General features: G+C 38.6%; 9 protein-coding genes and 1 pseudogene across 13 annotated transcripts; 4 read left to right on the top strand and 6 right to left on the bottom strand.

The window, feature by feature from the left end:
* The first annotated feature begins 12511 nt into the window (after positions 1 to 12511).
* On the top strand, positions 12512 to 47300 carry zgc:111976 (uncharacterized protein LOC553663 homolog). Of its 4 annotated transcripts, XM_042510209.1 has the most exons (20): positions 12512 to 12573; positions 33690 to 33807; positions 39028 to 39079; positions 39993 to 40078; positions 41045 to 41120; positions 41208 to 41262; positions 41866 to 41992; positions 42065 to 42093; positions 42231 to 42302; positions 42801 to 42875; positions 43505 to 43581; positions 43651 to 43713; positions 43809 to 43929; positions 44042 to 44166; positions 44236 to 44354; positions 44454 to 44652; positions 44767 to 44862; positions 45328 to 45430; positions 46345 to 46706; positions 46842 to 47300. In XM_042510209.1, the coding sequence occupies exons 4-19, from the start codon at positions 39995 to 39997 to the stop codon at positions 46700 to 46702; spliced, it is 1779 nt and encodes a 592-aa protein (XP_042366143.1). In that variant the 5' UTR covers positions 12512 to 12573; positions 33690 to 33807; positions 39028 to 39079; positions 39993 to 39994; the 3' UTR covers positions 46703 to 46706; positions 46842 to 47300. The 4 variants fall into 4 exon arrangements, with proteins under 4 accessions (XP_042366143.1, XP_042366142.1, XP_042366141.1 ...); XM_042510208.1 differs by lacking the exons at positions 12512 to 12573; positions 33690 to 33807 and adding an exon at positions 38365 to 38417; XM_042510207.1 differs by lacking the exons at positions 12512 to 12573; positions 33690 to 33807 and adding an exon at positions 38433 to 38597 and having other exon boundaries at positions 44251 to 44354.
* On the bottom strand, positions 14352 to 26801 carry cdk13 (cyclin-dependent kinase 13). Its single transcript, XM_042510205.1, has 14 exons — positions 24783 to 26801; positions 23067 to 23639; positions 22817 to 22975; positions 22585 to 22724; positions 22096 to 22266; positions 21811 to 22000; positions 21647 to 21703; positions 21434 to 21535; positions 21250 to 21327; positions 19120 to 19236; positions 18910 to 19041; positions 18628 to 18824; positions 16674 to 17174; positions 14352 to 15862 (listed from the first exon to the last, which is right to left on the bottom strand). The coding sequence occupies exons 1-14, from the start codon at positions 25922 to 25924 to the stop codon at positions 15162 to 15164; spliced, it is 4260 nt and encodes a 1419-aa protein (XP_042366139.1). The 5' UTR covers positions 25925 to 26801; the 3' UTR covers positions 14352 to 15161.
* ralaa (v-ral simian leukemia viral oncogene homolog Aa (ras related)) lies at positions 29373 to 38805 on the bottom strand. Of its 2 annotated transcripts, none has more exons than XM_042510211.1 (5): positions 38626 to 38805; positions 34938 to 35149; positions 34624 to 34832; positions 34210 to 34384; positions 29373 to 33190 (listed from the first exon to the last, which is right to left on the bottom strand). In XM_042510211.1, exons 2-5 carry the CDS (start codon positions 35049 to 35051, stop codon positions 33068 to 33070), a joined length of 621 nt encoding a protein of 206 aa, XP_042366145.1. In that variant the 5' UTR covers positions 35052 to 35149; positions 38626 to 38805; the 3' UTR covers positions 29373 to 33067. The 2 variants fall into 2 exon arrangements, with proteins under 2 accessions (XP_042366145.1, XP_042366144.1); XM_042510210.1 differs by having other exon boundaries at positions 34938 to 35178.
* Positions 47301 to 49906: 2606 nt separating the features above from the next.
* Positions 49907 to 77478, top strand: si:dkey-192l18.9 (F-box/LRR-repeat protein 7). Its single transcript, XM_042510595.1, has 4 exons — positions 49907 to 50585; positions 56918 to 57007; positions 73748 to 74365; positions 76280 to 77478. The coding sequence occupies exons 1-4, from the start codon at positions 50549 to 50551 to the stop codon at positions 77014 to 77016; spliced, it is 1482 nt and encodes a 493-aa protein (XP_042366529.1). The 5' UTR covers positions 49907 to 50548; the 3' UTR covers positions 77017 to 77478.
* Positions 77479 to 81178: 3700 nt separating this feature from the next.
* Positions 81179 to 85694, bottom strand: LOC121960807 (TNFAIP3-interacting protein 3-like). The gene is made up of 10 exons (XM_042510668.1): positions 85623 to 85694; positions 84355 to 84458; positions 83827 to 83926; positions 83533 to 83604; positions 83382 to 83447; positions 83175 to 83288; positions 82953 to 83081; positions 82775 to 82852; positions 82321 to 82446; positions 81179 to 82054 (listed from the first exon to the last, which is right to left on the bottom strand). Exons 1-10 carry the CDS (start codon positions 85647 to 85649, stop codon positions 81920 to 81922), a joined length of 951 nt encoding a protein of 316 aa, XP_042366602.1. The 5' UTR covers positions 85650 to 85694; the 3' UTR covers positions 81179 to 81919.
* Positions 85695 to 89343: 3649 nt separating this feature from the next.
* On the bottom strand, positions 89344 to 91818 carry LOC121960349 (annotated as a pseudogene).
* Positions 91819 to 93702: 1884 nt separating this feature from the next.
* LOC121960727 (ADP-ribosyl cyclase/cyclic ADP-ribose hydrolase 1-like) lies at positions 93703 to 99948 on the bottom strand. The gene is made up of 8 exons (XM_042510569.1): positions 99648 to 99948; positions 98015 to 98141; positions 97786 to 97921; positions 96676 to 96758; positions 95484 to 95557; positions 94453 to 94539; positions 94253 to 94336; positions 93703 to 94170 (listed from the first exon to the last, which is right to left on the bottom strand). Exons 1-8 carry the CDS (start codon positions 99824 to 99826, stop codon positions 94113 to 94115), a joined length of 828 nt encoding a protein of 275 aa, XP_042366503.1. The 5' UTR covers positions 99827 to 99948; the 3' UTR covers positions 93703 to 94112.
* Positions 99949 to 102700: 2752 nt separating this feature from the next.
* On the bottom strand, positions 102701 to 107322 carry LOC121961001 (ADP-ribosyl cyclase/cyclic ADP-ribose hydrolase 1-like). The gene is made up of 10 exons (XM_042510907.1): positions 107212 to 107322; positions 106778 to 106849; positions 106565 to 106688; positions 105586 to 105712; positions 105354 to 105489; positions 104075 to 104157; positions 103883 to 103956; positions 103708 to 103800; positions 103072 to 103158; positions 102701 to 102857 (listed from the first exon to the last, which is right to left on the bottom strand). The coding sequence occupies exons 2-10, from the start codon at positions 106827 to 106829 to the stop codon at positions 102761 to 102763; spliced, it is 873 nt and encodes a 290-aa protein (XP_042366841.1). The 5' UTR covers positions 106830 to 106849; positions 107212 to 107322; the 3' UTR covers positions 102701 to 102760.
* A 4688-nt stretch (positions 107323 to 112010) lies between these two features.
* On the top strand, positions 112011 to 120713 carry LOC121960612 (inositol monophosphatase 1-like). Its single transcript, XM_042510398.1, has 9 exons — positions 112011 to 112064; positions 112379 to 112497; positions 113633 to 113766; positions 114895 to 114999; positions 115250 to 115295; positions 115520 to 115628; positions 115840 to 115948; positions 117488 to 117639; positions 119469 to 120713. Exons 2-9 carry the CDS (start codon positions 112435 to 112437, stop codon positions 119585 to 119587), a joined length of 837 nt encoding a protein of 278 aa, XP_042366332.1. The 5' UTR covers positions 112011 to 112064; positions 112379 to 112434; the 3' UTR covers positions 119588 to 120713.
* A 5679-nt stretch (positions 120714 to 126392) lies between these two features.
* On the top strand, positions 126393 to 131687 carry LOC121960834 (inositol monophosphatase 1-like). Its single transcript, XM_042510707.1, has 9 exons — positions 126393 to 126500; positions 127767 to 127859; positions 128016 to 128152; positions 128254 to 128358; positions 129502 to 129547; positions 129653 to 129761; positions 130124 to 130232; positions 131150 to 131301; positions 131472 to 131687. The coding sequence occupies exons 2-9, from the start codon at positions 127797 to 127799 to the stop codon at positions 131594 to 131596; spliced, it is 846 nt and encodes a 281-aa protein (XP_042366641.1). The 5' UTR covers positions 126393 to 126500; positions 127767 to 127796; the 3' UTR covers positions 131597 to 131687.
* The last annotated feature ends 11037 nt before the right edge of the window (positions 131688 to 142724 follow it).

Consider the following 142724-nt stretch of genomic DNA (forward strand, 5'->3'; position numbering starts at 1 on the left):
TACAATTTGTAAAACAGTTGTCAACCAATGCATTTTATAATGGAAACATATCTCAAGACTGTGAATTTGGACCATTAGGAGACTCCACTTTACTCTTATAAATTTGCATTTTAGCTTTTACTCATTTTCCCAGTTGCAAATACAGCCACGTCACCACGGATACTTTTCATTTTTGTCCTTTTTAATGGACATTTCCAGCATGCTGAAAGTGTTTTTTTTCTCCCACATTTGGTGCACCCTGATACTGATTTGCAGACTGCTTTCCAGCACTTACGACTTCCTCACAGTAAGTAAGAGGGCAACAATTTTATACCATCATGCTTTATTCTACATTTGTCCTGCACATTACAGCTAATGAAAGCATCCCGCTTTTGATTTGTCGGTTGGCTTCACTGGGTTGAGACTGACAGTGGAATATTTATCTCGGAGCCAAAAAATGTGGGAAATCAGGGAGGCAGAAAGTGGAAGTAAGATGCCTTTGGCTCTCGCTGAGCTCCCAAGTGTGCACATTAATTTGAAACAGAGTTTTTCAGAAACGTTCAAATGTATAGTCTGATACTGGCTCGCTGCTGGAGCTTTTTGCAAAATGTGATTGATGGCGGTTCTTGTTGTTTACTGTGCCGTCTTGGCGTCACTGAGAGGGAATGAGTCTGAAAAGCAACCCTGGCTATCATAGACAAACTGACCTGAATATGCTGAAACAGGAGGATGCAAATATCAATAAAATTAAGGACTAGGATGAAAAATAAGATGAGATCAAATATGACAGAACTTTTTTTCATACCAAAGGAAATGTTTGTGCACAAGATATAGCAGTATAAAAATATAAAGTCTGAAGCTGAATTGACTCATTTTTCAATCCTTGCTTTGCTCTCATGCACTGCTCCTACATTTTCCTATGAAAAGTAATGCACCAAATTTCATACATATCTTACATGATCTTGAGCCAGTAATTTGTATATAACCCACGTATTTGGAAAGATTGCGATCACGTGACCAACTTGCTGATGGGAGTAAAGAAGAAAGTGGTCCCATTAGGTGGCAGGCTATGGCAGTAGATGGGTCAAAAAACACAGGACTGTCCCCAGGAGACCAATGTTGATCATCAGTGGCGATCTGACCGGTGTTGGTGGAACTGTGTGAACTTTAAATGAATTTTTGAGTCATTTTAAGGTACTTCATCACCATGTCTCTTTTCCTGTTGCTAACATATAGATGCTTGAACCTAACTTCAATAATTTTTCATTACGTACATAACTTTACGTCAAGTACGTAACATCATTCAAGAGGTGGCAATTCATAGAATATCATATGAACTGTTGAATGAGGATTGGTTGCCCTCAGCTCAATAGAGCATTTTAGCTGCGTTCAGCTCACTGTTTTGTTTTTTAAAAACTGATTAATGAAGGTTTAAATACAGTAGGTCATGTTTACAGCCATACAATGGTGATGGTGCAAGCATGAATGGAAATGCAAAGAACCGTTGGTTAGTTAGGTGCATCTAGGTTGCTATGTTTGAAAATCTAAAAAAAAAAGTTAAACTATACAGTTGAAAGCTTCGGAAAAACCTAGTGAGTGGACCTTTTAGATAAGTTAGAAACTACCATTTCCAAGCTCAGCAGGCAACCCAATTACCAGAATAAATGTTGATATTGTATGTCTCTGCAAACCAAGGACACATTATACTTGTTCATTGTTATGAGGTGGATATGCTGAAAAAAGACATGTTGTTAGATTTAGGCACAAAAAACACTTGGTTATTGTTCTGAAAATATGCTTTAGCTTAACATCCCCATTTTTGGTGGCTACAAAGTCGCTGGAAAAGCAGGGATGTCTCTGTAAAAAAAAAAAAAAATGACTTGGTTTCAAACTGTGGCCTGCAGCGCCATCCATCATCCCCCTCCTCTTCCCTTTATAAACATTGATATGGTTCGTATAAAACACGTAAATGTGATGTATGTGTAGTTTGCAGAAAAGTACAATGCCCTTTTTATAGCAACTGAGCTGCAGTAGTATAAAATAAGTGGAACAATCACTGTAAGTCAGTAAACACATCAAACATGTTTTGAGAAATGGGAAAATGAATGAATGAACAAAGGAATGGTAAATGAAGTAAACATACAATAATAGATTTTTTTATGTAACAGAAGAGGTGAAGACATTATCTCTGTGGTTTCACAGACCACATTATTGTTTCTTCTTGCCTCTCTTTTTACTTTAAGAAAACTAGGCTGATTTGAATGTTATTTTTATGATCATTAGGATTTCCCTCCCTCACAAATTCAGTTAAATTTCCTGTTGATTGCAGGCTGTTGGATCCATTAGTAAGGAGGCTTTTTTTCACACCCTCTGTCTCTCTCTATCACTCTTTGTCCTTGTGGGTGATTAGAATGCACCCTGGTTGTCTGTCTGGTTGCTCATTAATCACACAGCGAGAGACTGGGCCGAACACTAAATATACAGTTTGTCCTCATCTCAGCACTCCACACAAAGTGCTATTACAGCAGAAAACCACACAGGGTCATAAATGACTCATAAGCAGAGCTACGGGTTGCCTAGCCCTCGTTATAGTAACCCAACCAGTACAAAAGGTAGAGGGAGACTCCCCAGCATTTATGTAAAATCTCACACCCATTAAAAACTAAACATTTGACAGCAGTTATTATTATTCCATGTACAATACAAGGCTTGCTGGAAAAAAGGTTCTCACCCGGAATAGCTAACTAACTCCAAAACTTTAAATGAATGTAACATATAGAAAAAATTTTGATATTTTCCTTGTTTTAAAGATGCATATCTGGATGCTATCTCCGTCTCTGCCTGGAGCCGACAGTAAATCTCCCAGCAGTCTTGGAAATAAGAATCAAGAGAGTATTTGAGCAGATGCCCAAGATGCACCACAAAAACCTTGCCATCAAACACCTTGATCATAATTTAGTTACTTCCAGAAGATTAAGGCTTTATAGGATTTTACGTAATTTCGTTGTAACATCCTATTCTGCTTTTTAGTATCATGTAGATATGACAGGTAATGTCCATCCGCATTCTTCCCTGAGGCCACCCTTTGGTGTATAACCAAGAAATCACAGTTAAAGTGGCGGTATTTGGCGATTTCAGAATGAGAACAGGCTAAAAACTGTCTGCATCAATCTAAAGTTAAACCTTGAGTACGATAATAATCCTTTTAAAGCCACAGGTAACAAAGGATGCAAATTAAGGACATTCTGTTTCATGGAAACAAAAGAGCAGCTTCAGTAATAAGGGCAGACAGCGTCCACTCCTCACCTCACTGGTACCAATAATTTACGACAGTTTCAAAGACGAAGGAGGATATTTGTGATTCAGAAGAGATCGTTCATCAGTCAACAGACTGCCAACACGCACCACAACTTCAAATAAATTGGCAACACGCCTGATGTAGTTAGCTAAAAAACGAGTCAAATCAGGTCAGAAGTTGCTCCAAAAAGAAACTTATTTTACCGAGTGACATCTTGTGACTTCAAGGATATAATTAAAAAGGAGAACAAGGACACTCTAATAGGGATAATAGGGACGGCTTTTAATATTCTCCTTTCTCTAATTATTTTGCTTCAGATGGGCCTCCGAATTCAAAGACCAACCTTAGGGCAGTCATTTACCTGCGACCTAAACTCATGAGCCATTATTGCTGCATGATTCACAGGCAAACATAATGAGGTTGGAGCTTCCCTAATGGAAAACAAACACTCTTTTTCATATTGTTTTCTGTCTAAGGCCTTAGTAGCTATGTTTGTGAATGTGCTGCTTCTTCTCTCTCTGACCCAAGAAAATATAATATGTCCTCCCAACACCAATTATCTCTTGAATAAATAAATACATCAACAAAAACAGCAGGTGCGAGCCTTAACTTGATGAGTCTTCAAGATTCATCCTTGTCTCTCGGGAAAAGGGATGAGACTCATTTCCACTGGGAGAACTGGGAAATGTGGCCCTCAAAGGAGCACTTCAGTGATTTTACACGTTAAACTCAATTTTCTAATCATCGAGAATACTACACAGTAAGTGAACGAGTTGTCTAATAGCTTATGCCTGTTTATTGAATATGAGAAAATGGCTCATGTGACTTGAGATCAGCTGAGACATTAAAAAACTGAGCAGAGATCCTGTGCCACAGCTTAAGATATGGGTGTTTATCAGGATGTGGGTTTATGAAAAGATCGTGTTGAATCATGAGAAGTGTAGGATCCTTGGTTTCTGTAAGTAAAAGTCCAAATATCTCAGCCTCTGCTGCAATGATCTTCACCATTGTTTTTTTTGCATCTATCTTGTAGGTCTCTATATTTCAGTATGTTTTGATATTTCAGGTTTTCTTTTTAAAGTCAGTTTTTACTTGGTCATTTTGGAATACTCTCTGAATGCATCGGCTATATATAGCTTATATAGGCTACTGGATGCAACCATGACTCTATTTTCCCATGTTTTTGTATCTAAGCTACTATTGGAAACAGGCTGCAGTGAAATTGTCTAAGACAGTGTTTGTCCAATGAAAGTGCTAAAGTCTGTTTGATGTTGTTATTTATAGGTCTTGCTTTCTTTGCATTGTCATTATCTACCGTATGTACATATGTCACTATCGCTTATAGTGTTTTTAAAATTTGTGTGATCTTTTCCAGTCTTTAAATTGCATGTTTGTCTTTTTGGTTTTTTGTTGTTTCTTTTGTTTTGTCTTGTTTTGTGTTCCTCTTGCTTTTGTGTTAAAAGATGTCTTTTAAACTGTATGCCCCTTTTCTGTTTTTTGTTTTTTTGCTTTGTTGTTTTTAGGAAGCTTTGTGTAATCTTGGCTAAGGGACTACAGATGAAAAATAGCCTCCTGACTAATTCTGGCATTTTTATACCTTGTGCGTCAACTCAAGTGTGAACCCATCGTGACTTTTGGACTCCACCCACTGGTTTGTGGACCGCCATTTTGAAGCCTCAAGTTTGGTGATTTGGTCAGCGCCACTTCGGTATTTTTGCAACCAGCAGCAATTGGAAGTTACCCTATTTGGATGAGAGGGTGGATATATATATATATGTACATATATAATATATCCACCCCACCCAACAAGATTTTAGAATGATATGCAAGCCGAATCTCAATACACCCCTTGGCACTGCCTCTTCGCTCTTACCCTTCGTTTTGCACATTCATGTCAAGGGGGTAGGGTGTCCCGGTTCTTCCCGAAATAGAAGGGTGGGGCAAAGTGAAAGGACTGTATGATCCTCCGAAGTAATGTTTTCAGAGACAATTCAAGCCGAGTGCTTTAAGAAATCATCTACAAGATGACTGCAAGCAAAAAAGGAAATCCATAAGTGTATTTTCTCCGTTAATTAACGTTAAAAACTTTGATGACCATTGCAGTATCTTAGTTTTATGACATTCCAATGTATAATAGTCCTTTTCTTTATAACACACATAACAAAAGAAATTGCTAGTATGCTGGTATATCGGTAGCTAACTAACTAGCAAGCTAATGTTATATTGTTATGGTGCTGATTTGTGTATAAAAATCACGCATATTGACAATTTTCCATGTCTATGAATTATTCTGCTATGCAGGCAATTCTAATTTTCTTATAACAGCAAGAACCTCCTTAGGTTTCTACAAATTTAATACTTATGCAACATCATAAAATATTGCTGCCAGTTTTGACTTTAGATCAGTTTTATTTTCGAATAATTACCAGATTGCTTTTTGTGTTTGAATGTATAAAATATATATTATTATATAAAAACCATAAGCAGTATGCATTTAAATCCCCCCTACCAGCTTGATGGTTTACTCCCCAGTGTCAGTCATCATTATTGTTGTTTTTCATAATTTCATAAATAACCACCTGCAAACTGTTTTATTTCTTCATCCTGATGGCTTCTAGAGTCTGTGGGGGTGAGTTTTCCCTCCAGGTAAATATGCCTCCTGGGTGTGAGGTGGTATGTTTCTCTCTGACAGGTTGTTTGCTCAGGAAGATGTCAGCCGTTCATCTGCAGCAGATTCGCTTTGAAATAACACTTAAAACTCAACATGGGAACAGTGTGTTTCTGCAGGAGCTGCTGGAGAAACAAGCTGCAGAACAAGATGTACTGTACACTTACTGTATGAGTATCTGCTGCACCTTCCAGTGCAGTGTCAAGCTTTGACAATACTGCAAACAGAACTGCTGAGCACTGAGTGTGCAGCATTTGGGCAAGGCTTAATCTACCGAGCGAGCAATGAATCATAAACAAGATGTCTTATTGACTTATCGACCTTTACACACGTCAAAGTGGTTGCCTGTTTTGTATCCCCCCCCACGCCATTTCAATTTGAGGCACAATAATTCTCTGGATTGCAACTCTCACATTTCACGCTTGATTTGATATTTCTCTCCACATTTATGGAAAAGCAGTTGTGTTGCTTACGCAATTCACGTTAATGGCTCTGCAGATTGTTTTTGCTATGGCTTGGACAGCCATTATGTGTGGGAAGTTGCTTTATAAAAACACTTGTACCCTTTGTCACAGATCATCTAGCTTTATATCACCTTGAAGATGTGAGATACACGGTTGAAAGCAGGGGATTTACTAATAACTACACTACACTGTCCACTCTGCACACATTATTTACCTCAATCCCTTAAAAAACATGGCATTACATAGCGATGAAAGCTCACAAAATCATAAAAATATGATTATATTGTCTTGTCTAGAGGATGATGAGATGATGAAGTAACTCACTTAAAAATAATGTAGAAAATCATCAAGGAAAAGAGCTTTTTACAATCACTCCAAGAGAACAAAAAATGCAAAATTATTTGGCGGGGGAAACGGTCTCCACAATTGTGATAAATCAAAGACAAAGCATGCCAAAATATGAGTCCAGCTCTTTTCTTGAGTTGGCAACAAGCAGCAGTGCTGTTGAAACACATAAATAATTAAGCTGGAATATGTAACTTTTGAAAGAGTAAACAGCACAATTTGCCTCTCAAAAATCAAAAGTTAAAGGTCCGGTGTGTAGGATTTAGGGCATCTATTGGCCAAAATGGTATGGTATCATAACTTACATGAATAGCTTCATACTATATGAAAAATTCCCAACTTTTAATTAGTTTTTAATCACCTAACAATATAAGGTGTTACCCTTCTGCGATTACATTGTCTGTTACCAGGAATGAGTCATAAAACATGGAAATATGTTCAGCACCTCCGGTTCCCTCGTCTCAAAAATCAATGTTTTAATTAATGGGTTTTTGGTTAGAGGCCTGAAATAAAGTCTGTGGTTAACACTAATTTAAGAAACTTTCTGCTTAGTTTGGTTTTAATTTGTTATTTGATGCTGTAAAAATGGGGTGTGATGTCATGATTGACAGCCGCGAGTGCAGTAACAAGTACTTGAATAACCCGTTTATGAGGTTTATCCTATAACCGTATTCAGGATATGATGTGTACATGACCACAGAGAAATCAGGTTATTCATATTCTTACGAACGGAATATGGTGTTTACATTCTCAAACACATAAAGGGGATACTCCAAAAACCCCATCATTAACAGATTAGTCATGTCAGTGTCAGTGGTGCGACAGAAATTGGGAACATTTTGGCTTCATTTTTGTGGAATCGAATAAGCTGAGATGTGTCGTCCAAGTTCTAATTTAATTGAAACAGGGATAAAAAAAAATGCTGCAAATAAAACCATCTCACAGCTCAACAAGCCCGTTCTCCGTGTTAATATTCTTCACCTGCTCTCGTAAAGTGCAAACAGCTCTCATCCCAAACATAAAACAACTATGTCCACGCTGCAGAAGTGTTTGTCTGTTTGAATCTCAGCGCAGTCAAACTTTTTGAACAAACGCCTCCTCTAACAGCTCTCAGCTCTGATGTGCCCTTCGAAAACAAGTCTGAGTGTGAAGACAGTCGGCGCAGATTGGCAGGGCCAGATTTCACTTTCATAATGACTTACTAGAGCCTGACCTTACATGTCAAAGGTAAGGTGTGGTGTGAAGCTGAGCATGACATTTATGGGTCATATCTGCTGTAAATGATCGGAGCGCCCTTTGTCTACATGGTCGGAGTTAATGGGGATGTCAGGGAGAAGGTGAGGCCACGTCTCACAGCTGAGGAGAGGAAACAAAAAGAGGGATATGTGGCAAAGAAATACATTTGTGTGGGTAATTTGCAACTTGGACATGACTATTGACAGAAATTGACACAGAGATCAAATACGTGACATTTTCGTTATGTGATTGGCCGTCCCTGCCACCGTGTGTGACAACAACACAATAAAGGTCAGCGCAGCGTAACCTTTGGACAGAGTGTCACCTTGCTGCTGAGCACACAGACCCGACACAGCAGCGGGATGCAAAAGCTGCCCTTTAAACACTCCATCACGATTGATCAGCTCTGAAGCCTTTCCTCTCCTCATTCAGAGAATATTAGGTAAATCACTATCTCTGAAATTACACAGTTTCATGCAGACGCTTTAAAAAGAAACCAGTCATTAAGGGAGATTAACACCCTGTAATGTCGAGTTAATGCTTGGTATTCTACCTTAAATAATATGCAGCAGGCGTAATTACTGACACCACGAAAGTTTTTGCTGTGCATGCATGTGGAAGAATGCATTGTTTCACCGCCACTACTTTTAGAGTTCACATTTTAATTAACTTTGAACGCAGCCTGGGAGGAAATTGCTCAGAAAGAAACAAAAAAAAATGTAAACAAAACATTATCTAAAAAAAAAAAATGTCAGCTTCGTGCATTTTCTTTCTCTTTCGTGTTTCACTCGCACACAAAGAAAACAGGGTTTGACCAGTGGCCATTAAACAGCCATTAGTTCAGCTGACTCACCTCTTCAAGGAGCAGCGTGGCCCAAGGCACGGCGACGCGCCGCAGGTCACATTATGGTTCAGTTACTGCAAAATCTCAAAGGTTAATTCAAAGTCAGCACATTAGTTCTTCAATAAATCATCCTTAACTCCTAATTATTTTTCCACTGTCCACAGAGCGCACAGAGAGCCTCATCCTGTCCTCAAGCCACCTTGGAATACAGTAATGAGTTAACAAGCTCGAGTCCAGGTAAGTCTCTGATTAGCCAGATATGATAAGCTTGTGGATGGATCATGGTGGAAATTGGCTGTCGTCCATTTTCAACAAGAGCCAGCAGCTAAAGAAGTTGAAGAAAGCCCCCCTCCCCCCTCCACACACACACACACACACACGTACAGATGAGAATAAAATTGAGTCTGTCATCTCTTCTTGTCAAACATCACTATTAATAGTCATGTGTCCATATTTATTGGCTTTGGTTCAAGGCTGAAAGGTGTGCACTGGTCAGAACTTTAAGTTTTTCTCCTTTTATGAAACTGATGGACTGCGATGCTTCTGATTTCCTCTCCAGTCCTTTAGCACCACAGTGTGCCTCAACTGGGCAGTGCAGTTAGAGTGTGTTAGTGAATGCACTGTGTGTTAATGTTAAGTGTGTGTGGCATTTTGCTGATGCTCATGTTTTTCAGAGGCTTAAGGTTAGGCACATAGTTAGTGATTTAATCTAGACAATTTAAGGCCTTTTATAAGTAGATTGATACAAATGTGTGTGCTTGTGTGTGATGTTTTTGTTTAGCTTTTTTGTTTTTTCTCTTCTTTGAGAATTTTCCTGTCAGTGTGGTTGTGGTGTGCCCCACATTTATCCCCATCCTAAATTCATCCTATCTGCATTTGCTATGCTAGGATTCTCCTTAAACACAATGCATGGATACAAAAGTGATCCCTCTCAGCTTTACCTTATGACCCAATAACAGTGCGCTCATAGTTTCTTTAAAGTAAAATGAAAAGGAAAGTAACGGATGGAAGAAAAGCTTTGTTGAGACATGGATTGGTACATTTACCTGAGTGATTTTAACATGTTGTCCTACCATATAAATAAATAAAACAGATGAGTAAATCCCCCCGCAAGTGACTTTTGAAGCCTTTACACATCTTAGAAAAGGCAGATGCTAAGAAGTGGCTAAATGAAACTTCAGAGTTAACACAGCTTTACAGCCCTCCTGCGGTTTGCTTAACATTAGCTTTTTACTTATAGCATTTATGCTTCAAAAAAACAAATTAAAAAAACAACAACTAATCATTTGTGAAGTTTATTGCACCAAAGGTGGCCACTGTTGCCAGGTAGATTAGGACACAGCCCCTGCAGACGAGACCAGGGAAACCCCGCCAGCTAACTGAGTGACAGAGTGACACCTGTTGTCAGTTTTTCCTCATATCTTCTCCTTTTCCTGCTGAAAAGGTATAATAGTATCATAAACATGTGTTTGCCACAGAGTTTATTTTCTACAATAATCCACAATCCAAGGGAAAAAGATAATTGGCGTTTTGTCGAGGGAGCCAGGGCAATTAAAAAACATCTTGTTGGCTGTTAATTCTAAACTAAGCTAACCAACTGGTAGCACTAACTTCATATTTACCCAATAAACATGAGAGTAGTATCTTATTATCTAACTCTCAAAAGGACCAGCTAGAAAAAAAGTGAATTAATGAGTATATTTCCTTTAGTTGGAACAAGCAGAGACAGAAATGCACTGCATATGTAATGTTTACGACTATAATAAATGCAATTTTAAACTTAAAATCTTCTTTTAAAGGGGTTTAAGAATTAAAATACTGTTTTCTATCTTGGTTTTTCAAGAAAAAATCCTTTTCTTTGTTCCCTGACAGGAAGTCATGACTGGGTAATTGGCAATTAGCTCACCTGCACGCTGCATCTGTGTTTGGTGTGTTTGGCTTTTGAAGACGGCTGTGCTGAAATGTTTGGAGCTTGTTTTCAACTCATTTGACTTTAACTCTCTCCTGGGAAACATTTTGGACCAACATTGGGATAAAAAGGAAAGCGTGGTGAGTTTCACTGGATTTGTTCTTTCGTTTAAATATTACCACAATGGCAAAATAAGGTCTAAAAGCAGGTAAAGCAACGTCCTAATTTAGATGCTGTTGAGACTGGAGGCCCAAAGTCACATCTGTTTTCTCCCTAATTGTGACATCATGACAAACATTTTAGAAATATAGCCAAATTTAAGTGTGCGTCTGTGATCCAACATAGCTCTCCTTTCTCACTCCCGGCCCCGTCTTCTCATCTCCTCTCCAAATTGTAACTCACTGTTGTTTCAATCAATCACACAAAAATATGATGCTGCCAGTCTCCACTGAAGGTGGCGTAAATTTTCAGCAATCCATCATCCACGCCGTATTAATCACAGACTAGCTGCCATCCACGTCCCGAATTAGCTTTGCAGAACAGAACCCCTCTGAGATAATCACTTTTTCATCACTAGCAATGTGTCGGGTGGAAAATTCAGATGTGGATATGACGGGTAAAACAAAGGACAGATGTGTGTGTCTTTGTCCAACTGCATGTACATTATCATTCAGTGGACAATGCTTCTGCCATTTGTGGAAGTATGGTGTGTGCATTAAGGTTTTCATAAATCCATAATTTGGTCGATTAGGAATCCGTTAATGTGTATTTGCATAAAAAATTTCTTTATTTGAATATTTTCTCGTATAAGAATTCAGCATCAAGGAGTCTTGATGTTGTTGAGCTTTAAAATAGTGATTCAGTTTTATGAGAAAGGGCTTAAAGGGTAAATTCACATTTTTTTGAAGTGGGGTTGTATGAGGTACATATCCATAGAAAGTGTATTAAAAACAGTAGATGTTAGTCGGCATGCCCACAGTTTGGTGAAGCCAGCAGGAGTTCGACATTGAGGCCAAAAAAAATCTGCTTTGGATGGGGGCCAGCAACTAAAAGCATTTTAGCTGCCTAAAAAAAGTCCCAGTTTAAGTGTACGCTGAGAGCTTTACCTTAATATCACACTGATTTCTAACTGGAAAATTAAGCTATTAAATCTCTCTTTACAGAGCCAGACTCCATTGAGAAAAACAGTAATTTAAGCTCGCTAAACACAGGAGCTGCTGGGCCACTGCTGCCCTGATTAGTTATTTTATTTGTGTTTTTTTGTGACTTTGGCCTGTAAATACGGTAGTTCAGATTCACCAAAGTAACACAACTAGAAAACAAAACTAGCTGATCGAGGCAGCAGTAAACCATTAGCTCCTGTGTTCAGCAAACTAAAATGACTGTTTTTCTCTGTGGAGTCTGGTGGCTTTAACGGGAGCAATGATGGGGATCTAAAGCAGCTCCCCTGTTGAAATGCGCTCTCTGATAGAAAGGTAAAACGGTGAAAATACGGTGTGCACTTAAAGTGTTATTGATGTTTTCAGATGGGACTTTTTTAGTTGGCTAAAATATGTTTTGTTGCTGATCCATCCACAGCAGTACATTGGTCAGCTCCTGTGTCAGACTCCAGCCTGCTTCTCCAAACTGGGGACATACGACACCACTATTGACCCCATACAGCCCCACAACATCTAGCCCTGTAACATTTACTTTTTTTGCATTTTTTTATCCTATTTGATATTTATCTGTACTAACGAGATTTTACTTGTATCTAGGTTTGAGGAGTGACCAACATTTTGAATTATTCCATCTGGATTGACATCTCTCTGAAGATATACTGCATATTTGGTAAGTTTATCCTCAGTTTCAAGCTTCATAAGCATGTGCTGTGTGTCTGATATTCTCTATGGGGAAACAGTTTGGGGAAGATCATTTCATTTCAACATCATGTGCAAGGAAACAGTTTCTTTTTTTAAAAAAAAAAAAAAAAAAAGCTGATTTTACTCAATAGCAGCACTTTACTTGATAAAGGTGAACATGGCAAAAAAGAAAGGTCTCCTGACATCCAGAAAAATCCATATCAAAGTTGGCATTAAGCCGGAGCATTCAGGATGACTGGTTTATGGTCTCTGCCAAACAGTTTTCCATTAAGGTTAAAGGGTTAAAGTGCTTGAGGATGGAGTCCACTGGGAGCTGTCAGTTATTGGAACATTTTCTTTCTCCCCGACAGTTGCGCCGCTCTGTATCTGTACTCAAGGTTGTGTATTAGTTGTCTGAAACGTGATGTGTGCTGCTATCTCCTCAGCCATGTCTCCCTTGATAAAAGGTCTCAGCAGTGCTAACGTGGCACTTTCTTTAGAGGCGAGGGGTTTTCATGCTACAAATACAGCCCCAAAACATGTCTATTTGCATTATACTGAGTCACTCAAGGAGCTTGTCATTTTGTGAATGGTGTATGAAGTGTCAAGATTTAGCCGCAGTGAAGTCACGGCTGCCTGCTAAGGTCTGCTGGTTTTGAGTGAAACTTACAAGCGAGTACAGTGGCCCATAGTCGCAGCGCTGAATGTAAATCTGCAGCACAGACACAGTATCTGTAGCAGCGAGCGCTCACTGCAGGTTAGTGAGGTAGGTGGTATTTGACATGACACTGCCATCCAGTGGCGTGATCTGTGAAGTCGCCACATCCTCTACTGCTCATTTAAATACCAGTGCAGGGCCAGTTTGAACACATGACTGTTCAGAGTGGGCCTGTGGTTTTGCTGCTTGCAGCTTCCTGCAGAACTGCTCATACAGACAACTTCACTCTGCGCGTCTTTGGGTCCTGAGCAACAGCTATAGATTCATTCTGAAAGATATTTAATCATATTACTATTCTAACTCATCGTACCCCAAAATAACTCACTTAAAAATGTGCAACTCAATAGTTAAGGCCCACTACTTTCTACTTCAGAGGAAAAAACTGTACATTTACTTGGCAAAGACTTGTTATTGAAGATGTTGCAGATTCAGATTTTAGTCACAAAATAAAACAGTTAAACCATGATGCAATATTGTTCATTAAGCCAGTGGTTCCCAGTCTTTTCTTCAACCCTTTGAAATCAGAGCAAATTGGCTTGTTTATATATATAAATATTTTAAATGGGGAAATAGCAATAAGCAACTTAACAATAATGCAATAAACTATCCAGTATTATAGAATTTAATGCTCCACCATGAACTGACATTAATTAAATGTATTAATTCAATATATATGTAAATTGTTCTGGTAATGCTTCTCTTTCACTTTGCAAAAAATAGTAAAGTAAAAAAGGAGTTCAACAGTGCTGTACTAATAGTTTCACTTGAATTAGTTAAGCTTTAAAAAAGGTTTCAGTACTTCTTCCACTGCCCAAGCCAACAACCTTCCCCCCACATCACTAAATCCACCCCTATAAAAAAAACTGGTCACAGGTACTTGCGGTCAGAAAAACAGTGAAATAACTTAGCTCTTAATTTCCAAATAGGCTTATTAGTCGCTTGCTTTAACATAACCAGCGGGTTTGTAAAGTAGAGCATGAAGCAGAAGTATTTTGCCAGCAGTTACGTTGTTGGTGCTATTGTAATAAGTAATTAAACGGACAATGATACATTGTTGGCGTTTCTTTAATAAACATTTGCCAAAGGAGGAGGGAGGGGGACAAAATCATTTTAGTACAAAAAAAAGACAGTTTTTGAACTTGGGTTACGTGTTTTGCTCATGATTTTACAACATCTATTGGCAAAAAGGCATGTGGAATTTAAAGTGAAAACAGCCTTTCTCCACCAAGATCAGATCAGATTTGCTGCAGTCGTCCAAGTGCTACCAGTCTGTGTGAAACTAACAGTTCCTCAAATAGCTCCCTGTGCTGATACCTACGCCATCAACCCAATCAACTGCGCCATCATTGTTTCAACGTAATCATGGCCGTAATAAAAAGGAGGACACTACATTACTGGTCATGTTCCTAATTGTGCAGATAAAGCACACCATCCTTTTCCTTTCATAGCTAAAATAGTTTCCGCCTACTTCAGTCAGTAGTGCAAAACATTAATACTAGTCTGCCCTGGAGCAATTACAGAAAGGCTAAGGTAGAGATTTAAAATTGTACCCGGCCTGATAAATGTACACTCAAAAAAGGTAAAAGTTTAATTTAAAAGACAGCAGAATAGATTACAAAAAAATAGGAAAATGGTATGAGCAAGAAAAGCTCCTCCTGTGTTATTCGGCTGTCCTTCTGCAACGTACTCCACATTCCAGACTGAGGAGGAATACAATGCCTTACACAGATTTAAGTTATTACAAACTGAGTGTGCATCTCCAGATCCCTCTGGTCTGGCCTGAGAGGCTTCAGGCTCAAAGTCGAGTCCGCCAGCCTTTTGTCCATTGTCACAAACCGCCGTTTCCTATTTCCAGTCTTTCAGAAAGGCAGGCCTCGTCCTCTGATTGTTGCTGTTGAGTTCACGTGTGGGACAAAGCCGAGGGGTAGTGGTGGAGCCCCGACTTGGGAAGGGGAACCCCAGGGTTGTCCTGGAGCTTGGATGGGTGGGGGAGGAGGTACGCCGTCCTTTCTAACCATGGCGTGGTTGTACAGGTGGATGGCGCCGGGGTTTGGCTGTCCCTCCACAGGTAAGGGGCTGTGATTGTACTTAAAACGGTGGTCCTTGTCCCCAGTGAACACCATGCTGCTGGGGCCGGTAGCTCCGGCGCCTGGTGGGAAGGGGTCTGGGTGGGCCGGGGCCAGAACGCCTGCAGCAGACGAGGAGCTGGCAGCCTGGCCGGGTCCGCTAAACACTTCTCTTAGAGCGTGAGGTGGCAGGCCTCCGCCTAACATGTGACCCATGTAGCCGTCCCCGTAGCCTGCAGGGGTGAAGGGTGGAGGAGGGGGGTGGCTGTAGTCTCCGCCGTATCCAGGCCCCTCTGCGGTGGGGAGGGGTGGGTAGTCTGGCTCTGGGGGTCTACCGCCATCACCTCCACCTGCAGACGCAATAGGTGGAGCGTGGCCAGTTTTGGGTTCAGGTGGCGGCTGCCGGTAGTCCAGGTCGGCATGTGGAGGTGGCTCTGGAGGTTCAGGTGGTCTCTGGTCTGGGGGCAAAATGGAAACTCCGCCTACTTCAGACACTGAAAGACAGAAATAACAACATTAGTAATGGGTTCAAACACGTTTTAACAAATAAATTTCCATGACTTTGAGGCAAATTTTCAAGACCAAACATTTTCTGAAACAACCACTGGTCTTCATTACTGGTTCTTTTTCCATTACTAAATAATAGCTTATATTATTTGAAAAATAATAAATTCATAATGAGACTAGAACTGAATAGTTAAATATAACTAAGGGACTGTACGTTATTTATGAGAGGGGAGGTGGTGATGCAAAAAAGGGGAGGCATGTCAAATTTTTTAAGGCATGGGGAGGGAATCATGTTTTTTATTTTGGCATTAGGGGGGGTGGCAGACAAATCGAAAAGTCTGTATTCTGTATTTATTTTACCAATTTTTAAAGAAATCATGGCAAAAAAAATGCCAAGGCATGGTTTCTGACACTAATTATAATGACCAGAAACTGTAAAACTGAAATTATCATTAGATTTTTTTTCCATTTGTGTTGGTTCTTGAACACATAATGTGTTTGAGACAAAATTGTCAATTCAAATCATCAGAGACCTTCAGCTTATGGAGATTGCTTCAAGTTGAGCAGCTGGGTTTTTTTTCTGTGTAGTGTACTTTTGGGACATTTTGGTCCCCATATTTCACTGCAGAGTGAGTTCAGAGGGATAGAGGGACCGCACTGTAAGGTGAAGAATATAGTTTTTCAAAACTTTTCCAGGTTTTTCATGACCGTACGGGCCCTGTAGTAGGTGTAAGAATAAAGGGATATTCTTCTTTATGATCAGCTGTCTCACTGAAAAGATTAAACAGAAAGAGTCACCTGGAGAGACTGGGCTGGGCTCTGGAGGCTGTTTGACCTCTGAAGGCAGAGGCTGCCCCCCTGGTGCTCCTCCTGCAGGGTTTGTACTCTCCGCCCCCTCTCCACCATCACTCAGCTCCTGTCTCTGCGCCTGCTGCGCCTGGAGGAGCTGGGCCAGCAGCATCGTCATGGCTGTCTGCGTAGCAGCTGCGGCCTCTCCTTCTGGAATACCCGTCGGTGCAGCCATGGGGGGTGAGGGAGGTTTGGGCATCGGGGGTGTGCGGGGCACGCCAGCAGGAGCAGCGGGCTGGGGAGGCTTTGCAGGCGTAGGTTGAGGCGGAGGCTCAGCTGGGTCAGAGGGAGCCAGGGCTTTGGAGAGCTGCTGTAACGTTTCCTGATTGACTTTTGTGCCCATGGACTGGACGAACTGGGCCGTGCTGGCTGAACTTTTGGGCTGGCCGAGGAAGTTCAGGAGGACGGCCAACTGCTCCTGGGTTAACTGGGAGTTTGGACCCTTTGGGTCTATGGGAAGACAGAAGATTTTCATTAAGAGATGCATTCTTAACCTTGGGAGCACATTTGAGATGAAATATTCTGAACTCTGCGTTAATATACCAGCCTTTTCTGGAGCTTTAGAGGGTGTATGAGAGTTGACTGAAAACTGAACTGAATATCTCTGTGGCTGCAGTTACATACAGCCAAAATGAAATCATTCTGTTCACATGGACGCTGAATAAAGTGATCAGATAGGTTGTGCGTTTACATGCCCCAAAGCATTTAATCAGAATCTAAAGTTTTTGACTTGCTTACAGGGGTTTTGCCCGATGTGAAGCATTTAGTCTGCTGGAAATACACCAGCAGCAGAAGTTTCTTCCAGTTTTATTGAGAAAATTCAATTCTTCAATACTTTATTAATCACATGACGTGGTTCCACCTTATTATACCATTTAGTTGTAAGTAACACAAGTTTAACCCAGGTTATTTTTTGAAGCTGCAAAAGACAATTGTCCCCTAAACCAACGTTCTCCATGTGCAGGCTACTGTTACTGGTAGTCAAAAGACTACTGTTATGTTCACTCCATGTTGTAACCTGTAAAAACAACGTTACATAGGACTGCCGTTTTGAAATTAAAGCACACACTTATTAATCAGAGCACTTGCATGAGAACATTGCATTAGCAGAGCGCTGAATATTTTTTTTAATTTTTGAATGGATTTGTCAAAATCAGCAGGGACTGACTTGTAGAAACAGCTGTTGCAGCATTTCATGTGCGAGCATGCATCCCCTATGTTACGTAATATTACTCCCACATGGGGCAAACATGCACAGAAAGAATGTATTTATTTGAATCAAGAGGAAACACTTTGTGTGCACTGTGGGCCAGTCTCTTGAGGTACTGAGTCTCTGACTGGTGTACTTAGGCATTTTTATTGTGATTGTGCTATTATTCTGATTATGAGTGGAATGTGAGAGTCCATGTAAATGCACATATTGAGTCACAATAGTTTTAGAGACCTTTTAATGCCAATTAAAACCACATCTACAATCACTCTGCTACATTAAATGAAAGAAAAATGAAACAACGTCAGACGACAAGTCTGCTGATTCATCACTAGAACAAGAACAGACAGAATCGTATGTGTGGAAAAAAAACTATGCAGTGTTGTAAAGAAGGGCTGACTAAATAACCATGGTTCAGTGTGTTGTTCAGAGGATATGCAGATTAACTAAGTTATTAAGTTGTTTCTCGGCTGCTGAGATGGCTCTGGAGTATCGACTCCAGCCCGAGAGACAAGTGTCTTCCCCTGTGCTTTGGGATTTGGTTGTTTTTTAGTTGAATTATATTCAGTGTTCTAGAAAATCCACTGTTCAAAAGACAAGTTTGTTTTGTTAACATAGTCTGAGTAATCAAGATTATGATTTTTGTCACCATTGAGCAGCCCCAGCGCAAATACAAACAGTAGTTAGACTCACCCAGCAGCGCAGACGCAGCCGCATTCTGAGCTTTAACTCCTCCAGGAGCGGGGAAGCCCTGGGGAGTGTTACTGCGGCTGTCGTCAAGGCCCAGCTCTTTCCGGGGCGCCTTAGGGGCTGCCACTTCTTCTGGCATCTGCTTCTGTCGTCGACGTTTCTTACTCCAAAGCTCGTGACAGTCCTGCCACAGCGGAAGACTGGAGAGATGGAAACAGTTAACAATGTAATCCTTGTAATAAGACGCAGGATAAACATGTTGATGCAACATGAAGCAAAACATACTCTGGCGGGGGCATCTTGTCTGGGTCCACGTCTTTGAGGAACTCGCTGCCTAACGCTTGTTCAGCTGTACAGCGTTTGCTGGGGTCCAAGTTTAGCATGTGGTCAAACAGGTCCAGGGCTGATGGAGGGATGCTGGACAACAACGCAAGATTTTAGTATGATCCTGCTAATCTTCAAATATTCTATTAGGGGCCATAAACATTCACTTACAAAGCATACTCCTCTCGTAACCGTCTCCTGTACTGTTTCTTTGGTTTCATGGTGTTGAAGAAGGGAAGTTTTATGACATCTGGCCAGACAGCCGGGCAGGGGCTGCCACATATTCGACTGAAAGACAGGAATAAATTTGTTAAAGCTGAACGCAGCAATGTGTGTACATAACAGGCAATAGTGGCTTCCTACATATCTCAGAACTACTTAATGACAACACCCAGAGAACTGGCCTGACTTGATTTTTAAATTTCCTATATAGCATACTGTTGCACCTTGCACAGTGATTAACAAAGTGAGGATGTAAATGAGAGAACAAGTACAAACTTAACAGCTGGTTCGTTGTACAGCTGTTTTTTTCAAATTCTCAGGCTTCCTACAGCTTAAGGCAAGTTAGATTTATGACTTGGGAAATGTGTGGCGTTTTTTGGCGATTTTCTGGGCGATTTTGTGTTCCTCTGCATGTGGGATTCCACTGTCTTGATTCTAGTCAAAGTCTAACAAACTTTTTGCATAAAATACACCAGTATCTAGTCTAGTATAATTTTTTTATTAACAGATGTTAACAATTATTTTGAGATTTTTTTTTTTATTTTACAAAGCAACTAGGGCTGAAGCTATCGATATTTTAGTAATCAAGTGTTCTACCGATTAATCCATTAATTAATTCTGTTTGCCCATTTCTTTTTCCTTTCTTGTAATTTGGCAAACCGTGCTATCAAATCAAGTGCTCTATTTTGCACATGGATGTATGATTTTGAGGCGTCTTCTACACATGTTGTCCAAAGTGTAAATGCATGTTGCCATAGTAATATCCACCTGTGTGAAACACAAGACACTGTATATAGTTATATAGATTAAATAAAGCTTCAATTTGGATAATTAACATTTAAGATTTTCATTTACAGTGTCTCAAGGAATCATTTCTGCCCTAAATTCAACATCAATACAAAATGATTTTTAAAAATCCAACTTCTTGTTTCTTTACATTTTTAAGACTTTTGAAACATTGATTTTAGATATTTTAATACCAAATAATGCCTAATTTTTAGATGAATGAATATAATGTCTTTTAAAACTTTATAAGGATCCATAGGAACCCGGTTTTTTGCCATGGTTTGTTTAAAAAAATAAATCTGTAATCGTTCAGGTTTTCCCCCAGCAGAGGCGGACTGCCCTCACTCAATTAATCACCACCTCCACCTTTCCACAGCCATGAAAAAACAAGTGAGGCCTGTTAATCAAAACACATCTGTGGTTGTGTAGCTTTATGGTTGATTAAGACGATCAGTGGAAAAGATGAATATCGTTTTCTCTTCCTGTGTTAGATAAGCTGAAACCTTTTCTCAGTCTGACTCAAGACGGTGCAGCGATCAGTGGGAACCAGTCAAAAGTTCAAAACTGATGCTGTGGTAATGCAAAAGATAAAGTGAAATGCAAAAGCTAGTGCAACAGTGGCCCATTTTATCATCATGCAATGAGGTTACGTGCTGTGGCATAAGCTGTACAATCTCGGGTCGTAAGTCAGTTTGGTGTTTATAGATGCTGAATAATCGTCTTCACCGTAGAAAATTTTAGTATATTTGTGGCGAGATGCGCAAAAAGTTGTGAATATTTACAAAAATGCAGCAGCTATCATAAACTTTGTGATGGAGTCAGCCAGTTTTGACCACAGACATTCATAGATGTAGAAACGTGCTGTGAAAGCATGTTGATTTTTAATCAAAGAAATAAATAAATACTGAAGATACCAAGTAAGCAAACAAGCAGATATAGCAGGCATATATTTTAGTGAACGACACTTGCATGCCGCTCTTCTGTGCCTGAGACTGGTTATGCATACATTTTTTTTTTTGATCGTAAGGTTATGATAAAAAATCGTGTGTTTGGGAAGTACTGAACATATGACTGGATAAATGAGATTTGGTTGATACGGCACGAGTTCTGTGAGAGACTGTAAACGGATGTTTTGATATAGTTATGCTGTTGTTAAACCACAGTCCCTTATGACCATTTCCTCTGTTTATGATTCTTTGTGCAACATTGAGGCGTGCCAAATAAACACATTTTTCTTCCCTAATTTAACAGGGTGCGTAAATAATATTAAGTATTTCTTTAGTCTAAGCTTACCTGATAAGCTCTAACTGGGCAAGCTCCTGATTAGCTTGAAAAATTGGTCTCTTTGTGAACAGTTCTCCCAGAATGCATCTGTCAGAAAAAAATAAGATAAAATTCATCAATTATGACTGACTCGACAAGTAATCAAGTAACGCACAATAAGTGAACCTCTAATCAATGTCAGTCGTGCTCTTACCCGCAGCTCCACACATCAATAGCCGGCGTGTACCTCTCTTCTCCCAGAAGCAACTCTGGGGGACGGTACCATAGTGTAATCACTTTATTGGTGTATGGACGACTGAAAACCAGAACAAAAGACAAGAGCATTATTACACGAGTGAAAATAATTATTAAGGTGGGACAGCTTGACAGGTATGGGGTATATCTACCAATAACATAGGAGACTCACCTCTCTTCAGAGTTATACAGCCGAGCCAGACCAAAGTCTGCAAGCTTTATTTGACCCCTGAATAGGAGGAGGGAAAAACAAATTAAATGTCAAGAAAAAAGAAGTTTACAATAATACATATGAGCTGTTCATTCTGTTTGAGTGTAAAAACACTGAGGACTCACTTGTTATTTAGCAGAATATTGGAGCACTTGATGTCTCTGTGCAGAAAGTTCTTCTTGTGGCAGTAATCGAGGCCCTCCAGCAGCTGTCGCATAAAAGACTTAATGTGGCTCTCGTTGAAATGGACCAAGCCAGACTCGAGCAAACCCATCAAGTCGTGGTCCATATATTCAAATACAAGGTAGAAAGCACCTGAGATGAGAAGATAAAGATTAAGTCGTTAAAAAGATCACGTTGACGTTGTGTGGTAGAGTCAGAGAGCCACTATGAGTAAAAACATAACGCACCTTTATCATTTTTGAAATCGAGAGCATCCTCTTTGTCCGTGACGATCTCCTTCATGTTGATGATACTCTTGTGGTTGAGTTGTCGCAAAATCTTAATTTCTCTGATGGCTGTGATTGGGAAGCCCTCTTTTTCATTGTCCAGTCGAACTTTCTTCAAAGCCACCATTTCAGCTGTAAAACAGAAGAAAGAACAGTGTGTCAGAAACTTCATCATGAGCTCGTCTCAACCTAAATTGATTATTTTTCATGACCTCTTGTATTGCCATTAGGGATGTCAAGTGAACTGATTCTTTTACCATCTCAATGCCAAAATTCAGAAAACATGACAGTACTCGTTTTTCTCTAGTACCATGGTTACCGGGCTGAAATTTATATTTTTCTTATGCTACAAATGCCAAGAGAGGAGTATCTATTCTGCATTGAGAACTGCTCCATGTTTACATTGTTGACGAGGAGTTACGAGTGAACTTATAGTTTTACAACACTCACCAGTGTCTTTGTCTTTAGCTTTGTACACCTGACCGTAGGTGCCTTCCCCTGTGATTCCAATGATCTCAAACTTGTCCACGCAGCGTTTGCCCCAATCTATCTCAGTTTCCTTAATCTCACCATATCTTGGGCCACAGATTCTGAAAACGACAGGGAAATATTTGCAAAGTGAATACACAGCAAACAATAGAGTAAGAAGAAACGATAAAGCACGAAATGCTGTGTGACATACTTGGGTCTTCGGCGAAGTGTTTGGGACTTTTTGTCGTCAGGTGGGCTGTGCGGGGAAGACGTGCCACCAGGAAGTTCAGGGGGGAGAGGCAAGTCGGTAAGAAGCTGACGGGCCTTTCTCTCTGACCTTTTCTTCCCTGAGAGCAAGCTGTCCTTCAAGCTGATGGTAGGAAAACACAGCAGATAGAGAGACAGAGTGTGAAAGTCTTGACATTCAAGACTATCAATCAAAATAGGTCACAACAACACACCTTTCTCCTTTATCCATGTGCTCCAGAACTGTTTGGGGCAATGGTAGGGATGACAGCGTAGAGATGAGTGAACCGGTGGCTCGTTCCCTGTCTTTGCTCTGTCCAGATGCTGGTGTTTTCCTTTTGTCCCGATGTACAGTCGTAGAGTCGTCTTTCCCCTTTCCGTCTTTGTCTCTGCTGGTCTGGGGCTCAGTGGTCCTCTTGGGCGGCCTGTCCGTGGGGGACTGAGGCTGGCTCGATGTGGGAGTTCTGGGACCTTTCTCGGGTTGCGGTGGGGAGGGAGGGCGGCCCTTTCTGGATGTGTGATTGGGCTTGGGGCTCGGTTGGTGAGCAGATGAGGGACCCTTGGTTGGAGTAGATGTGTTGCTGGAGTTCTTGGCTTTGGCAGCTGCTTCTGCAGCTTTAGCCTTTTTCTGCTTACTGAGTTCAGCAGCGAGGCTGGTTTTGAAGGTGAGGGTGCTTGGTGAGAGGCTGGAGGGGCGACTGCGTGAGCGGGAGTGGCGGTGACGGCTGCGAGAACGTGAATGTCTAGAGGATGAATATGGGCTTCTGCTACGAGACCTAGCAGAGCGCCTGGAGAGAAAATGACATGGACACTTCTTAAGATTTTGTTTCAAATTTACAAACTTCATCTGACCTTTTTAAAAATATAGTGGGTACCTAAATATTAGGGATGTCCCTTTTGGATCTGAAGGATCACTATTGGGCCTGATCTACACATTTTTCAACTGACTGAGATTGGTTATTTTGAGCATGCTCCTCCTTTCCTTACATCTGCTGTCACCTAAGCATCTTAAATAGAGTGCACATTTTGCACCATTTATTCAGGTTTTATTGTAATCCTGCTACTCCAATAAGGAGAAACTGACATTTTATGTTCATCTTACGCTGCCACACCACTTCAAGTGAAATTCAAATTTTTGCTGTTCATTTTTAGTAAACTAGCTAACTATAATGCTGTAATAAGCAGGACTGTCACTGATTGTCATTTGTTGTGACTGGAAATGTTGAAATAAGCTACAACGCTATTCTGAAGTAAAACTGTGATGATATTGCTCGTTTATAGTGGTCTGTACTTTTAGTATAATGCTATACTAAGTGGATTTGAAAGCAATTTGTGAAGACACATTTTAGTTTATTTTGTTGAAAAAACAAATGCTGTACTACGTGGAATTATGATGAGAGTCATATAAAAATATTTTCAGTTTGTTTACTTTGTAATTTTGTAAAAATAAAAAACTTAGTAACTGTTTGAATGCAGACAATGCAGCTGTATTATCCAGGTAAATACAAGTATGGGATCGGGACTCCGTATGAGCAGATACTTAATATAAAATGACTTGGATCAGGGGCAAAAAACTTGATTGTGACGTCCCTAAATTAAGTTATTACACCAATGTTGCATGCAGAACTTCTCTCAGTTAATAGACAACCTGGTCAAAGGTTATCGGAAAGGCATAGGCGCACCAGCAAATATTGACAGGAAATATTTAGGCCTCGATAAACACAAATGTTGCAGCTATGCCTTCGTTTGGGTTGCACAATAATTTAAAACCTACAAAATCTACAACCACTGTTGTGGTGAATCAATGTCTGACGAGTCATAAAAATTCACACATAAGTCGCAGTTATCAAATCTGAAGCAGAGCTTGCTTACACTGGAGCCAACAACTGAAGCACTCATCATACTGCCTGAGCTGCTTTCTTAGAACTCACCTGACATCTGGACTTGGGCTCAGGGACTTCCTGTATGGACTTCTTGATCTCCTGCGGTTTCCATAAGGACTTGATCCAAACTCTCCTTGTTCATACGGACTGTGTCGACCATAACTTGGGGATCTGCGCCAGTTTGCTGGGCTCACAGGTGATCGCTTCCTTTTGTTGCTGGAGTATGAACTGGGTGACTTTGGCATACCATATGCCCCATACCCATCTACATCCCGGCTGTAGTATGCAGAACTGGGAGAGAGTCTTTTGCTCCCATAAGTTGGACTTCGTCTTGATATTAGCTGGTTATAACCACCAGGAGACTGGTAGCTATATGAATATGCTGTCCCATAGGGACTTTCTGCTTTGAAACCAGGACTTCTCCTGTATGCCCTGAGGTCTTCACGGTCATCTCTGTAAGATTGAGGAGCATCTCTGTATGCAGACGGGGTCTCTTTGTCAGATCTAGTTTTACTCCTGTGCCTTTTCGAATCCTTTTTATCTGCAGATTGTAAGGACTGAGATGTCCTCTTACCGTTTCTGTCACTGCTCCTTGTAGTGTCTCTGTGATTTTTAGAGCCACCAAGGCTACCTCCACTCCTGGCTTTTGAGGGGTCCCTCTCTCGGCTCTGGTGCTCCTTTTTCCTGCCTGGCTCCTTCTCCAGCTTGCTCCTCTCAGATGGTCCTCTTGTTTGTTCGTCTTTGCTGATGCACACCGCCTCCCGGCCTCTCGGGTGGCTTCTGTCTGGGGATGCTGGTCCATTATATTCACCAAAGTCAACATCGCTGAGTCGGTCCACTGATAGCCTGTCAGCACTGGGGTCAAGTTTAGGAGAGGGGCTCCCAGAAAATCGCTCCGACTGGGAGCTCACGTCATCATACTCTACCAATGTCCGAAGTTCAGCGTCTCTATCAAAAGTGCCTTTTCGGTCATTGTCAGGGTCCCCTATTGTACCGATATGCCACAAATCTCTCCCCTTGGCCTGTCTGCGTTTCTTTCTCCTGGAAGCCGATGATCGCCTCTTCTCACGGTGTCTGTCTCGCTGAGCAGCACCGCTCCCCGGTTTACTCCGCCTGTCCTGCCTGTTAGCATTTCTCTGAGCAGAGGGGCTCCGTCCCCGACCGTCGCGAAGCACCTCTGAATTAGGCATTTATCTACAAAATAAATGCTACACCCACGTTGAGAATAACCTTAATATTATTTACTTTGCCTATGTTCCTTGTGTCGTGGAACAAAACATTGGGCTAGCTGTGTAACAGGCTAGTGAGCTAACGTTACAGCGAATTCACAATTAAGACAGCTAGCTAGCAAGCTAACTCACAAGATTAGCATTACAAAGCTAGCTCGTTTCAAGAAAATATAAGACACCAGACGGTTAATTCATGACACTTGGTGCCTGTAGATTCCGTCACATAAAATGAACAATGTGGTTACTTAGTCACTCGGCAGCCAACCATTGTACTCCAGGACGGAAATCTCCCAGATTTGCTAGTCGGTTTAGCCAGCTAGCCTCCGAAGCTAACTGTGTCCAGCTAGACATTCCATTTCATGGTCACAGGCCCAAAGCCCCTCTAAATTTATAATCCAGCTCTTCTGAAATGTTGGAGATCGTGCGAGCGTGTAAATCCATTAACCGAATAGTGTTAAAGTGGACGTAAAAAAACTCCGTCTCCTTCTCACAAACTTCTTCTCTCCTTCCATCACACTCCAATGTGCAACAAGGAAGTGAATAGCACGCGAGTTGGCTGGATAGCCGCCGCTAGCTAGCCAACTAGCCGCTAGCGCGTTAGCCAGCTAGCTTTCTTTTCTCTTTGAGTTCAATGCAACTATAGTCCAGATGCAGTCCAACAATGCTGTCCAAAAACACGTCTTCTTCCACGGATCCCGCCGGGTGGTTGCTCCCTCTTAGCACCGCATGGTCCAAGATTGGCAGACGTGTTTCCGGGCAAAATGGCTCCACAATTTTTCTTGAATTTATTTCAAAATATTGTAACTTTGTTCGCAATGTGGCTAACGGTACAACTCGCCAGGGCCCAGACAGCTTTCAAACTACAGGCCTGGTGCGTCGCTGCGAGCCAATGGTAGCCGCGTGCGTAATCCAGATCAGCGGTTACGTCACCGCCAAGGGGAACCCCTACTTTCAAAATATAAGGCAAAATAAACACTCAAAATCATTACTTACTACTTCATTAAGTCTTCTTTGTCATGAAACACATACTAGACATACTTTAAACTGACACTGTCTATTTAAACCCTACATACTGTGTATAGCTATTACATAAAGGCATATGTACCACTAATATTTTTATATATATATCATTATTTTTATTGCTTATAAAAATACCACTCATCTTTTGAATTTTTCTTTTAAATATAAAGTATGCAATTCAAATTTTGTGTAAAGTACCACAAAACTTAAATTAATAACCTGGGCTATAATTTGCTTAAAATCGCTGACCTAAACAGGCTTGTGCTTAGGACAGGCATCTATATGGGACAGGCTTTTTAATTCCTTTCACACAAAAACTGTTTTTCAGCAAAGATGAGAAAAGCTGTTTATTTATTTAACCCTTTGAAGGCAAGGCAAGGCAAGTTTATTTGTATAGCACATTTCAGCAACAAGGCAATTCAAGGTGCTTCACACAGAGATGAAATAAGATGAAGTACATATTAAAAAATAATAAATAGCCCAACTGATCTTCAATAGGTCATCCTGGGCCCTTTAAATCTTATTTAACTAAAAGAATAAGAATATTCACATCCGAATATATAGTACCAAAAGTAAAGTACTCATTGTGCAGAAAGGTCCATTTCAGAATAATGTTATCATTCATGTGTGCATTACTTTAATGCTACAGCTGATAAAAGTGGTTCCACTACTTCATTATTAAAACATAACATATTATTGAATTATGATTTGTATTGATAATTGTATTCAACAAAGCAACTAATTAAATAACTACAGTATTATAAAGGTGCAATATTGGCTTCCAATATGCAGTGGAGTAGAAGTATAAAGTTACATAAAACTGAAATGAAAGTAAAATACAAATACCTCAAAATTAAACTGAAGTACAGTACTTGAGTAAATATAGCTACATTCCACCGTTAGCACAATTTATATTGTTTACAACTTATAGAGACACTTGTCTTGTGCATAGGCATTTTTTGCATTGTTGGTCATTTGCTGTTTTTATATATAGCCTATATATTTATACATAACCAATTTTCATGTACATAATAGTCCTGTTTGTTACCTTCCTATGCCCAGGTTTGTTGTTCTTGTTCATAGCTGTTTATATCTGTGTAAGTACATTGAGAGCAATGCAAAAACCGGAGTAAACATTCTTGTATGTGCGCTCATACGTGGCCAAAAAGCAGATTCTGATTCAGATTTAATAATGGGCTTTCCAGATGGTAACTTTGATTAAGTTTCAGATTTGTATCTTTCATAGGACTCACAAAAATCAAACACTCACCAGACTGTGCTGTGCTGGCTTTTACATTTTTTAAAAAGACGGAATTGATTTCTAGTATCTCACATTGTCTGAAAAACATCTAGATTAAAGCTGTTTCCATGTTTAAAATTGATTTTTCTCTAATTAAATTATGTTGCCAGTAGTCTCTGTTGTGCACCAAATGCTATGTAAGTTCCTCTCTTGAAAAAAAGAGCATACAGGAACTGCAACACATTCATGTGCGTAGCATGGTAAATCAATACTTCCCCTTGTCCTCCTCCATGACACTGGCATTAGTGACCTTTAGGAGGAGCACAAAGAATCAGTGTGATTGTGTAAACAGAGATATGGGCTGAGCCAACTGTCTGCTTGTGCATATATGTACATATAGTGCAAAAAGACCAATACTGTCCAGACAAATTTTGTTAAAGATGCCTGCAAACGTGAGAAATTCAAGGTAAAGCCATAAGAAAACTACATAATAGAATGAAAAGACACATTGAGAATTTACTATTAGGATACTGCAGTTGACAAAAGTTTGGACTTGAGTTGTAATTTCGATGACTTTTGACCTGAATTTTACAAAATCAAGACTAGCAACTTGACTTCAATGGCAATGACGTGATTCTTTTTACCTAAAAAAATACTTGATACTCCTCCCCCTTGCCAATTTGGGAAAAAGAACATTTTAGACATTTTCTGGTTAAATACAAGACAGGGAGGAAACATGCAAAATCTTGTCTGTTGTAATGGTTAATATTGCTATTATGCTACAAAAGTGTGTGTCAGTGCAATTTTAAACAAATGCAAATTTTCAAAACCATTCATTATTTTTGTCTATATTATTCTTAGTAGTAGTAGTAGTAGTGGTAGTGTATTTTGTTATTTTATTTGTTTAAATTAAATTACATTGCACTAAGAGTGCACTAGGACTTGTTAAGAACTTGAAACTCAAAGTTAAGGACTTATTACCTGACTTGAGACTTGCCTGTCTTGACTCGGGACTTGTGACTTGCAAAAGAACAACTTAGTCCCACCAAATTCTTTTAATTCGATAATGCTTACTATCAATCACGCTATAATAATACAGGTCGAGACACACATTTTCACACACAAAAATATCTGAACGCATTTGAAAAATGTTATTAGTAATATCCACTTTATTTGCCATTTCCAAATAACTCACAAAAAATGAACTGAAATGTAAGCTTCACCTCTTGCATTCACAAACAGATAGGCTACATTAGTGGTTATGTTCAAAATAAGTAAACATGAAGGAAACATTTAATCGATGGCATACATACAACCATCCGATCAGAGACAAAGATATCTATTCATATTCCGAGGGTATTTATAGAAAAGGCAAAACAAGTTATTCCAATACCCAGTAGGACAGTTTGCTCATAGCTTTCACACAAATATCTTTTATTTTCACCCCTGAAATCCCGCTGAAAATATTTGGGCCATCGAGTCTTTTAACATGAAGACAGAGAAAATAATTATGAGTTTGCGTCTGACAAAAAGCACTGAAACAATAATTAGACTGCCAATGTTAGAGTAAGCAAGCACTATGGTGGTCACTTTATGCTTCTGCGATCCTGAACGATGGACGCACACAGCGGTTAATGTGATGGCTGTGAGCTATAAGGAAGGTTTGCCGTAACAGACTGTGATTCTTGCACTGTAAATCAGCTTCTGCGCCCGCCTCTTTCATTATCTCAGGTGTGTTTTAGTCGTGGTGTGGTGTACTGGAGGTTAGCCCTTAAAACACATTAACCCAAACTACTTTCTAAACATTCTGATACAACAAGTTCCCAACATTTCGAGTCTGCCCAATCTTTAAACTCTCTACTGTGTGCTTTTCAGTTAATGAGAAATACTGCAGACATTCTTTTGTATTACTGTCTTTTTGTACAAGTTACACACTGAAATGTGACAAACAAAGCCTGTAATCAAAGCCAGGAATTCCTTAGTGTTTATGTGTTAACGCAATGAGACAAAACGTTGTCAAATATAAAAACAGTTTGCAATTTTTGGCCCTATCAAAATGTATACAATTAAAAAAAAAAAAAAAATCCTCTACGTTTTGGCCTCTTGTCCACACACAGATTTAAGTCACAAAAACAGATTTATTTTTAAAATGCCTTATAGGGTGCAGATTATTCAAAACTCCACGTACTGTTTATCTAATTAGACATGTGAAATGTAGGGAGATAGATTTGTCTCAATATTATTTGTTTGAGCAGATCAATGATCTGTACTAATGTGTAATGTGTAAATATAAAAGACCTTTTCACAAATACAGAATATTTTAACTATTTTGCAAATATAAAACAGATCTACAAATACAAATTACACAAATAAAAAAGTCAAAGTACGTAATCAATTTACACATAAATGAAAAGCATTTCTGTATATATTTCTGACATCACACTGTGAATCTATTTTTCATTTGTGAATGTCAGTTCTACACTGCAGATTTGCATTTTATGCACACAGATATATTTATGTATTTGCAGATATGTTTTATATGTGAAAATGTATTTCTGAGTTTACAAATCTTTTTTGTTTATGTTGTTTGATATTTACAGATTACACATCTAAACACAAATTGTCAATCTTCTGACACAGTTAATACTGAGACAAATCTAACTCCACAAATACAGAGCGTTTGGGAATCGATTCGTGCACGCCCGTGAGCGTTTAGGGTCGTTTTTGCGCTTAAGTGTGGACGGAGATATTTTGTGAAATGAAGGTTGCGTGGACAGTGTTTGTTATTTTTTAAATATATTTTTAGGCGTAGACAGGGTGTTTGTTGGGTTTTCTGAGCTGTGGTCAGATCTCCAAACAGCTTTCAAGCTTTAATGCTTCTAGTGCACTCAGTGACAATGTTTTGAATAGTTTCCATATTCTCTTTCTCTTTGCAATAACAATTACTTTTTTGCATAGACTCCAGTGTTAGGCATCCTATTGGTTGAGGAAATCTTCTAATGTAAATGGTGAGCTGTTGGCTGACCACACATTTACTCTTTCAACTGGTTCAGAGTGAAGCGTGGCAACAACCTCTTTAAAAACTACTGAAAAAAATAATAAAATAAGTTATTTAAATAAGTTAAAAGAAATAAAGAGTGGCTCAGTCATAACGGGGATCTCGGAGGAGTGGAGGGGCAGATTTCACAGTGTGTTTTGGTCTGCAATTTAGCTGTTAATCAAGTTCTCATTGTGCCAGATTTTTACACTGCTTCAATCACTTGCCTGTAAAATATCCCTACATGAGCAAGAGGAAGTGAGGATAAAGACTTTACTCCAGCTTTATCGCCTTACACAAAATGCAACAAAGGTAAATAAAGTAGAAATGCCGATGACCTCGAAACTCTGCACGTCATCGGCGGGCCAAGATTACAGGCAAACAGGGTGGACATGGGGGGAGTATTCACATTCACAATGGACAGAGAGGCAACAGTGATGCACTGTACATGAATTACTAAATCCCTCGTCATCTTGCATTTCTTCCCCGGCCATTCACGATGAAATTCTTTCACTTCTGCCTCCATCAGTGTCACAAAGAGACACAAACACTGCTCACTATAGCGAGTTGTCATTCACCTCCATTAATAAGTGGGCACTTGTTTGTACTAGCTAGCATTTGTCTTTGGTGACTGAGAGCAACTTTTTTTGGACACTTGTCATTCATTTTTGATATTTTATGCCTTAAAATTCATCTATCCATTCGTTTATTCCCACTTGAGTCCCTATTAAGAAATACATTTGAAATAAAAAGAGGGGACTACAATGTTGGTGATTAAAAGTCTGAGCCAGGAAAAATAGGCAAAATTAAACTTTACATGACTGGAAGCAATTTACTTTAGCAACTTTAAGATTTAAAACAGCATGTAAAGGATGTAGTGTTGTGGAATCGCCTTTTATCAGAGCACCAGGGATTCCTTTATCGCAAAAAAAAAAGGCAATGAAAGTCACTGGCCGAGTGAGGTAAAACTTCTGAAATGTTATAATCGAAAAAGGTTCAAGTGTTGTAAAATCCCTCGCAGATTTAAGGGTATTAATGAATGTTGTTTGTGCATTTGAGAGGACTTGACAAAGTGACGCGGAGGGGAAAGAAACATTAGTGCGCTTATCTTACACTGGTTGATATGATAGAGAACCAAAAAAAAAGAGAAAAAACTTTGACGTCACAGATAAAAATAAGTGTCCATAACTTTACCACGTAGTAAAATCGAGGTGTAAAACAACAAATAGGAATGGCATCAAATTTCGGCTCTTCGCAACGATTCCTTCGATTAAAATGCTTCAAAGATTCACCAGTGCAACGTACATTTCCTCTGTGGCACTTGATGAATTCTGGGTTGACACTACGCTGCTGAGTCTGTTCATTTCACTTCCTACCCAAGCTCCAGTTACAACTTCCCCCCATTTAAACCTTGGCTCTGACACTTTCTGTTTTTTTTTCTCTTGAACTGCACAGTTGTCTTGAATATATTATACACATCAAACTTTACAATGAAAAATTTTTTGTAACATTTCAGGGCTTAGCCTCTTGTCAAGCTTAGGCCTAAATTAAACACCATCCATTTATTACACTCTGTAATGTGGTTCAGAGAAGAGAGAGAGAGTACATAAATTATTTGGAGTGTCAGCACATAAAAAGTTAGAGCTATAAATGGTGTATGGAGTGCCACCTTACTACTCCCTGACGCACGGTCAGATGTCCTGTTAGCCAGGAACAGAAAGTCATGGTCAGGTATGGGCACAAAATAAATGCAAAAGTCTGAGAAATGTATATGTACATAAGCAGCTCTCCTGCTTCTCTGTTAACACTATAAAATACAGCATCTCTCTCTAATTCTCTTGGCCAAACTTTTACTTTTCTTCTTCCCGTTCTTCTCTTTGCTGTCCTCCATTTTCCTCGCCCGGATCTCTCTCATCAGGTCAAAGAACACCTGTTACAAAAAACGCACAAAAAAAGGGGTTCAAGTTTCTTGGTTTGTTCAATATCATCGATGTTTAAACCTTAGGGCACAATTTAATATTACAAACACTCGTATCGCTCTGGGAAATGTCAATGATTTGTGACAGTGCAGCTAGTGGAAATAGCATGTATTTTCTACATATGCCAAATATGGTAAAAATGACGTCAGAAGGAAAAAAGTAAAAATGAATGGGCAGTGTGAATGGGTTTCAGCGGCACATTTTTTGCACTTAACAGTATGAATGTAACAATTTTGTTTACAGCGTACTTCAGAATCACTGTAGGAGCTGAGCTGGAAATTCCAAGATTAAACAAAAATACACAATCCTGCCAAAATGTATGCCATATGCATGAACACAGACAAAATTATCAAAAAATATAGAATGAAAAACATGTCAAATGCACCAAACAGTCCCTAAGGGTTAATTATTTGGCCAGGAAATTTAAATTGTTTTTCCAACTCATTTTAGGTGAAACCACCAATGATTAAGCCGGCACCCGGCGTGCTGCGTGCCACAGCAGTAGGACGGGAGCTAAAGGGGCGTCTACAGACTGATTAAAGGCGTCTTTTAGTTGCTAGGACACAGGGTGAGTACTGGATTACACAAGTACTTGTTTGGATGTCAATATTTACTCAATGTCTGTATTTGCTCAGCGTATAGAGTACTTGCGCTGCTGGTACCACATGTAAACATGACTTTTTCAATTATTACTATTTAAAATGGGTAAAAACATACTGTATTATTGAGCTGCATGTAGTGTGCTGCTTCACTCAGTGACACCTTGGCCCGTTATCCCCCTCTCTTTATGTCACTGTTTATCATGGCACTACTACTACTACACGGCTGTCGTTTAACCCGTTGATTACCAGAGGGTACCGTTAGAGTTGCACGCTTTCATCATGCGATAGTGGGCGAGGCTTCATCTAAAGCGTGTTGGGAAAACGATACACTCAGCCAGAAACACTCATCCTCAGCTGGTCAAACCTACCTTGTCAACATTGGCACGGGTTTTGGCAGAAGTCTCCACATAGCACACGCCCCACTGCTCAGCACGTGCCTTCGCCTCGTCTGCGCTAACCTGCCGTCGGTCGTCCAAATCTGACTTGTTACCAACCAAGAGAAAGGGCACGTTCTCATCTTCCTTCACTCGCAGAATCTGCTCTCTGCAAAAAAACAGAAAAAACTAATTCAGTCACAAATTGTGTAAATAAACAGACTACTGTTTGCCATAGTGAATGAGGTAAAATTGTAGAAAATACAGCTGCTTTTAATGATGTCTCAAAATGTCAAAACAATATAAATTGTTTATGCAGTCTAGCAGGGGAAAGAAAACTAATGGTGACTGTCATTAAATTCTAATGGATGGAAAATTGTCTCATTGAAATATTGTTTGCTACTAGACCTGAAATCTACTGTTGCTGCAAATGATTCCAGTTCTGTGATGGAAAATACACAGAGGAAACCCTCGCCGCTGCGGAAGTAGTTATCTCGGATGGCTGCATAGTCCTCTTGTCCAGCTGTGTCGAGGATGTCAATCTGTACCTCCTCTCCGTCCAGCACCACTTTCTTCCTGTAACTGTCGGCTTTGGTGGGCTCGTAGTCTTCAACAAACTATGGAGGAAAAAAAAATAATCCACAATTGGCCAGAGGAGAGAAACTTTCCTACCTCAACAACTTGTGACTTTCACTCGACTGTTGTGATGCAAGTTTGCTCACCTCATCATACATGAACTGGAGCGTAAGGGCTGATTTCCCCACTCCTCCACTGCCCACCATGATCACTTTGTGAAGGGCGAGAGAGTTCTGCCCTTTTGGCTTAGCAGCTGCCATGGCTCTGTGTACTGAGAGATCTGAGTGTCAAAGTAGAAAGTTCAAGGCGGAGCTGGCGTTGGAGGGGAGGATGGTAAAATGAAGACCGTAAAATCCAGCTGCAACAAGGAGCAAAAAATGATCAATCCTGGAGAGAAAAAAAAGAAAAGAGAGAGAAGAAATCCTAAGATGTTTCATCATCATTTCTGAGACTCTGGATTCCATTTCTGCCGTTAGATTGCAAAGCCATCAATGCGTCACATCGCAATAAAATAAACCAGGAGAAACTGTACTGCAGAGGACTTTTCTCTATATCTGGTTAGGGCCAGCGAGATAAAATGTGATAATGACCAATGGTATTAGATTGATGCATTAGAAACTGCTCTATAATCAGTATTTTTTAATTCACTCCTCCCTGCAGCTCTGTGTCCGCAGAATGATTATACATCGTCCCTTAATGTAGCTATAGTGAATATTCTTCCTTTATATTTTTGTCCTTGCAAAGGAAAAAAATATAAAGGAAGAGTATTAAAAAATATGTCCTTATGGACATTAACCCTTTGAAATCTTAGCAACTTAGGGGTGATTTTTTGTTAATATATGGGAGAGAAGAAAAAAATCAACTTAATAAGACATGAGCCAAAACTGAGCTACTGAGCTTTTTTTTTTTAAGTTACAAGAAAATTCGGGGGAAAAAAGGATAGGAAAGGTTAAAAACAAGAAATGACCTCAAAAGTGCTACCAAAAAAAATGTTTTCCATAACATAATTTTCATTATATAATAGTTTTCTGGACATTTTTCCTTGTTTCCCTCTTTTAAAAAATAGTTTTATTTTCTTGTCACCTTTTACTAATTTCTTGCAATATATATTTTCATTTTTTAAACGGTTAAGCGGCTTAAAAAGTCTGAACATAGAACAAGAAAACTGATGTCTATCTTTCAAAGGTTAAAGTCTGGGGGGAAAAAAGTCTTGCCACAAGAGGTGCATAATGTTATCTATTAGCAAAATCAGAAGCCACCTTGCAAATTTTGCAGGCATCTTCCAGGTGCTGAATGTCAGACCAACATGTTTATTTGCAAACTTGTGGTACATACTGCCTGTGGCTTTCTTTGCAAAAACTTAACAACGCTGATAACATACGTTTTAACGACTGGTACATTATGACAAACAGTCAGCCAATCCCACTAACCCAAGAGGAACCTGCGAAAGCCATTTAGCTTTTTATATAACTTTTTTCAAGCATTCAAGTAACATCTGGTCGTATTTCCCAAACTTTGACAGGACTGGATAAAATCTGACATATGCCAAAGCCATTTAGTGGTCAGTTTCTCATACTGGACAATCCAAAAAGACTATGGGAATATCATGAAGTGTGTGTTAATGCCCTTTCCCTATCACAGGCCCACACAGACCTCTGGGGATCAGGGATAAAAGATGGGAATGCAGCCAGTGGGTCATTATACAAATTAACAAAAGGGGTCCATGCAGTGAAAGTCAATATTACGATTAAGTACAGGAGGCAATGTTCCTTTACTTTAACCATCTAAGGGGATTGTTCAGACTTTCTGAAGTGGGGTTTTATGGGGTACTTATGCATTGTCAGTGTATTACATACAGTAGATGTCAGTCAGCACGACCCTAGAGAAGCAGGCCTGAGTACGACATGGAAGCTAAACAATGTACTACTGTGCTCTCTTCAAAGCCACCAGACTCCATTGACAAAACCCGTAATTTTAGCTTGCTGAAGCTCACAGCTGCCTCGGTCAGTGAGTTTCTTTGTGTTACTGTGGCGTTGATCAATGAAGATTTACCAAAGTTGCACAATTACACAAACAGCTTGAAGCAGCGGTAGACCAGTAGCTCCTGTGTTCAGCGAGCTAAAAACACTAGGCCCGTTCGAGCTGAGCCAGTCCTGCACTGAGTCGATCACCAGCAATCTCTGTGCGATGCATGCCGGTTAGATTTGTGACCGAGTTCATGCAAAAGTGGACAACGATAATCTCAAGAGAGATTATCTGATATGATGCTGATTTGTATGAGAATTCATGTAAAATGGAAGCTGAACCACAAAACGAAATTAGATTAGTGGTCGATTGATATTGGTTTTTCAGGGCCAATACCGACACCAATTATTAGTACTTAATGTGACCTTTAGCATTAAAGATCCCCCCATGCTTGCACGTTCTTTGCACTTTTTAATTAATTAATTTTATCAGGGATCATCGAAATAAAATGCTGATACAGATAATCAGCAAAATGCCAAATATTGGTCCCCATAATCAGCCAGGCCAATAATCTGTCCACCTCTAATAAAGATCACCTTTAAAGCATTTTAATAGACTACTGGCTCACAGTTGGAGACTGCAAACAAACTGATATATGGGTCTGATAGGATTTTAAGAAAACCTTATCAGATTTAACAGAAAACGAGTGTTTCTCTGACTTCCTGTACAGTCTGAAGGCAGCTGGAGACGTTAGAAAGCTGTCGGTCCTGATCGCAGATTTCAGTCACCGTCCAGGCAACAGGCAGTTTAAACAAGTTCAAACAAGCTTACTGTTTTTGTCAATAGAGTGTGGCTTTTATGAGAGCATAGACGAGACCATTAACAGCTTCCTTGTCGGAACAGGCTGAAGGGTAAAGCAGTGAAAATACTCTCAATATAGCATACACTTAAACAGATATTGATTTTTTCAGGTAGCTATAATATGGCCCCCAACCACAGCACTACATTACTTTGTTTCCGTGTTACACTCCAGCCTGCTTCTCCAAACTGGGGGTGTGCCGACTCACATCTACTGAATGTAATACACTGACTATGGATGCATACAACCCCAATTAAAAAAAATCTGCACTATCCCTTTAAACCCCCATAGTATGGAAATATGTCTCCTAACAAATACTTTTTAGGCAAATTCTTGAGTTAATCTCTATATATCCATATGCATTATTTTAGGCAACATTAGGTTTTCCAAGTATACCAAGTATCCATATTTCAGTGACTTCAGAAATAGGCGTAACCGTAATTAGGTGTGTCATCATAACCACTAAACAAATATATAATAACAGGCTCAACAACGTTAATAACCCTGACACGTCAAGATTACAATAAGATGCTGTATATATTACATGAGTATGCGACAGTTTCACCTCATTATTACAACAACAGACGACTGAAATCACAAATAACAACGCGCAATACTCTAATAATCATGATAACTTATTAGCAAGTTAGCTGCTGACATGTCAACAGCAGGTAAACTGGCTAGCACTACAGTGGGGCGATGTGGCTAACAGGCTAACTAACCTACCCGAGCAGGTTTACGACACCTGGACGTTAATTAACAGTTGGTGAAGTTCAACGTAAAGATGAAGGCTCGGATGACGGTATTAAAATATAAATCGTTAACATTAGTTACCCAGCAACAGATGTTCAACCGAGCCTCGTTAGCCACAGCTAGGACAGGCAAAAAGGCTAGCAAGCGTTAACAAGCAGCTAATCACAACTAAATTATGCAACGGAGGGAAAAAGAGAGCAAACGTGACCAGCAGAAAGCGTTAAAACAGGTGCTTTTATATGATGAACATCGCCTACCTGTAAATAAAATAGGGTTCGCCTTAGGAGGGCGTTTGACGGAGGTTGAATTATGGCAGCAAGATGAGAAGACTCAGCTAGCTACTTGTTAGCTCATGGCTAGCTCCCGAGCTAACTCCAGAGACTTAGCAGCAGACTGACTGCACGTCCTGTGGGCTTGGCTCCGTCTGGCAACGCCCGCCCGCCTGGGAGATCCACACACCACTCTGTTTTACTTTTTGTTTGAATGTATCATCAATGTGTCATTGATAAAATGACCGCATAACATTTATGAATACTGCCGTCATTTCTGAGTTATTTTTTGCCTCGTGCGTGAACTTGAAAAATAGATTACATTGGATTAAACTTGCAAGATAATTGATTAATTGGATTATCCGTATAAATGTTGGCACGTTTGTTCAGGTGGAGACCCTCGGTGAAGTCAGCTGGAGTGAGACAGACTTTCAGGAACCAGGTAAAGTTGTTTTTAATTTTATTCTAAGTAGATTACTGCATTTAACATTAAACCCAAAGACGAAGATAAGTGGTTATTTGTAACCCAAAAATGGGCGGATCATGAGCGAATGGGCCCCAGGGCTCAAATATGCAAAAGGCCCCCCCACCTCTACTACAGAGAAGCAAAACCCACTGACTTTGTGGTAGTTATGCATCTTTTATTGTTGTTTTGTCTGCAGTCTTATGAATCTTTCTTCAGTTTTGTGTCTCCTTCTGGTAGTTTTATGTGTCTTAAAGGTAATTTTGTGCCTTTTTTATTGTTTTGTGTGTCTTTATCATTACTTTTTACCCTGGCTTTTGTATTAGTTTTGCGTCTCTGTGGTTATTTTGTGCCTATCTGTAGTTATTTTGTGTCTTTTTACAGTTCCTTTGTGTCTCTTTCAGGTAATTTTTTGCTTTTTTGATAATTTTGTGCCTCTTTGTGGTTGTTTTATCCTTTTTGCAGTAATTTTGTGTCTTCACAGTTCCTTTGCAACTATTTGTTCTCATTTCGCATCTCCTTGTAGTAGTTTCTTGTCTCTCTCTTTGTCGGCATCTTTGTGTCTTTGAGGTAATTTTGTGTCTTTTTTATTGATTTATGTCTTTTTGTGGTTGTTTTTCCTCTATTTTATAGTCATTATTTCTTTGGTTGTTTTGCGTTTTGCTGCAGTTCCTTTGCATCTCATTGTGGACTTTTTGTGTCTCTTTGTGGTCAGTGTGAGTCTCTTCCTGGTCGGTAGTTGTTAATTTAAGGACCAATCAGCAGCCTTATTTGTAAATATGATATATTTTAAGCTTGCACACATTAGAGGAAGAGGCTGTTACAAATTAAAGGTTGTGAATACTGTAGTGTCAATGTGACTGTGATTTCTTTATTCTTTTGTATGTTTTAGCCATGAAGACCAAAATTTCTGAGTTGCATTTGAAATTTGCAGAGAAGACATGGAATGAAACATTTCAGCTTGTCCGAAGATGCATGGTAAGACAAACAAATACAGTAAACACCACCTCTATTTTCATCAGCATGTGAAGTTTTAACTCCCCCCTCTTTTAAATATTGCAGTGCAGATTTTTGCAGAGAAACATGAAGATTCTTTAAATCAAAGCTACGAGGCTTGTTACTGGATGGCTTCTCTAATATGATGATGTGCTGCAGATCAGGAACTGGTGTGGTCATGCACTGAGAATGAGCTCATCCATCCTGGAACACATGAGTCTTTGTTTTTGGATCAGTTTGTGCATTGACGGTTACTTGGATTCACTTCAACCACATGGCATAGTATGTGTAGTGAGCGTTTTTTGAAACAAAACAAAGTTGTTTTTTAGGTTGCCTCAGGGGCTCGGGCTTTGTTTCTAGTAAACACTGTCCTTTTTGGCAAAGCAATCACTATCTTTCTGTTGGAATATGCTCCACTTGCAGATGTATATCATTTGGCTATAGAGCCAAACATGCAAAGCTTAACAGATTCTGGTGTTTTTAGCACTTTTGTACTACACAAGGCCATGAGTGGGTGTGTTCGTTTTCTTTAGATTTGTCATGGGTGGAGCAGCAGGGTAGATAATACTTTTGGATTAATACAAAGTGGAGCTTGGCAGTGGTCAGTCTCTGGAGTCTGGTAAAGAAACTTGATTACTTGGTGGTCTGAAGTGATGTGTGGTCCAAAGGGATAAGGCAGCTGGGGCTAGTCATGCGGTTTCCTGCCAGCAGTGATGCTGAAGAGGACATTTATAGTACCAGGCATCTCAAAAAGAAGTACTGTGGGTAATGTACGACTGATTTTAAAAGCATACCCATCCCAAAGTGCAAAGCGTCAAAACGTCAACATTTCTCTTTGCCATGGCGTCATGGGATGGGCTGAGAGGACCAAAGAGTGTTTACACAAGAAAGACTCTGACACACAACTGATCCATTGTTGTTTTTTTTCTTCTCTTTGTCCCCAAAAAGGAAAAACCCAAAGATGAATCCAAACCCTGTAAGCCGCTGCTGAGATCTCTGGAAAGGCTCCAGGAAGTATTTAAAGGTAAGCAAACAATTTGCAAATGATCCTGTATGTATTTTAGTACGTGTATGTCATTTTACCTGTGACTAAATCGTCTGTTTGTTTCAGTGTCCTCTATGAACACCATGAGGTCTCGCCTGGAAATGATCGCCAAACAACAAGGGTAGAGAGCTGACTTGTGATATTTGACCCCAAAGCCGACAGTGATACTCATCTTGCTTTGCTTAGGGGCGACTTTTGCAAAATGACCGGAGGCCAGGGGCCAGTTTCAACAACCCCAAACATGTTTGTAGGATTTTAGGACATTTTAGAATGTTTCTAAGATTTCAGAGCATTTGTAGGTTTTTGAGGTGTTTCTAGGTGCTTAGGAGACTTCTAGGGTTTTTGCATGTTTATCAGATTTTAGAATGTTTCTCGGACATTTGGACACTTCAAGGATTTCAGGGCGTTTCCAGGATTTCAGGATATTTCTAGGATTTCAGGACATTTCTAGGATTAGCCAGGACATCTGTCAGGGAGTACGGGGGAGTACAAACAAATCCCAATGTGAATCACTTAGTTTTTATAGTGAATCAGAAAATGGTTGGGGGGCCACTAGGCACCCTGTTGGGGGCCGTAAGTTAAGTATCACTGTCCTACAAGATCTCTAAATGGTGTAATGTTTTTTTTTTTTTATTTACATGACTCTCATTACAGAGCTTCATTTCTCTTGCAATATGAAATCATGGCACAGTTTTCCTCCATATTTACACTTTGTCCTCCCTAGAATGGGCTTTCACATCACTGACGCCACATGCTACCTGACAGCTGATTTGTTCTACCTGGAGGTTGTGCTGCTGCCATGTGGTGGAGTCCAGGAGGTAAAAGTGGCCCAACATGGAGGATCCCCTGCTGTAAGTGGACTGCACTTCCAGTCACATTACTCTGTGCACTCTGCATGCTAATAAAATGAAATTGTCTTGCAGCCCAGTGAGTCCTTTCTTCAGCTGCTGAGGTAAGCATTAGCATGACGGTAAATTTTTAACGTTGACATTTAGCTTGCGAGGCGAGGTGAAGATGACGGTGCCGTTTAAGGGATTACCTCAAGATATATTGTTTTAGATGCTGATAAAACTGTTTTTTCTGGCACAGGTCAAAACATTTTGCTGAGTTCTCCATGAAACTGGCAGGCCTCTTCACCCAGTACAACATCCCAGGAGACAAGTACTGACTCTTAAAGGAACAGTTTACCCCAAAAATCACATTAGTCTATACTTTTTTTGGTGTGTGTTGTTGAATGTTGGAAATATTGGCTATAGAGACTTCTGCCCTCTATAATGGAATTAGATGACATTTGGCTTGTGATGCTTAAAACACCAAAACAACACATTTGAAAAACTCGACAGCAATGTCTCTTTCCAGAAATCATGACCTGATCACTCAAGATAATCCACAGAGGCTTGTTGTGAACAGTTTCATGCAGGAACTGTTTTCTTTCTAGTGAACTACACTCCTCAACCATATCACCACTCAGAAGGAAGCGTGCATTTCTCAATGTTTAGCAACTCACACCAAAACAATCTAGATCATAAAAAGGACTACAGGTAAGAGGACAAATGTAATTTGGATTGGATGGATGAAACTTACCTTTTTAAAATGTTTTCAGACCTTTAAAATGTTGGGCCTGTTGCAGTCATTTAGCTATTTGTCTTTTTGTTTCAGTGAAAACAAAATAAAATTGTTTGCATCTCTGCAATACCTCGGGAAGGACTTGCAGCAAATATCACAACTGCCAGGGTAAGTGACATAAATAATGTAGAACCTAATTTCTCCAGAAGAAATTGTTGTTCAGCAGCTGAAGTAGAAAAGCAGGAATTCATTTGAATAAATAGAGTGCAAACACACAGAGCAGAACAATGAAAGATTATCTGTAAGACTTGCTGCTTGTTTTCCTTTTGAGAAATGAATTAGATTTTGGCTAATATTCACAATCTAGCTAGTTGATAAGTAGGTTTTTACTTATTTAAGTTATTTGCTTTGGTATATAACAGAAACATTGTGAGAGAAAATTAAACTAAATACTAATGCAGAATAAAGTTATAATTAAAAACAAGAAAGATATTAAATATATATCACAATACAAGTATAACCTTAATTATGTGAATTAAAATTAAAGAGCTGTGCATTTTCAGAAGTAGTAGTTTGTGTAGAAATGTGCGAAATCGTCCCAGGAATGTGCAGATGTGCAGAGGTTGAACTGAAATTTGAGACATCAGTTTGAGCACTGATAAGTTGTGATGGCCTAAAAAAAAAAGCTTTTTTACCTTTTTATAAAATATTCAATTGACCGAGAGAGTAACCAACAGAGTAATCATTTGTTGGAGTCCTAATACATATTTATAATCAGCACAGTTTTCTGCTGTCAGGGTGCCAAAGGACTCTGACCCCCAAGTGGACGTGATCAACAATGGCAGGATTGGATGTCTGATCGCTGGAAAAGAAGGTAGATAACACAAAGAAAACATAAAATCTCATGTTATGCATATTTCTTTAATTGAAATTTTCATTCTAGATTGCCCCCTGATGATCCAGTTCTATATCTCCCCGACTGATGGAATAAAGACCTCAGATTTACGTAAGATATCAAAGCTCCTGCCAAAGAAATGAGGCTCATTCCTATCAGGAAAACATTTTCAAAAGAGCCTTTAAAAAACTCTTGTTTTTTTAAAGAAATGATCGATGCAGAGACGGTCGTGCAGGCAGCCCAGGTGACTGTAGGTGTCAGCGCCGTGACCCAAAAGCTTCAGATGGCGTCTGTGATCCCACAACCTCCCCAGCTGGATCCCCATGGGTAACATGTCACTGTTTAATCTCTTACCCAACAGGATACTGATCATTTTACACCCCGCAGTGAATGTGAATGACAGTGCTGCTTCTTCTGATATCGTATCATTCTGTGGCAGCTCTCCTGTGTTCCTGCCGTTGAATGAGGTGCCACATGAGTCGCTGTCTGCCTGCTTTCTCCTCAAACTGCAGCCTTCGATCCCAATGATGTCGTCTTTTGTGAACAAGCTCAGTCAAATCACAGGTCAGAGTCAATATTACCTTTTTTTAATTATCTGTCTGAATGAAGCATCACCCCATCTCTATTTCATAGGTGTGGCCATACCAGATGTTGACCTGCAGTGGGCACCATTACCCCAGCTTCTGATGAGACGTTCAAGTGCAAACAGCCACGGGGAGACATTACATGAGCAAGATACTATTTTCACATTGGTATGTGATCAACACACTTTTCAGCTCAAGGCAAAATTATCATGCAAGACTTTAAATGTGCTGTATGACATTAAGGGAATCTGCACTTTTTCTGTGCAGCGTCTTCCTGGTGGGGCGATGCACAGTTACATTGTCTCCAGAGCTGCATGGGTGGTGCCTCCCCAGAGAGCGACTGTCGTGGACAACGTTCCCTTCACCCACCCGGCCCACGTCCCGGCCCTGCTGGAGCTGCTTCGACATCAGTGTGCCATCAACACCCTGCTGAGGAGCTGTGTCACTTCTCAGTGTACTGGAACAGGTAGGACATTTTCCTAAATCACAAAATGTACAAAGACATTTATGCAAAGTTGGTAGGAAAAAATAAAATATTTGAGCAGTGAGTAATGTGGTGCTTTATTGATTCTGTCATCAGTTTCAGGGTGTGACCTGCACTTTGAAGTCCTTCCGGAGTCTGAGACCAGCTTCTCTGTGACCTTCCTCCGACCGGACACTGACTCCCTCGCTGTTTGTGAGCATTCGCCACTTATTTATATACTGCAATATAACTCATAATTTAACAGTGTTCTGCTCTTCATAAATGCTCTGTTGATACTGTTTGCATTTTATTACAGGCTGAGGTTTTTACTTGCATGCATTTGTTGTTTTTTATGTTTAAGTATCTCCTTGGGTTGGTCCCCTCTCCTCTGTGTACATCTTGTGTAAAACCCAAAATCAATATGGCATGCACTCTCACAATACTCTACAGATGTCAGTTCCCCAAAGTCAAAACTTTGACATCTGTAGAATATTGTGGGAGTGTAGGCAATAAAGCTTTTTAAATATGCTGCCCCTTCTTCTTGGAATAATTTACAGAAGGACCTGAAACTGCTAGAGCACCATATTGTGTGTAATTTTAAGGTTACTGCATATGATGACATAGAAATATGATCTCAATATACAACTTTTTTCTTTTTTTTTTTTTTTTTGGCCACAGTGCTGGTGAACATACCTAATTCTCATCAGATTTCCTGCACTTTGTTCGGAGCAGGAATGGGAAATCCCTCTATGGATGAATACCTTTCCACTGTCATGAGGAGGTATGGCTTCATAACTTAAATCTACCCATCATTTCTAGTGACTAATGGGAACAACAATTTCTGAAACTGGTCCAGTATGAGCGAGACAGCAGCTGATACAGGCCGCAGAGTAGCCACATTTCCGTCCAGTAAAAGTGTTTGTTTTTGCCACTGGTAGGCTCACATTGTTATTCTAGGTGTTTTACAACATTACTGAAAGGATCTCTACAGAGAGAGACCTTTTTGGGAAAGAGTAAGATCATTTTTGTTTAACCAGAAACAGCCCTAAAATTGTTTTTACCAAACCCACCAGACTCCATATAAATACACAGTAATTTTAGCGTGTATAGAGCCAGCGTGTTTGCACATCTAACTGAGTGAATTAGGGGTTTATTTCAAACAAACCCAAGTTGGTGATTGTTGGAACAGTAAAAAGTCAAACCAAGACTTTTTTTTTTTTTTAGTTTTATTTTGTTTTTGTCGACTTTGAATGTAGCTTGTTTTAAGAAAAAAATGACTTTTAATTTAGATGGAGTCTGGCGCATGTGGCGATAGCGACTTTATGGCTGTTTCTGGTGGAACAAAATCATCGTACTCTTTGGAAAAACAAAAAGCTCTGTCCTTGCAGGAATCCTTTCCTTAATATTGTCAGACAGTTAATAACAATCGGAGTCTGTCAATGGCAAAATATAAGCACTTTTAGTGGACATAAACTTACGGTGTATAAATGCCCTAAGTGGTTGCATTGCAGTCTGTTTTTCAGCTGTTGACTGCAACATCTCATTCAATACTGAAGCAAATTCAAAAAATGTTGTCTCAATTAACCACAAAAACATGGAAAAGTAGGATCCAGGTTGAAAAATAGCAACCTTACCCTTTAAAAGTGTGGAAACCCTGTCATCTTTGTATTCTGATCTTCTCCAACACTCTCTCAGGTTCATGTCCATTCCTTTGACCTTGAGGATGTTATACAGTAAGCTAGAGGAGATCACCTCTGTCCCACTTCCTCCCAGCCGTCCGGCCACCACAGAGGCCGTAAATGACCACTCGGCTCCCTCAACCACGGCTGTGACTGACACTAACAGCGCCTTGACCGCACACTCCCAGAGTGCAGCTGTGCCAGAGGACAGCTTCACTGATGCTGGTTCGGCCTGCTATGCCATGTCTGTAGCCAAATGTGAGCTCCTTCCTGAAATAAACACGAGTCCTGCTGTCAACCCTTACCCGTCCACTCCTGTGGGTGTGTTTTCACACTGGATGACCAATAACGGCCAACTGACGGAGCTGATCTGAAACTGTATGTTTACACGTTATGACCAAAGCCTTTTTAAAATGTTTCTTTTTTTTTAGAATTTAATAAATTTTTTGGTAAAGCTAAACCTTTCACATGAAACATGTCATGTGTAACTTGTATGTGGTCATTTTCTTTCAGCTGGAGATGCTGCAGCAGATTGAGTGTACGATCACGTCCATCTCCTGCAGAAAGCCGAAGCGTTTCTCACCATGCATTCCAGTGTGGCAGAGACTACTGCCTGTAAAGGTTTGAGGTTTGGCATTTGACCTCTCTCAGACAGCCAAGAGCCCGGTTGATTGGTACCATGTGAGCCAATCAAACATTGTTAGAGTGCATTCTTGATGGCTCGTAAGAGTAAAGTAAAGATCAACACACTACACGTAAAAATAAGAAATGCTGGATGCATAAATGATATCAAGGGCAGGGCTTAATCTGTATTAAAAATCACACTTAGTCATTTTTTCCCCTTTTAAAACTACATTTTCGTACAATAAATAAGTTCCAGTTGGTGTGAAAAGTTCAATACCTTTGTGGAATGGAAATTCCAGTCCTAAATATCTTAGTTTTCCTGAGTGTCAGCCAGGACAGCCACCAGTAAAGCCCATATATACTAAAGGACATATTTTGCCCTGCAATGCAGAGAGGCAAAATATACATCATAAAGCTCTGTGATGCAAAAATAGCTGTTTGCACGTTTAAAGAAAAACAGAAGAACGTTTCTTGGGACTGTAGCTTTGAGTTTGTCCCTGGCCCAATTTTTACTCAAATAATTAAGCATCGACAAGGAGAGACTCAAAATGAGCAAAGAGACACAAAATTACGTCAATGTGAAATAATTACAAAAGAGGTAAAACTACCAACCACCAATAAAAGACACAAAAATGCTGTAAAAAAAGGGTGAAACAACCACAGACAAACAAAATGACTACAAAGAGACACAAAATTACTTCGAGAACCCAAAGGGGGGAATCAACCAAACAACCAATAACCATAAAAGACACACAATGACTATGACTAGGGGTAAAACAACCACAAAGAGACACAAAATAACACAAAGAGGTACAAACAACTGCAGAGACAAACTGATTCCAAAGAAACACAAAATGACTACAAACAGACACAAAGTGGCACAAAATTAAGATAAAAAGGGTGTAAAACAACCACAAAAAGAGACAAAATGATCAAAAAAATAACAAAACCAACCTTTTAGAGACATAAATTTACTACAAACAAAAAAAACACCAAATGACTGCAGAGAGCGACAAAACAGCCAAAAAAGACACAAAGTTACTTCCAAATAAACACTAAACGACTACAAAACAGCTTCAGAGACACAAAGCATCCCAAAATGAAACATAAGTGACCATAAAGAGAAACAAAACCACAAAAAGACGCATGAAGACTATAAAGACTTTAAACTAGCACGGTTTCCTCTATAACCTTAATGTTCTTGCAGTGTTTTCTGTTTGTGTAATTAACTTGTGCCATACTCCTTTCAGAAGTCTTCAGATTGTGAGGGTATCTGCGAATATATAATAGCTACATTTGACTTGAAATTGCCTCATTTTTAAAGACATGCAACATTTTTATTCAAATGACAGAACTTTTATTGTATCTTAAGCCATGTTCCATATTTGATAAAAAGAAAGAAAAGTTACCCTTAACCATGTAAAAGTATTGAATTTGACCAACAATAAAGTGGTGTCATATTAACCTGTGTATGTAATTAGAGAGCATATGTCTGAAGACCAAAATACCGGTTGTCCTCGGTGGATCAATCGGCTGTGTGCATTTAGAAAGGAATTTCCGCGTGTATCCAGAATATTAAGTCGGCTGTCAGCAGCAGACAACTGGCTTTGTCCTGCGACTTTACTTCTGGATATCCAATGACCTGTGTGGCTGCTATTCATAGACACATTCCCACATGTGTGCTTAAACCATTCTCTTCTTTCAGCAGGCCAATATCCTCAGAATATTTCGGAGATTATGTGTCCTCTATTCCGATTGGCTGGATCTCTTAAAGTCACACCTGTGGTGATGATGTCGTCCTTAAATATTAATGAGGTAGACAAGAGAAAATAACTTCATGGGATTGTGACTGCCTCCCTTATAAACTATTTGTGTGTTATTTTAGCGTTTCTATTTTCTGATACTTTATACTTCTACAGCAAATATTGTACTTTTTCATTATTCTTCATTCATTAGATGATGTATGGTTATAGGTTAAGATCAGGTAACAATGTATTGATTTCAGGGGGGTATTCACTTTTACCCGCTGCGACAGTGAAGTAATGCATCGGAAATTATAATCCACGAACAGATTATGAAACAAGGGGCCTCAAGGCCCAAGTATGCAAAGGGCCCCACCACCTCTCCTACATAAGAGCAAGACGCACAGACTTTGTGGTGGTTTTCCTCTTTTTGTTGTTGTTTTGCTTCTCACTGTGGTCATTATGCGTCTTTCTATGGTTTGTGTGTCGCTTTGTTTTTGGGTTCTTGTTGTTTTACACCTTTTCTATTTGAGTGTATGTGGGGTGGTTTTGTGTTTAATTGAGGTCATTTTGTGTCTCTTTGAGATCATGTTTTGTCATTATGCATCATTTTGTATGTCTGAGGTCATTTTGTGTCTCTATTACTTAGTTTTATGTTTTGTTGGGGTGATTTTTTTTGTCTTTTATGGTTGTTTTGTGTCTCTTCGGAGTCATTTTGTGTCTCTGTGGTCATTTTTGTCTTTTTGTAGTGATTTTTGTGTTTCTTTGTAGTTATTTTGTGTCTATGTTAGGTCATTTTGTGTCTTTTTTTGGTTATTTTGTGTCTCTTCAGTGTCATTTTATGTCTGTTTGAGGTAAAACTGTGTCTTTTTAGTCATTTTCATTTTGTTTCTCTATGTGGTTATTTTTCCCTTTCTTGTAGTTATTTTGTGACTCTTAAATGTAATTTTGTGGTAGTTTTGTGTCTCTTTGTAGTTACGTTGTCTCTCTTTGTAGTTCCTCTGCATCTTTTTGTGGTCATTTGGAGTCTCCTCCTGGTCGGTATGTGGCTGTTCAGTGACATTTTGCAGGTAGGTGGGGCCCTGACACTTTGGTCCTGTGGGTCATATAAGCCAATATTTGAAGCCAAACGTTGCTATACATTTTTTTTGTTTAGTAATATAATATGGCCTGCATTAGTCTGAAATTAGACCATTTTGCAAAATGAGTACTTTTACTTTCAATTGTTTAAGTATATTTTTATGCTGCCACCTAAGTAAAATTTTGATGCATGAGTTTTATTTGTAAACGAGTATTTCTACACTGCGCTACTTTCATTTAATTGAAAGATCCGACTAAGTTCTTCCACCGCTGTTTCTGAGTCACAGTCTGTCTTTGGCTTATCTTTCTTTAAATATCCACATCTCCCTCCCTGGTCTGCGGTCTCTTTAAATCCAGCTCCAGTGGAGGAGAGCTGCAGTCCTCACTAAGTTGTCTGGCCGCTATGATTGCCCGCACTCAGCCTGATAAACAGCTGCTTACCATTTAGAGCACTTCACAAAACTTTTCTCCAAACTCCTCGAATCTGGATGTGTTTTTTTTCCTTCTCTTCTGCGTGCAGCGCTCTTTGTCTGTGGATGTTTCAGATATAGAAAGTCTGCACCGCTGGAAGCTCGAGTCTGGACTCTAGGTTTGCGTAATGCTGAGGCGTCCTCTGTTCAACATCTGGATTAACTATTTGGAGTCAGAGCTAGCGGCCCTGCAGAAAACTCTTGACTGTCTGGCCTATCTTTGTGGAAAGACTGCCCTTTTTCCCTGGAATTTAACTCCTTTTGATACACCGAGTTTTTGCGCATAGATTATGTATTCTTTAAAATGGGTGCGAACAATGGAAAACAGTATGGAAGCGAGGGTAAGTGCTCTAATTACGACTTTGAGACACGTTTTTATATGAATTCCGCACAGAAGAAAGTATTTTAGAAGTCAAACTAGACTCCATAAAGGCTGCCATGTTACCGTTATCTGCTACAGTTTATCTCCTACTAACAAAAGAAACAATGTGCGCTTTCTTGCAGCTTCCTTGAGTTTGTCTTTTAGAAGTGATCTAGCTTATAACTAGCAGTTATCCCTTTATATCTTTAATGTTATCAAAGTTAGTGTTTTCTCCCTTTCCGTGGAGTTGAACTCCATGTAGAAATCTTCAAATTTTGAGGATATTTGCAGATATGGGGCTGGTAACAACGTTTGGCTTCAAATGTACCAAATTTTCATACTTTTAAAGATGTGCAACGTTTATATTCTTCATATATGATACATAGTGACATCTGGTGGTCATATTGTAAACACATTGAAATTTAATTTAAAAAAATATAGATTTTAAACCACGTTTTATCCAGAAAATTGACTTTTGTTGCCTGTCTAGCTGCAATTAAGGCATTTCTATAATATTTTAATGCCATTGTAGGAGATAACATGTCCTGTAATGTTCATTGGTGATATTTGACATGCACATATTTTAAGTCAGTAGCCAAGGTGGTATTTTAGACCAGTTTAAATCAAATGCAACATTATCAGTCAAAAACAGCTGACTTGGCAGGGCAACAAGTTCACCAGACAAAACCAAGTAGCCTAATTTATGGCAGATTTTTCTAAAGAGGGCACTCCTGCAGGTTTTGTGGAGGAGGGTCAAAGGACTCGAGTGTTTGGGCATGTGGGCGCTCAGTCACTCTTATCTTGATGGGAGTCAGTTCCACAGATTTTTGTCTAACCCATTTGTTGTTTGATTTGGCAGCCATTTTATGCATATTGCTCAATTCAGTATGGTCCTTGTGTAAACAAAAATGTGTAGAGGACACCTTGTAAAGACATAAAAGCTATGTCAATAGAAAATGTGTTGCAGCTTCTGTGGAAACAGCTCATACTCAGATGGTTTATGATGGTCAATACAATTTAAATGTGCAGTGAGGAGGATTTAGGGGGAAATGTCAAAAGTGGAATATCAGAGGTGTTTTCTTTAGTGTATATTCAGCTGAAAATAAGAATTGTGTTTTTAGTACACTAGGATGATGCAGGGAGAAATCCATGGATCCTGCTATGTTGCATCATCATGTTTAACCCAGAATGGACAAAACAAACACTCATTGTACGGGTATTCATGTTTTCGTTTCAGTCGCTAAAGTTAGCAGCCCTTCTATGATGAGCCAAACAGCATAGAAAAAACACTTATTTTTAATGTCAATCTGGTTTATTCTGTATTTTAACCATTTAAATCATGTGATGTGTGTGTTTAACAGAGGAAGAGACCTCTGTGGATAATTTGGCTTCTGATAAAAACCCAACATGTTCTCATTTCAACGGGTCAGGTACTGTCGCTCATCAGTGGACCTATATGTCAGAATATGATTTTGTCTTTCCAAAATACACTTACAACATAGGGAAACACAGAGTTTTAGGTTTACTTCCTTAAGTTTAGGCAACAAAAGTCTGTGGTTAGATTTCCAAAAGAAATCCATCAAAATTAGAGTGGTTGTTACTCATTTAATGTTGCGTCGTTGCATGCTACTCGCACAAGTTTTTAAAGTAACTTGACTGACGTTTGGTTTCAGATGGGAAACAGACCCTCCCGGGTAAAAGTCCAGAGTTTGTTTGACCCATTATTAGTGTGTGTTATACCACCACTAAGGGTGCCTCTGTGCACACAGATTTTCTCCCTTATTTATAGGGGAAATAAAATGCAAGATAAGAAATATTTTTTTTAAAAAGTATAAAATACCACCATTTTACATTTTTACATTACAGCAATATAATGAGCTGATGATCAAACTCCCAATCTCTCTCAGCTATCAAATATATTCAGATTGTTTCACCCAACTGGAGCTTAAATCTAGAGAAAAATAACACTTTTTTGTGATATTAACAAAATCCATATCTGCTGACTCTCATACCGCTACACTATCCAAACATGAGCTCAGCAGGACAAACTCAACTTCATTCAGTTTGTACGAAGAATATTAGCCTTCATTACTCCCACATTCTCCCTGTCTTCTTCTACTAATCCTCAACATTACTTATTCATAAAAAACTGCGGTCCAACTCCACCAAACACTTTATTTCTGTCTCTTCTGAGCAGAAATGTTTGTATAAATAACATTCCAGTGAGCTCTCTTCCTAAGTCAATAACTGCTGAGAAAAGATTGGAAGTCATGATGTTAAAAATAACAAGTGGATCGGCTCCACCCAGGAATTCAGCCCCTTCAGGTACACGAACAGATCCTATCACAGATTTGAGTCTTCCCTGAGTCGAATTTGCAACATAGCTGACTTTGATTTACTCTCGTTATGTTAACAATCATAGTCAGTTGGGAAAAAATGTGATGTAGGTTCTGTAGATTGTATTTCTGTTTTACAAGTGACCTCTAGCGATGCATATGGTCTTATTTATTTTTTATTGCAAAAAAAGAAGAATACCTGATAGTTGGCGTTTGGTATGTAATATAAAACAGGCATTTTACACCAAGAACTAGTGCAAACATAGACTTGCGCTTTCTCTTGATGTAATATCCCTGAATCAAAATCACAATCTTTTACGAGCTCACAAAGATCGATTTGATTTGTGTCTGACGCTAATAGCATACCTTTTATGATTTACCATTGATGCAGCTTAAGTTTCTGCTTCAACTGCAGGAATAAATGACGATATTTTGGAACAAGCCTGAGAAACATTAAGTGCTTTAATAAATATTCTTATGAGTCATTTTGCAGATAAAAGTGACACTTTAAATATAAGCTTTATTGGCCATCAGATGAGGGGTTTTTGGACGGGTTTCATAGAGGTCAGTGCACATTTTATGATGCCACAGAATGACTTTTTAATATCTCAGTACTCACAAACAGTCAGTTGTCTGGCATGTTGACCTCAGCTGAGGAAAAAATACATTAAAAAAGTTGCACCTTAAAGTTATGGTCAAAAAGATTTCAGTAACTGTAGATTTGGTGACACCAGTGATGACTGGTAGATCAGAAATAGACCTGTTTTAGCAACTGTTTGTTTGACTGCACTGTAAACGGTCAAAGAAAAACCAAACTTACGTTGTTTTGACAGCCTGTTCTCACTTAAACAGACAACAGAGGTCAACTTTGGAAGCAGCGTAATAAGGCCTATTTCTATATTTATTGTACTGTAATTTCTTCCAGTGGCAGTAGTAATTCTTACAGGAGCTAAGGTGAGCGTGACATAGTATAAAGAGCGACAACCAGACAATAATGACACTGAAACAGCTGGAACAAAAGAAAATTAGCTTTCAGTGACTTAAAACAAGTAAATGATTATCAAAATAGTTGATGCTTAATTTTCTGTGGGTCGACTAATCAGCTAAATGTGTAATCATTGCACATTTTTTCCTAAATGCGATATGATTTCATGCTACTAGTTTCTGTTGAATTCATTGCTTGCAGGTTGGCAGTATGAACACAGTAGGGAATGGCGGACCCCGCCACTAACTGGCTGTGCTCATGCACTGTTTGTCCATTTCCCCACGAAAATTAATGCACCAAAATTCTTCAATATCCCATGTAATTATTAGACAGTAACTCGTGTAAAGCCCTTTAATTTGGAATGGCTGCGATCACGTGACCAATGCGCTGATGGGTGTGAAGAAAAAAGACGGAAGCACTCCCCGTAAGGAGGGAGGTTGGGGTGGTAGATGGATCACAAAACATGGGACTTTATTTTGTTTCTTTTCCTAAACCGAACCACAGTGGCTTTGCTTGTCTAAACCTAACCTTAATTACTTTATGTTAATGGCATAACTTTACATTAAGGACGTAACGTCATTCGTTAGGCAAGAAATTCGTAGGATATCATACTAACAGTTGTATGATAGTTGGCTGAATACTGAAACAAAACTTTAGTGAGGTATACAGTGAATTGCATTTGCTGAGAAAATGCTTAAGTATCTGGACTATATCTTGAATTTTCACATTATTTCATGTTTATCCAAAGCGTATCATTTAAAGAAACTATTGTAGTATTTACAGCATCAGCCTCTTTACATTGTGAGAGACCAGCATCTTAGTTATTACAGCAGAATTCTGCAGTCCGTCTGTCCACATCTGTTTTCAAGTGTGATTCCACAATTAATTACACACTGGTCGCAACTATGCAGCAAGCCTCCACCAACACATTATATAAGCATAAGACAGGAAGCAGGAGCTTTTCTGAAAGTTGTTTTTCCATGAAAGACAACCAGCCCTGCACAGATCCACGCAGGCAGAGAAAAAGAAACCTGCAGCTCAATACAGAGTTACATTTTCTCATCTCCCTGAGCCTTATTCTCTGCTCAGATATTAGAAAAGTGGACATCTGCAAGCCTCTCATAAGTTTCTAAGTCATTTCTGGGGACTGGAGGAGTCATAGCAGATGTGCCGGCTCAGTGATGTCACCACAAAATGTCATACCATATGAGCTGCATCGGTTTAAAATCGTTTTATATGCATCTGTGTGTCTTTCTTGCGGCTGAATGTGGAGTCACAGGTTGCATTTTTCTCTCCCTGCACAGGCTTTCATATTTACTGTTTATTTCGGGAACTGTCTAGTCCGTTTAGGTGGCTGCGCTTGATGTGCATGTGGGTGTGACTGTTTGGGAATACCTCTTCGTGCTGGGTGAAATGCGCATACTTAGTCTCAGGAAAGCCACAAAGCTGCATTTATGATCCGACAGAGGAACAAAAATGCCATAAACAAGCGCTCCGCAGGCAGCCTGCAGTCACCGCGGCAGTCGGGCCTGTTGTACTCCAGCAGCAGAGGCTCACAGTCAAAGAATATCTCTGAAATTTAGCACTCCTGTGTGCCTGTACACTGTAAAATCTGACAACTTGATTTTACTTTTTTAAAATCTAGGAAACAGATTGCCTTGAAATTGTAGGTTCATACAAATATTAATCTTAATTTTGTTCGCTTTAAATCTAATTGTTGAGTTTACTTAAAAGTTATAGTTACTTAATTTTGTGAAGTTTAACCCGGAGCAAATTGGCCCGATTTCTTTCAAAACCAGAAGAACTCAATGAGTGACTTAACAAGAAATAATCCAAAATATTGGCAAGAAGGAAGTTAACGTTTTAAGAAATCTGAAACCTAAAAATTTGCAATACATAAATGATAGAGAAGTAAAAATAAAAAAAACAACAAAATAACCTGAAAAAAGTGCTAAAAATAATTTAGAATATATTTTTTGTGACAAAATTTTTAATGTCATCATAATAATTTTATATACCATTTTCTGGGATTTTTTCCCCCTATTTTTTCCTAAGTTTCTAATAATTTTCTTTCTGTCTCTCTTCTTTTCAGGTAATGTTTCTTATCACGTTTTAGTAATTTCTTGCAGTTTTGCTCACATTTCAAGGGTTTAAATGCTTGTGAAAGGCATTGTAATGCCTGGTTGTAAACTAGTCAGTAATACTGTGTTTTCTTCATCACTAGTAAAATCCTCTTAAACTTGGTTTACTGAAGTCGCTGACACTTAGAACAAGGTAATTCCAATTGTAATTTTTAAGTTGCAAGAACTTCACAAAATTAAGTAAATACAGCTAAATCCTGAGCAGACTGAACAATAAGATAGAAAGTAAACCTAAATTAAGATGATAAGTTATCTGTACTTTCCCAGATTAATTTAAATGAGCTCAGCTTGTCAGATTTTACAGTGTATGGAAATCCAACAACACGAGGCTAGCTCATAAAGTAAGAGTTGTAAATTCATTTAAACGCAATAAAAAGCATGTTGTACAGACTGTACGAGCTAAGAAGTACTCTGCTCTTGATACATTTTATTGTAATCGCTCATTAAAGAGTGCGGTATCTTGAGTGTTTCCTCGCTCGTCCTCGGGGCTGAGAGGGATTTCAGTGGACTTTATTCTTCTTCCAAATATCAAACAACGGACACTTACTCAAACAAACCAGCAGAGACTTTGTGAACGAGCCAAGCCGAGTCATTCATCCAAATGTGAGGAGCATAAAAGTCATGAAAGCAGAGAGTGATGGGCTTTATATTTCCTTACACTTCATACTTTCTTAAGGTATTAAATACCTTATCTCTGACAGACACTCAAGGAATTGAGCTTAAAAAAGAGTTTTGTTCTCAACTGTTTTCAAAGTCGGCAAAAATACAATAACTCTAAGCACAGTTTGTCATCTTAAAGTTGCTTCATTGTGTCCCAGCAGTTTTATTTTTCTTCCCATTTCCCCTGCAGGTAAAGGGAGCTCAAGCATCTCCTCTGACATAAGTTCGAGCACAGATCACACACCAACTAAAGCTCCAAAGAATGTGGCTACCACCGAAGGTAAGGCATCTGGTGCTCATTAACCAAACTCCCTCCCTTCTTCTTCTCCTCCTCCTCCTCCTCCTCCCACCCTTCTCTTTCCTCCTCATCCACTCTCTGCGCTGCCTATTTTTGGAGAGAAACCTGCGTGTTCCTGGGATAACCCTAAACTGAAAACAAACTCGCAGCTCCCATCAGAAACCAAAGGCATTTCATGGGCTTTGTTTGAGAAGAAAAACACTTCTGGCTTCTCATTGTGGAAGAATGCTTATCTAAACTGTGGTCGTATCAGGCTCAAAGCGCTGCCAGGGAGGGAGGTACGTGAGCGAGAGAGAGAGGGATTTTGCTGGAGAAGGTGTGGGGAGTGAAAATGGGGAACGTGGACTTCACCTTCTGTTTGTTACTCCTCTCCATGCAGCTCTCTGGCTCCCTCTCGCCTCCCCGGCCTCCTGCCTGCTCAGGCAGTCGTCCAACTCCTGGCAGAGCGACCGCAGGGAACCGCTCCTCTTTGTCGGGAGCGTATGTGTTACGAATGTAAACTGTGTGCTCGCTGTAATGGTTCAAAAATACTTTGCAGCTGACAGATGCCTTTTGAAGCCGCCTGTCAGCAGGTCTGATACATTTTTAACAGCCTGTCAGTCAGAGAAGAAGTTTTTATTTTTTATTTAGAAAGAGCAGAACAAAATCTCAGAGAGATAGCTTAGAAGTGCTGCAGTGCCAGATGCTATTTATCCTTCATTTATAGAACTGTCTTGTCAAAATCTTGAGTTTGTGCTTTCTGGGAAATAATTATGAAAAAAAAGATTGTTTATTTACGACACATAAAAATCCATATAAACTCTGAAAGATATAGAATCTAATACAAATATTTGTACTCCAAGTAGGACCAATTTGGCAACTTTCTTGCAAGATTTAATGACTTTTCAGACCCTTTTAGTGATTTTTTTGACCAGTGACAAATTAAGCAATAAGTGAAGGAGTGAGAAATATATTCATAATTATTATATTGTAATTCATTCCCATGCGTGCTGCTCAGAGTAATCATAGTCCAGGGCTCTTGTGCCAACAGCATTGGCATTATGTGTTTTTTTCTTTACATTTTTTTCCAGTAAAGTTGCATTTAAAAGGTCAGGAAAATCCACCCTTAATAAAGAGTTTTTTTTTTTTGTTTTTTTTTTCCTTTTTCTTTATGGTTGAATTAATGCATAATTTTTCCAAAGTCATTGAATAATCGTGTTAAATTGTTTTGATCTCATCAGAGACAGAGATAATCATGACTTCGATCTTTGTCATAGTCAAACAGCCCCAATGCATTAGCTTTATATCCGTAAAATGTCAATATAGATCATCCTACAGCTAATTTACTGCAGATCTCACAGTGCTTTACTGTTTTTTCCAGTAAGCAGGACATTTTGAAAGTATGAGTCAGACAGTGAGAAGGAAATCTTAGAATCCAGTGAAGTAATCACCGAGTCATTGATTTTTGACCAGAAACCTTATCAAACCCTCCACAGATGCATTATGGTCTCTGTTTTTGTACTGTGGTCTCTTTCTCTGAGTCGCAGTGACTCACAGACGCTGCCTATACGCTCAGCCCGTTCCTCTCATGCATTGTCATCACCCATCTTAAATTTGCTCTGGCATGATGAATGTAGTATTCTTGTGGTTTCGGAGCAGCCCACAAGAAAACAAATAGCTGCTGCAGCCTGTGTTTATAACTGTCACTCAGCCGAAAATTTAAAGGTGTTTCTCAGAGAGAACAAAGCGGCGGGCTGACTCCTCACGAGACGCAAGAAGTCCTTTTGGTTTCACGCAAGATGTGCATCAATTAGTTTGTTTTAGTGAGGTTAAATCACTGATTAACCTCGCTAAATATAGAGTGAGATGTAAAATTCTCCAGTGGGTCTGCGTTAGGACAAGATCTGCTGGAAATGCTGACTCACTTGGATCTGTCTGTTGAGGAGCTGCTGGAATTGCACCAGGAGTTTTTTGGGGGAAATTGATAATCGTCCTAAATGTGTCTTTTTGGAAAACAACCTGTGCAGATAGACGTATATAGACAGAGTATTGACCATAGCCAGCGGCTTCCCGACCATAATTTCCCTCCTGTGTTATGACTGAAATTGTTATTTTTTTTCTCCATGCTAAGTGGGAGTAATTACATGGTCTGGAACCGCCACGGCCACAGTCAAATCCCCCCTCCTTAAAAAGACACACACATGGACGTACACACATGCATGCCCACGTTCACACACTCACACACAGTGGCAGATTACACAGTGCTTGCCCACCTCGTCCTGTGGTCCACTAAACTAATCAGGAAGCAGTCTGGGCAGTTTCCCCACCACACACTGGGAGTATTCATATAAGGGTCCAACACACACACGCTGCAGTAAAGTCACTGCTGCGTTAATATCGTTAGTTAGTTAGTTAGTTAGATACAGCACAACATTTTCTGGTAACGCAAACACCAAAGGAAAGCGTTAACTGTCATAATGTATGCATCTACACACTTTGAAGAAACATGTTTTAATGCAAAACTTTAAGTAAGTTGTGCACCTAATTGCCGTATGATCGTTTGAGACATGTCTGGTCATGTCTGTAGCAACAAAAGTGTGTTTTTTAATGTCAATTTGGAACATTTTTAGCTCCGTTTTAGAAACAAAAGTATTTTTTTTTATTTCAGTTTGGGATATTAGCAGCTGTGTTTGTAGGAACAAAAGCACGTGTTTTGTCGGGACATGTCCAGCTGTGGTTTTAGTGACAAAAGCAGGTGTTTTTATCACTAGTTTGGGGCATGTCAAACTGTTTGTAGTAACAAAAGCTGCTTTTGTTTCACGTCAGTTTGGGACATTTCCAGCCCTGTTTATAGCTACAAAAGCAGGTATTTTTTAACAATAATATGGGACATACTCAGCTGTGTTTGAGTGACAAATACTGGCATTTCTTTAATGTCAGTTTTGGACATTTCCAGCCATGTCTCAGGAAATTTCAAGCCGTGTTTGTAGCAGTAATAGCAGGTATTTTTTTAGCGTTAGGGACATATCCAGCTGTATTTGCAGTGACAAAAGCGGGTGTTTTTTAACCTTTGTTTGGGACATTTGGAGAACATTGGAGCCATGTTTGCAGCGACACAAGAGGGTGTTTTTTAATGATAGTTTAAAATATGTGAAGCTGTGTTTGTAGCAACAAAAGCAGGTATTTTTAACTGGTAGTTTGGGACATGTCCAGCCATGTCGGTGGCTGGCTAAAGCAGGTGTTTTTTTAACAATAGTTTGATGAATATTCAGCTGTGTTTGTAGTGACAGAAGTAGGTACTTTTTAAGATATTTCTTTGGGATATGTGCAGTATTTGTACCAAAAAAAGTGGGTGTGTTTTAAATGGCAGCTCAGGACATTTCCAGCCATGTTTGGAGCACCAAAAGCAGTTTTTTTAACAATAGTTTGGAATACGTCCAAACATGTTTTTAGTTTCAATAACATTTAAAATTCCACTTAAAGCTGTCATCTAACTTTTGTCAAACAGTGGGCAAAGTGGCTACAACTATAAGATAAGAGCAAATACTTAAGTGAGGGTAACAGTAGCCCAAGCAGAGAAGAGTTTGCAAACGTCAGTTACACAGCCATAGATTTCCCTAAAGTGAACTAACATCATCCACCATAAGCTGCTGGTCATACCAGACCAAGTAAGGTTGTTTCTGCAACAGTGCACTTTAATGCTCATGGATTCAACGTTTCATTTGTAACAAAAACATTTTTATTTCCTTTTTCAAAAGACATAACGTAAGATCCAAACCAGAGCCACTGAGAATGAAGGGCTGGAGTCTTCGCCAAGTCTACGTGGAATTGTTTCATTTTTCTCCAAACAAAAAACTTCTGTCAGCAGAGGATACTGAAAGATGCAATAATCATCTCAAAACTCCTCACATATTGGCTTTAGAACTCAATGAACTGTAATACTGAATAATCGTCAGGCCCTAATATCAGCATGCAGATGGAAAGTAGGCCACTGCCTCTAACATGTATTCCCGCAAAATCAACATTAGGACTCATTCTGCTCCTGAAAACAAACCGAATCGGGCAGTCATCTGGCAAGTTTTTGAATGTGTCTCTGTTTTCATTTATTATTTAGACGGGCTTGTGGTGGCCTGACCCAGTTGCTTATTAGCCGCAGACTGAAAGGCACAGTCCTGGACAGTAAATCCTTCCTGTGGGATGAAACTGAGTATCTCCCAGCAGGGGTTACACTGTGACCCTGTCTGGGCCTCAAGGGTTTGCTTTGGCACAGCCCGACTCAGGGTACTTTAGGAATGTGGCTCAGACATGGCGGGAGCAAAACTGACAACACCCGGAGATGATCGGCCTGTGTTCATCCTCCTATATGAGCTCGCGCCAAGCTTTAGATGCAACGCAGACTCACAGGGGCGTTGAGCAGCCGTGCTTTGGGGGTCAGCTCCTTCACCCATTTATAATGGCACCAGGAAGGTAGCTGAGAAACAGGGAATGGTGGGAACAATGAACATGCTGACTTCCTCTCTGTCTGCCAAGGGCCACAGAAACATTGATAACAGTGACGGGGGAAAAGCTGACTCTGTCCTTTCAGAAAACACTGTAGTAAAAGATTACACTGTAAACATGTCATTATTTATGTGCAATTCTCCAAAATCAATATAACATTTAGATTCAACTTTTCTGATCTCTTTTTTTCCTGCATAAAGTCATTACAGACTTACTGTAGCATGCTAATGTCGTGATAAATTATGGCTCAATTGGACGATTTTTGACATCAATGTGCCATTTTTCACAGTGGAAGCAAACCACTTCTGCATGTTGAGCGTTTTCTGAAGTCTCTGACAGAAAGATTAGCATGAACAGAGAAACGGAAGTGAAGTAAACAAACAAACGAGGGCAGGAGATCGTAAAAATAATGTTCTATTCAGTAAACCATTGAGCTCTTTAGCAAAAATGGTTCATATAGTTTGTGTTATTGTTTGCTAGCACCCTGTAAATATCATTTCTTCTCTCAAAATTGGGTCATGCTTCCGATGTACTAACTGGCTAACTAGCGTCTTGAATCCATCCTGTTGGTTTTCAGGTTTCCCTTTTTTAATGGATTGCCAACACCTGCTAGTACGGAGTTATCTCCTCTCACACGTGTGCTGACAGTACATGCTAGTCGGCCAATGGCTGTGGTTTTTGTGGTTTGTGTGCAACTTTTCGGCCGAGACAGACAAGACAGAGGGAGCGTACCAGTCTGCCTTTGTCGCTGCTAGTTCTTTTATGTCGGTTTCATGCTTTTTTGCCTTAAAACTTGCAGTACTGATCAAATATAAACCAACCATTGCATATTTATTGCCTAAAATGTTTTCAGTATATATAGTAGTATTTTATATCCACTATAAAACCACGCTCACCCTCCATACATCAGGTCAACTTTGTTATTGTAACCATGACAACAAGGTCCAAACTTTAATGGAATAGTTTGCAAATTCAATCCTCTGCACACCCACACACTATTACTCTGGCTCACAAAAATTCGGTCGGGTAATAATGAAATCACAAACTCTAATATAATAATATTACAGCAGTGCACACGCCTAATATTGATCAGTCTGAGTTCACAGTATTCCCACTCGAGGGTCAGCTGTGCAGTCTAAACAGCCTTCTCCCCGAAGCTCCTGTCTCCAGCATGTTAATATTTTTTGCCCTCCCAAAGGCAACAAATCGCTCACACTTCATCTGCAAACCTACCTCACGCACCGATGACCCACCCACTCGTGTTTACTCAAGCAGATATATAGAGTTTCACTGTTGATTTTTGCCGTGCCAAGTATGAAAGAGGCTGCAGAGAGGTGTTTGTGCGTGTCATTGCTGTTGGGGCGTTTTCACCACGTAGGGAAGATTTAAGTTTTTATCCTCCATTTATGTTGTAAATGTACTTTTTTTTTATCTGTCATCAGTAGTTGTTGCTGCAGTATGATTTTTAAGTTAAACAGTTCTGGGCCAGTGTGATAAATTTATGTTTTGGTAAAACTTTGCTGCTCTTCGGCTGTGTTGGAGGTTCTCACGCAGAGAAGAGAAGTTTAGATGAGGAAGCATGTGTTTTTTGGAAATGTTTGGCAGATGATTTACTATTTTATGGAGGATTAGAGGAAGTTGTGTTGTAGTATTTCTCATTTTATGCAGAGGAATTTGCAGCCTCGAGAAGTTTGCGCTCATTAAATGCAGACGGTGGAAGAATTTCTGAAGACTTTTTCATCAAGCCTGTAGCCACTGAAATGAGAGATATCACTGCTTTACTCCTAATCCTCATTGGAAATTGTCTTTGTAAAGACAGAAGACAACGCTATTTTCCCCAGATTTTCTCCATCAGCTGTCCTCGCTCCTCCCCCTTCCTTTCTGCCGCTCCTGCAGCCAGGAAATCTGAGCGAAAAAGCACAGAACAAGGCGGCGAAAGAAAAAAGAAAACAAGTGAAAGGAGTTTAGCGAAGGAGATGAAGGAGGAGGGGAAGGAAAGGCAGTTCAGTGAGCAGATCTCATAACTCTTCTCTGATTACTGCTCCGTCTTCTCGTCCTCTGACTCCGAGAGGAAGCACCGGCCCTGTTGTTTTGAATGCCGTTTTCTTCAACAGGGTCACATTTTTCACTTCTGCTACAGCAGCACAGTTTGGCAGGAGTTGGGAAAGATGCCACCTGGCCGAAAAACGCGCGCTCGCTTCCTGTAAGCTTTTTGGCTCGCGGGTGGTGTTTTCACTGTGATACACCTGGGTCTCTGGGCTTTTCATGTGGCAATATGACCACAGTTGTGGAGCGAGCAGCTGAACTGACACATTGGACTTCCCCTCCCCTCCTTCTCATTCTGTGGTTTGTTTCGTTACGTAAGCAGGGAAGTGTCAGTTGTGGCTGAAGCTGCAGTGGTACAAAAATGAGGGGAAAATTTCACTCTGGACTGTTAAAGGGGTCTTGGTTGCATAAATTGAGCCAGAACAACTAGATTACTTTTTTTCATTCTAATAACAATTTGTGGTAGCTTTAAACACCTGGCTCATATGAAGGAAAAAGATTACGCAAATCTTTGACTTCATTTTTCATAGATGGAAATCTATTTTGGTTGTCAAAGACCAGGACCATCATATTAACGCATCAGATGTCACACAGCAGCCCAGTCAAAGAAAATGCTGGCATTTAAGTTTTTGCAAATTATGGAAACATTATATATGTATGTTTCGTATCAACATTTCCAAACTGATGTAGTTCTCATTACATATATTTGAGCTGACTTTGTTATCGGGAGGTGGATGGGATGGTGGATTGTGTGACACCTGAGTAAGACGACCGGCAAACTGCAAACAACAACATTGGTTGTTTTTCTAGCAAGTCAGTGCCGAGTTTCTAGTGGTGTTAGATGCTGAGTCTTTTCTGGCGATTGTACCAGTCACAGGCACTTGTTTAGCCAGTTGTCACTGCATTTCTAGCAGAAGATCGGTGTTTTGTAGCGAGTTGTGGCTGAGTTTTCAGCAGCCATTGTGACATGAACGTGGGTGTGTTTTTAGGGAGTTGTCACTGTGTTTCCAGCAGTGATGGTGTTACTGAACATGGCTTTTTTGACACAAGTCATCACTGTGTTTCCAGTGGTGACTGCAGCCTAACATGGGTGGTTTTTAGCGAGCTGTTGCTGAGTTTCTAGCAGCAATTGTGCTACCGAATGTGGCTGTTTTTATCAAGTTGTCCCCAAATTTCCAGCGACAACTGTGCTACTGAAATTGGGTGTTTTTGGTTGTTGCTGCGCTTCCAGAAGAAATATGTCACCAAAACTGGTTATCATTTAACCAGAAACTGGTGGCATTTTTGGCAGTGATTGTGCATCGAAAACTGGGTGTTTTGGAGCCAAAACATTGTCTTTTACTAACCATAGCCAAGTGGTTTTTGTACTTCAACATAACTACTCGTTAACCACAGCATTGTTGAAACAAAAAGTTTCAATGTATCAGCTACATAATAAGTGCAAACATTACATATCCCTGGTTTGTAGAAAATTACAATGGCAACATTTATTTTGGCAATTGGGTTGCACACAGAAGCATCTGGGAAGCTGACATTGGTCGCTAAATAGCCGGTACTTTAAAAAAACTACTATTGGTCAGAACCACTGGCAGTTCAGACACCAACACAAATGGATTCTTACAAGATCTCATTATATTACAGCTACAGTGCAAGCTAAACATCATACCATCTTTAACATTTCGAAATTTAAATATAAACTCAAACAAACTCACTGAACAATCGATTTACCTTCTTTACAAGAGTTTGATGAGAGTTTGATTTTAATTCTTATGTGCGATAATCCTGCACGATTGCATCTTCATTCAGCATATAAAAACTAATGTAGCCATATGGTGAAATATCTGTCGAAACCATGCATAGTGCTTCAGAAACTCTTTTTAAGTCAATAAACGGAGACTTTTCTCTCTCACTGACGGCTCTTCTGCCATTTTAGACAAAATAACTTCTTTGTGGAGTTAAAATGAACCCTTTTTCATCAAGAGTTGAAAACCACAAAAGTTCCAGCTCTTCCTTGTTCTGTTGCTTCAACCACATGAGATCACTACATTTGCTCCTCATCACAACCAAATCAACCGTTCAGGCCAGCGCTCGCTTTTCCATTCCTGTCTGATGTGCAGTTCTTCTTGGTGTTTTGCTGCATGCAGCCAACATTACCCTCCTCAGTCATTTAACATGACTGTCACTCCACACACTAACCCGCCCCACACACCGCTGCCAGAACGGATAAACTGTACAGAAATGCATTTCATGCACGTGATTCTTTGAATCATTGACATCCTGATTTAACAACCTGTAAAAAAGTGACATCATCTTGAGCTTGAAAAGGCCAGATCAGTTTAGCATGATGCCAAATTGCTTTTGGAGTCTGAACTGTCATCTGCATTCTGGAAAAAGTGTGCTGTGTGATAAACGGACACACACAAACACTTCTTTTTTGACTTTGAGTAGATCACGCCTTTAAATTTGGCCTTAGGATATCCGCGTGTCTGCTGTCCTCCTCAGCTGAGGATTTATAAAGTGACGAGGCCAGTGCATGGAGACGTTTGTGTCTTTTGAACTGACAGAAGGGCTTTAAGAGGCGGAAAACTCCCTTGAGGAAATTAGTCGTGTTGTGGGGAAAGAGTGTAATAGTTCCTGGCGCACGTAGAGCCGAATCTGTTGCTGCACAAAAGAAAAAATGAATCCTCGAGACTGAGTGAGTGTGAGAACTGCTGCAGTCCAGAAGTCGTGGAGTTATGGGGGTTGTGTGGAGCTAAGGAGTCTGTTTCCTGTCCGAGTGTGCACATTGTAAAGGAACCAGCAGGCCCTATTGTCTTTCAGGCTGTCCCGTGACGTAAGACCTTCCTGTAGTGAAGGCTTTGCTGATAGCCCGGCCGCCACACTGTACGGTAATATCAACTTCCATGTATTCAATAAAACCCAAGACAGACCCAGATGTTTTTTATCCTCGCAGTCGGATGTTTCCCTTTAAAAAAAAACTGGAGCACGTAACTATTTAGCGCTGATAAATCAATTCTTTCAGTCAGACTCCTGGTTGCTCTTTTATCAGCTGATACTTGTTTGACTTATGAGTAGAAATCTCTGATTCTCTCACATGCACCACCACACTGTCACGGTGTTGGAGCACGGTGCAAAGCAGGAACATGTCACAGGACTAATGGCATTGAGGTAATGGATTGGTCTGTTCTCCCAGATGCGGCAGTAATAATCCTACAAGCTCCAGACAGGGTCTTAGCAGAGCTTCACAGCACTGCGAGATCCTGAAAAGGATCCCTATAGCTTTAGTTTATGACCGGACTGCGTCAAAGTCTGGATTGACCCTGCCTGTGCACTTGTCTCCGTCTCTGCTAAAGTCTGCAGACTCTTTGCCAATTTATCTTCCCTCTCTCTTTTCCTCTTGCCCCTTATTTTCTTTTAGAGGCCCTCGAATGACTCCCATAAATCTGTTTTTTTGAAGAAGAAAAAAATTCATCAGGTTTTTGTCATTAAGGCGACATCTCTCCGAACATGCAGCTGCAGCCTCTTCATCACGCTGGCATCTTGTCTTTTTGGGTGATCACTTCCATTGATTTACATTAAACTTCTGGTATCAAAGCGCGATCCAGATGTGTCTCAGAAGTGAGCTGATGTTAATGGGATCCTGCTGCGGTACTGCTGCGGATCAGCTTAGATTTGGGTATTAGTGGCAAATGATTTCAGCCAAGTATGCCTTTCTGTGGCTATACGCACATTCAAAATGCATGAGTTTCTCTTTCATTTCACCACTGTTCCGTTGTTCTTTGTCCAGGGTACAGACCAGATGTTCCACTGTTTCTCCTCTGATTTCCGAAACCCAACTGAATCGTCCACCATCTGCTCTCGCAGTGCCTTCAAGAGCATTTTAACAGCTGCGTGGTATTTGTTCTGTTAATGATGGGTTTGCAGTGATACAGAGATATAAAACACAACACCATGCCGGTTAACGTATACAGATTCCAGAAGTGACTGAGAGTTACAGCAAAGTTCATTCTTTCATGCTGCAGGTATACGCAACCAACAGCCCTGACTCAGTGACCACTTACTAGCTTATTCTGGAGCTTTCAGTTGTATCGGATGGTCTTTATTAGCAGATAAAGTTTGCTTAGTTGTCATGGAGAGAGATCTGTTGACATGCAATGATTTCATCCATTTCACCTGCAGGAGCTCTCATGTTTGTTGACTTATAACTTAAGCATGCTCATTCTTGACCTTGGAAATTGGACTCAATTTGTGTTGTCAGTTTTTTTTCCTGATACATATCAATTCAGAATATTTCAAACTTTAGTACTTATTTTCCACATTATCCACGGTTTTTTAAGAAAGTTTAATTTAAAAGGTGTGTATGCAAGTTAACGATTTTATCGTAAAGACAATGGGGAAATTGTGGTCACAGATTTTATGATTTAAATTATCTCAGGAGTAATTATATAGTTTCTTTTACACCTGGCAAACATTTTTGCATTCATGCCAATTATGTCTTAAATCTACAGCTTGTTATTTAGCCTGTGTCTGCATGATTTGCTTTGAAAAAATGTGTTTCCTAACTATAGAGATGAGACTGAATGTCTAATTGCTGAGATTGTACGTTCCTGAAAACATCTGTTGGTTGCAAATGCATCATAGTACACCATTACCACACTGAAAAAATCTTTGCACAGCAATTAAACTCTAGCCAAGGTTCTCCAGATGCTGAAAGGATATTTCTTACCCAGAAGTGACAAAGTGTTAAAGTGTGAAAGAAAAGTAAATATTTCTGTCATAACATCATAGTCAGCAACTTCAACAGAGCCTATTGTGTACAGCGTCAATGCTTAATTGTGATTGTATAAACAGATGCCTTACTCAGCTTGAAAACATAGATAGATAACACCTGGACGTCCTTAAAGAGACCCAGGTGCTATCTATCTACAATCCACTGCAACTAAGTAACTGCAAAGCTGTCTTCGTTTAAGTTTTCCCACCAGCTGTGTGGAAGTGCGACTGAGAGAAAGGACGGGGGTGGAAGTAGAGTAATTAGTAGCACTGTGTTTCTCCGGAGCCTGGAGCGCTCTTCTGATCAGTGACACATGTAATTACACAATTTGGAAGTTGCTCCTGAGCCAGTGGCAGATGAGTTTTGTCTCCTGCGTGCAGAATCCCATCACATCAGCTAGGACTTGGACAACAAAGAAATGCATCCATCAAAACTAATGACTCAAGTGATGTGTCTGTGGAAAATCTGATCGCCCCTGGATGTCAAGACTTTAGTAGGGAGGACTGATACTGAATTTAGATTTTTAACCATAAATATGAGCTTTCATCATTAATATTCTTTTCCTTTCATGAAAAGATGGAACCATTTGTCAAAAACATACTGATTTTTATGGAGCTAGAACAGTAACACTAAGTTTAGGAATGGGAAATTAAATTTGGCATAAAAAAGGAAACTTTGGAACTGGAAAAAGTTCCACACTGAAAAACTAAAATACAAGTATTAAAAATAACTTAATGTTATTCTTAAAAAAATATTTTTTGCATTCGGATGTGTTTTTCCTTATGTCAGTCCTTTATCACTGTCACATTTTTTATTTTTTATCCTCCCTGTATGTCCCGCTCTCATGAGCTTGATATTTTAAAGGGAATTTCTTTAAAATTTTCTAAACATTATATTTGGGGGGGCTTTTATTTACTTTAATGGACAGGACAGTTTAAGTTCAAAAGGGGGAGAAAGAGTGGGGGCGACCTGCAGCAAAGGGTCGAGGCTGGAACCGAACCCGCGGCCGCTGTGGCGAGGACACACATGGGGCGCCGCTCCATCCACTGAGCCACCAGTCGCTCCAAATTTCTTCAAATTTGGCACAAATATCCACTTGGACTCAACTATAAACTGATTAGTTTTCAGTACTCAGAAGTCAAGGTCACTGTGACCTCTTCTGTCTCATTCGTATGATTGGGATATCCCAAGAACTCCTTCAAAGGAATTTCTTAAAATTTTGCACAACTGTCCACTCTGATTTTGTTGGTCAAAGGTCGAGGCCACTGTCACCTTGTGTATTTGTCCTTCTTGTGAATTTAGTATCTCAAGAGTTTTGAGAGTTTTTTGTTTTTTTTTAAATATGGCACAAACGTCCACTTAGATTTAAAGATGACCCAATAAGAATTTGGTGGTCAAAGGTCAGTGTGACCTTGCATCCGTCTCATTCTCGTGAATGAGATATCTCAAGCAGGTCTTGAGGGGATTTTGTAAATTTTGGCACAAATGTCCACTTGAACTCAACGCCATATCTCAGGATCAGAAGCGGAGGCATTTGGTCAGATACTGAATTGGTGACACTAATCTTTAAACTGTGCTGACTGTATAGATCTTCTGTGCTGTAAGTGCAACTTGACTGCTTCATGGATGGATACAACTGTGAGGCAGCAATTCTAGTAGCAGTTTCAACTTTCTGTCACTGTTTTTGCATAGACAGAAGGGGTTTGGGTGCAATGACAGCAAGATTTATATATTATCTGCATAATAAATAAAGAATGTCTCTTGTGGAAGTACAGTCTGGAAAAACTCAATGGGATGCAGCAAATATCAAAATAATATAATGTCTGTGAGGGTTTTTTTCAGTGGAAATGTTTCCTTTCTAAATGCCAGATTTTATTTTCAATGCCAAAACTTACGGTCACAGTTCTAGCTCCATATATTTCCACTTGTTTGTATAGCTCTGTGTTGCATAGTGTTGTAGCCATGTTGGATAAATCCCCAATCATGAGGTATTAACTCAGGAATCTTGCAATATTTGCAGCGTACTTGAATAAACACAAAAAGCCCAAGCACCACTATTGTCATGGCATATTTGGACAGGTGTGTGAAATTCGAAATAGATGAGGTGTTTATAATGACCTCAGACCGTTAAATCCTTTGTATTAAGCTAAAAATACACAGGCCGAGATGAGCTACATGACCTCAAGGAAATAATCCTACACATTTAGAGTTGAACTAATCACAGGCAGACCACCCAAGATATGAATAAAACCCAAACTGAGGTCAACCCACAAGAATGATTAAATCACAACATGCTCCTGTAAGGTGAGTGAAATGCAGATTTTTTAACACCCGATGCATTTTGGACTGCGGCACTCGTCGTTTTGCTCAAATGTGGATGCGAGTGAGAACTTTAAGGCTCACAAGAGAGGAGTTTTAAAGTAGCCGTGAATCGGTGGACATGTTCCCGAGAGGGACGAGTCTGTGGATGTCATCAGAGGCGAGGCGGGAGGCCGACCGAGCCAAAGTCTGGAATACAGATCTGTAGGACCGTCTTATGGACGTTGTCACTGCCCAGCTGTTGGTCCGTGCACACAAATCCACTTGACAGAGGCAGGATGCTGTCCATTTGTCATGAAGGGGCCGACATACACTGTGTAGAAGCTGCCGACTGTCAGTCTGAAAACATCCATTAACCAGCATGGTTCAGTGGTTCAGTCTAGAAAAACTGGGACTGGAAATGTATGTTAATACAGTGTTGATAAAATGACATCAGTTTAAATTTTTGGGGATAACAGGTAGCAAAAGTTAAAGGTACACCTAACATTATAATTCAAATACAACACTGCAAACTGCCACCTCGAAATTTACCAGCAATGGCTCAACACCTTCTGGCAGTTTCAACAAAAACAAACATTATAAACTGAATATTTAGAATATTTCAACCAAAATATCGTCCAAATAAAACCATGCAAATGAGGAGCCCTAGAAACTTCAAAAACAAGTTCCAGAAGTAATTATAATAGATTATAAAGATAATCAGAAGATTAAACAAATGGAAAAAGTCTTTGGTTTCAGGTGCCAACGTGATCTCATCCCTACTCGTTATATTTTAACGCTTGGGCAGAAGCCTTTAACGTTGTGTCTTGAAGGCATCAGCAGATCTTGACATGGACTCACGAGATAAAAACAACTGTTTTTGTTATTTGTTGGTCTCGTGAAGCAGTCTGCAGCTCGGCGTTTGTCTAGCTTCGGTAGGCTATCACAGAGTTCCCCTAAACCAGTTAGATTAGTGGAATTACCCTTTAAAACACAACACGTCATAGATGCATTGCATTCTGGACCTTGGAGGCCGCTGCCTTTGGAGACACCGGTTCCTGTCTTCTTCTCTGGAAGAGTTCTTGCTGCATGACTGCTCAGTCACCCTGAAAGATTAAAACCACATCTTTACCGCTGCTTTCACAGATAACTGAAATTCATTCATTCCATGTCACATTATATTTGTGGGAATGAGGGAAAAAAAACACAGACAGCCAAAAAAATGGGTCAGAAAGTGCAGAGTTCATCACGATGGTGCTGCAGCCACACCAGCTTTTATCATCATCGAGGAGGAGTTTCCATGGATCTCGTTATCATGTTTTTGGATGTTTGGGAAAAAACGTGTCGCAGGGCCTCTCCGTCAGATGAACTCTGGCTTCAAAGCGACCAGCTGAGCAGTTTGGCTCTCGGGCTGACACTGTACAGTTCGCCCTGTGTAAACACTGAGGCCCTCCTGACAGATGTGCGCTGATTGCCCGCCACGTCTGAAGACGCAGCTGTGAGAAGCGGTGGCTGGATCCCATCACCGTGGCGTGAGACGGCCGAGTCCTCCATAAGCCAGGGCGTCGGGATCTGACTCCGGGTTCGACCCATCACACTGGGACACAGATTGCTCTTCACTGATGCTATCTGCGTGTCCTCATCACATGTCCCATTCGTCTTGTCCAGTCTGGAGGAGCTCAGTTGGGTTGATAGTCATCACTAAAAGCATTTCAAGTAGTCACGAGTATGATGTCAGTAACAGCTGTCCAGCTGCAAGTCCACAGGCTTTATAGGCAAAAAAATGAGGCGTTATCATCTTTCAAAATAAAGATCATTCTGTATGAGTTGAGACTAAGTTATGTGTCCATAACGTGAGTCTAGAAATCTGTTTTTGTCCACTGAGTCGTCTTAACAAAACATTTACGAATACTTTTATTCCAAAAGGCAATCTATCCATCTTTTACTTATGTATTTAGTACTCATTTATACCTTTCACTTTCTTCATACCTTTAATTTTACCTGATACTAAACCCAATAACCTTTACAGGAACTCACCTATTGTTCCGGAGGGAAACATCAAATTTGGTCAAAAGAACAAAAGAACTTCTGTCTTATGTGATTTTATGTATGTGCAACACATTCCTGGAGTTCCCCTTTAAGATACTGTGTTAGTTCGTTCTTTTCTTGCATGGAAACTCTTTCTTCTTGGTCTGACTAACAGGATCACCATTAGCTGCTCTCTCCACCCCTGTAAAGCCACAGATGACAGTCAGTGTGTGTTGTTTCAGTTGTCAAAGGTCATTCTGGGAAACGTAGGAAATTAAAGTGCATGAGTCACATTTAAGGAAAGAACAGCAACATGTGAAATGACAATTTTTATTGCAAAGTTATTCCTGGAATACATTCAACACCATTGATTATATATATTTTTAAAGTTTCCTTTTAAAGAAGTTGGCTCTCAATGAGTCACTGAAGCATTCAAGGATGGAGCTAAAGTTGGCCTCCAATTCACAGCTTGTAATCCGGAGATTTGGAGTTTTTGCACTACTTGTTGTAAAAGAGCGGAAGACTTCATAATGGAAGTCTTTAAAGCCCACTGTTAGATTTGTAAAACCTGTTTTTTTTTTTATTAATGAGGGTGATTTCACTGCATCTTCTCCGTCCAGATCACGTGAAACCTGGTTTAGCTCAAAAACACTGCACATCAGGACTAGATCACAAGCAGGCTCAAGAAACTGCTTTAACCATAGTTTTGGATTTGTGAAACCTTAGTTTTATTTGTGAAAACAAGAAAAATGGCAGTTTCACTGTCTTTTTCCCCAGAGAGATCACATTAGACCAAGTGCTGATCAGAAATGTCGACTTGTCCAAGACTTTAAGGCTTGTTCTGCATGAAGAGAAGTCCTAAGAAGGTTTTAGGGTTGTAAGATGATTAGCAAGGTTGGACATAAGAAAACAAAAACAATAAAACCTGTAGTTTTACCTCTTACTCACTCATAGGTATATGAGACGTGTATATGTTCCTTAGTTTTACAGGTAATTTTGGAATTAAGAGTCAAACAACGAAGAGTTTTCAACCTGAATTAACGTTTTCGTTGTCTTCAGACACTGACTCTCTCTTTTTTCTCATCTATTTTCTCCTTCAGGTTTAGACTCGAGCACTCGGACTCTGAGCACCCCCAGTCCCGGTCTTATCCTGCCATCCAAGTCCTCCTCCCTCTCCTCACCTGCCCTCTCCAGTAACGGCCATGAGACCAACTCCTCTTCCTCCTCCTCCGCTCCCGCTGAGACCGTCGCCGTGGTCCACTCTCAACCTGGCACCCACACACGCTCCCGCCAGTCGAAAAGCCACCACCACGCGCCCATCGACCTCCTCCCTGACCACGCCCTCCTGCAGATTTTCTCCCATCTTCCCACCAATCAGCTGTGCCGCTGCGCCCGCGTGAGCCGCCGCTGGTACAACCTGGCGTGGGATCCAAGGCTGTGGAGCACAGTGCGGCTAACGGGGGAGCTGCTTCACGCCGATCGTGCCATCAGGGTCCTAACCCATCGGCTGTGCCAGGACACTCCAAACGTGTGTTTGACCCTGGAGACGGTGGTGGTGAACGGCTGCAAAAGGCTCACCGACCGCGGGCTGCACGTGGTGGCTCAGTGCTGCCCGGAGCTGCGACGCCTAGAGGTCGCTGGCTGTTACAACATCTCGAACGACGCTGTGTTTGAGGTGGTTTCCCGCTGCCCAAGCCTGGAGCACCTGAACCTCTCAGGTAAAAAAAAATGTTATCATTGTGGTTCCCAACGGGTCCAGCTACGGGGTCTAGATTTCTCCTTAGTCATAAGTTCAAAGTCTGCACAAAGGAGAAATAATCACATATTTTTTGAAGGCATTTTTTAAAATTTTGTTGGTATTTTATTCTCCCTTTTGACGATATTTGTTTTCCATGTTACTGGTGATTTAAAAAAAAAAAAAAACTTTTGGTGATTTATTTCTTTTTTTTTTTGGCAATTTTAACTTTTAACTTTTTTGGTGATTTATTTTGGCCATTTTTTTTCATTTTACATTTGGCATTTTTGGCAGGTTTAGTTCTCTGATTTTTTTAATTTCTAATTGGGTTTTTTTTCTTTTAAACTTTTTGGCAATGATTTTTTTCTTTACTTTTTTTGTCTTATAAAATTTTTGGTGACACCCACCTCGTCCTATAAATAAAGAGCAGTACCTAAGACCTGTTCTTATGTTTGAAATTTTAAAAAAAAGTTGAAATAATACCAATAATGGGGCATTAAAATAGTTCTCAAAAAACAAAACCTCTCATTCTACAGCAGAAAAACACATAAAAGCTGTGCTACAATTTCACTGTAATTCACAATAAAGTGTATTTTGTCACAAATCTGAACCACTACTCTATAACATCTGATTGGTGTCTCTCAGTTTTATTACTGCTTCCCAACATCACGCACATGTGTGGATTTACCTCCGAGAATTCCTCTTCTCGATCCCTCTCACTCATTTCTCCTGAAGCTGGTAAAATCATTAGAGGAGCAGAAGAAGCTCTGCCAACCTTAAGCTCCCATGTGGGAGAAGAAAGGCTTTCTTTAGCTGAGAGCAGAACTTACCTCAGTGTGAGTAAGGAGAGCGGTCTGCTGCTTTCATTAAGGAAGTGACACGAATAACATTGACTTGGACAGGAGTCTGGTGGCAGAGCGATGTCTGCACCATTAGCACCAGGAAGCGAGCCCTTTGTTGTAAAAATATCCTTTAAAAGAGGACTTGTGGCTTTTATTTGAGAGGGTGAAATAATGAAATCAAGTCTATTTTTCAACTGTAAAGGACAGCAGCCTTTGATCATTTTTCCCCTGAATATTGTTTGGTTTTCTCAGAGTTGTTTGCACTTGAACATCTTCATGCCTCTGGCTGCAGGCACAAATCCAGCAGGTTTTACTCTGGTGCCCTCAAGTGGATGCTCACAATTCAGTCTTAATGGGGAGGTTCACATTTTTTCAGTTTGTGCCAAAGCAATACTGTCATGCACATACGTATGTATGAGAGTGCAGGTTTTGTTTCTTGGTGGGGAAACAGACATTTTTATGGCAAGCACTTAATTTACTGCATTCATTCTGATGAATGTTTCTGGACCATTTGTGCTTTTTCTCCATCAGTTTATGGTGGAAATGTCGTGGTACTTCTCACTTTAATTGTGCATTTTTCTATCCATTTTATGGGAGATTGCAAATGTTGCTTTTAAGGTTGCATTGTGCCAACTGCTTTATCAGAGGCATTCTTGCATCAGTGAGTTGCAAAAACAGCCAAACACACTGTAGTGTGCACGGCAGGCCAGTAGTTGGTGGTTTGCCTTTGAAATGACACACCATAGAAGAACACCACGTGCATGCGCGAAGTGCAGCCGTGACGTTCTCGCAGGATGGCCACAGAAGGGTTTGCGTTTTTAAAAGATTTAACTCTGGAACCCAGCTTTAAAAGTTTGCATTTTCGGCCCCCAAAACGCCATTGTCATTTGAACTAAAGACCAAACCGCAACAAAAGTTTGACGTTTCATTCAAGAGCCGCCCTCTGTGGCAGCTGATTTCTGTTTTAAGACAAAGAAATGTGAACTGATCCTTTGATTTAAAATCTACTTTGGATAGATAATTCTTTTTTTAATTTTTGCTTCCTCTCCCTCCAGGCTGCTCCAAGGTCACATGCATCAGTCTTACCCAGGAGGCCTCACTCCAGCTGTCCCCCCTGCACGGCCAGCAGATCTCCATCCACTACCTGGACATGACCGATTGTTTCTCCCTCGAGGACGAGGGCTTGCGAACTATCGCCTCCCACTGCCCCCGCCTGACACATCTGTACCTTCGCCGCTGCACTAGACTGACGGACGAAGCCTTGCGCCACCTGGCTCTCCACTGCCCCTCAATAAAGGAGCTGAGTCTCAGTGACTGCCGCTTGGTTGGTGATTTCGGCCTGCGTGAAGTCGCCCGTCTGGAGGGCTGCCTTCGCTACCTGAGCGTGGCCCACTGCGCCCGCATAACAGATGTGGGCATGCGCTACGTGGCCCGCTACTGCCCGAGACTGCGTTACTTAAACGCGAGAGGTTGCGAGGGACTAACAGACCACGGCCTAAGCCACTTGGCGAGGAGCTGCCCCAAACTCAAGTCCCTGGACGTGGGTAAGTGCCCGCTGGTGTCGGACAGTGGGCTGGAGCAGCTGGCCATGTACTGCCAAGGCCTGAGGCGAGTGAGTCTCAGAGCGTGCGAGAGCGTGACGGGCAGAGGACTCAAAGCGCTGGCGGCCAACTGCTGCGAGCTGCAGCTTCTCAACGTGCAGGACTGCGAGGTGTCGCCAGAGGCCCTGCGGTTTGTTCGACGCCACTGCCGGCGATGTGTCATCGAGCACACAAACCCCGCTTTCTACTGAGACGGGGAGCTCTTGGACTCTGACAAGTGGATGTTCTAATATTCCCGGTATGGAGCTGGCAGAGTTCAGTGGTCGATGTGTCAGAACTGGTTGAAAACTGGTGTGCAATACTGGCCAGAATTTGTCTCTTTAAATCCACTCAGTGGCTGACAATACTTCCATGGACTGTATTTAACATATTTATCTGTAAAAAGGCAGAGAAGTACAGCATTCAGTATATTTCAACATCACACACAATGTAACACGCTACAACAGTGGTTCCCAACTGGTCCAGCCACTGGGTCCAGATTTCTCCCAGTTCATTAGTTCAAATTCTGCACATAAGAGAAATGATCACTTATTCAGTTTCAATTGACAAAATGTAAATAGCATGTGGGCTTAAAACAGAATGATGTAATACATACTGCAAGAATAAGGTGCGATTAGTTCAAACCGAACGCATTTCAAGGATTTGATACTGGAGGCTCTGAAGAAAAGTTAAGTTAAATGTTATTTTGGCACTTTTTTTTCCTTTTAAAATTTTTCAAAAAACTTTTGCCAATTTTATTTCTTTAAAATTTTTGGAATTTCCTTTCTTTAAAATGTTTTGGCAATGATTTTTTTCTTTCTAATTTTTTGGCTGATTTTTAAAAAACATTTTTGCAGCTTTCTTCTTCCTAATTTTTTTGGCAATTCTTTTTCTCTAAAAAAAATTGTAATTTATTTTTCTTTTAATATTTTTGGCGATTTCTTTCTTTAAAACTTTTAGATTTTTTTTTTTAAATAGTGTTTTCCTTTTCCTAATAGAAAATTGCCAAAATGACATAATTTCTCAATGTCCAACAGTCCTTTAACACATCATGTGGGAGTGGCTTTGGGGGAGGTAAAAAAAAAAGAAAAAAAACACCCACCCCCCCTCCATTGAAGAAGAACAGTCCTTTAGGCCTATTCTTATTTTTGAAATTAAAAACAGGCCACATAATACTAAGAATAGTGCAATAAAATCGTTAGTGTTATTGAAAAAAAAAACTCTCACAATACAACAGGAGACCACACTTCAAAATAAAAGCTCTGTGCTGCAAATTCAATGTACTTCAAAATAAAAGCTCATGGTTACGAGTCACTTTTGGACTGCGACCCACCAGCTGTGAACCACTGCACTACAACACAGAGCACTGGGTACCATTTAACAGCATTGTAATATATTTTATTTCAACAGCCCTGAAACGTAATCACCATCATACATTACTGCATCTATTTATAAACAGCAAGTATCTTCAGACTAAACCACTCTGAATGTAGCAGCGAAGCAGCGACTAAAGCCGACGTGGTGACTTTAAAACACTCTCAGTTTCACTTTCTTTGTGTTGCATATGCACTTTATGCAATTGTGCTGACAATCACTTCAGGCTGAGCTCAACGTGTCATCATTTTTCACTTTCTGTAAATTAAACTATTAGCCAGAGAACTTTTTTACTGCCAAACAGAAACAGACTGTTGTTGAGAATAAACAAAGAACACATTGCTGCTATTACTGTGCCAATAAACTTCTTCAAAACCCGCCTCCACAACTGCCAGTGTTTTACTCGACTTCATTACGGTCTTAAAGGATTTAAGCCTGCACATGTTTGTGGGTCATTAAGGTAACTGAGAGTATCCAGGGATACCATATATGGAGGTTTTAAGGACTGCAGTGTGAGGGGCTCAAAGGGCTTCATGCTTTCAGGCCATTGGCTGAACCTGCTTGTAATCTGATGTGTGCACCTGTCTGTCCACCACAGGGGTATCATACACATAATGTATATCATTTCCACTCTTGGACAGAGTTATAAGATCGTAAGTCATCGGAGCTGCAGTTATATTTCTTGTTTATGTATCTGTCAGCTATGAGAAACCTCCACCTGGTCTTGATTGCTGTGTTATTTGGCTCAAGCAGACATCATCACAGCACAAAGCAAAACCAGGATATTTCTCCAGATTAAGATCACGAAATTAGTTTTGTTGCAAAAACATTCTGTGGCCCTGTGAAGGAAAAGTTAGCCTTTCTGTTTGCTGCAGCCACTTGAACTATGGGCGAAACAGGTGAGGTATGTCACCAAAATGCCTAAAATGTGAGCGTACACTGGGTCCGGTGAAAAATTCCTGCAGAGCATAAACATGTATGATATAGTGATACAGAATATTTTGATGATTGTTTTTGTTTCAGAGGAGGATCCTTAAAAACATCCAGGAGGAACTAAAACATTCAAAGGTTAGTTTTTATTTTAGTTTAGTTTTAATTTTAGTCATATTTACAACTTATAAAACTTAAATACAAAAGTAAGTATACAATAAATAAGCAATAAGTCATTGCTTTAATAGCACTGAAAACAACAACAAATAAACACAAAACCAAAACAAAAAGCAGGACCGAAAAGGTGTGGGCGTTGGTGTATTATTATTATTATATTTCTTCGTTTTTGTCAGCTCCCTTCAAATTTATACAGTGCAATAAAAGAAAGTAACAGTATTTAAGTACAAATACATTATATAATTCCAGGTACCTGTCAGGATGAACAGTGGTAACTCTGGTGACTCAGTAACTTCTTATCTTTATTTTTTAACCTGGACACTATTTTCCATGTTTTGTTTCTAAGTAATCAATGGAGACAACAATTTTTAAAATGGTCTTGTGCTGCGGTGTGAATGCCTGGAGCATTTGTGCATCATCATTTTACACCCACCGAAAGTGTGTTTTTTTTTGCCATTGATAGGTTCAGATTGTTACTTTCAGTGTCTCGTGGTTTTCAGTTATATTTTGTTCATTTATCAGTCATTTATTCACCTGGTTTGTTTGTACTTTTCAAACTCTGCTGTCATTTCAGACCCAGCTGCTCCTCCTGCCTGCTCCTCATCACTCACCTGCTCCTCATCACTCACCTGCTCCTCATCACTCACCTGCTCCTCATTCCCCCATCAGCTCTCCACTATATATCCTGGTCCACTTTCACTTTCGCTCTGCCAGATTGTCTTTGTGCCCCGTACCTCAGCTTTGCAGCATTAAAGCACTACATATCAGCCTTGTGACTTTTTTAATCTAGATTTTGACCCTGCCTGCATGTTCTGCCTCAGCCCAACCCCTTGTTAATTTGTTGATTACCTCGTTTTGCTTCCTTGTACTCGACTCAAAGCTTTGTCCACTTACCTTCTGAGTTGTGCTCTTTAGTTTTTCATCTGCGAAGTGTGACACTGACAACATTCAACATGAAAAGGATCCCACAGAGATCACCTTTTTGTTGAAGAGAGGTTATTTTTGTTGAACTGCAAACAGCCTAAAGCTGAACATCTTTAAAGCCATCAGACTCCGTTTAAACAGTCGTTTTAGTGTTTATAGAGCCAGCATATTTTCACATCTAACAGCATGAATTAAGGTTTTGGGGTTTCTTTGTTGTTGTTTTTTTAAACCAAGCCAGACTTGGTGATTGTTGAAAACAGTCAAACCAAGATGACTAATAAAGTAAAACTGATGTGAACGTGTAAGGGAGTTTTGAAGCCGTTTATAGATGAGTACATGTAATTGGCTGTGATTGGTATCCTGTGTTATCAGTAACTGACTGTTTATTTACCTGATGTGAATGCTTCTCATTAATTAACACTTAATGTCATTACATCTTTTTACAATTACACTATAGTGCTGTATAGTGTAGTATAAACCATTTATCCATTCATATACTGTTTATACATGTAAAACACTGTTGATTAGTCTTTCCAATATGCAGCAACAAAATATCATGGTTTTTTTTTTCTTTTTCTTTTTTGGAGCTCTGATGAGTTTAAGTACAGGTTTTCATCATTAAAGGAGTTAAAGTTTTAGTACTTCTGTCTACCAGTAGAGGTCCCTAAAGATTGTAGATTTTTCAGTGCTGACTTCATGCACGTGTACATCCCCTGCACGGGATGAAGGTATGAAGAAGGAAATTGTGATATGTGATGGATATATTCTTTCCCTCTTGTGTGTGTGACAGCAGTTTGCATTTAACACACATGCACATTCATATATATATTTTTTATTCTCACGATAAATACACAAAAAAATAGAACAAATATGTGCCAACAAGTAAGACATTTATAAATATACTCTAAATAAGTGCTGCTATATATTTCTCCCTCACCCACAAACATCCCCTTCCCTCTCTGACAGGCCTCAGCTGCAAGTAAACTAATACTGAACGAATTTCTGCAACAAGAAGACGCTCTTTCACAGAGATAGTCTGCGACATGGTGATGTGTGTGCATACCACAGCGGTGCTTTATGATGAGTCAGACAAAGTTACAGCTCTCGTCATCGCTGGCATTTTAATTCCTCCTGCCAGACGAGGGTGTGCCCGTGTTCGTCTTTTCAAAATTCTCTGTTGTCAAAGCAGACCACAATGATGACGCTGCTCGGATTTTCCTGTTGCACTTGGCACTCTGTGGTTACAGGCACTTGAAACAGGAAGATCCCTCATTCATGTTGCATTTTTAATAAAATCACTAGTGTTTGAGCAGTGCAATATATGATATCTCCCTGAGGACCTCTGTCACGAGGGGAACTAAACAAGCTTTCAGTGCAAACTTCGCACGCAATGAGTTGTGTATTTTATTTCAGTCTTTGCTGCTTTTCTCCTCTTGAGGAAAGTGATTAAACCGGAGGGTCACATTTCTATTTCACCGGTTGTTTAAGAGTCTTTTTATGCTTCCATTGTCACCTAATGGGCCCAGACTAGTGGATCGGCCTCAATACGACCACGACAAGGACCACCTGAAGCCAAACCTGCAGCAGACAGCCAAAAACTGGTGTTGTCCAGACTGATAAAATAGCAAAGTCTGACTCTGCTAATGACGAACTGTGACCCGAGACGTGCAACATACATTATCACACAAACAGCAGCGGGGTCGTGAAACTTCATGGTTTGTCATTGAGAGTGTAGCGTCTTTGAAGCTGGATGTGGTTCTGGTTAATCTGGCGGACTTCCCAGTTTGTGGCTTGATTAGTGCAGCAGCATTCAAGTGCAGGCTGTGGAGGACGAGTCCGAGACACCTGGGAAAATCAAGACACTATATTAAAATCTTCATGCTTTTTTTTCTTGTATTTACTGTTCTAAACATGGCAGAATACAAACACATATACTGACTGATTTGATTCATTTAGCGCTTATTAAAAATGAAAAAGTTATACAGAAAGTTAACCCAGAAAACCCTCAAGCACTTGACAAGTGGGGTTAAATAAATAAATAGGCTATAATAAAAATATTAATATGAAAAGACAGGTAGATGAGGACAGAAAACAACTATGTATAGACGTACCTGAGATTTGAGGACACGCAGCTCATTGTAAACTTTCCTAAACTTTCTGTCTTGTTCCAGACATTTCTCCTTAAGCTTCTCCCGGTCCCTGCGCTCCTTCAGAAAGTCTTCCTTGTAGACTTCAGCCTAAAAATGGACAACAAGAAAACACGATTTAAGGATTGAGTCCAGTGAAGGAATAGTCTGATATCCTTTTGAATAAATTATTTATTTTTTAGGTTCAGATTATTCGTAGATCCAGTTGTTAAAGGGTTGGATGCAAGTCAAAAAACACTCCAGCACGAGTCAGTGAGTGAACTTTTGGGTGAGTTTTTAAAACATGGACAGAGCCAGGCTAAGAAAAGCTAATGTATTACATTATTTTGTATTCCAGTATATATTATATATATCTTATTTTCAGCAAGAAAGCAAATAAGCATAATTTCAAAAATACACACATGACGCATGAACTCACCTGTTGTTTCCAGACATCCTGTAGTGTTTCACTGCTCACATCGAGAGGTTGAGTCGTCTGAAGCGCCTCCTCTAGAGCCTGTACAAACACAATAAATCAGCTATAATCCTCATGTTGTCGCACAGATTAAACAGTCAAAACTCCTTTCACTCAGATTTTCATTCATTTGAGGACTCACTTTGTTCAGTCTTCTGATCTCTTCGTGCTGATGCTGCCCTCTTCGGGTCAAAGTGCTGTTTTGTGCTCGCAGCTCTTCTGCTTCCCTCTCTGCTTTTAGTAGCTTGTCACCCGTCTGTGTGTACTGTCCCTTGAGAATCAAATTACAATCCACATTTTTACATCCTGAATCAACCAAAATGCCTTAAATTGTGTCTGGATTTTAAATAAGTGTTGAATTTACCCATTTCATTTCTTTATCTTTGTCTTTCTTGTGTAATGTGTCGTCCCTGTCTTCGTTTTCCCGCATGTCCTCATTTAAGTTGTTATGTTGCAGTATTTCTTTCAAGTCTCGGACCTGGAGATAAAGAAAATGTCACATGACACAAAGCGTGAAGCACAGAAATGACGTTAAAGTGAAGCATCAAACAAGAGTTCGTCCCTTTCTTACCTTCTGTTTGTAGTACTGCACCATGGTTCGGTACTCTCTCGCCCATTTCTCATTTATAGAAAGAAGCTGAGTAAAAGAGAAATAACACAAATCTTTTAGGTACATGCATGTTTTGGGATGAACATAAATCTCACTTTTGAAATGTACTCACCTCCTGTCTTTGCTCCTCTAAGATAAGTATTTGTGCTTTCATTCTGACGTCACTGCTGCCGCCAACTTCTGACTACAGCAAACAAAAAATTTAAAAAAAGAGGAAGCATTAAAATGTGGCACATGGTAAGTCCATCTGTGACTGCATGGGCAATTATGAGTGTGTCCACTGACTTCCTTTTACACATTTTTGGAAGTTTTGCTATAGAGGGTTTCCAGTAACACAAAGAACACGGTCATTTCCTTGTGGTTAAGGACTCAGACGTATCTTCTGATGTTGCATTGTTAATATTACCTGAGTGTCTCCCTGTAGACTGTCGGGATGAGTAACTGCAGCTGTATGGGGTTTTTCTCCAGTGGCGGGGTCCGCCACACAACCATCATACCTGAAAACACTTGAACACAAAAAGAAAAATGACCATTAAACATTGTAGTCTTTTTTTAAGCCACAAGTGGTGGAATAAAACATTCTCAAGTACAGTTTCAACTTACTTTCAGTTTACTTTACAATTCCCGTTGTATGTTACTTTATACAAAATTGGCTCCACATTGATGAACAACATTAACATGCTCTTACATGTACTCATAAGTGATGGTTTTTTTTTAAAGAGTTTAATTTCAACACTTTTAAAGAATTAAATTTGCATGATTAGTTCTTTTGATAAGTGCTGAAAATACTTCTGTGCTTTTTATTTAACTAACATTTTTAATTTTGGACGTGAAGTATGGTATTTTAAGTAAAGGATCTGGGTATTTTTTCACTGCATGCCAGTAAATTATAGGAAATACTCCTAAAATCTGCTGATAATGACGCGATGTTCACCTGTCTATGTTGGGCAGTGATGGATACAGTCTGTGGGTCAGTCTGTTGTCTGAGGTCTGGGATCTCTCTGCAGGCAGTTGGTCCATTGTATTTTCATGTAGTGACTGTCAAAACAGAGGACACACATTACAGCATCATTAAAATCATTCCCTCAAACATTCATATCTTGATATTTATTGATAATGATTAAGTTATTATCAAAAGTTCTATTTTATGTTTTTAATATGGGCTCTGGCAAGTCTTACTTTTCCTAATTGTTTTTGTTTTAGGGACACTGGCCTTTCAGCCATCATTAATAACACAATAGATTCACAAATATTAATTTGAATTAATAAAGCAACAAAACAAAATAAAAGACATAAAGACAAGAGGTAAAAATTATTAAAATAATAGATAAATAAATAATTGAAGGTGTAAATAAATAAAAAAATAAAATGTTATATATCTCAAAATCAGCAACGAATAAATAAAAAACATCTATATGAAAATAAATAAACATTTATGAATGTAGGCACAGTTAAAATATTGTGCCTAATGGCCATTTTAAAATTCTTATTTATGACATTAAAAGCATGTGAAATTCTCATTTTAGATCAGAGTAAGCAACAGGCAGGCTAATTGTCTGGACTTGCTCATTATTCTTCCTCATTTTCTGTCAATTGTCCGCTACCACTATCTAAAAAAAATCTATTTAATCAGTGCTTAAAATGTCCCAAAAATTAATAAATAAGAAAAAAAAGAGAATATTATCCACCGCTGAAACATGAGTCAATTAGTTAATCAACAGAAAATGACTTTACTGCAAGTTTGATGATCAATTAATTGTCAAAATTATTTGTCAGGCAAAAAAAAGCGTACATTGGCTGGTTTAACTTGCTCGGGTGTTGCTTTTTATCCTACATAGATCATTTTGTCATCCTCATCCTTAGAGATGCTGTGCTGATGATAGGCGTGCAGAAAAATGCACCTCGTGACAGCTGACTCAGATCCCACACAGATGGTGTGAATTATCCCCACACTGTCACGCGATCACCTACACTCAGGTTGCACGTGGAGCTCTCAAATGTATTCATCACATCATTTTAGACAATCAAAAGACATGAAATAAGGAGTATATCCTTCAGTAAAAGACAAACATGTTGTTGATAATGGGGAGAGAGTAGATTTTCTCCGAACATAATAATTTTTTTAAAGTAACTTTAACTTTTTGTGATATGCAGAGACACACATAAAAGAATATATAGTACAATTAAATTAAAATCTCTCACCATAGTATTTTCTTGAGTCCTCGACATGCGCAGATGTCACAACAGCTGGATATGAAAGTGACACACTCCGCGCGTTCAGTTATACCGTCCTGTGACGTCATACAACCGGCAGCGTCCAATCAGCTGCCGGGATTCCCTCGCGTGGAGTCACAGGGGCAGAGCCGCTGACGACTTTATCGAAGGAAAGGAAAGTACAAGTAGCTGATCAGCAGCTCGAGCGGTAATTATCAATGAGTTTACGTACCGGATCGATGACTAAGGGAAATAACTGATGTTACACTACAAGAAATGACACATTTCACACGCAGTTTTTTTTATTTTTTTTTTTATTAGTTATTTATTTTTTGTAATGTAGCCTAATGTGCCTCGCAGATGTTCTTGAATTGTTTACTAATAATAAATTGATTTTCTTTACTGTCTTAAAGAAAATCTCACCTTCCAGTTGTCATTAATAAATCAGCAGATTAATAAATATCCATATTAATTAAAAAAAAGAATATCGCAAAAAATCCTAACTCTCCCAAAAATAGCAAAGGGCCAAAAGACAAAATAATAATAAAAATTACTAAATTTCTTTAAATTTATTCTAAATAATGGAATTCAATAATCAATAAATACAATAAAAATATTTTAAAAAACAAATACAATAAAAATAACTTTATTATCTTCAACATTAGTATGACCAGGAACCCACATGTAAATGTATTTTTTTTTTATATTAATAAATACATTTTTTAATTAGTGGAAATCAATAACCCAGAAATTGATTAAGTGAAAAATGGTTACATCAACCATGTTTTATATATTTTGTATAATAATAACTACATTTTGTAAGAAAAATCATTAACCTACAAATAGATAGATAATATTAAATATATATCAAAATTTATATAAATGATAAAATAAAATAATGAACCTACTTTATTAACATTCATCAGTACTAGCAGGGGTCTGTGTTTACAAAAATATTTTTTGACAGGGAATAAACGCTATTTTATATAAAGTATAAAAATATTTATTATTTTAAGATTTAAACACTTGTTAAGTAAGACTGAATAATAAATACCTTAAAATAGATACCAAAAAGTAAACAGGCTACTTTCAGTCCACTCTTATTCTGGAGATGGAGAAAAATGAAAAAGTTCATTTTTTACAGCAAACAGTTGGTGTGAACTTCAGCGTGTTCAGCGTGTTTTCTTCCTGGATTACTGTGAGAACTTCTCACACTTGAGGCCGGAAATGTATAAAACACACACACACACACACACACACACACACACACACACACACACACACACACACACACACACACACAAATTTGAATATAAAACTGTCCCCAAAAAACACACGCGAAACCTAACTGCTGCGGCTTGTGGGAAAATCACACATCTCGCAGGATTATCGTGTTACTCAATCAGTTGAGTCACAGCGGCGCGTTTCAGGGAAGGAGGAGGAGAGGGGAAAACACGCCGCCGCTCCTCCTCCACTAACCGGCACTTTGCGCAGGGGAGACGACCCATGGCTGCTCCTCCACTCTTTCTAGAAACTTGTTTTATTTAAGCAAATTTGACACGTTTCTTCCCCTGGCAAGAGTTTTCACACTAAAATAATGTATGTAATAACTGTACTATTTTTTTGTGTGTGTGTTTTTTTTTTGTGATGACGTGGGAGTTTCCACCTCCATAAATTTTGGCAGATGTTGGGGAGGCTCCAGCAGATTTTTGGGATATCCCACTTTATGTAAAGAAAATACAACACAAAGTACAAAATAAAATAAATGATCCTCCTCTGTAAGGATGTTTGCTATATATCTGTTAAAATCAAAACAGTTTATTACAAAGGCAGGTGTCATTAGATGCAAATTATTGCACTTTTAGCTGTAGTACTTGCTCTTTTTTGTGAATTTGTGATTTTTTTTTATTTTGTAGTTTAATGTACATTTTTTTATACATATGTTTCATTTAGGATCCCTATTAGCTGCAACATAACTAGTGCTATTCTTGGGGTCCAGCACATATTCAAAACATATACAGTGCACAACATGTAATATATAATAAGCAAAAACAAAATAATGTAAAAAAAGGAAATAATAATACAAAAATATATGTCTTTTAATAAACATATATATATATATATAAGATACATTATTTTGCTTGAAGTAACTTACATTAGCCTGCATCTGTGTAGCCTACTTATTGCTGGAAATAGGCCTTTTAAATGTGTGTGTGTGTGTGTGTGTGTGTGTGTGTGTGTGTGTGTGTGTGTGTGTGTGTGTGTGTGTGTGTGTGTGTGTGTGTGTGTGTGTGTGTGTGGTGTGTGTGTGTGTGTGTGTGATGAGCAAATTTCTTTAAATTTGGTGCACACTTGGACTCAAGAATAAACTGATAAATATCTGGTGGTCAAAGGTAAGATGTCAAAGCCACTGCAGCCTCAAGGTTTTTGGCATAAACTTAGAAATTTCTACAAATTTTCAGACGAATGTCTAATAGAATATTGTGGATTAAATGATCACATTTTATACACAAAAGGTCAAAGGTCGACTTCACTGTGACATCAAAATGTTCTGCAAAAACACTTTTCTTCTGTTAGTTTTTAGCAAACATTAATCTTCTTTTCAAATAATAACTGTCCAGACTTGCATGCATAAGCCAGATAATAGCTTAAATTCACTTTAAGTGAAGTCCAGTTATAGATAAACATGAAAATGTAAAAAAAAAAAAAAGACTTCCTATCTTTCACTGTAACCACATTAACATTCATGATATTTAAAGATTATCAGTAGTAGTTGTGGTGTTGGTGTGGCAGTGACTAAAACAGTTACAGCGTTTACCGACATTACAGTACTTGTCATAGTACCCCATGTAGTGGTTTTACAGAGGGGGCCTTTCTTCATGTAACACCTGTGCAGCGTGTTCCCAGCACCGACAGCAGCCTATTTACGGTATGTGTGACACAGCAGCAAGTCACTAGAAAGGAAAGAGGACGTGATTACTGTGCTCGGCGAGCCTGCTTCTTCCTACCACAACAATCTCACTCTAAGAGATTCACACTTTAAGTTCCTATCTGTGTCACCCTGCACACGCCTTCGGGTCACACACATGATAGATAAGACAGCTTGTGGCCTACACCCACGAAAATAAAACCAAAAACAGGCACCGTGTTTTATGAGCACTTTCTATCCTGTTCGGTGGTTTAGTGGTTTATTTTATTTGCATACGCCTTCGTCTAACCTTAGGATCCAGTTTCATGTGAAGCAAAAAGGAAAGAAAAATGTTAAAGTACATGTATTAAATGTCAGAGAAAAGGATTATGTGTTCTTGTGTGGTTTGAGAGAAGTATCTTAGAAAGTGAAGCAAGCAGTTTCCTTAATTAAATCAGACTTACCGAACTATTATTGTTATTGTTATTGTTATTACATTTTATTTATTTATATTTTCAAGTTTCTTGAATGTAATTTTTTTTTTAAAAAGTGCAATTTTAGTGCCCACCCACTGCAAAACACAAAGATAACTTCACTTGACCTTTTAAAATTTTATTTGAATCTCACATATTCTGATAGCAGGACTAATAATTTAGCATAATTTTTCAAAGAAAAGCTATATGCCACATGTAGTAAATAAATCTGTCAAAATGACTTTATCTACAAAACATTTAGTAGCATTCTAATGAATTTGCAAGGACTGGAAAAAAAATTAAAACTCTTTTTTTGTTTTTAGCAGCTGTCTCATGTGTCTTGTGATGTTGTAGTTTGACATTTAGTTCAGATATCTTCACCAGCAGGTTCCACAGGCATAGTTTTCGTTTATGCATTTCCGGATGTGAGATCTGCAGTGAAAAACAACAAAAACAAAAAAGCATGAAGTTTACTGTGTGAAGATGCAAACATACATGTCAGAGGGGAAAACATGGTGCAATGTCACTTATTATCTGCGTGATCAGAAGAGATTATCTGTGCTGAACTTACCTCGTCACATCTCTGCAAGTATAAGAAATTCCTTTGTCATACAGCTCATTCTTTAAATTCTGCAGAGATGCGTCAGTATTGCACTTTTTCCTGAATAAAAGAAACTATTATTACTGTTTCCCAGATGCATACAAAAAAAAATTTTTAAACCCATTTTGGCCAAACCAGCTGAGAAATAACGAGAACTTCTTACACACTGTTGTTGTCAGTGAGCAGAATAACATTGAGGCGCTTCACCCGGGGGGACTGGAGTGTCTTTACCTCAATGCTTGCAAAAATGCTAAACAGCAAAAACAAAAGAGGAATGTTTAGACAGATTGCATCAAAGCAAACCTTTAACATGATGAGTTTAGTGCTTCTTACCTTTTAGGGTCGTATGGTTTTTGGCCACCGCCACCATTTAGCATAGCTGTTACTTCACCAGTTGCATATAGTGCAAACTGCAGACATAGAATATGATATTAAAGTCTAAAAAAATAAATACAAAAATACTACTGACCAAAATGTGAACACAAAGGGTTACATCTGAATATATTCATTCTGGTAAAAAAGTTTATTTATTGCATCCCTTATTGCATATTTATCAGCTTTATTGCCTAATGTTAGAAAAGTAATAATAAATCAATCAAATATGGATGTGTGGATATATGGATATATAGGTGGATATGACAGTATATGACACTGTCATGATGTATACATCTAAAAACAGTGCATTTAAGCGATGAAAATATACATTTCACAGGTGCAGTAGATGTTGTGACAGAGTTATCGCACAGGGTTGGTTTTGTCATTCAAATGTCTTCAAATACCACAACTTAAGCAATTATTTTGATGTGAGAGCTCAAAGGCAAAAGCCACCTTTTATAGTCGTATAATACACCACCTGGCGACATCAACTGAGAAGGCGACCAGATAAACCGCTCACATTGTTACGATCCGCTGCATGATGCTGGATGGCGTCAGGTTGAAACGCTGCTACTAACAAAGTAACATGAAAAGCATGAAGGTAACAATCCATGCCTTTATTGCCTCATGTGCTTTTGTTTACGTCCTGGTGTTGCTTTTGTTGCCTAAACATAACCAAGTGTTTTTGTAGAGTAATCCCAATATGTGCTTGTGTTGACATCACGGTAGCGGCATCCTGAAACGTAACAGCAGACGTAGGAGGATACCCACTGACAAAGTGGTGATATGTGACAACTTGGGATGAAAACGTGTTGCAATTTCCTGCAGGCACTTACCCTCCTGGAGGCATTTTTCCAGAATGAAATAACGGGATTGTTGTTCTTGTAAATTGTACAAAAAAAGGCGAACGTTTCTAGAAATAACAGACAGAAAATACAGAGAGAATGATATTTATAAATGTTCACACACCTCATACAAGTAATTGTGATGAATGCCCCAATTTATCCCAATTTTTCAGAAGGATACAAAGCAAACACGTTCTCACGGTTCAATGACCCTGCCAACCTCGTGAGTGTTGTTCTAAGTGCGATTACTGTATTTTGCTGTATTTCAGACAAGTTCATAAACTACAGCTTCCTGAACCAAACAGATCATACTTCTGAGGTTATCCATTGCACAGCGCCTGACAGATCTTACCCTTGCTGCCTTTCAGTCCACACCACCGTTGATTATCCAGCAGAGACCCCAACAGAGTGTCTTCCAGGGTGAAAAAAACAACCTCTCTTCTTTGTGAAGTCATGGACCAGCCCTTTTGTGCCACTCCAGAGCATCGTCTAACCCCAAAACAGTCGATATTACATTGTCAAATGTATTACTTTTGCATCATGGAGCTCAATCTGCTTTGATTAATGTGAGTTACAAGCAGTTGTGTGATCGTGCATGTTTACTTGGCTTCTTGGATGTGTGAAGAGAATCTTTTCAAAGAGTGGATCATAGTTTGTCTCAGAAAAGTTAAGTGGGTTCTTATTTACGTAGGCTTTTTCAAAGGTTTCCCATATATCTTGACAGCTAAAAAATAAATGCAAACACTCAGTAGTGGCTGACCATGTTTATTCACAATACTTACTCAAAATCAAACACTGAATACAGAGAGTCTTACCTGTGGCTTTTCTGCGGGTACTCCTCACATTTCTTTATGAATCTTTTCCTAAACTCGGCTGTGTGAGGAACAAACAGTACCAGGAGAATAACCGCACATATCCCAAAGATGCAAACAACACCAACTGCAAAATATTTTTTTTCCATTACCAGAGTCCCTTCTGTTTAAAACAAGTTCAGAGGAAGTTTTGATCTCACTGAGTTGTTTATGTACGAGTGCTTATCAGTGACTTGCGTCAAAGGTCAAAGGTTGTAAAAATAAGGCTGCACCGTCATTATTCTCAGAGGGATGGATGGATATCTATCCCCCTTTTAATAAAACTAGTCGATCATTAATCATTGGTGAGTACAATGAGTGCAAAACTGAAATTGCAAATGTATATTTAGTTTTGCTATATATGTTGTGTGTGTGTGTGTGTGTGTGTATGTGTGTGTGTGTAATATAACAAAACTAATTTTGTTTAAAACTATATAACACAACATATATTTTATTTCATAACACATTTTTCCTATAATGCAACTTTGTAATCTGCTAAAAAGCAAGAATAAACAAGCTTAGCCTCAACAAAAGGGGAAAAGGGGAAGTTTATATATATATATATATATGTATATATGTATGTATGTATGTATGTATGTATATATATACATTTATATATATAAACTTTCCCATAATTACAAAGTGAAAACAGAGTTTAAGAATTTTTAGTAAATGTTTTTAGAAAAGAGAAGCTGGTATATATCACGTTTCCATTCAGACTCTTTGCTGTGGCACTTAAATTGTAGTTCAGGTGCTTCTCACTCCTCTTGATCATGTGTGAGGAGCTTCCTTGATTGCAGTCCACCTGTTGTTATTCAGCTGATTGTTTAGAACAAAAAACAAGCCGTGCGGTTGAAGGACCCTTCTTCATTCAAATTTAGGGGTGTAAATCTGCTGGGTTCCTAAGAGAACAGTGGACCTCGATCATTCTTAAATACAAGACATTTGAACAACCAGGACTCTTCCTGGAGCTCAGCTTACAGCCAAACGGAGCTCTCACTGAGGCTGACATCCACAGATCCTGTGTGGAAATTAGAAAAACTTCCAGAAAGACAAACATTACTGCAACACACCAGTTTGGGCTTTACGGCTGAGTGGTCAGACCAAAGCTGTTCTTTAATTAAAGACACATAAAAGCACTTTAAGGACTGTGAGAAACAATATTCTGATTAAACAAGAATTTACCATTTGACCTTAATTCTAAGTGTCATGTCTGGAGGAAACCAGGCCGCTCATCACCATCCTAAAGGTGAAGCATGCATGTGAAAGCATCGCGCTGCAGCTGCTTCTCTGGGCGTCATGCATTATATAAGTATTATAAAACTTTCTTTTTTATTACAACTTTGATGCTTCAGGGCTGTTCTTATTGCCGGGGCTATTCTTATTTTATATGACCGTTATACTGCCATGGTATGATTAAACAAATAAAGAACCAAATGAAAGCAGAACATTACAAAAGATGTATGACTTCCTGCAGGTGGTAAAGAGAGCGTCTTATCTAGTCAATAAATGTTTAATATTTAACAATAATATGTAACAAAGATAATGTAAGGTTAAAATTCCACTTAGTAGCTCAAGTTCAACCTAATTGTATTAAGTTTTGTTTTGTTTGTGTTTGTTTGTTTTGGGACAATATGACTATTGGTGCTTTCACAAAATATTTACCCAATGAGATTTTCAATAAGTAATCATCAGTGACGTGACTTTGATGACTAAGTGATTTAAGGTTTGTCAGAAAATAGCTTAAACAGTCTGCTAAGTTTAGAAAATTACAGCGTTGTAATTTAATGCAGCCTTTAAAAACAGGGAAAAAAAACAACATTTATGCTATTATGATATCCAAAATCTTAGACCTTATCTATCAAAACATTGATATATCATTGATATATCGCTCAGCTGTACTTTTTGGATGATTCTTATAAAATTTTATCTTTTTCTTTAAAATTTGTCACATAAATAATGATTTTACAGGCAATCATCATCACACTTTAGAATCCAAAGACAATTTCACAGCCTCGTATTTAAACGTTTTATTATAAACATTTCAATTTCTGCCACCAGGTGGGAGTGAGATCATCAGTTGAACTTGATTAGATAGCAGCACTGGTATTTAACCCTACAGTACATAGCACTTGTGCCACAACTTAACTCTTTAACACCTGATAAAAAAGCTACCCCATCAAAATCAGAACCTTTGACAAAATACAAAGGTGCATTGTCATACTGTAAAAATGCATCAGTGGGATTTATATAAAAAATATTTCACATAAAGTCAAACTGGCCCACAGGTGCAAAAATAACAGACCAAATAATAGCACATTATTTAATTTACAAAGACTTTACAGGAAAATGAACTCTGGAAAAATATATTTTACAGCTGGTGATTGTTGTGTCTCGCATCATCTGATATTTGGTGCACGCATCTTCACCAACAGGCTCCACACGGTGTCTCTGGATTAGAGCTGCACTCCTCAAGCTGCTCTCTGCAGACAAAGACACAAATACCATGCAATCAGCGCACTGAGAGGAAACATACATGTGATAACCCAAACATCATGTACTTACTCAGCCACTTCCTTGCAGTCATATTTAATTCCATCATCCAGCTCTCTCTGTAAATCCTTTAAAGATGCATTTGTGCAGTTTGTCCTGAAGAGGATGCAAAAAAACATGACTTTCACTGCACAAAACATTCAGACATTAACAATTAAGCAGAAAATGGACATTGATGTTGCAGGAGTCTTGTGTATGAGGAAAAAGCTTACACATTGTTCTTCTGTGTGACCAAAACAACATTCAGACTTTTCACTTTGGCGGGGTCGAACCTCTTCACCTCGATGCTCGCAAAAATACTGACAACACAAATAAAAAAAGCACAATTTATTCATCAAAAAAGATAATATAAAAGGATGTGATATAACTTAAAATAAAGGAACAGGATTTAGATGTGTTTCTTGTACATAATTTTCAACAGTGTATTTTTTTTTTGTATTACTAAAAAAGCTTTATAACTGCACTTTCAGTGTCCCCTTGTTTGTATACTGCACAGCACAACACTTAAATAACTCAAGTGTTAATTAAAGGATGTGTGATAATCTCTGGGAATTATTCTCTTGCTGCACAACATCTTTTTTTACAATCATGTAATTTTAACTTAAACTGGTCAGAGAACTATATCCTGAAGAAATCTGCACACACGAATCACTCAGAGCAGAAGTATGATGATTTGAGGCTGATGTGATTGTTGTTTATACCATATATATCTAATCCACAGTGATATATGGATGCTGGTTTTGCTGTTGGTTAGATTGTAATCTGAAACATTAGCCAACCAAACCAAACACAAGCCTACAATGTTAAAAAGTTTTTCTTTTTTTTTCTAACAAGCGTCAGTGCTAGAACTGCAAGTGGTTTAATTAACATTTTCACAGTCCACCTAGACCAAATATGGTAATTACTGTAGGGCTTGAGTTGAACCGACTATTCAAAAACAGAAAAATAACTAATGACTAATAGTTGACTGAATTTCTCTGGCTTTTGGGGAGTTTGTCTGACAAAACAGTCGGTTTGACTGTTATCAGGCTATTATCAGTGGTTGTTGGTGTGATCTAAATGTGTTAAAAGGAGTCCACTATTAAGAAGAATGTGATAATCAGTAAGTAAAGAAAATCATGTGACTAAGTTACACAGCATCTTTAGTGCGTCTTTCATTGTCAAAATGTTTGCATGAATTAGAAAGATTTTTCTTCTTCTCTTCTTTTAACTGAAGTCATGAAGGAGCTTCAGAGAAACTCACCTTGCAGGATGAAACGGTGTGGTGATGGAGCCGTTTAGCATCGCGGTGACGTCACCACAGGCAGCCTCTGCAAACTACACAGATCAAGATGACTTTCAAGGAAATTCAATTTAGATTTCAACTGCAGATCTTTTTTTTTTAATTTAGAAAAAAACTACAACTATGCATATTCAGACCCAGACACACCAAAGTGACATCAAAGAACTAGCGGTGACAATAGTGATATAGTTTGTATCTATGAAATGTTCATATCATTGCCAGCGTAAGGCTCAATTTTCTTTAATTAAAATATATTATTCCTGTCATTTTTATTCTTAAACTTGCAACAACCGATTGCCTTTGGCCACGTGAGTGGCCAGTCGGAATTTGCAAATTCATTTTTTTTTTCATCCACTATTGTGCAAATATTGGAATTTGGCTTATCCACACAAACATCAGGTGGACAACTTTTTCAATCAAGTGTCAGTGCAGAAAAGAAATGATGAGCTGAAAATCACTTTAAAGTTTTGGTAAAGCTGAGAGAAACTGCAAATTAAAATTTTCTTCTGGTTTATTAGCAACCCCATTAACTATGTCACACTGTTTTCCACATCATAATTTGACACATTTTATTGTAAAAATACCACTTATAGCTGCTTGAAGCTGCTGCACAGCTTGCTGAAAGAGAATAAAACGGTCCCCCTGCACTCACTGAACTCTCTAAGGTGACATGAGGTTAGATTTTCCTTCATATCACACATATTTTCAGAGTTTTTATTGTGGTTAACTGCTTGTTTTACACGCTGTTTTTGGTTTGTTTTGTGTTTATGCATGTTCATGTGTGTTTTATACTGGATTAAATCTGTGTTTTCCATTTGTTTTGGTGAATTTGTGGAAAAGTACGTAATGTGTTGGCATTTCTTTGGCAGAATAAAACACAGACAAACCAAACCAGGCTCTTCTGAATGTGTGGGCTGCCACTGCTCGCTCAGGAGAGAGCAGCACAATGTGGCTCCATGGAGACCGACACAAAGCCTCATTGATGAAGAACCAGGCTGAGTGACCCTTTTCTCTCCTCCTCTCCATCAAAATCACTTACGCACCCGGAGATTTCACCTTATGCTTCACATATGTGTTTTTTTAACCGCTGCTTGATCCCACAACTGTCGTGTTTTTGGCAAAAAAAACAACTGTATTCTTGTCAATGACTTACAGCAGTTGAGACTCTGTTCCAGAATGAGCGAACAGTGTTATTCACACAGTCTGTCCATCCTGGGCAGTCGGTCGTGAATGTTTCTAGAGAAACACACACACAGAGTCAAAACTTAATGGATTTTAGTGCAGTGTATAAGATTCAAAACAATTAAAACACCACATGCCCTCATTAAGACAGAATATAGATGATTCAAAACATAAACATGGTCAAACAATAAAAACTTAATGCAAAAAAATAAAATAAAGAAAAACAAATGAATGAAACAAGCTTGTACTGCTGTGGTACAAACATTTAAAATATCATATGGATTATAATAAAAACAGTTCTGTATTGGGAGTTAAAGGTCCAATGTCCAATTAACTATATTTCATCACCTGAAAATACGAAATGTTGTGTTTTTTGCTATCTTAGAATAAGCTGTTTATATCTACATAAGGAGGACGTTCCTCTTCCACGGAGCCCACCATGTGGTTGTACAGTAGCCCAGAATGGACAAAAGCAAACACTGGCTCTAGATAGGTCAAGTCCTGTTTTTGTGTCAGTCACCATAGTTCTCCTGCATGCTAAGCACACAGCAAGAAGTTCCAGTTTTGCAACCTCATCACATTCTGTCTGTCCAAATAGTTTTAAAAGCAGAGAGGAAGCTGAAAACATGTTTTGCAGGTAGACAGGAGTTTTGAAGAATCTTTTCTCCCCTTTTCTGGAGACTAATGTTGTTTAGCAAAGAGACGGTAGCTCCTGAACTGTGATTTTTGGTAATATTTCTTGGGCTGTTACTGTTGCACCAGTTGCATGGTGCTTTTAGCCTCATAAATGGGCTTTGAAAATGCCTGACCTGACTTGACAGGCTTTAATATGATACTGTGGGCTTCACAAATAACACCTCTGGCATTTGACACCGGCACGAGATTTTCCTGTCGCAACAGGGCATGAAAGGTTGTTGCTTAAATTATGTTGTAGCGACAAATCACTGAAGACATCTCTTAGGTGTCAGACACTGTACTTTACATATAGTTAAATGACTGCTGCATTCCTTTTTTTATCTTTTAATTTGTTTTGCATATAATAAACTAAAATAATTTATGGAGTTATCATGAAAAGTCTTACCAGTGCTGCCCTCCTTTCCACACCAGGTTAGACCATTCAGCACAGATCCCAACAGAGTGTCCTCCACGGTGACAAAACAATCTTTCTTCTCAGTGAAGTCATGGACCACATCCTTCGTTTTGCTCCAGAACATCATCTTATTAACCCAAAAACACGGTTGTGAAATGTATGTTTTTGCATCGTAAAAGAGCGAATTATGTGCACAGACAGACAGTGTTGTGTTGCTTACTCTGTTGCATTTTGGTTTGAAGGCAGCTGCGGCAATAAAAGGGTCATAGGCTTCCATGGGAACTTTACACGGGTCCCGCCCGACATAGGCCTGTTCAAATGCACCCCAGACCTTTTCACAGTCATATCTGAAAAATAAAGGACAGTGCTGCTTAGTGACTCAGCTTCACTCTGCTGGAAAAGGCTGAAGGGTACGACCAAGTAGAACCAAGTGGAGCAGGTGCAGACTGTACAAATTACAGTTTATTTATTATATTTACTCACAAACTAGTAAGTATTTGAAACATGAACACAGAGAAACAATTTTACCTGAGAATGCAGTGTCATGGGTGAGAACAACCCAGTCTCTGTGTTGGCATTATACATTTCTGCAAGCCACAGATACGTCACATTTGTACATTTCATACCTATCATATCATATAAACTGACGTAGTACATGAGCTAACTTTGTCACTGAGAGGTGAATGGGATGGTGGATGGCATGCCACCTGTTCAAGACCAGCAACAACACACAACACCAGTTGCTTTTAGTGACACATTGACCATTTGAAGCAGCATTTGTGACACCAAACAAGGTTTTTTTAGTGATCTTTGGCTGAATTTCTATCAGCATTTGTGCTACAACCTGTGGCTGCATTTCCAGTGGTGTTTGTGCCACCAAATGTGCTTTTTAGCAACCCGCAGCTGCATTTCTAGCAGGTTTTGTGCCACAAACATGGGGATTTTTCAGTGGCATGTAACTGCATTGCCATCAGTGTTTGTGCTTCCAAACGTAGGTGGGATTTTTTCTGCAACCTGTGGGTGCCTTTTAAGTAGCATTTGTGCCACTTAACATGTTTGCATTTTTTTTTTATCATGATCTTTTTCCTAACTATATCAAAGTGGTTGTTGGTGAAATGTAAAGAAACAAAGTTTAAACATATCCTTATGGAGGCCCATCATGTAATCATTGACTAAACCAAACCTTTGGGCTGAAATCCAGCTAAAGCATTAAATTTACTTTCTGTCTTCCCGGATAGCACTTCATATGATTACAATCCTCCACAATTACGTCATAGTAATGTAAATCATTGGTGCATGTCTGGACAAATGCTTGCAAACAAGCATGCACACACTCTAACCCACAGTCATGAAATCTTTATTTCTGCAACTGAATTACCTAAATTGAGGATTACATACACTCTGAGGACAATTTATTAGGTACACCTGCTAAAACTAATGCAGTAATACAACTGTATGCAAAAAATGCTATTTTTGAACTGTTTTAAGTGTTGACTAAACTGTACTGTCATGTTGAAGCATGTAGTTTGTGGTACAGTTGCTTTTACAGAGCACTGATATAAAGTGGATGGATAAAATAATAGAAACACCTGCTACTATCATGCAATACAGATCAACTACATCCTCCCCTAACATGTCCACAAAGTAAAGTTATACTAGACTGCATTTAGTTATAACTAGGTGCACCTAATGAACTGGCAGTTGAATGCATACTTGCACCAAATATTTAGCATATCTTAAATTGCATTCCTAATTTAATTATTCTCAGTCTCAGAGTTGTGTGAGGAAGCCCAGGTCATCGCCGGGTTCATTTTAAACATGATATTCAGTTAAAAAGAAATAAAAACACTTACCCCTTGAACTCCTCACACCTTGCCATGAAAGTTGTCTTCAGTTTGTCCGTGTTCTTCCGGAGCGTCAGTCCCAAAACAACAGCGACGATAATAATGAGCAGCAGCACAGAGACGACAGTTAAAATCAGACAGCGTCTCCTCCGTTTCTTTTCCTGGTGCCGGTACTCTCCTCTCTCCATTTAAAATACCGTAAAAATGTCCCAATTTCAGCGGATGTTTGGCTGGAAAACTGTTGTTTGTTGTAGTGTCTCGCGCTCGGGCGTCTATTTATGGAGGAGCGCACTCAATGTGCGCGCGCACGTGCGCGGACTTGTGGCCATGTAGGCTCTGCTCCAAGAATGATATCTGTAGAGGTGGAGCGGCCCAAACTGAGGTCCGAGGACCACACACTGACCAAGTATATTGCAAATTTGAGGCAGGCCTACATTTAGCTACTTATATTGAGTATCTCCCTTTTTTATATACTTTTTTTTAAAAAAAAAAGAAATCATGGTATTTTTTTTTTTTTATATTTTGAAAACTAATAAATATAAGCAATGCTATTTTTTTAATCTGTAGTCCCTGTATTTGAATGTTTCTTTAAAAAAAAAAAAAAAAAAAAATCTTTTCTACATTTCAAAGGGAAATATTGTGTCGGCTACTTAGATTCAAATTATTAATGTGAAACACGAGGACTATCAACAAAATCATGATATCTTACAGGTCAGTTTAGTCAGCAGCAGTATAGAAATTTATTAAATTAGCTCCTCCTTTACCAGTTGCAACATTAAAGGATGAATATACTCTTGCAGAGTATATCTTCAAGAAAACTTAAATTAAACTCCCTTAAAATTTGCTTCTAATCGAATATATAATTTTAGAAATGCTGAGCTTCAGTAAAATTACAACCAGATAAATAAATAAAATAAAAAAGAAATAAGTAATTAAATGAATAAATACTGAGTTCATTTCACACACTTCACACAATTTAAAAATATATATCATTTATAAAATGTATAATAGATTCAAAATTAAATATTAAGTTAACTGGCCATTCATATTTCCTGTAAATATTTTTCCCTAGATAAAGGTCTAAATGAAGTTTCTTGCAGGAATATAATTGCAGTATACAGAATCAGTCACCCCCTAATTAGTCAAATTTATAAGTGATATGCACAAATATTTTACATGTGAAAATATGGAACCAGGCTACAATAAATCCATCATATGTAATTGAACTACCGTATATTACACTTATTGGTAAATCCAGCTGTGTGTGCAGAGACCGTGCACAAAAGGTGCAGGCATAAACTAGTTTGGATTACTTGCATGTCTGACCTTCCCTTTACTTTGTGGTTTTTTAACTTGGCTGCTCTTGCTCACCTTTTGTTTCAGGCATGTGAGTAAACCAAGGAGCTGTGACAGTAACAGGGTGAAGTTCATGCACGGTTGCGGGCTCAAAGGTTGTGAAATTTCCATCCGTTGTGAACATGTTGAGAAATGTCACACACTTTTTAGTACATACATGACTAAAAGATCAACGGCTGCAGTAAACGGGTTCTTCATCTCTGTTTTGCAGGATGTGAAATGTCTCAATGATCCAATGACACAGCATTAGAATTTAATTTCCTTACCCTAATTTTTTTGCAACATAAATAAATTACATGTATATCAGTGTTAGGAAGTAAGGAAGTAGATTTATTTATGTAATCAAGTGCAATTTTGAAATACTAGATTTCAAAGGCGAAGAATGTACTTTTTAGTTCATCACATTTATTTAGTAACTTAGACAAAGACAAAATACATATAAATAATGGAATGTGTATAATTATAGTTGAAGAATAGGCTTTATTTACAAAGTTAAAAAAATTTGGTTTTAACCTGCTGGGAACAACCTATTGTGACATTTATAAAGGCAGGTAGCTCAGGTTACACGCTGTCTGAGGGTGTGTCAGAGCCTGAGGGCTGATTCTCATGAAAAACTGAGCACATTTAAATCAATACCTGCAACTCTTCTGGATTACATAAGAAGTTCAAAGTCTAAATATCTCCCTTGTGACCTTTAATCTCATAAACACAGACAGCAGAAGAGATGAAGTAGAAAAATGCACCAAAAGTGGCCAAATAGAATTAAGATTTTGACACAGACAGAGCTTCAATATTAGGTAACAATGATCCACTTTGAAGCCATTATTATGTTGGCTAATATTTACCTAAGTGGTGCCTTTCACATTAACTTGCACGGCACCTGAACTTTCAGGAAATTATGAGATCATGTGAGATCTCAAATGAATGTGAGCTAGTTTGCTATTAAATACCATGAAATATGATCTAATTGTGGCGCCTGGAAAAATATGCTTTCGTAACATATGCCCATTTTCCCTAATTTAACATTTAGTTTGATAATTTACTGACACTTTTGATACATGTTATGTACCCGACAGTATAGGCGTCAATAACCTGTGTGAACCTAACTCAACTGTCACAGTCCTCTCTGCCTGTGAACGTGAGCTGACCCCAGTCTCTCTACGAACTCTGCTCAACCTATGAACTGATAACTGTCCCTACTTACCTGCAACCTGATTATGCTCACCTTTGCTCCATTCAACGTGCCAACCTGTGTGACAACACAGAGAGGTGACTGGTCGTTCAAAACTTTGGTGGCTCCTAAATGGGTAATTGTAGATGCTGCAATAGCATCAAATATATCAGAACTGGAGAGTATTTCTTGATTGAAATAAGAGCAAAGAACGGCACTTAAGGCTTCACCCAACTGCCAAGTATCTTTTATAAGTGTCTGCCCATTTCCAAACAGTTTCCATGGACGGCCTTTCAGATGGTTCTGTGCAGCAAACCATCTGGCACATCAGGTTACATTTCACCCCTGAAATGTCGAATAAATTAATACGATCCAGTCGGCAGTGAAGCAGGAGCAACTGGCTTCAGAAACCAGTAAATTCTCTGCAAGGCTTTCTGCTCTAATCTGCTAATGAAATGACATCAGTATAAAGTACGGCGTATTAAGAAAACACTCAATTAACAATCAATTAAGGAAAGCTTCTGAGCAGCGTGTTTATTTTATTCAACTTTAAACAACAATATTAGAATAAATACTGAATCTGTGGAGGATTTCGTTAAATTTGAGGCTCTTTCTGTGTGAGAAGCTTGCTTGCACATGTTTGGCAGGATGTCTCTTTGGGGTTCTGGATGCACTGAAGGATCATCAGGGTCCTGTGGACAAATATTATATTGGTTACTCCAGGGTGCGTCAATCAGGAAGTTCAGTTATTGAGCCAAGAACAACATCTGTATCACACTTTATCCATCTGTTTCTCCATCTATATAAATCAGATCAGAAAACATTTCTATGTGTCCAAGGGCTCAACAAATAAGGTATTTTAAATTAATAATAATTTAAATTGAAGGCATTGTTGAGTTCACGTACTGGTCATTGTCTGTGCAAGTCCAGTGGAAACCTCTGGACTGGAGGATCTGGATCAGATCCACAATGGATCCTTCACTACATGATTCTCTGTAGAGGCAGGAAAACAAGAGCCATGATATGTAAATATACCTGTTTACCACCTATTGATAAATCAACTTTTATAAAGCTGTAAATGATGGAAATATCAATTGCTAATACTGGCTTTATTGCTGATTGATAAGAACGAATCTTAGATTGCTGAGCAGCAAACACCCCTCTGTTTTCCCTTTCTGTTTCACTGCAGAGTTCTTGTTGTTGTACATGTTGGTTTTTTTGTTTTTGTTTTTTACAGAGACATCTCTGCATATCCAGCTGGGATTGAGCCACCAAAAGCCAGTTCAGTGTATCCACTAAAAAAACAAAACAAATGCAATATATCCATAAATTGCAGAAATGTATATTGCATTTATTCTGGAGACAGGCTTGCTTCACTTCTTGTAACTGATTTATAAAACGTTGGCATGAAGTGACAACTAAATCATTAGTTGCAACTTAAAAAAAAACTATTCAAGTGTGACTCATTGAAATCAATACTGTTTTATGTGACAGTAATATTTTACTATAATGCAAAGAAACTGTTGTTTTTTTAACCCTCACATTAAAGGTCCCTCCAGATTGGTCACCACCTTTATGTTGACATAGTTCACTCTGCGTGGGTTCAAACTGTCCAGTTCAACACTTCCAAACATGCTGTGAGATATGAAAAGGGGGATTAAATTTACACATACTCAAGCAACACCACTGCTAAATTATTTTATTATGCTCTTTGTACCTTTTCCTGTTGAAGGCGTTGGTAATAGACCCGTTCAGTAAGACAGTGATGTTGCCACATGCCATTTCGGCAAACTAAAAAATGTGAGAAGAAAGTCGCATGAGAGCAGTCATTCCACTGCTGTTCTTGGAGCAGTTTGTTGCATAATGGAAGATAAACAACGCAGCTGTGTGTGTTGGACATTAAACTCACGTTTTTTGAGGCTTGCCTCCATAAGGAATACACCGGATGATTCCTGCATGCCGACCACTCCGGACAAGAACTGAAATCAAAACCTGTGTGTCAAATTCACAGCTATCAGTTAAAAGAAACGTCACCACCTTGATATTATTTTATGAAACACGACTGAATAGTGAGAAGAACAAGTTTAGGTTGTCCTGACATGTAAAGACATCACTACAATAACAACTAAAATACCCTCAGGGCACACAAAAACATTTTGGTGATCAGCTGCAGCTGCCTGAGCGATGATGTTTTCATCTGTTGTACTTTTTTTTTATTGTAAAAAGAGAGAAATGAAATCAAAATGAGTTTGTAAGTGAATGCACTTTTTGTTGTGAAGATTTAAAAAAAATGGTTAAGGAAATTGATGTATTTTGGGTAATTTTGTATATATATTATTTACAAATAAAGCATGCCTTAGAGGTGCTGTATGTAACTCTAGTGGTTTGCTCCAACTACCAACCGAAAATGTCATTATTTGACAACCTGGGATTGAGACTCAACAATCAACTATCTTTCTCCAGAGTCACATATAGCACATTTAAATATTTTTGGCTAAATAAACATCAAGAAATGTCTTATTTACACATCCAGCAGATACATGGAGGGATTACTGATCAGGCCTATTGAGCCCAACCTCTCTTGATCCATGTCTCTCTTTTTTAACTTTTTTATTTTTTTTATAGTTAGTTTGCTTTCTTTCAGCGGTTATAAAGAACTCTTAGAGGTTAATTATAACTTGAAATGCAAGAAAATATGTATCACATTGGTTACTTTTAGTAGGCTTTATCTTTGATATCTCAAAAGAGCAGTAAATGACAAATTAACTCATTCATTAATAACAAATTAAGATTTTTTTTAATTAGTTTTACATCGTTTAATGTGTTTTATCTAAACGGGTAGATTTAATTGTATCCCTTTTGGTGCATCACGTCACTAAAGAGCAAACTGAGTTACAGTAAATGTTATATCATGATTGAGTTACTGCAGCGTTCCTTAACCCAAGGTCAGGATTTCTTTAACATCTCAAGGTATAAACGGGGGTTTGTGACATAATTTATTTAGACTCAAAGGAAGAACATAGTTGTTTTGCTATTGACAGAGTTTATTTCTAATCTTGCTTGTTTTCTTGTGGGTGTTTTTGAATATCTTTGGTGAAGCTGCACACAGATTATACATAAATGAGACCTCAACTAGTGCAAGCATGTACATTTCAGTCGTCTGTCTTGTTAAACTAGAAAAGACCTACCGGAGTCTTCCTCTTGTCCACACCAAATAAGGTCATTGAACATGTAGCCAACCAGCGTATCCTCCAGCGTCCAGAAGTGACGGAAAACAGCTGCATAGCTGTGCATCAGTGTCCTGGTTTTACTCCAGAAGAGTAACTAATCAGAAGGTAAACATAAAGCAGCTTAAATCAAAAGATTTCCCATCTGATGAATAATTATGAATTTGTATCTAATTCTGGAGTCCGTCCTCACCGAATCACAGGGCCAGGTTTGTGGCATGGCAGAAAACATGTGATAATAATCCTCCACTGTCACATTACAGGAGGACTGACGGACAACCACCTCCTCAAACTGTCTCCAGATCTCCTCACAGTCGTACCTACAATCAGTCAACCAATGTGTATTGAGAGAAAATTGTAGTACCTGTAGTTTTTTTGATAATTGATAAACAGTAACAGTTAATCAATCACATGAAATTATTAGAAACACTAGTAAAAATGGGCAATTAATTTATATATGTGTGTGTGTGTGTGTGTGTGTGTGTGTGTTTTACAGGAAAAAAACGTACATATTTTCTTTTATTTTATGCCCCTCTCAGATCATTTTATTGTTTGTTTTTATTTTTTAAATTATTTATGTATATTATAAATAAATAATTTGATTATGATGATGATAATAACAATAACAATATTAATAATAATAATAATAATAATAATAATAATAATAATAATAATAAATTATTATTATTATTATTATTATTATTATTATTATTATTATTATTATTATTATTATTATTACCTTATGTTATAGGTAATTTTCTAGTAATTTTTTTTTACTATAACATTTCTAACATTTCTGATGCATGAATGTTGAGGGAGATATTGGATATAATTACCACTGTGAGTAAATACTACTGAAACTAACTCTTAATCAAGCCATTCAAACAAATAAAGGCGTATCACTACATGCCTTTGGTCCAAATGAATGATCACTGACACAGTTTCTGTCTTTCCACAGAAGCACAGAAAAACAAGCCTTTGAACTTCACATCAAACAAGTTTCTGCCTTTCATGTGTGTTTTTGTGCTGCTCTGGTCAGTTGCTTGGCGTCTACCAAAATTCTTCTACTTTGGGGAGGAAATCTTTCAGCTCAACTCTCTGGTGTTAAAGGTCATGAAGTGCCACAAGACTGTACATGCTTTAACCCGAGTAAAAACGATACAATACGTCACCTGAAGCTGGGTTTAACCAGTGTGATGTAACTGTAGCACCTTCCAACCACAATGTCTTTAATGTTTGGGGTAGTCCCCAGATGTGCTCGCAGTTGACCGCGGCAGCGCAGGAACATAATAAACCCTTTGAAAATGGACACAAAGAAAGAATACATTATCTATCACATTTGGGAGGGACTCATCAAAATACAGAAATGTGGTCAAGTTACTCACACAATGTCATGCTGATCAGTACAAAGGACGCAGATGTTTTAGGGGAGCTCATAGTTGTTTGTACACGCCTTACTGTAGGTCAACAACAAAACATTTTCTGTCAGTTTTGGAGTTCACTCCAGGCCAGCAGGTACTTTTCTGGGAACTCACAAGGTGCGTGATTGAGTGGAATTTAATTTCTTTATGGCATGAACAAAACGTGTTTCTTTTTGGCTGTCAAACCTGGCAGCTCTTCAAATGCCCTTCAGGAAATTTAAACACCTAATGACGGGTGACCTTTAGAAAACACTGAACCTCTCTGCGTATCAAAGAGATACACAAACATTTTTTGATTTAAATCACACTGGCTGGCACATGAAATCCTAAAATATTGTGTGAATAAACAGGTGCCCGCTTTTGCAAATGAATTAGAAAATGTAGAAGGAAATGCTCACCTTTTATTCCATGCAGAAGGTTAAAGTGTAACAAATGGTCTCTAGATTGTGATGTTTTTGCTCAGATTTCTGCACAAATTGAGTCCCGTTTTGGTGTGATGTCGTTCCTCTCTGGACTAATGGCTGACATACCCAAGAGACTCTTCTTATATGTCGTCAAACTCCTTACCAGCCCACAGAGGCGTCCTGTACAGATACAAGGCGTGCTTTTTTTCAGCCTCCTGTCGCAAAGAGTCGATTCACATGACTCCCATTATGGTACCAAAAAAAATCTTGCCACACAAAGTGCTGGCTGTTCTCTGTGACATGATGCAGGCTGCAGAGAGGGAAATAACCTATATGTTGTTGTTTTCAACACTGAGTTACGAAATGAAGTCGATTCAGAGGGCAATTTGTACAATATGTCCCACAATGAGACTGCAGTATTTGTTAAAAAACATTAACTGAAATTTTGCATTTAGGTTTTACTGGAAAAACTGTGAGACTGTGAGAAACTGTGAGAACACAATATCGTTCATATAGGTTAGCAACAATAATAACAATAACAGCAATAACACATATACTTTTGAGGTTGTACCTCTATTTGCAATGCTTCAGTACTAAGAATTACTCCATTGTGATACTTTTAAAGCATGCATGCATTCATTCTTATTATTACCTTACTTCATTTGTGCATCTGCTGCAGCGATTAAAATCTTAGGAACTACGTGGTTGCATTTGTTAGGCTAAAACTTAGGCAGCCACCAAAAGAATATGTTGAAATTGTACGTTTCTGCAAACTATGAATATATAACATTGGTACGTATCATTTCATTCCTAAATTGGCGTAGTGTGTAGTTGTCATCAGAGGCTGGAGGGGATAGTGGCTGGCGTGACACATAGACATCGCCTGCTAAACTGCAGACCACTGTCCGAGCCCAACAAACAACAAAACTGAGCAAGTCATTGCTGTGTTTCCAGTGAGTTTTCAGCCCTCAGTTGTGTTTTTTAGCCACCCTTGGCTGTTTCTCAATCCACTTAGTATGAGAGTACCGTACCAGAGAGGTTTTGTTGTGTTCTCAGGACCTCTTTATGCTCTCTGTCCCAAACGCTTGGACAGAAATTTGGAAAAGGGCTTTTAGGTATTCTGCACCCTCAGCCTGGAATTTGTTGCAGAATAATTCAAGGAGCTGGTGTCATTAAATGTTTTTAAATCTAAAATCAAAGACTTAGAGGCAGATCCTATAGGATCTTGGTGTTTTTCGCCTGCCAGGTTGCAGAACTGACTCCCAGAAAGTTATCTTTTGACTCATAATTCTTTTTTAATGTGAATTTTAGTGCTTGTGAATTGTCTTTTGTCTCCCCTTGTGTCTCTGTCTGCAGTTTTGTGTTTTTACTGCTGACTGTCTTGGCCAGGTCTCCCTTGAAAAAGAGAATCCTAATTTCAATGGGACCAATCGAATAAAGGTTAAATAAATAAAAATAATAAATTTAACCCAAACCCCCAAAAGCCCCCATAGCATGGATGTTTTTGTGACTCTTGGCTTTATTCCAGCTGTTTTCAGACTCCAAACAGGTGTGTTTTTTAGAGATCCATCACTGTGAATCCTGTGGCTTTTAAGCCCCTAAGCGTGTGTGCTTTTAGCAAGTTAATGCTGTGTCTCCTGCTGCTTTGATGCTCCCAAATGTGGGTGTTTTTTAAGCCCCAGTGCCTCTTTTAGCAGCTTGCAGCCCCCAAACACAGGTATTTTAAGTGACCCATTGCTGTCTTTCCAGCTGGGGGAAAAGCAAAAAGGACTGCAAAAAGTGGTTGTTTATTTCCTGACACATCAATGATGGGTTAGTCTACTGACACACATAAGACAGCAAACATTACAAAACATCAGCACGTTAGTATGTAGACTTAGTTTGAAGCTCCACTGTGCCTTTAAGCGCAGCCTCACAGAGTCTCAACTGTGGAGCTGCTTATCAGGGTGTGACGAAAGAAAATAATGAAAGGATACATTTAATCTTCAACGCCTACTGTTTTCAAAATACCACAGATTTGCCAAAGAGGATTGTGCAATTAACTGTCTAAACCAGTGGTGAATTGTCAAGACATTAGCTCAAGTGCTAAAAACTTGAGCGACCTGTACTTTACTTATTTCCATGCAATGCTCCTTTGTACTTCTACTTCACTACAACTCAGAGGATCATGTATACTTCATAGCGTGCTACATTTATTTGACAACTTTAGTTACTTTTTATGAATACAAAATGTAAATTGAAATGACATCCACCTTCACCAGCTTGAAAACACATTAATGCATCAATTCTATCTAATAATTGATGATGTGTTTAATTTTGAAATGGACTATTCTGTGTAATGAATACTTTAACTTTATTTTTTTTTATGTTAATACTTCTATGCATGAGTAAAATGTACGACTTTCACTTTTAACAGAGTATGTGTACACTGTACTATTGATACTTTTAGTTAACCCTTTGAAACCTAAAAAAGTAAGGATATGACCTAAAAGAGTGCTTAAAAATATAATATTTCTGTAACATCATTTTAAATCTGTAATTATGATAATTATAGTTTCTGCTTAGCTTTTTCTTTTTTCTACTGACATTCTTCCATAGCTTTAATTTAAAACGTCTTATTTTTTTTTCAATATTTTGAACCTTAGATAGTTTCATGTTATGTTTGTCATCACATGAATGGAAAATTGCTCCTAAACTGTGATCTGTTGTGATCATCATTATACTGTCTTGTCTTAAAATATATAAGGAACGTTGTTTTAGGTTGGAGGAATTAGTTTAAACATATGCCTAGCTGTTGCCAGACTGCTCATTAAATGCTCATGGTTATTTTAAAATTTCTGCCCTCTCTCAGTGAGATAAAGGCCGTTGAGTTTAAATATTTGGATGAGATAGTGCCTTTGTGTTTTTAAAACTAATTGCTTAAATCATGCTCTGCACAGACGGACAGAACATCTTCATGAGGTTAAAAACCGAATATAGCCTCCAAGAAAGGAAGCCAAAGTATGATTCAGAGCTGAAAGCACTCTTTTCATACATTTTGCCCCACTGACAAAAACTGAAATGTGTATGCATATAAGCCTTTGGGAAACATTGCTATAAAAAGCCTAATCGCATCAGTATAATACAGTACATGTATATTTGGGCCTTGGAGGTAGAACTTACATCTTGTCATTAGGGAAAGTTTAAAAAAATCTAGAACACAAAATAAAAGGAAGGTCAACAGCCCTAACACTACTTCCTTTGTGCTACTTTTTTACTGCTTTGTGGTTGTAAAACAAGTTTCAAAGTAATTATTATTTTCCAAAGACGTACATGAAGTAATGTAAGTGATTAGAGAGGTCCCAAGTGTCATGATACTGTCACTGTCTTTTTCTGTTAAGATACTACAAACATTTGCTCTTTTACATTATACCAATATTAAAAAACCAATAATAAAGTATGTTTATTTAAGAATGTGTCATTTAGATAGATAGATACTTTCAATACTTAAGTATCAAAAGTAATTATATGTTATTAAATATATTTAAGTATGCTAAATATTATACATTTTAAGATGTTTTCTCAAGCAAAATTCTTCTAATAGGTGGCTTTAACTTTCTACCAAAATCATTTTCTGTTAAGATATCTGTAATTTTACTGAAGTACTGCAGTTTCAGTTCATCCGCCACTGCTAAATTATGGGTGTGTCTAACAATAAGCAAATTTTTGGGATTTTACCGGACTAAAATGAACAAAAGTACCTTTGCTGTTCTGAAATTACTTGCAAATCTTAGTATGAGTAATTTCTCCTACAGAAATTTGCATACTAAGCTTTTAAAGGTCAGTTCTGACATGGATCTCATCCTTAAATGCCAACTCAATACTAAAACACCTGAAGTCTAAAAGCTTTCACATGCTTGACTTCTAGTCTGTCCATTAACACATACTGTGTCTGTGCTGCCACCTTCTGGCGTGAAGAGGGTTTGCATGTTTATTAAATCTGTTGGGATTTCAGAAACTTCTAAGGCATACCATTTCTTTTTATCATGCCATTTTATACAACATGCACCCTCCTTTAAATTTGTAACTAAAATTAAAACCACAGATACGTTTGTCAAATACCTTAAAATACACAAACAAGATTGATGTAAAGTATGGGTTATCTATGCTCTAGCATCAGTATTAAAAAAAAAAAATCCTAAGTATAATAAATACAGCCTAATAGTTTATGGTAAATACAGTACCAGAGTGAATTTAAAAAAAAAAAAATCAACAGCAAAAAAAAAAAAAAAAAAAAAAGATTAAAATAAAAAATTAAAATCCAGTTAATAAATAAATAAATAAATAATAACGTGACATAAATGTTAAGAATAAACGTGTTCATTCTAAAAATTCTGGTTGCTTCTTTTTTTTTACTCACAGCATTTACTGTACTTGTGCTTTTATTTTTAGTATTTCCCACATTTAATATTATGGGATGACATTTGATATCTAAGTATAATAAATTTATAATTTAAGACTTTTTAATTTATCAAAGTCATTCTCTGGTTTGATATCTACACTATATATACTCAAATATGACTTTTAGGTACTTTAGGTACTGCATAATATATAAAATATACGTAATATAAAAACTCACACACAAAAAATAATCTATTGCATTTTCCTCTGACACTCGTGGATGCATTATCAGGAAGTTGGTTATTGGTTTCCTGTACGGATAAATGACATTCTTTCAGCCAATGAGAACAACGATTTTACAGCCACCGGCATTTTTTGACCAATGAGACTGAGCGTTGCTTCTAGTCCACCCCCTGTAAAGCTAGCTAAAAGTCAAAACTGTCAGGTCGGTCTGCCTGAAGCTGGAGGTGGGTTGAGTTATCATTGACTCATTCAAACTCAAACTGTAGTGTATTGCAACGTAAATTTGCTGTCAGTACATCGATAACCGGCTACTTAATTTTGTATTTGTAGCCGTAACTTTTGTCATAATACTCGACGTCAGTTTATTGAAAGCTAACTAGCATAGAGAGCTAATTCTGCTAAAATTAACTGACAACATCTACGTTGTTGTCGAATAGATTTACTGGTTGATTTATCCGTTTTTCCAGCTCGTAGTTTTACATGATACTGCTTGTTTGATTGTGAACAAAACCTTCAGTGTCGCATCTTCCACCAACAGGAAGTTAATCTGTAACTATCTGGGAGTATTACGTTTGCTCCTCATCCATAATCAACATGAGTGATCCTTGGCAAGAGTGTATGGACTATTGTTTGGAGGTCACCAGAAAGGCTGGACAGGTGAGCAAAAATAGCAATTTCACTGCTCTTTTCAATGCATTGGTCTGGAAATTACGTTATTTTGTGTAGTACAGTAATAACTAAGTTTTGCATTCACTGTTAATTTTATCACAGCAGTAATAACCTGCAGGTACGTCATGATGAGAAAAAGATTTCTCCACAAGTTTTCACTGACTAGGATCTGTGCATACATTAAACATACAATAAACATATTAAGAGGAATAACAAAAGAGCAAAGTACTGCAACACTCAGATATAGAATCAAAGAATCACAATAAAAATGTGACATAAATACTTAAAAAATACCGTAACAGAAAAATAATATGTAGAATATAGCTGTTTCAGAATAAGTGGTACAGTTTACTGTAGGGGGAGATACATAAAAGAAAACTTGAGATGAGACATTATCACATGCAGTGAAAAAGACTTTTTGTTGCTGCAAAGAGAAAGCATTTCTTAAAACAAAACTCAGGTTTTACAGTATGTTTTTTATGTTGTCATGAAGTAAAGTTAAAATGTCATTTAGCTATATTATATTGATACTTACATTCACATCTGTGGTTTGAAGCATAATCTTATCTACCTGCTGGTTGTTTGCACAAAGTGGATATGATTCCACAAGAAAGTTTCTCATTTTTTTAAAATAAAATATGTTTAAAGGAACAATTGGCTGCGTTTTCAGTCAATTTAATCTGTTAATTGTTTGTCAGATTAATCGTTTGTGCTTTAGAATGTCAGAAAATAATCAAAAATTTCCTCCCCAGTTTCTCAAAGTCTGAGGATATGTCTTTAAATGTCTTGTTTAATCACTGAAAAACTCAGTGTAAAAAAACATAAAACAGAGAAATGCAGGAAATCTATTAGAGAGCATGAAAACAACATTTTCTGATATTTTATCAAATATCAATTATTAAAAGTTGGCGATTATTCTTCTGTCAGTAGACTAATAGATTGACGAACCATTGCAGCTCTAATTAAAATACAATAAAGACTTTGGAGCTTGCACCTGATCATTTCTGACCCATCATTGCATATAACCATAACATACAACACGCTAGGCTTAATTAAAGCAGCAGCTGTAGCCAGTCATCCAAAAAATCCCTCGCTGAGTTTGTCATCGTTGTCTTTCTGCCAGATGATCCGCGAGGCTCTTCAGAAGGACATCGCCGTCATGCAGAAGAGCTCACCAGTTGACCTGGTGACCGAGACGGACCAGAAAGTGGAACAGCTCATTATATCCTCCATCAAGGAAAAGTACCCGACTCACAGGTATTTAACGAGACACATGAGAGATGGTGTATGAACTGCTTCAAAGTACTGCAGGACATGTGACAGTGAAAATTTACAAAGTCTCTCAAGTTTGGTCCTTATTTTCATGCAATTTTTAATTTTTAACAGCTTCATTGTACTTAATGCTGCATTTAACAGAATTTATTTTGCTTGTAATATGTATAATCCTGGCTGAGTACTGTACTGTACTGTACTGTACTGAGTTGCAAAATAAACAAACACAAATGATTAGACATCAAAAATCTATACGTTGTAATACATTTGATTTTTAAATATTTAATTTATCCAGTTAACTTTAAGTATGAAGATCTTAATGCTGTAACCTTCTCTACACAACCTGAAATACAATCTGTTGAGGGTGTACTTAAGACTTTATATATTTGTTGAAATATTTATTTTTGTTGGACCAAAAGTAGGTAGTGGTAAGTGGAGGGCTGAAAGCGGAACCTACCGCAAGCAGAGGTGGCGGGCGGGATCCAGGATTTCTCAGTGAGGGTAAACAGTAGATCTGCTGCCGGCTTTTCAGAGGTTTTTAAAACATTTATGCTGTAAAACATGTTAAACAAAATATTACAGGGTTCCGCAGAAATGAAAATCTTGAAAAGTCGTGGAATTTCACAATCACATTTTCCAGGTCTTACAAATTCATGGAATTTGTAAAATGTTTAAATATAGTTTGAATCTGATAAAAAAAAAGTTGCAAGTGTGGTAAGAAATAACATTTCTTATTATTGATTTTGAATTTGTGTTCATTAAAATGTGTGGAAACCCGGTCCGTAATTTAAAACATGTCTGGAGGGGGACTTTAATTAAATTCTGAAAATAGTGGAAACAGCCTGTTAAATATCCATCTGGTATAATAATAGAACTTACGTCAGGATTTTAAAACTGCCTGAAATTGAAGTTAAAATACTTCAAACATGACCTAAGTGGTATCTACAAGGGAAACTTTACCTCATAGCACATAATGTAAACTCTCTTAGAAAAATGAAAGTAAACTTAGCAGGTACACAGTATCAAGTGCAATAGTAGCATCCCTTTTACACCTCAGGTTAAAAATGCAGGAAAAAATGTTTATATTGTGGTTTTTTTTTTCTGATTTTGAAGCTTCATAGGTGAGGAGTCAGTCGCAGCAGGTGCTCCCAGTGTTCTCACCGACAATCCCACGTGGATCATCGACCCGATTGATGGCACCACCAACTTTGTTCACAGGTACTACATGCACTTTAATACAGCATAAAGCATTAAGAAGCCTGATCCGGCACTGGATTTGTTTTGTCTTTGTCGCTCCTTATCTATTTTTATCTTTTAATTAGGTCTCTCTTGGGGTGTCCTCTCTGTCAGGGATAATTAGACGACGTAGATGAAACTGAACTGATAATAGAAATTGACTCCTCTGAGCTTAAACCTAAAGGGAGTTCATTAAAGGAGTGTTTTTACATTGTAAATGTCTTTTGTGCAGGTTCCCATTTGTGTCTGTATCAATCGGCTTCACTGTGAAGAAAGAGGTAGGTTTTATTTCTTGTGAATCTTTTTTTTTTTTTTTTTTTTTTTTAAACATTAACATCTTAATTATAAGAATCATTAAGATAGTAATTGCCCTGATAACCCAGTGTATTTCTGATGAGTAGTGCTGGAGTTTTCTCGTTTTGTATGGCTCTTGTTCTATTCTTAGCCCTCCTCCCACACCTCATTTATCGCTGCTGTTTTCTGTGCTGCTTCTCGCTCTCAGATAGAGTTTGGGATTGTGTACAGCTGTATCGAGGATAAAATGTACACAGCACGGAAAGGAAAAGGAGCATTCCGCAATGGAGAGCCCATCAAAGTGTCTGGACAAGAAGGTAAATAATAATAATCATGAGGTGTCAGTGTTGCAGTTTTTTATAAATCCACCAGGTGGAGCCAATGTCACAGCCAGATTATTATTATTATTAACAGCTCAGCATGGTGAAATCTGACACACTAGATGTTCATTATTAACTGTGATTTTGGAGGAGCAAACAGGCTGACATTTGTTCATTTTTTGTTTATTTTTGTGTGTTTTTATCCAAGATATCAGCCAATCTCTGGTCCTGACAGAAATGGGCTTCAAGAAGGATCCTGAGCATTTCAAGACAATGCTGGCCAACATCAGGGCCATCCTCACCATCCCTGTGCACGGGTAAATATACACTCGTGCACAACATGTCAATCCTATTACTCCAGAAATACAACAGGAGAGTAACTGGTGTGTCTGTTTACAGTGCAGCCAAACAAAAACATGTTGTATTGATGAAGAAGTTAGTCAGAAATAATTACAACCAGAATCTGATCTTATGTAACATACAGTTAGGGTTATTTAACATGCAACAGCAAGACAATATAAGTTGAGGTTGGAGGTGTTGCCTTCAGCTCTCTGTGGCTGCTCCATTTCAATTTGTTACAACCTTTACAAAACAAAACCCTCTTTATCCCCAAAGAAAAGTCGTTAACGTGTTTGCGTTCCTACACCAAAAGAGCTTGACTCAGTCAATAAACCTGTTAATAACCGTTGCTTTAAATGATCATTCCTGTCACTGTGTGTGTGACAGGCGCAGCAGCATCGTGATAAACAGAGAGAGAAAAATAAGTGCTGATTGGACAAACTCAAAATCACCGACCTCTCTATGCAAACAAAATCAGAGCTTACTGACTCTAACAAATATCAGATTTAAGATGAAATGGCATTCGTCAATTGCAAGAAAACAAAACACGAATATCTGAATCCCGAACTTGAAAACCAATTAGTAAACATCTGATTAGCCGAATATTCGGGCCCAGCCCTAAAAATTACTAAAACTAGAGAGACAATGACAGAAGGTTAATACCAAAAGCAGTAAAAATACCATCTATAAATAGTAACACTGATGCGGTTTAATTTGATAAAAAAATATTAAGGATTATAACTTACATACACACTAGGCTTGGGCAGTATCTCTTTTTTTCATATCTTCATAACTTCCTGACATTTCAGTGGGGTACGTGGAATTTGGTGGTATTTGTGTAAGTGAAAAAAACAAAGTCGAGCTGCTGGTGACAAAACCTGGGTGATGTGATTAAGCAGCTAATTCGCTACATTCCAAAAGCTATATTAGCTTTTTTTTATCTTATAAACTCACAAAATGTGAAGAAAGGAAATATTCTTACATCTGTTAGGAAATTATTAAACAGAATAATTCAACTGTACACCTTCTCTTCTCTTTCACCGAACTAAAAATAGCTTAATTGCCTTGTTAATTTATCTTTAAATCATTCACGCTCTACAGAAACAAAACCATCATAGTTTGTTCATTGTTTTGGCAATCACCAACTCTATTTTTGTCGCAATAAACCCTTAGTTCACTGAGTTAGATGTCAGACTATGCTGTTTCTGGTCGACTGTTTACAGTCCTGTAACGTTATCCCCATCACAGTCAGCCACCATCTTTCACAGCTCTGCTGCCAGTTCCAGCAGTACAGACTGACCTCTGGTGGTGTATGCTGTGCACTGCATCCATAGGCTCAATACAGCAGCTCCATAGATCTGTGGATTTTTGACAGTATTTAAAATGATACTTTTTGGATTTCTAAATACCACAGTATACTTTGGTAGAAGCCAAAACTCTTGAACTAAACCATACGGAGGTTAGCAGTGTATCCCGTGCTGTCAAATGCAGAGCAGACATCCCATTTCCATCCACAGTATCCGCTCCCCGGGCAGTGCAGCGGTCAACATGTGTCTGGTGGCGTGCGGATCGGCTGATGCTTACTACCACATGGGCATCCACTGCTGGGACATGGCTGGAGGAGCTGCGGTTGTTACCGAAGCTGGAGGAGTTATCATGGACATTTCAGGTGAGTCACCGAGAAGATTTGAGCTGTTTTGCTAAACTTTTCAGAGGCTGCTGACTGAGTCACTGGGTGAAATGAAGGAAACACATAGCAGGATGATTGACTCATGGAAAAACTGCAGGATTGCTGAAGGAGAATGCGAAAATAGGCTGCTGTTCTCTCAACGCCAGAAGTTATTAATATTTATGAATTATTTATTAAAACTAATTCTTGTTATTAGTTTTTATCCCTCTTTCTTCTCACAAATGAAACAGTTAGAGTTTGGGAGCTGCTAGTGGTTTTGTACTTGAAACAGGAAGCAGCAGGGCTTGAGAAATTTGGTGTTACATTTGTGTAAGACTGGCACTGACATAAAGGGTGAGATTTAGGATGCCAAGGAGACTGTTTGTCAAGTCTGCACAGTTAACAATTGCAGTGCTAATAAAAGTAAGCACAGTCTTGATTTCTGTCAACACACTCCTTTTTCCATATTATTAAAAAGTTATGTGTGGAGGAGTGAATGTATGTGGTGGAGAAAACTTTCTGATTCACTCTCATGTTTGAAATCTGTCACACAAAGTGTCAAATTCTAAAATGAGTTGGATCACGATTCTTGGATATTAATCACACACTCCTGCTTCATATTATTTATAGCCCAAAAGTTATCAAACGTATGTCCAATATTGCCCTTGTGTTCACATTTGTGTTTGTTTACATAAAAATATCAACAATAGCCATTAGCCAACATGATGCCAGAATGAACAACAGGGTTTGGCAGAATATTGAGGAATGACTCTATTAGAGCTGCATCAATAAAACAATAAGTTGATCAGTAAATCAACAGAAAATTAACTGATTTTGATCATTAAATAACTGTAGTCATTGTTTTTTTTTTTAAGCAAAAAAACAAACATCTTCTGGTTGTCATGCCTCTATAATGTGAGAATTCGATGCTTTTCTTTTCCATTTATGATAACAAACTGAATAACGTTGTATTTTTGGAATGTTGGTCAGATAAATAAAACCATTCAAGGCGTCACATTGGACTCTGGGAAATTACAAAGGGCATTTTTCACTATTTTCTGACATTTTATTGACAAATAAATTAATCGAGAAAATATTTAGCAGATACCATAATGAAATTAATTGTGGATGTAGCTGTACTCTATAACCCTGTACAAAATGTTTAATATTTATTTAAAAGCAATGCTTGTTACCAGTACCCAAGTGGTCAGTTTATTTATTGTTTTAGTTGGCTGGTTTTATTTTATTTATATGTCCTATTGATGTATGATATTTTGAAATTGTTTTTCACAATCCAACTCCAATGTCTGAATATTCTTCAGGATTAAACGTTTTTTGCTTTTTTGTATAAAATGGTACTAAATTGACAACAATGTCTATTTTGTCTGATTTGTGTCTAATGTCTAATTTGTTTGGGACACAATAACGTCAATCAAAAGTCTCTATCCTGACAGGGCCAGCTGTGATTTAACAGTGTGAAAACCTAGAGATTTTTTAGACGCGAGCCTGCTTACAATGACATTTTAAGCAAATCATATATAAAATGCAAATGAAACAGTGCCATTTAAAAAAGTGAACGTTTATTTTGTCAAGAAATAACAGACGTAATAAATCTACTCGTCAGCAAACGGATTCAGAAAGGAATTAAAATTTTAGAGAAATGTGGATCTTCCAACACCGAAAAATGGCCACAACAGAACAGTAACTATGGAGGCAATCAGCTCATTTAACACATCACAAATTTCAAGTTCTAAGTTTACAGTCTTGCAACAACAAAATATGACCAACTATTACAGCATTATTTATTTTTTCTTCACTCTTTCATCCAGGTGGACCGTTTGATCTCATGTCTCGCAGGCTGATTGTCGCCAGCAGCAGAGCCATCGCTGAGCGCATCGCCAAGGAGGTAACACAGTTTCACGTTGGTAGGGATGACACAGATGGCTAGTAAATATCATCACCTCCTCTACCAACTTTACACGTATTTAATCATAGACTGTTTTGTATTTAACAAGTCATAATTCAGTCTTTGCCTTAAGAACCAAACGATAAACTTACCTCTGGAGAACAAAACGAGTTTGTTGGCGCTTAAGACTTTCAGGCATCTTTCTGCTGTCTTGTTGTATTTCTGCACTTAGCCATTCACAGATCCAGACTTTATTTCTTTTGTAACTTATTTGGACAGTAATTATATGGTTTGTGATTAAGGCATTATGTCTGTATGTTCAAATATACACTTTTTTTACTCTGTTGTTGTTAAAGTCAGCCATATTTTAGTATTTATGATATCAAATCACAGATAAAGTACTTCCTTACAGCACCATTTAAGTAACTGTAGATTAATTTTGTTCGGTTTTGACCAATAATACTGTTTTTCCTTGTAAGATTTTATCTTAGGTGATTGTATTTAGCTGAATTGATTAAAATACACATTTGTTTACCCAGTAAAACATTTTTTTAGTGCCATCACTTCTTTGCAATGTAGTCAAAGGGGACCTATTACGCCTCTCCTTATTTTTTGTCATAATATTACAATGTTGGATGTTCATGTTAAATGTGGCCAAAGTTTCAAATAATGAGGTAAACATATGTAAAAGTCTCTGTTGGCAAAACTCTCAGGCTTCAAACCATTCTGAATACTCCGTTTCCCATGTTTTTTATTCTACTTCGGCCACAATCAGACGTCCCCTCGTGATGGATTTCTTTTTATGGTTGACTGCTCCAGGCACGCTACTGCCTTCACTGCTACATGTAGCTACATGCTAGCGTCAGGGAAACATCGAAACTTGGTTGCCGATGTTAATTTGTCCCAGATTTTGGATCATATTTGTGCTGTCTGGTTGTGTGTAGAAGCTTTTATTGGTGATTTTTAAATGAAAAAAAACAGCTCCTTCCTCCCACTGTACAAAAATGAAGCCAAAATATCCTGGATGCAGCTGATGCCATCATGTCCTGGTGACCTCATGCAGAGCCAGAGTGTGTGTAGTAGCAATTTTCACGAGCACAGCGGTTCACATACAAAGCTGTGAATCATGACGTCACACTTGCTTTCTGTAGAAATAAAAACTACTTAAAACCCAACTTTTTAAAAAGAACACTTTTACATACACCTGGGTGATAAAAAACTGCCTATAATGACAGAGTCCATCTTTGGGAAAAAGGTATTTGACATGTACTTTGAGTTTTTAGTACAAACCAGTACAAACCAAAATGCATGTATTAAGTAGAAAATGGGCATAATAGGTCCTCTTAAATGCAAAAAATCTGTACACCATACATTGTGTACGAAAAACTACTGTACTGTATAACTGCAGCTTTATCAAGTCCAGACAAAATGCACTGATAGCGTCCTTGAAAACATGTTAAGCATGTTTTGCTTGTTTTTAAAGGACTCCGTTTAAGACCATAAATAGATACAAATACTAATTACTATCATCTGTTCAGCGTCTTTCTGACACACAACAGATGTATAAATGATGTCAATAAAAACCCTGAAGAGACAGGTGCTTGCATGCATCCACCTGTTGACTATCACTGCCAACAGAAATAAAAACCTGAGTATGAATATTTGTGCAGGAAAGTGCCGAGCTTCTTTGACTGCACATGAGAGTTTTGGTGTCATGACTTGTTCCCTCCACCATCCATAACACCAAAGACATGAAAAAACAACACTCAGTAAAATCTGCTTAGGCATGCTCCTGTGCTCCCTTCACTTTGAGAAAACAAAAGCTGCTCCACCAGCCACTATCTCCTAAAATCTGATATTATCTAGAACTACATTGGACGATGGAAAAGCCCACTGCATTAAATCTCCAGCAAGGCTCCCAAACACCTTCCTGACATCCTGACAGTGGCCTGAATCAGCCGTGTGTTCACAACATAAATGTCCTTATTTGCTCTGACCTAGAAAAATGATAAACTCTCTTTTATCTTTATAAAATCCATAAAGTATGAAATATGAAGAAAGAAAAGTGTCCCTTGTGGCAAACAGGAAACCAAATAAACAGAAAAAAGGCCTCTGACACTCCATAAAACACCAGGAAAAAAAACACACTGACTGCTACCGTTGTGATTTAGTAGAGAGATAAAAGCATTCACAGCCATTACACCATGTAAAATTCTCTGCTGCATTTCCCCTGCCCTTTCAGTCACTGCTGCAGATACTGCACATGCAGAGCGGTGGACTGCCCCCCCGGGCGGATGTGCTGTATGAAATAGCCCCGAGTTTTGCTCTCTGTAGACCGTTGTTTTTTTTCCAGTTTGTGTTTGCTGATGACTAACAAATGGTTTTAAAGCACTTTACTTGAGCAAACGCAGGTCTTCTACTGCTGCGGCCTCCTCCTCAGAAATCAATGGTCCATGTTAGTCTGCAGCAGGGGGTTCAGACGTGATCATCAGTGTAGGGAATGATTTTCAGAGTCAGCCAGCTGAAAACCAAGTCCTCTTGTCAACTCCACCTTTACACCAACACCTGCTCATGTTGTCGACACCCTGTCTTTAGATTTTTAATATTTCTTTGCTTGTTTACAGAGTTTTATTAACCAAGTCCTTTCATGTCCGGGTTGCTGTCAGGAAGTACCAACCATTGTTCTCTGAATAGCTGGCAAGACTGTTTTCCTCCTACATCCCAAAATGTTCCCCCGGAGGTTTGAGAATCAGGATGTGTAGATGTTTTTGAACAATGCTAGCTTTCTGTTCTGTGTTTCAGTTTTGCTTCTATGCCCCAATATGTCTTTTTCTGCTCTGCCTTTGGCTTCATCTGTCATCATATTTTTTAGCCATGCTAGCTAGCGTAAGTGTGGTCATGGTGTGCTGACTGAGGGGACAGTCCACTACTGTTGACCAACAACTATTGCATGTTTTGTGATCCTCTGACTTTTCATGGTTTTGCCTTAACTACTATTGAATTGATTGCCATAGATTTTGGTATAGACATTCATGGTCCCCACAGGATGACGCCTACAATTTTTTTAGGGAAATCTCTCAAAAGCTATAGGATAGATTACCGGTAAATTTACAGACAATAGTTATCCCATGAACTATCCTCAACCATCAACAGCAGGTTGACATTTTTGCTTTTTAGTGAATTTTCTCAGCAACCATTGGATAGATTCACAAAAAAATGGTTGAGACATCCATGGGCCCCTGTTCATGGTCTCCAGAGGATACACTTTGGTGATCCTCTTGTGCCACCAGCAGGTTAATACGTCTGCTTTTTTTATTGAATTCCCTCAACAACAGTTAAATAGATTCATGTTACATTTGGTTCAGACATTCATGTTCTCCTGCTGATGAATTTGAATAACTTTATTTCCTTACCTTTCATCTAGCTCCATCATCATGTCAAGTTTCACTTCGTTTAATCCTTTATGACCGAATGCTTGCAAAGTTAATGATATTTCCATGTTAGAATTAGCATGCTGGCATTAGCAGTGAGCTCAAAGCACCAGTGTGTCTTATAAATGACTCTATAAGACTTATAACGAACTCTAGACAGGAAACAACATGTTGGAAGCTCTCTGATCATCTTTCAGGGTGCACCATTGACCTTCAGTAACTCCAGCATCATGGCAGGCCTCAGTTACAGCTGTGATTTCAGGGAACCAAACATCCAAAACATCCGTCATCCTGGATAAATTATTCATAACGGACCTGCCAGGGAGACAGCAGGACTGATGTATTTGTTTTGCTTGTCCTATCACTTCCCTCTGCCTGTCTCCCAACATTTTATAGAGCGCCTTATATTTAGTGCACAACAGGGACACGAGGATGACAACTGCTCTCCTGCTGCTCCCGGTCAAACAAAAACTTTCAACAAACCCTCTCTTCATGATACCACATACTGATCTGTTAAGTTCAACAGAGGTCCTTTTTTTTAACTGCATGGATTGTGAATCCAGCAACTTTAGGTTTAGAAAAATAATCATGGCTAGGCGTCGCAATGTGACGTGACGATGTGACAATTTGACGTTAGGATGTGACTTTAGGATGTGACGTTAGGACATGATGTTACAGCGTGATGTTACTACCTGATGTTACGGCGTAACATGGCATATATAACTTATAATAACTTAACAGTGACTTTGGTTTTTCACGTGGGACACATGTTCTGATCTCCTGGGTCAAAGTCCTGTGTTTGATCCACCACCCTAAAGGGACTCTCACGCGTTTATATCATGGATGTATATAGAGAACTGGATGCCTTGTTCATTCCTATGAAAGTTGTTCTCTGATGAATGAAGCCAAAAATGTTTGACTTCCCGGTTGTAAAAGTAACCACATCGTTGGGCCTCTGCTGCATCATTGGCCCCATGTAACAAGTGCATTAGAGACTTTTACTGGCTGAGTTGCTACCCTCCAGTTTACCCCTCTTACTTGAATGGGGATAAAATGGTTCAATTGTGCAGCTCTTCTAGACTTTTGAAATGTTATGGCACTAAACAGATCAAATCCCAAAAGTGAAAAGCAACACATTCTCACTCCCATCTAGTCAAATACTGATGCTTGGTTAGTGGCCCGTCATGTCAAAATATGATGATCTAGGCACCCCTCCACTGTTAGCTTTGGATGTTCGGAAACGATGTGTCAATTCACACTTTGTCTTTGTATTCTATGTCTTTTTTCAAAATAAAAATACATATTTTACAGGCAATACAGGGTTTCTATTCGATAAATGCATACAATCTTATTCAAAGCAAACTTAGAATGTAATTTTAAAAAAAACTTAGCTTTCAGGTTTGCTACCTTGGGTTTAGGCAACAAAAGAAAGTGGTTAAGTTTATAAACAAATCATGGTTTGGCTTAAAATAAGTACTGTGGTTACTAACTTGCTGTTATTAAAATACCTCTGTTGACTTCAGGTTTTACATGCGACACGAACAGCAGGCTCCCGGGTAAAAGTCCTGAGTTTGTTTGACAATTTACCCCCCGCCCCTGCCATTTGCGGATTTTCTTTTTCTTTATACTATGTTAGTTACCTGGAGTGTCAAGAAAAACCACCACCCACCTCATCCCGTACTACAGCAAAAGGGTGTCTCTGTGCATCTGTGTCTTGACGGTCAGCAGACCGAAGCGCTGATATTTGACGAATTGGGAGTGAGACCAGTCAAATCTCGTTTGCCGTAGAAGTTTATAGGAAAATGCCTTTTTTGGGCTCAGTGGCATCATGTGAAGTTGTAGTCGCATAGTTTGGCCAATATGTCAAATTGGCTTCAAAGTCCAGCACTTTTCTTTGGGGCTTGCTCTTTAAACTTCATCACTTGGCATCCTCCTAGGTCATGTGATCGCAGCTTCTCGGCACACGATTATGTGCGTTATACACTAATTATTGTGCATTTCTTTTTGTTGGTATAAGTAGGAACAGTGAATGAGATCAGCCTAAATAATTTTATCTTATCTGGTCCTCATTATGTCTTTGCTAGGAGACAAGACAGGTTTGTAGTATTTCAACACACATAAAGTTAAATTATGTAAGGTGTGGCGATGGTGAAATTCTTGTCTGAACGAGCCCCTGGAAAAAAACCTCAAACTTTTTCTGCTTTTTAACCAACGCAGACAAGCATCAGACAATGTTGAAGCCAAATGCATATTTTGCTGTGTCTGTAATTCAGTATTTTAAAATCTTATCTGTAGCATCAGAGTCACTCATAGTACAAACACTGAAATGAGTCACATATCACCATTATCGTAACATTTCATGTTGTAAGCAAGTAAATAGGCATCATGTAATTTTCTTGAGACAGAGTGTTCACCGCTAATTGAACAATCAGTCTTGCAGCACGGTATGACTTTCTGCAACTTTTGGGGTTTTAAGAGAAGTAGTTTTTTAGATTTTAGAGAATGGTGTCCCTCAGGACTTAACTACAGCTTGCATTTGAATGAAAGAAAGAGCTAAAAGTGTGTCACTTTTGGGCAATAACACTGCATATATATTGCATCTCTGATACTGGGATCCTAGACGTAATTAAACTTTTTTGTGCTGTGAAAATGTCTACCTTTTATCGTTATCATAACATTGTCATCTGATATTTACACCCTGTAGTAGCTCCTAGTTATCTTACAGAGGAGAATTAATTAGAATTTAAGTTACCTCACCTTACAGTGAGATGTGATAACAGCATGCTTTTATGTGTGAACAGGTATGATCAACATTTTGACATAAAAACAAAGATCTTGTTATCTGCAGTATATACTTCAATTTAGTTCATCGGGATATTGTCAAGACTTGCATAGTGAGGAACAGGCTTGCATGAACACATTATCTAGACTGTCTCACCAGGGGACCGTTCAAAGTATTTTCCACTAGTGGAGTACAATAAAAGGACATAAAGAGAGAGCTGAATAGCTGTGAAACTGTCAGGAAATATAACACTGACAGGAGTTTTTGTTTGTCATGCCAAATCCCATGTTAAAACTAAGTCAAGAGCTGTATGTACACTTATTTCTTTAAAAAAAGAAAGAAAAATGCTCTGCAGATCTCATTTATGGGAGTTCCTGCTGCACTGTTGAGCATTTAATTATTAGTCATGTCAACTGTTTCACATATGTGACACATAATTGTACACAGCAGGGCATGTGCTCCTGCGTTACAAAGACAAATGCTCTTTCCCTGATGCCCTCGATGTACTCACTGTACAGTATATACTATATCATGTCCTTGCATGTCCATCAAGTGTTTTTTCATCTGGTTGCTATGAGGAAACACATGAGGGCGGTGCTAGTACTTTTCCCTCTCTGTCATGCCAGCTTCAGTAGTTGCTTCATCTCTCCAATGAGGGAACTTAAAGCTTAAAGTTTTGTAACAGAACGTACACTGGTACTTAGGACCCACCTTTCACAGTCTGCCTGCCTGACTTCACAAGGTAAGTTTTCTTTAATTTTATGGCTGTGTACAGGTGATACACATGTGCATAAAAGGTGTATTAGTGATCATCATCACTGTTGGTAGATCATTTTGAAATAACTAACTTTGCTTTTGTAATTCATCACCAAAAATTCCTTATGAGGGTTAATTTGTCATAAAGCAGCCACTGCTCAAACACATAATTCGCAGTAGCAGAGATAATGCATACATTAATGCAACATGTGTAGTATGCACAGTATGTTCTAAAACAACAAAATGATACACATCAAACACTAAATGTGATTTTAACAAAGTCTACTTTTTTATTAGAAAATCTCTGACTTTTTTGTTCTCTATGCCCTTTCTGAAACTGCAACCACACCCTTCTCAGCACCACTGTTTCTCAGTGGCGGAAAGTTACTGAGTATATTTACTATATTAAATATTGTGTTAAATACATTTTTTAGGTACTTGTACTTGAGTACTTCCATTTTATGTATTTCCATTTTATGCAACTTTTTACCTTCACTACATTTCAGATGCAAATATTGTTTTACTCCACTACATTTATTTGATTACATTAAATACTTTGCAGATCTATTAATACAAATATAGAGTCAGCAAATAAATTGATATGTTACTATAGTATAAACTACCTACGGGTATAAAAAGTACTCAAAATTAGCTCCACGTAATCCAGCTGCAACATTAAAGTGATGAATATAATGCATCACTCACAATCCAGGAATGTAATACACTCAGATGGGCTATTCCACATACTGAGTACTTTTGCTTTTTTTACTTTAAGTATTTGATTGTTATACCTTTAATTCAGTGAGATTTTGTGTGCAGTACTTATTATAGTATTACATAGTATTGTTATATGTAGTACTTGTGATAGTTAGTATTGCCACTTTTACTTAAGTGAAACATGTGAGTACTTCTTCCCCTTGTGTTTCTTAACTGCAGTTGTATCTCAGTTTAAAACCTGTAGCATCTGGTGGTGATTAAATAAAATTCAAGACAGGCAGATGCCAGCTGAGGAAGTGTTGCGTAACTCACTCTGTTGTCGGAGGAGGAGTGTGCTAAGCATGCAGGATTAAAGAAGTATTGTTTCATGGTTTCTCCAAGACGGGGCGTCACTGTTCACTCCCTTTACGCCAGACATAACTTTTCCAAAAAGCCTCTGATTGCTCTGTATTTATTTACTGCATCTCTTATGAGTGACACTTTTATGTATGTATGAGTCATTGCTGCACTTTTTCAAGCTTGCTTTATTCTACAGTCTCTTCAATAAACCCTCAGTACAAACAAAATGGCAGACCCATGGCGGGTTGCATACGAATTTGCTGTTCAAGTAGCAAGAGCGGCTGGAGCGGTATGTACAAGAGCCATCTCTGAATATATTTCTTTTTTTAATGTTTGCAACATTCCCTTGAATAATGTGGAAGATATTTTGATGATGAAAATATGCATTATGCCCTGTTTTATCCGTGTGATCTCTGCATGTGCCAATGGTATTCCATTTGTTTAGGTAATTAGGAAAGCCACAGAAGATGAAATAAAGGTATCGACAAAGAGCACCACCGTAGACCTTGTCACTAAGACTGATGAGAGGGTGGAGAAGATCATCATCGGGTCTCTCAAAGCAGAATTTGGAGAAAAACACTGGTGAGACATATCTCCACGCACACACAGAGCTGTTCACGAATCTTCGTACTGTTTGTATTATAACTTGATATTTGTCATTGTTTCATTCTTCTGTGCTGCAGTTACATTGGAGAGGAGTCAGTAGCAGAGGGGAAACCATGTGTTTTAACTGATAAACCTACATGGATTATAGACCCTGTGGACGGCACCACAAACTTTGTGCATGGGTAAGATGTCAGTGCTGCTAAAGGACATTTAGTAGTGTTAATGGATTCTTTAACAACAAGACGAGTGAGACTGATTAGGGTTAGGATAATAATGTCAGGGTTAGCCAATCAGAGGCAGCGTAAGGCAGAACAAGGCAGTCTTCGCCATCCTAGGAAACGCCAGTTTGCAAGTGAGTCCTCTTCTATGAAGTCTGCCATGTTGTTTTACAGTAGTCCAAACTGGACAAATCAAACACTTGCTCTAGACAAGGCCTTTAGTGGTTTTGCATTTTTTCGTGCCACTGTAATTTTCTCCTCTGCAGGCTTGGCATATGGCAAAAGTTTCAGTTGGTTGCAATCTGCAACCTCAACACTAGATGCCACTAAATCCTACACACTAGACCTTTACATAGTGTGAGTTTTTTTTTGCATGGCAACTAGTAGTGGATAGAGCAGGCACCCCATGTATGGAGGCTGTGTCCTTGCCCCAGCAGTCGTGGGTTTGGTTCTGGCCTTGACCTTCTGCTGCAATTCACCCTCTCTCTCTCTTCCCCTTTCACACTTGTGCTGCCCTATCAATTAAAAGCAAAAATGCCCCCAAAAAAATTTTTAAAAAGCAAATTTAAGGCTACAAACTACACTAGGGTTTCATGATTTAACATTGCCACCATTACGAGGCTGTAAACCTGTTTTCGGCGTGTTGACACTCTGCAGTGTTATTAACACACTTGTTAGCAACTGCCTTTTTAAAGATAGATGAAAGCTTCAAAGTTCATGAGTGGGGCATATACTGACATATTTTATGTCATAGGACAAAACATGAAAGTCTAACCAAATCGAACCAATAACCCATTCAAAAACCCTTTGATTTAGAGACAAGGGAACCAGGAGTGCTGCAGTGCTAACTTATTTGTGGGTTTTACGACTCATTCTTGGGCTCTCTATAATCATAGAATCTGAATTTGAAGGCTAGCTTGCTCAGCTAACATATTCATTCATTTTTAAGGCACAGACATGAGAATGAGCAGATTAGTTTCCGAACTTCAGAACCATCATTTATAAAGTACTTCTTATTAAATATATATTAAAAGTTACAAAAGAAAATAGTGCTTTTTCCTGGCTATGTAATAATACTGATCTCATGTACAATGACTGTATTTACAGATTCCCTTTTGTGGCAGTCTCTATTGCCTTTGCTGTCGATAAGAAGGTATGTCTAATTAAACAAGAGAGGATTTTATATATACTATTATTAATTAATTTATCCACCCTTTGCACAGTAGGTGAAAGCTGAAATAATGATGTCTGTGTTTAGCTGGAGTTTGGCGTGATCTACAGCTGCTTGGAAGACAAGATGTATAGAGCAAGGAAGGGGATGGGAGCTTTCTGTGATGATGTGGCAATTGAGGTGTCGGATGTAAAAGGTAATGTGGTCAAATTTCTTTGAAAACGTTTGGACACAGTGTTTTGCACATTTGAAATGAAAGAAAGTAGGACATAACAGTCAACACTGAGCTCAGCATTGACTGCATTTTGAAACTGAAATTGAATATCTGGAAATGTATCCATACAGTCATCACTTTCACATCACGGACCCCGTTTTTCTTATGAAAAATTTAAAAAACGTTCAAGCAGAATCCTCTAAGTTTAAAATGTTACATACATTTAATCTGAAGGACGCTTGACTGATACTGTATATCTGAGCATGTGTGTGTGCACCTTTAAAGTCACTGTCAAACATGTAATCAAACATTGCAATAACCCTTTTGTCATGCTGTCATTGCAGATATCACCAAGTCCATTATCATCTCTGAGCACGGAACTGACAGAAGCAAAGACAAGGTGACCAAGATCTTCAACACCATGCAGAAGATTCTGTGCATCCCAGTGCATGGGTGAGTGGTTTTGACATGCATACACCGACTCATTATTATGTTGTGTGCTACCTTACGAAGCCAAACGGAGTGACCTTTGTTGATGTTGTTGTTGTTAAAATGAAGAATGGACTGGAGTCTGATTTTTTTGGCATTTGTTTTACTATTTTGAAAATGTCTTGCAAATCTGAAATTTCAGGAATACAGCGTGTAAAATTTGAAGTGACTACAAAAGGGAGATAAAAACCAAGCCACACCAAAGTAATCGTACTTTGGATTAATAATCTGTTGCCTCTACAACAGGGATATTCATCTGGTTATGTTTGGGGGCCACTTTTGCAAAATCAAAGGAGGCCAGGGGCCAGCTGCCACAGCTCCTCGGTTGTTTAGGATTTAGGAAAAATTTCTCAGATTTTAAGACATTCCTAGAATTTTAGGAGGCATCTAAGATTGTAGGACATTCCTTGGGCCTTAGTATGTTTCTAGGATTTTAGGGTGTTTCTAGGATTTTAGGATAGTTCAAGAATTTTAGGATTTAGGATCTTAGGAAATTTGGAGGATTTCAGGACGTTTTAAGAATTTCAGGACATTTCTCAGATTTTAGGATATTACTAGGATCTTATGATGTTTCTAGGACTTCAGGTCATTGCTAGGATTTTAGGACAATAGAGGCTGAACTAAGAACTCTGTCAAGCGATGTGGGGGATCCTCCCGGACACTTTCTTTGATAAATAAGCTCTAAGTATAAGCATTTTTGTTTCTGTATCGCCCATAAACTACAACATTTTTATGTGTTACATAGTTTGACGGGCAGTCTAAAAACATTAAACCCTTTTTTCTCCACCTCCCAGCATCTCTAATGTTTGCTGCCTTTGTAGAACAGTGTAGCCTTCTTGTATACTTGTATTTATCCATCTCCAACTGGTGTGTCCTGCCAGGCTCCGCGGGTCAGGGACAGCTGCCACCAACATGTGTCTGGTGGCGACAGGGGCCGTGGAGGCCTTCTTTGAGATTGGGATCCACTGCTGGGACATTGCTGCTGGTGCAGTTATTGTCAAAGAAGCCGGAGGAGTGCTACTGGATGTCGACGGTGTGTATGCTTTCAAATCTATTCACAGAGCATCAAGTGTTTATGCAGCATTGAACTGAATGCAGAGTCTCACAAATTAAAATAAATGAATGAGAAGGTTATAAGTACGGAAAGCAGGATCTGTAATCTGTTTAAAACCCTCTTAATAAAGGCTTTGTTTGTCAATTTAGGGGGAGAGTTCGATTTGATGTCTCGGAGGATGGTTTCAGCAAACAACAGGGTTATTGCTGAGCGGATCATCAAGGAAATTGAAATATTCCAAGTGTCGAGGGACGACGATCCGGTGTCGAAGTAATGAGAAGATCCAAATGTGTTTCAGAACAAGGAAAAGAGGAAAAATTCACATCTTTTGATGTATGCCGTCAATAAAGCTATTGTGGTCACCACTGATTGTCTTTTAACCCTTTATTAATACCTGGATCGACATCAGTTTTCTTGTGCTGCATTCAGACACCTTTCACAAGCATTTAAACCCCTGAAACCCAAGAAATTTAGGTTGATTTCTTTCAAAAACACAGAAAAAAAACATTATGAGGGACTTGGCAAGAAATGTCCCACAAATTGCAAAAAAAAGTGAAAAGTGACGATAAGATATATATATATATATATATATATATATATATATATATATATATATATATATATATATATATATATATATATATATATATATATATATATATACATATATATATACATATATATTTGATCAAATTCTGAGGTCATTTCCTTGTCACTTATCTATCTTTTGTCACTTATATTCAGGTAATTTTCTTGCAGCTTTTTGCTAATTTGTTGCTTTCTTGTGTGTGGGCCATATTTGTTTAGTTGCTTTTCCCATATTTTTGAAAGAAATCAAGTCAGTTTGCTCAGGTTTCAAAGGGTTAATCAGCATCTTGATATGGAAAGTGCTCACTAACATGGATTTTAACAAATTTGTAACCGAAATTTGACAGAAATTTATCTATTGAGGGCATGAAAAAAAATCTTAGATCTTTAACCTGTAAAAAATGGGAGCAAAAAACAAAAGTTTTGCATTAAGATTCTTATTAAGTGTAATTTGCATGCATGCCTTTTGTCAGCAGCTTTCCACACAAGCATTTGATCTTACATGATATGAATTATTCAGTTTGAGGACTCCAGATATTTGTTCTGGTTTCATTTTACACAGTTTTGAACTCCACAGCAATAAATTGCAGGAGAGGCATGTCTCAGACTGATGATTATTTCGACTGGATTTCCAATCACAGGATTTTTCTCTCCTCCATCAGTCTCATGTGACTCTAATGTGTAATTATCAGATGGAAATGAGTGGAATTCTGCCGAAGTGATTACCCTCATTATATGCAACAGTCCTAAGAGTTAAGTCAATACTGAAGTGGCTTTATCAACACTGGCCCTGTCAAGGGTCATATAATTTACTTACAGTGCACAGCACTATGTTGCCTGAGAGCCTCTATTTTGGCATTATTGCTGTTTTCTCAATTTATTACCCTCATATTACTGGTCACCACTAGAGGCCAGTAATGCATCAGCAATTAGATGGGATCTTCAAGGTGCTTTCTTTTTACATTGGAAACTGAGCTGTAGTATTTCTTAAAATGTAAATACATTTATTTTGTGGACTTTTGTAGATCACCAGCATGCTCTTAGGTTGTTTCATGGCTCATCAACACCTTCACTAGCCTCAAAATAAAAGAAAAAAATGACCCCTCCCCAAGAGATGAGGTCATTTTTTCGATTCAGCTCATGTTCTCCTGATCTGTAAATTAACAGCTGGTTGTGAAATCAGTCGCAAACGAAGGATGCAAAGGTGTAGGAGCAAGCTGAGAGTGAAAACCAACAGCGACGGCGAATGGAGCAGCAGCAGCAGCAGCAACACAAACAGCAGGAGCAACAACAGCAGCAGCAATAACAGCAGGAGGTTGTGGGGGATGAGGACTGTTTGAACTAGTGCCTTTGAAACATAAATAACTGCAATTTCTTTGTATAATTATGCAACTACACATCTGCCACCGCTGTAGTGTATGATGATATGTGTGATGTTCTAATGGAGATGCTATTTGTCTGTCTTTCTGTCTTTCAAATGGCAAAAATCTCATTCAAAAGCACTTTGGGCATCAGACGTGAAGTATGAAGCTCCTTTTTTGTAATCACGTCCTAGAAATGGGGTAAAATTATATATTGCAGTAGCGCAGGGGGCAGATAATAGTTGCAAATACAGTGCATCTTAACATTTGCTTGAACTTGCCTGGAGTAGCAGATGGCTGGAATTTGCCTTGTAGGGGAATACAGTAAATGCCACAGAGGTCAGAGGAGCAGACACAAGTTCATAAAAGTCAATTTTGCATATTTACTTGAAAATATCAGTGCTTTCCTCGTCTGTGAAAGCATGCAAATGGAAAGTACTTGAGACTTGTGTTTTGATCACATTAAATGTTTTTTTTAATGACACACAGGGTTTTATATCATACTAATTAATGTTTTATCTTAAAAAAAATCAATTCGATATTTCTGACAACGTTTTAAACGCTGATTTAGCAGTCATAAGTGTATGTTTTAAGAATTAATCAGTGGTTTAGTGTGCACTATTATACACCATGATGTAATTGAAAGCATGTTACTGACATTTTCAAGTGTTTATTAATGTATTTCTTCTCCTGCAAGGCATCTGTAACTGACCAAGCAAACTCGATCGACATATGGCTGAAAGCTCCAGAAGAACTCCTGTAAGTTTTCCTTGAGTTAAAGATTTTTTTTTTTCACAAACTTCTATTTCAGAGGCCAAAAATGAAACTTCCAGGTCATTGTGATTGTGTTTTTTAACATATTTTGAAATTATATTTATAATCCAAAACCTGTTTGTGTTGTATATATTTGTTTGCACCCATACTTTTAGCTATTTTTTTGTAAACTATTTTTGTTGCATTTTGCACCTAACTGTAAGCTATTTTTGTTAGATTTTATGTTGTTAGATTTTGTTTTTTCTTTTTTACATGTTGCACTTTGCACCTTATTGTCATCAAGTTTTTTGGCAAATTTTGCACCTTGTTTTGTGGTTTTTGTCATAATTTTTTACCTACTAGTTTCGGGTGCCTCATGGATGAAATCATAAACTAATTAATAATAAATATATTAGCCTAAACACTTTAAGTCCACGTGTGTCCCTGAGGACACAGCTCCACCTGCTGGCATCAGAAAAAAATGTTACATTAATACTGAGTAATTTAAAAAAAATATATAATTCTGAAACAATACATGTCATAAAACACTGAATTGCTTGCTTAGCTGACAGCTCTCATGCTATCGATTTATTTTTAGATGCACCATTAACTTGCAGCATTAAATGCCTTGCGTGTTGGAACCAATGCGCATGCGCAGCGCTGTTTCCTAGAGTGGTTGTGTCGTCGTTTGTTTGTAGGCGCTGTTGCTGGTTCGCAGTTAACAAACATCGGTTTTTCACGTGAGTGAAACGGCAACATCGGTATAACACACCATCATTTTCTACAGAAGGCATGTATAAGTCTGTCTTTTAAAGAAAAACTTCAGTTTAAATACGTAAGTACTCTCAAGCTCATGGAGGTCATCATAAACCAAACCTCTGCTAAAAATAACCGGATTTAACGATGGCTCTACGCGGACAACGTGGCTAACCGCTAGCATGTCAAAGAAGATGTTTTTTGTTTGTTTTATCTTTAAGAGGGGATGGTACGTGGTCAAGAACAGACTTTCAGGATCTCAAGCCTCTTTCTGAAAGGATTACCAAACATGAAAACAGCAGGACAGCGCGGTAAAATGTCAGCGGGCACAGCTAACAGCTACCTGATGCAGCATTTCACAACAACAGGCCGAGGACAACAGGTGTGTGCCCAGACTGATGATCACCTGCGTAAATTGTGTGAAATTTCTGTTTTTGCATCTGTCAAAAGAAGCTGTTGCTCAGTTATTTCTTTCCACATCAAAACGCCACTAATTACATATTATATACTGCATGGAGTAAATGATAGATGGAGGGGTTAAAGTGTTCCCAAAGAGGATGATTAAAATGTGCTTGGTATCTTTGCAACTATTAAATAACCAATACAAGAAATACCAGAGGGCCAACAAGCCTAAACCAGTGCTATTCAAAGAGTAAATATGGAAACATGCTAATCGACCCTTTATGACTCTAGGAAAGCCATCCGAATCGTTTTAACAGTACTTACATCTGGTTTGAGATTAATTATTTGCAGAGCATCAGGTTTCTGTTGGCTAATTAAGAACAGCATTAGTAAAGAAATAAAACAGCAGGTGTAAGGCAACTGAGTGATGGAAATGAGCATCTGACCCAAAGGACCTATACTCCAGCTGCTTAAAAATCCACACAGAAAAATATGAACACATCTTATAATAGTGGTGGATGAAATACCTGAAAGCCATAATTTTGTTAAACTACAGATATGTTACCTAAAAATGACTGTGGTAGAAGTTAAAGTGGCTAATTGGAATATTACTTGAATAAAAGTCTTAAAGTATCTTATATTTACTGTACTTCAGCATCAAAACTAATTGTACATTATTAAATGTACTCAAGTAATTAAAGTAAAAGTACAAAAAAATCGCTGCTGTGTCGCTGTCCACCGATGTAAGAATTGTATTTTCATATTTATAACCACAAATTCCACTCATTTATGAAGTGTGCAAGTCCCAGCACAGCCGACAACACTGTCCTGTAAATGTTTCAAAATAAAATGCAGTTGTATAAGCAACTGATGGGTTTCTGTCCACAGAGACACTGTTAGAGGGCTTTTGTTTTAAAAGGGAAGCAGGGAAGCTGTAGTAAAACAGCCGTATTTGTATTTCCTCATCTCTGTGACAGGGACAGACTTTTAAACTCCAGTAAAAAGTGATATAGAGTCAATATAATCATTAAAACACAATTTTAGTTTGCAGTTTAAAAGTATCTCCCTGTGAAAATCACCTGCTCATCTGGATCAAGAAAAAGTTAATATATCAAATTGCCAAAAAAAGGGGCAATGATTTTTAAAGTGAAACTGCTTTTTTCACTATTTTTAGCTGTTTTAATCACCTGGTCCATTTGTTTTGTAGAGGAAGAGACCTCCTGAAAAATGAACACTGAAGAAATTCTAGCTGGAAGAAGTTTTAGCTGGTTGCAATGTGCAGTTCACCACGAGACGCTGCCAAATCCCCCTAAATCTTGCACACCTCACCTTTAAATGTTATGTTCTGCACCCAATCCAAAGATGTTCAGTTTACTGTCATAGAGGAGTAAAAAAAAGAAAGTATTTATATAGAAGAAGCTGAAGTCTAAGAATTTTGACTTAAAAAGCCCGCCCCAAAACTCAGATTAACAGATTAATTGATTACTGAATAGGTTGGCGATTATTTTAACAGTTATGATTAATTGTTTTATAGATTAATCATTGCAGCTCTACTCAACAGCATGTCTGTCTCCTATCTGTCATACTGTAGCAGCTACAATCTCGACCAAGATTAAGCCAAGTGAGTCATTTGTTGGTGTTTGATTGCCTGACTGAATGTGCTGTTCGTGTGGCTCGTGTTATCAGGTGATTCTCAGGTCCTCTCAGGTCCTGTCGGATTCAATCAAAATCTTGGACATGCTGCAGACCAGTAGTAGTTTAAGTTGGACCAGGCGAAGACCCGAGATATACAGATGTGATAAAAGACTGCTATACAAAATAACTCTGTATCGATAAATATTGAATTGAAATATTTAAAACAGTTTCTATGCTCATCTTTTAGTGTATAAATACACTGGCACAGTTGATATGTCACCCGGCTCTAGCAGGAATGATCAAATATATGGTATTCTTTCACTGAAATCGATTGTTTTGATTATTTAAATAGCTGGTAAATAATTTTCAGTCAATCAACTAATTGTTTCAGTGACTAAGCATTTGAGCTTTACTATTCTGTGCACCAGTGTTGCAGTTGCCACATCGTGCACATTGCATGCATCATCATGCCAAGCAAAGAGGGACCTGGCTGACAGATCCTCCATCATTTTTGGTTAAAGTGGGAACACACCTTTACAAAGGGACAGAGGGGGAATTGGGAAACGGTAGTTGGAGCAAGACCAAGAAGTTACTCTTAAAAGTTAGAGGGCTTGAATCTGGAAATGACAACATGCTTAATCTTAATGGTAGTGCAAATGGGGGAAGTGTTACAATCAAAGCAGCACTTAGAGCTTGTTGTTTACAGAAAGGAGGATGCAATCATCTAATCTGTAGAAATGACATATGATATAATAGTTAGGTAACTGTATATACTTTGCAGTCAATTGTGCCGGTAGTTTAAGAACGCAAAGCAATGGTCTGAGAAAGCATCGCTGCCTGATTTCCTGATTTTGTGCAGTTAATGTGTTGAACTGTGTCAGTAAATGTGTAATGAAATTGAACACACAGACCGTCACAAGCAGAAAAGCCCCCAGATATCCACTAAGAGTCCATCTTTTCTGCTTCAATAGAGCCAGAAACAAAGGCGGCTGTAGGAGATTGAGTCTGCAGATCCTGTGAGTCCGGCATATAAAACCACAGTAAACAACAGTATCCATGATCAAAATAGAAAAGGCAGGAACCCTTTAATTTGTGCTTGTTAGCATAAGCTGTGATCACTCGGGCCTGTGGTCGCCATAAGTGCTCAACAAACAATTCACAGCACTTTACATCCAGTAATGTACAGTACAGTCAAGTTTAGTAGGCTGTACTTCTTTTGCTGTTTTTTTCCATCTACTTTTTGTCAGTCAGTTTGAGTCATGTTATGCAAAACATCTGAAGCAAAGCCAAAGAAATTAGCTTGTCCTGGCCGGCAGCCATATTGACTCGGGGGCTCCCAGTCCCAGTTGTTTTTGATGCACTATTACACTAATAAAAAGGGAAAAAAGTTGAGACACATTTCATCAAGGCATACGCTGAACTTATGCTTTCTATTTGATGCGGATCGATGATCATAACCCTCCTTGAGGAAATGAGAGAACGGTCGGGACATTGTAATGAAATCTAAAACTGATTGTTTTATGAGACGATGGGTGTGAGTGGTGTCTATCAAAAGCTGCTCAAAAGTGGGGAATCAATAGAGATATTAACATCACACTAACACAGATATAGACAAAATCAATGATGATAATCCTAAGTAATAGCCCTCGAAGCCTTTCTTACATTTATTATGGCAGATTTTTTGTCCCTGCAAGGTTTCCTTGACATATTAATTGCTTGCCTAAGTGCTCTACTTTCTGAGCACTTTGATTTATCTTCTTTGTCTTGTCTGTCCATCATTATTGATCCACTAAACACTCACTTAATCTTTGCTTTTTAATACCAGAGAATTAATTCTATCTGCTGATGCTGTACTTTTCGTCTAAGTGCGCACATTCCCTCCTACTTGTCACCTGCCCTTAAGTGTCACAGGCTAAGGCAGTGGTACTCAACTTACAGTCCGTGGGCCAAATCTGGCCCCTGATAGTGTGCTGGGTGGCCTCCAGACAGTTTTCTAATTTACAATAAAAATAAAGTGTGTCACACTGGAAATTGTTTTTGTAGGTTTAGTATACATAAGGTACCAGAGTGCATAAAACAGCATCCAAAAAGAGCTAATCTAATAAAAAAAACTGCCAGTGGAGGACCCCCCACAGCCCCAACAGAGGTCCGGGTTAAGCCCCTAATGTCTAAAAATCCTAGAAACATCGTAAAATCCTAGAAACAACCTAAAATCCAGAATTTTTGTAAAATCCTAGAAATGTCCTGAAATCCTTGAGATGTCTTAAAATCCGAGAATCATCCTAAAATCCTAGTAATGTCCTAAAATCCTAGAATTGTCCTAAAAATCCTAGAAATTTCCTGAAATTGTAGAAACATCCTAAAAACCTAGAAACATCCTAAGAACCTATGAATGAATTGTCCTAAACTTCTACAAATGTCCTAAAATCCGAGAAAGGCCCCAAATCATACAAATGTCCTGAAATCCTTGAAACGTAAAATCTGCAAAACATCGTTAAGTCCTAGAAATGTCTTGAAATCCTAGAAACATCCTAAGATTCAAGAAATATGCTAAAATCCTACAAAAGTCCTTGATTCTGGAAATGTCCTAAAATCCAAAAAACATGTATAGGGCTGCTGCACCTGGCCCCTGGCCTCCTTTTTACTTTGCAAAAGTGGCCCCATGCAAAGCAAGTTGAGTGTTCCTGGTCTTAGGAGTATTTCAGTGCGAGCACAGTGGTATTTGTATAAGATAAAATAAGATAAGACAGAACTTTATTAATCCTGAAGGAAATTCTTGTGCCAGATTGCTTCAGAAATATAAATACATACATATATGCCCACAGTGTCAGTAAATTGCCCTCCCCCAGCAGCATGATGTCCTGTAATGTGCCGCGCCATCATTACTGGTTTCTCAGTGTCATTCAACATGTTTGTGATGTGAGGATGAGGAATCAATATCTTTGCCTGGTGCTTGTGTAGGTGTTAGCAATTAGCAGTTACAGCCTCAGACCGGTGGCAGATGGATCAAACTGCAGATGGGGAAGGTTTCCTATTAGTCACTAATTTGACAAATAATCATGGAAAATGTACCAGGCTCACCTTGCACTTTGGCACTTTTAATCGACAGGAGTGGTGGATCTCACTGAAGTTTTGTTAATTGGAGAGTTAAAGCAGACATCTGATGATCTTCTCTTTTATCTTATTGTGAAACCAAAAATGAACTGATCTGTTTGTGTAGCTACAGCCTGATATATTTTATTTGAAAGGAAAAAAACAAGAGATTTCAGTGTGATTAAAAATAAAATCCACATATTAAGTCAGCTGTAACACTTGAGCATGATAGATTGTGATATAGACTGCACAAAGACCACATTGTCTATTTATTTTATCTTACTTTTATTTTTACTGTTTGCATCATCATTCAGATGTAATATCAGTATAAATTGTGCAGTAACTATCCATCATTCAGTAATATGAAATCAGCCACTCACCCTGGCTTTTTATTGTTTTACTTTGTACTGCTTACTTGTTATATTGCTTTTTTTTACTGCTTACTTGTTATACTGTTCTGTTTTTTTAACCAGTAGGTGCTTGTGATATTGCATTGTGTGTGTGTTTTTTGTCTTTTTTTTCACTGATGCTTCCTGTTGTCATTGTCCCTTTGCTGCTGTAATGTTGCAAATTTCCCTGCTGTGGGACGAATAAAGGATTATCTTATCTTTTCTTATCCTAAAAACTAGTTTGCAAGCAGGAAGAAAGGTCTCAACAGTTACTGTAGCTAAACATAATGGATACATAGTTGAAATACTTGAATCAATTATGGAAAGGTTTAAAGTGTAAATATAGTCAGCTAAAAGTATCTGATAAATTCTTTAAATAAGTAAAGGAAATAAATTAATTGTTGCAATTTTCAGCTTCAGACACTCTAAATCATAGTGAATGCAAACTACCTACACATTTATAGTCAATGAATAAAAACATTATTAAAGGCTAACAATGTCCACTTCTAATAATTGAGGGCCCATTCAGACAGCGCATTTTGCAGGTTGCAAAACATGAGGTGCATTGCAGTGACTTTTTCTGTTTATTTTCAGTGACTGTAAAACTTTTTGCACTGCTGTTGCATTGCTGAGAGATATTTCCTTGTCTGTCTGTATTATTTCGACAACACAGGGTAAAAAGGATGTGGGCTGGCAGCTAGTCAATTGCTTAATGTTATCCCTTAACATTTAAGAGTAGTTGAGGCCATATTTTGTTTTAATACTGAAAGTTAGCTAACATTAACTCAACACAAACCCCAAACTGTACGCTACCTCTTGTTGTAAGAAAGCCCGCCTTTGAATTAATCCGAGTGGACAATGGGGGTAAAAAAACAGCAATGCTGTTTAGTGTTTATACAATCTGAGTTAAAAGGGGGGGTCAAAATAGCAAGAAAAACATTTTACTGTCATTGAAACAATAACAAAAAGCAGCCCCAGGCTGCTTAAACACACTTTGTCTGATCGGGGCCTAATAGTGTCAAATAACATCCTGTTTAAAATCAGTTCAAATCAACTCATCCTTGTGTACTTGACAGGCAACCAGTGGAGACTCCAGGAAGCTGCTGGTCCAAGCCACGAAATAGTAACTACCAATAAAATGGTGAGTTTTCATTTTTGCACTTTTTCCTCTCTTTTGGTCAGAGCGAGGCTGGCTGTTTCCTCCTGTTTCCAGTCTTTGTGCTAAGCTAAGCTGATGAGAAGTTTCTTGTTTTAGTTGAATCAGGTGTTGGCTATAGCTACATATTTACTGTACAGACACAAAAGTGGTATCATTCCTCTCATCTGACTCATCATAGAAAGATAATAAACATATTTCCCAAAAAATCAAACTACTGCTTTACAGGCACAAATGCTCCAGTGTTTTATACAGTTGAGTGTTTTTTAAAATCCCTCCGACAAACCTGTCTTCCACTTTCTTATTGAGAGATTGTCAACTGGAGATGTTTCTTGTTATTATTCCCCAGATTATTTATTGTGGGAATAAAAAGCACCCTCATTATGCATTTTCAGGATCTGTAAATGTTTTTTTGTTTGCTTGTTTTTTCACCTTTTCCATTTAAACCACTGCCTTTGCCTTTTCTGTTACTGTTCTGACAAACCGCACAGCATTTGGTGGCTATTCCATAATGAGTTTGAGTATATTTTTATTTCCAAAAAGCTAGATGTCTTGTGAAATTCTCAAAAAAGGATGTCAAGCAGCCATTCATCCATTCAGGTCTTGTGTGGGTGGCTTACGAGACCACCGGCTAAACTGTGTCACTGTGTGTCACCGTGTGTCACCGTGTGTCACCAGTGTGTCTGAAAACAGCCCCCCACCCTCCCGACTCTGGGGAGAAGGGGGTTATTACGCACGGGGAGTGACCACAGCTCGGCAGCAGGGCGACCCCAAAGGCAAAGCATCTATGCATTTGAATAATCTATTGCACCGACTCACACATTTGCATATCTGGGCACTTCCAAGTCACTGGGGCACTATGATTCACTTCCCTCTGCCAGACTGTGTTGTTACTAGTATGAAACAGGATGGATATTAAGCTTGTTTGAATGCAAGTTCCCTCATGAATCTTTAAGGCTGCCGTGTAATAAGAAAAAGAAAAACAGAACGCGACGCCTTCAGACTGTAGAATTACTTTGCAGTTTGATTCGGAGACATCAGTGACTGCGGGGAAGTTGTGTCCACAAGGAGCTACCTGACAGGGCTCTAAATTGTGAAGAAGACTGACACGAGTGTGAATTTAACAATTGCCAGTTAGAGTGTAAAGAGAGGTTGTGTGGTGTGCAGTGAAGCAGCCCCTCCATGCTCTCTGCCTCTTACCCACCTCTCATGGATCCTGTAATGGATCCAGCCTCTGAAGGATTTAAGGATGGCCAGGCTGCTCACCTG

This window comes from Plectropomus leopardus, chromosome 21, assembly GCF_008729295.1.
Source record: "Plectropomus leopardus isolate mb chromosome 21, YSFRI_Pleo_2.0, whole genome shotgun sequence".
NCBI classification, from domain to species: domain Eukaryota; kingdom Metazoa; phylum Chordata; class Actinopteri; order Perciformes; family Serranidae; genus Plectropomus; species Plectropomus leopardus.

Excerpts from the sequence above, each read along its gene's own strand:
- LOC121961001 (XM_042510907.1), bottom strand. The coding sequence starts at position 106,829 with ATGAGCTCCCCTAAAACATCTGCGTCCTTTGTACTGATCAGCATGACA. Across the intron at positions 103,957-104,074 it reads GGAGGCAAGCCTCAAAAAAC|TTTGCCGAAATGGCATGTGG; the intron begins GTGAGTTTAATG and ends CACATTTTTTAG. Across the intron at positions 103,159-103,707 it reads AATCTGGAGGGACCTTTAAT|AGAATCATGTAGTGAAGGAT; the intron begins GTGAGGGTTAAA and ends CTGCCTCTACAG.
- LOC121960727 (XM_042510569.1), bottom strand. The coding sequence starts at position 99,826 with ATGGAGAGAGGAGAGTACCGGCACCAGGAAAAGAAACGGAGGAGACGC. Across the intron at positions 96,759-97,785 it reads TGGAAAGGAGGGCAGCACTG|AAACATTCACGACCGACTGC; the intron begins GTAAGACTTTTC and ends GTGTTTCTCTAG. Across the intron at positions 94,337-94,452 it reads GTCACACAGAAGAACAATGT|GACAAACTGCACAAATGCAT; the intron begins GTAAGCTTTTTC and ends CATCCTCTTCAG.
- zgc:111976 (XM_042510206.1), top strand. The coding sequence starts at position 38,544 with ATGCAACGGAGGGAAAAAGAGAGCAAACGTGACCAGCAGAAAGCGTTA. Across the intron at positions 41,263-41,865 it reads ATGATCGCCAAACAACAAGG|AATGGGCTTTCACATCACTG; the intron begins GTAGAGAGCTGA and ends TGTCCTCCCTAG. Across the intron at positions 44,355-44,453 it reads AAGATACTATTTTCACATTG|CGTCTTCCTGGTGGGGCGAT; the intron begins GTATGTGATCAA and ends TTTTCTGTGCAG.
- LOC121960807 (XM_042510668.1), bottom strand. The coding sequence starts at position 85,649 with ATGTCGAGGACTCAAGAAAATACTATG. Across the intron at positions 83,082-83,174 it reads AAGATAAAGAAATGAAATGG|GGACAGTACACACAGACGGG; the intron begins GTAAATTCAACA and ends TTGATTCTCAAG. Across the intron at positions 82,055-82,320 it reads TGCGTGTCCTCAAATCTCAG|GTGTCTCGGACTCGTCCTCC; the intron begins GTACGTCTATAC and ends TGATTTTCCCAG.
- ralaa (XM_042510211.1), bottom strand. The coding sequence starts at position 35,051 with ATGGCAGCTGCTAAGCCAAAAGGGCAGAACTCTCTCGCCCTTCACAAA. Across the intron at positions 34,833-34,937 it reads TCCAGTTCATGTATGATGAG|TTTGTTGAAGACTACGAGCC; the intron begins GTGAGCAAACTT and ends TTTCCTCCATAG. Across the intron at positions 34,385-34,623 it reads GCAGCAACAGTAGATTTCAG|AGAGCAGATTCTGCGAGTGA; the intron begins GTCTAGTAGCAA and ends GTTTTTTTGCAG.
- LOC121960612 (XM_042510398.1), top strand. The coding sequence starts at position 112,435 with ATGAGTGATCCTTGGCAAGAGTGTATGGACTATTGTTTGGAGGTCACC. Across the intron at positions 112,498-113,632 it reads TCACCAGAAAGGCTGGACAG|ATGATCCGCGAGGCTCTTCA; the intron begins GTGAGCAAAAAT and ends TCTTTCTGCCAG. Across the intron at positions 115,949-117,487 it reads CTCACCATCCCTGTGCACGG|TATCCGCTCCCCGGGCAGTG; the intron begins GTAAATATACAC and ends TTCCATCCACAG.
- cdk13 (XM_042510205.1), bottom strand. The coding sequence starts at position 25,924 with ATGCCTAATTCAGAGGTGCTTCGCGACGGTCGGGGACGGAGCCCCTCT. Across the intron at positions 23,640-24,782 it reads AGCCCAAGTCCAGATGTCAG|GCGCTCTGCTAGGTCTCGTA; the intron begins GTGAGTTCTAAG and ends TTTTCTCTCCAG. Across the intron at positions 22,725-22,816 it reads ACACTTCGCCGAAGACCCAA|AATCTGTGGCCCAAGATATG; the intron begins GTATGTCACACA and ends TGTCGTTTTCAG.
- si:dkey-192l18.9 (XM_042510595.1), top strand. The coding sequence starts at position 50,549 with ATGGGTGCGAACAATGGAAAACAGTATGGAAGCGAGG. Across the intron at positions 50,586-56,917 it reads AAAACAGTATGGAAGCGAGG|GTAAAGGGAGCTCAAGCATC; the intron begins GTAAGTGCTCTA and ends TTTCCCCTGCAG. Across the intron at positions 57,008-73,747 it reads GAATGTGGCTACCACCGAAG|GTTTAGACTCGAGCACTCGG; the intron begins GTAAGGCATCTG and ends TTTCTCCTTCAG.
- LOC121960834 (XM_042510707.1), top strand. The coding sequence starts at position 127,797 with ATGGCAGACCCATGGCGGGTTGCATACGAATTTGCTGTTCAAGTAGCA. Across the intron at positions 127,860-128,015 it reads TAGCAAGAGCGGCTGGAGCG|GTAATTAGGAAAGCCACAGA; the intron begins GTATGTACAAGA and ends CCATTTGTTTAG. Across the intron at positions 129,548-129,652 it reads CCTTTGCTGTCGATAAGAAG|CTGGAGTTTGGCGTGATCTA; the intron begins GTATGTCTAATT and ends GTCTGTGTTTAG.